We start from the raw sequence: 144179 nt of genomic DNA, 5'->3' as shown, positions 1-144179 counted from the left end.
TGGGTCCCTGAGCTTGGGGCCCTTCTGTAACATGACCTACTGCATGGGCAGAGGTCACCTGATCCTACTCTCATCCCCCCATGGGAACTGGGAACTGATATAAAAGTGCTGATGCTCAGGTTGTTGCTAGTGCTGTAATAAACCTCATCTTTGACCGGGGAGTCGCAGGCTTTCATCACGACACTATGGCAGGCTAACTGTTTGGTTTACAGGGAGGGCAAACGTCAGACCCTTTAGGGTTCTTGACAGTTTTGGCAGTGATGGTGGGATGGTGACAAAGACGTGGCTTTCTGAAACAGAAAGCATGAGGGCCTCCCAGGCCAGTTAATGGGATTTGAGGAAAGTCCAAGGGAATCAGTATTGAACTGCAAATGGTATGGCCAACTGGGAAATAAATGTTCGTTTGCTTGTCTTTTTTTTTTTTTTAACTTTATTGCCTGCTAAATTGAAGGAATTTGGTAGGTACTTGCAGGCTGAATTATCAGGAAGGAGTTTCAGAGACAGTTGCCTGACCAGAGAGTGCCCTGCTTATTGCTAACTCTTCTCTGGGTGAAGGAACTTCCTCATCAATCCAGGGGTCAAATTCTAATCTACCCCACTGTAATAGCCAATAGATGGGGATAAAAGACCACCTTATCTGCCTCCTGAGAAATCTGTATGCAGGACAAGAAGCAACAGTTAGAACTGGACATGGAACAACGGACTGGTTCAAAACTGGGAAAAGAGTACTCAAGGCTGTATATTATCACCCTACTTATTTAACTTATATGCAGAGTACATCATGAGAAATGTCGGGCTGGATGAAACAGGAATCAGGATTGCTGGGATAAATATCAACAACCTCAGATATGCAGATGATACCACTCTAAGGGCAGAAAGTGAAGAGGAACTAAAGAGCCTCTTGATGAGGGTGAAAAAGGAGAGTGAAAAAGCTGACTTAAAACTCAGTATTCAAAACAGTAAGATCACGGCATCAGGTCCCATCACTTCATGACAAAGAGATGGGGAAAAAGTAGAAACAGTGGCATATTTTATTTTCTTGGGCTCCAAAATCACTGCGGATGGTGACTGTAGCTATGAAATTAAAATATGCTTGCTCCTTGGAAGAAAAGCTATGACAAACCTAGACAATGTATTCAAAAGCAGAGACATTACTTTGCCGACAAAGGTATGAATAGTCAAAGCTATGGTTTTTCCAGTAGTAAAAAGGTAAAGATGTGAGAGTCGGACCATAAAGAAGGCTGAACACCGAAGAATTGCTGCTTTTGAATTATGGTGCTAGAGAAGACTCTTGAGAGTCCGTTTCTCAGCAAGGAGATCAAACAAGTCAATCCTAAAGGAAATCAACCCTGAATATTCATTGGAAGGACTGATGCTGATGCTGAAGCTCCAATATTTTGGCCACCTGATGTGAAGAGCCAACTCAATGGAAAAAGACTCTGATGCTAGGAAAGATTGAGGGCAAGAGGAGAAGCGGGTGGAAGAGGTTGAGATGTTTAGATAGCATCACCGATTCAATGGATATGAGTTTGAGCAAATTGGGAGATAGTTAAGGACAGGGAAGCCTGGCGTGCTGCAATTCATGGGGTCACACAGTCGGACATGACTTAGTGAACTGAATAAACAACACTAAAATTCATCTCGGTTGGCAGAAGTTTCCAATTGCATTTAGACAAGTTACAAGGACCCACATCTACACTGAGCATGAAAGGAAGAGAAACTACTATCATTATGGGCAAAAGCCAGACAAATACAGAGCTTCGGCTGATTTGCATAGGAGTTAAGGATGCAGAGTGTGCAATGCTTATTAAGGAAGAATGACAACAACTAGGCTTTCTCACAATTCAGATCCGCCTGCAACCTCTAATGCTAACTTTTGATCCATTTGGAGATGGCAGTAAAAGTTCTCAAACTTTTTCTGCAGTGGATTCTGGCTTCTATAAGGGAGCACTGGCCTTCATGGGGAGATGTTTTTCTGACACAGAAAAACTCCATGGGAAACCACAGATGTGGCATTGACAACGAGCCAGTACTCTGGAGTGGGTATCTAATGTTGATGAATGAGGAAATGATGTCATCCTACCTCTTCAGGTATCTTCCCTGGTGGCTCAGAGGTTAAAGCGTCTGCCTCCAATGCGGGAGACCCAGGTTCGATGCCTGGGTTGGGAATATCCCCTGGAGAAGGAAATGGCAATCCACTCACAGTATTCTTGCCTGGAGAATCCCATGGATGGAGAAGCCTAGTAGGTTACAGTCCACGGGGCCGCAAAGAGTCGGACACGACTGAGCGACTTCACCTTACCTTACCTCTTCAGACCTCAGCCACACTGGGGACAAACAGTTAGAGATGGAGGTCAATATTTTCCCATCCCTAAGGAAGGTCGAAGACCATACACATCTATCTCAGTAAGCTGGGAATCTCGGAGTGAATCAGACTTTTACGGCTCTGTTAAACACAGGCGTCCAAGACACTGTTATACCTGGACACGTGCGAGGAAAATGCACGCAGATTCAGCTAATGGGGTTTGGGCAGCGTTCACAGAGGGGAAGGAGAAGCTAGTCTGACTGTGTGGGCGGGGCACTTTGAGTCAATTCAATGCACAGATGCTGCTGCTTTTACATCTTAATGTCAATGAGAACTGATGCTTTTACTTCCCTCTCCTATAAGCGCCAGAGAGGGGTCTCCACAATTGAGAAGAGCTGCATGCAGAGAATGCTAATAGGACACGAACATTTTTAATGGCGCTGAGGGGACTCTGGTGTCCCTGGAGAAGCACTAAACACACATGGAGGCCTTGCCATGCAAATGAGACTGACCTTGATCAAGTGCCAGCGGTGCGGTGTCATTAGACTGTAACATGCCATTAATCTGTAAAATGGATTTGGGTGCAGTCACAGCGTCTAGCAAAGCTGATGCTGTGGGGCAACAGCTGATTTTGGTTGCCAGGACACTTTCCAGCATCTAGTGAGTGCCTCTACCCTCCGATGTCCAAAGCTTTTAATACATAAGTCAGTAGTACCCACCCTTTTTGGCACCAGGGATAAGTTTCACTGAAGACAATTTTTCCACTGACAGCAAGTGGCGGGGTGTGGGGGTGGGGGAGGGTTGGCAAGGGGCAGGCCAGGTGGATGGTTTCAGGATGATTCAAGTGTATCACATTTATTGTTCACTTTATTTCTATTCTTATCACATCAGCTCCACCTCAGATCATTAGATCTTGGAGAGTGGGGACTCCTGTTATACATGATGCCTTGTCAACGGGCAAGTCAGAAGGCTTCGTTCAGCTACTCTTACGGCAGTATTCAGTTCAGTTCAGTTCAGTTCAGTGACTCAGTTGTGTCCAACTCTTTGCGACCCCGTGAATCACAGCACGCCAGGCCTCCCTGTCCATCACCAACTCCTGGAGTTTACCCAAACTCATGTCTATCGAGTCGGTGATGCCATCTAGCCATCTCATCCTCTGTTGTCCCCTTCTCCTCCTGCCCTCAATCCCTCCCAGCATCAGGGTCATTTCCAATGAGTCAACTCTTTGCATGAGGTGGCCAAAGTATTGGAGTTTCAGCTTCAGCATCAGTCCTTCCAATGAACACCCAGGACTGATCTCCTTTAGGATGGACTGGTTGCATCTCCTTGCAGTCCAAGGGACTCTCAAGAGTCTTCTCCAGCATCACAGTTCAAAAGCAAATTCTTCGGCGCTCAGCTTTCTTCACAGTCCATACATGACCACCGGAAAAACCATAGCCTTGACTAGACGGACCTTTGCTGGCAAAGTAATGTCTCTGTTTTTTAATATGATATCTAGGTTGGTTATAACTTTTCTTCCAAGGAGTAACTGTCTTTTAATTTCATGGCTGCAATCACCATCTGCAGTGATTTTGGAGCCCCCCAAAATAAAGTCTAACACTGTTTCCACTGTTTCCCCATCTATTTCCCATGAAGTGATGGGACCAGATGCCATGATCTTCGTTTTCTGAATGTTGAGCTTTAAGTCAACCTTTTCACTCTCCTTTTTCACTTTCATCAAGAGGCTTTTTAGTTTCTCTTCACTTTCTGCCATAAGGGTGGTGTCACCAGCATATCTGAGGTTATTGATATTTCTCCTGGCAGTCTTGATTCCAGCTTGTTCTTCTTCCAGCCCAGCAGTTCTCATGATGTACTCTGCATAGAAGTTAAATAAGCAGGGTGACAATATACAGCCTTGATGTAGTCCTTTTCCTATTTGGAACCAGTCTGTTGTTCCATGTCCAGTTTTAACTGTTGCTTCCTGACCTGCATATAGATCGTATCCCTATTGACAGAAGTGGCAATTTTATTGATAAAGTGGCAATTTATTGATAAAGTGGAAATTTATTGATAAATCCAGACAAAAACTCAGGAGTCTGATGACCAATTAAAGTTTCTTGAAATAATGAGGGTAGATTCACAATACTCTGTATCTCTGGCAGAAAAAAAAACACAAAAGAAAACAAAAAACCTGCTGTCTCTTTGCCCTTCTATCACCAAAAAGAAGGCCCATGTAGGACAGTTTGAGTATTGGAGGCAGTATCAGCCTCACCTGGGGATTCTATCTGGTTCTTTACATGCGCTAACTTGCAAATTAGCATCCTTTGGATGAGGCCCAAACCAAGAGACTGCATTGGAAGCTGTATGGTAAGTTATTGAAATAACACACTCTCTAATCTGGGGGCCCAAATCTCTAATGATCCCTCTGAGTTACAAAATTCTGTGGCTAATGGTTTTGTTGACTGCAGCCTCTAGCAAAAGGAGGCTGTCTCCACCCAGGGATGCTCCAGTGGGGTTGTAGATTCACTACGTCCCTGATGCAACTACCAAAGATCTTTTTTTTAAAAGTAGCTATCAGCTTGCTACTGTGCTCTTATCAACACTGAATGCCTGACCCATGGAAACCTTGTGACTCTGATGTGATATTCCTATTTTGGGTGAGTCAACTCAGATTCAATGACTAACAGAGGGGGACAGTCCCAATAAGTTTCACTTGTCAAATGAAAATAGCACCTTCAAGAACACAACCAGCTTGGCTTCCACAGCACCTAGATTTTACACATAGAAGTGGTACCTGTTCCTTTGGGGGAAACTTTATGCCCTATTACTAGCTTGGTGCAAAAGTAACTTTAGTTTTGCACTGCTGAACTTTGCCATTTGATATGGAATACATTCTTAAATAAATGTGGTTATGTTACATATCATTTTAATACACATCTCTCCTGTTTTTTTTTTGCTAATGACATTGTGCTGTGCTTAGTTGCTCAGTCGTGTCCAACTCTTTAGAACCCTGTGGACTGAGGCCCTCCAGGCTCCTCTGTCCATGGGGATTCTCCAGGCAAGAATACTGGAGTGAGTTGCCATGCCCTCCTCCAGAGGATCTTTCCAACCCAGGGATCGAACTCAAGTGTCCCCCACTGCAGGTAGATTCTTTACTGTTTTACTTGATGCTTATTTTATATTTATTTTAGACTATGGAAATGATGTTAGACAAAAAGCAAATTCAAGTGATTTTCTTATTTGAGTTCAAAATGGGTTGTAAAACAGTGGAGACAACTTTCAACATCAGCAATGCATCTGGCCCAGAAACTGCTAACAAATGTACAGTGCAGTGGTGGTTCAAGAACTTTTGCCAAGGAGATAAGGGCCTTGAAGATGAGGAGAGCAGTGGCTGGCCATCAGAAGTTGACAACCAAGAGCATCACTGAAACTGATCCTCTTGAAACTACACGAGAAATTGCCCAAGGACTCAATGTCAAGCATTTTACAGTCACCAGGCATTTGAAGCAAATTGGAAAGGTGAAAAAGTTCGATGATATGTGGGTGCCTCATGAGCTGATAGAAAGTTTTTAAAAATGTCATTTTGAAGTGTTGTCTTTTATGCAACAATGATGAAACATTTCTCCACTGGATTGTGACATGTGACAAAAAGTGGATTTTATATGACAACCGGCAACAACCAGCTCAGTGGTTGGACTAAGAAGAAGCTCCAAAGCACTTCCCAAAGCCAAACTTGCCCCCCAAAAAGGTTATGGTCACCGTTTAGTGGTCTGCTGCTGGTCTGATCCACTACAGCTTCCTGAATCCTGATGAAGCCATTACATCTGAGAAGTATGCTCAGCAAACTGATAACTGCAATGCCTATAGCCAGCATTGGTCAACAGAAAGGCCCAATTCTTCTCCATGACAGTGCCAGTTGCATACTGCACAACCACCATGTAAAAAGTTGAATAAATTGGGATATGAAGTTTTGCCTCATCTACCATATTCGTCTGACACCAACTGACTACCACTTCTTCAAGTATCTTGACAACTTTTTGCAGTGAAAAGGCTTCCACAACCAGCAGAATACAGAAAATGCTTTCCAAGAGTTCATCGAATCCTGAAGCACAGATGTTTATGTTACAGGAATAAGCAAACATTTCTTGGTGGCAAAAATGTTTTGATTGTAGTGGTTCCAACTTTGATTAATAAAGATGTGTTTGAGCCTACTGTGGCCCTTGAAACTAATCCAGTTGAAGTTTTTGGCTCTCTGGACCATCTACAGTCTGACAATGGTGTGCTTTTTATCACAAGCCAGTCAACAATGGGCTGACAGTCAAGGTATCTGATGGACCTTCCATGCTTCCTGCCATCCATAGGCATCTCATACTGCTGAACTCTGAAATGGGCTCCTAGATAATTGATTCAACAATATTTCCAACTCTACCTCCTTCACCTCCTCCTGGTCCACACACCTTAGGAAGATAATTAGATCACTAAATGCAACTCTTCCCATAAGGGGATCCCTTTCTCTCAGTTGCTTCCAGGGTAATGATTAGGATGAAAGGGGTAGGAAGTTATTAGCACAATATATAGTCCTATCTGGGCTTCCCATGTGGTGCAGTGGTAAAGAATTCACCTGCCAATGCAGGAAATGCAAGAGAATGGTTCGATCCCTGGGTCAGGAAGATCCCTTGGAGTTGGGCATGGCAACCCACTCCAGTATTCCTGCCTGGAAAATCACGGACAGAGGAGCCTGGAGGGCTACAGCCCACGGGATCACAGAGTTGGATACAACTGAGTGTGCACACACACACACAGAGTCCTAATTAAAAATTTTAGGACTCTTCCCTGACCATTCCCAGGTAAGATGCTTTTGCTTTTCTCCTAATGGCAACCCCAGGCCAAAACAGTTGGTTCGCCCACTATTGCTATGAATAATAAACTGTCCTTTGTCTCTGATTTTTCTTCTTTTCTTATTTCTTCTACCAGAACACCTGAAAGTATGGCAGGCTAACTTGTCAGCTCGCAGAGCACAGTATCAGACTCTTCAGAGTTCTTGACACTATGCCAGCGGTGAACAGCAATCACAGCGCAGAGCTCTACAGAAATGAGGTCGACTTCCTAACTTTCTTCCTCGTGTTGTCAGACTGAGAGTGATAACTCTGTTACATGCTCTTGTGGACTCAGCAAGATTGTACAAAGGAAAAAATTTTTTGACAAAAAAAAAATGAAAATGAGTAGGATCCAGGCACTACTTGTTCATTTCCTATTACCAGGCAGGGGAAGAAACCATGTATTTTCTTTGCCAGTTGCCATCAGGTTTATTGGGCCCAGGGTGTGATTACCCATGGGAGACTGTGCCGCTTAAGGACCTTTCCTCAGTGGCCACACGATGTGTACAAGAAAGAGCCTAATTACAGTAAAGATTGTATGCAGCGCAACTCAGGGTGGCCTAATTAAATCTCATATCATGGCTGACAGCTGTGAATTTGTTTAAAGAATTTGTTGTGAAAGCTCCTCTGATGTCTACTATTGTTACTCAGACTTCATGCAGTGAGATTGCAGTTCAGGAGGTCCCTGATACTGGAGGGTTAATGCTAGCTCTCATTGTGTATGTGGATGTGTGTGTGCACGTGGATTGCCTTTCAGAACCTTTTAATACATCAAAGCAAGGCAGAGGGAGAGAGCTGTTTTCTCATTTACTGAGAAAGGTTTCTGCAGTTACCTTAAAACACAACTTCAAAAGGCCTTTGTTTATATTACTCGATGTGTAACAATTCTGACACACAGTGCTTCACGCATTTTCACACACGTGTGACAGCTGCTAACTCATGGAAATCCTGAGGCTTTCCTCAAGGCTTAGGGGCCTGGGTTGAAGATAACTCAAAGACAGACCTGAGACTGGTCATGGACAACTGTATGGTGATAGATTATTGCTGTTGGGGAATCTGTTGGTGCTTCACTAAACATTCATTGCTGCTGCTGCTGCTGCTGCTAAGTTGCTTCAGTCTGACTCTTAGCGACCCCATGGACTGCAGCCTACCAGGCTCCTCCGTCCATGGGATTTTCCAGGCAAGAGTTCTGGAGTGGGGTGCCATTGCCTTCTCTGAAACATTCATTAGGTACCTGCTATCCATTCATTAGGTACCTGCTATGTGCAGGTATTGAATGAGACACAAAGAATACACAGATGTCAAAATGTTTGCCTAAATGTTTGATGTAAAGCTGTCAGTCCATGGGAGGCAACCATGAATAGGTCTGTAAATCAATAATTATTCCACATATAAGATATATAAGATGTTAAATGGGGGCTTGCCTGGTGGCTCAGTGGTAAAGAATCCACCTGCCAATGCAGGAGACACAGGTTCAGTCCCTAATCCAGGAAGATCTCACATGCCAAGGAGTGCTGGGAGCCAGCATGGGGAATCCTGCCCGTGGGGCAAAGGTCATGAGGAAGGGGGCCTGACAAAACGCAAAGGTGGGATCAGGCCTCAGGGGTCCCCCTGGATTTTCTTGAGCATCTACCCCCAAAACCAGAGTCTGCCTGCTTTACTGTGTTATGCTTTCCACCTACTCTTCTGACATTAACAGGGGGCTATCCCCCCACCACCTTTTTCTGGAAAAAGTTAACTTAGAGCTTTTAGATAATAAGTCTCCTGGGCATAATAAGAGTGTTTCAATCCAAAAACCCCTCTGATGGCTTTCTAGCCTGCCTGCCAGACTCTTACAGCTGCACGTGTGATTGTTTGCGGCCTCCCAACCATGAGAGGCACAGGAAGCTTAAAACATCCTAGAAATGTAGGGGCTTTCAAGGAGTCAAAATCATTAGAATAGGACTGATTAAGGGTTTCATTTGTTGAGCCAATACTTGCTGCCAAATTTTCATATCTTTTATTTGTTGATATAGTTGGCATGTAGAAGAAACAAGTAGTAGCCCTGGCATTAGCAACATTAGATCTCTGAGTTAAGTACTTTCTTTGTTATAACCCACTGCACCTTTGTTCTACAGGAATGTAGCTTTATTTAGTACTTTGAGGGTGATGCAGATTAAGAAAAAACACTTCAAGGGAAAAAGAGTTTTCTGGTTGATAGACATTTATCTAGGAAAAGAACCATAAAAATGTTAACAGGCACCCTAGCCAGAAGATGATGTAAAACCACCTGAGACCTTTTGTATATGGGAAGGTATGCAAAAAGAAAGCCTAGTCTCAATAAGGGTCAGGACTGCTGCCCCTGCATAACCCTGCATATTCCATTATTTCTTTATGTACAACTTGGGGTATATAAGTTGCTTTTAAAAATAAAGTTGTGGGTCTGGCACTGATGCTTGGCTCCCCCATGTCATTCTTTTCTCCCTTTTCTGGCTGAATTCCCATCTGGAGCATGGAGGCTCACCATGTATACTTATTTGCACTGGCTTCTAAGACCCACGTGAGAGGGAGCCCAAGGCGGGGCACCCTCCGCTATTTAAGCAGGCGCGGGTGGCCTACGTAGACGGTGCAAACTCCTTGTCTTGGAGTTTTATTGTTCTTCGCGTAAACCAAGTTATTCAGCCTCTTTTCTCCACTAATTTTCCTACTACACTATTCTTTCCTAACCTCTCTTTATATTTCTAAATAAATAAATCTCTCCTTGCTGACGCTGTCTCCTCTTCGAATTCCCTGGATCCACCGGGGCTGGACCCCGACAAAGGAGCAACTAAGCCCCTTCGCCACTGCATTGAGATTGTGCTCTGGAACCTGGGAGCTGGGACTGCTGAAGCCCACATGCCCTAGAGCTCATGTTCCACAGCAAGAATAGCCACTGCAATAAGAAGCCCATGCACTGCAACTATACAGCAGCTCCCACTCACCACAACCAGAGAAAAGCCTGCGCGGCAACGAAGACCCAGCACAACCCAAAATAAATACATATAAATAGAATTTTAAAAAATTTAAAGATGTCACATGGGAATACAGAGGAGAAAATGATCAATTGTGCTGGGGACTAAAATAGAAAATTGAGAGCAGAAAGTGGTTTTGGGGTCTACTACCATGTTTGGGACTGGGGCATACAACCTTGCATTCTGTGCACTGTGAGGCTCAGACACTCCAGAGGTGCAGCCAGAAGGTAAGCTTTGGAGCCAAATTTTAGCTCAGTGATTAACAACCAGTGATCAGTTATACGATAGAGTAAGGAATTTATTAACCTCTGTCAAACCAGGTTTCTTTATCATTAAAATAGGAATGGCGCTTAACACTCTGACATAAATTGTAGCAATATTTTCTTTGAGCCTATCTCCCAAGGCAAAACAAATAAAAGCAAAAATAAGCAAGTGGGACCGAATCAAATTTAAAAGCTTTTGCACAACAAAGGAAATTCATTAAAAAAATGAAAAAATCTGGGGGATGGGAGAAAATATTTGCAAATTATGCTACCAACAAGAACTTAATATTCCAAATATACAGACAGTGCATACAGTACAGTATTGAAAATACAAACCACCTGATTAAAAAATGGGTAGAAGACCTAAACAGACATTTTTCCAAAGAAGACAGACAGATGCCCAACACACACATGAAGAGATGCTTGACATCACAAATTATTACAGCAATGCAAATCAAAGCTACATTGAGATAGCTCTTCACACTGGTCAGAATGGCCATCACTGAAGAGCCTACAAATAATAACTGCTGGAGAGGGTGTGAAGAAAAGGGAGTCCTCCTACACTGTTGGGGGAATGTAAACCGGTGCAGCCACTATGGAGAACAGTATAGAGATTCCTTAAAATACTAAAAACAGAGCTATAATACGATCCAGCAATCCTAGTCCTGGGTATGTATCAAGAAAAAACAAAGACTCTAATTAGAAAAGATAAATGCACACCAGTTTTTACAGCAGCACCACTGACAACAGCCAAGACACAGAAACAATCCAAGTGCCCATCGACAGATCATTGGATTAAGAAGACGTAGCCCAGGGACAGAGGAGCCTGGTGGGCTGCAGTCCATTGGGTGCTAAGAGTCAGACACGACTGAGCAACTTCATTTTCACTTTCACACATTGGAGAAGGAAATGGCAACCCACTCCAGTGTTCTTGCCTGGAGAATCCCAGGGATGGCGGAGCCTGGTGGGCTGCCATCTATGGGGTCACATAGAGTCAGACATGACTGAAGTGACTTAGCAGCAGCAGCAGCATATATATATATTAAGATATATATAAAATATATACATACACAATGGAATACTACTCAGCCATAAAAAGAATGAAATATTGCCATTTGCAGCAACATGGATGAACACAGAGAATATTATACTTAGTGAAGCAACTCAGAGAAAGATAAATATCACTTATATTTTGAATCTAAAAAATAATACAAATAAAGGTATATGTAAAACAGAAACAGACTCAGAGACATAGAAAAAGAGAGGAAAGGAAAAGAAAAAGAAAAGGAAAGAGAGGGAGGGAGAAGGAAGGAAGGGACAAATTAAAGAGTATGGGATATGATATTGCTTATATGTTGAATCTAAAAAAAAGTACAAATGAACTTATTTACAAAATAGAAACAGTTATATACATAGAAAACAAACAAAGGTCATCAGCGGGTGAGCAGGGGGTAAACTAGGAGAGTGAAATTGCCATATACATACTGTGCTGTGCTTAGTCACTCAGTTGTGCCCGACTCTTTGCGACAGAGTCCAGGGGGATTCTCCAGGCAAGAACACTGGAGTGGGTTGCCATTGCCTTCTCCAATGCATGAAAGTGAAAAGTGAAAGTGAAGTTGCTCAGTTGTGTCCGACTCTTCGTGACCCCATGGACTGCAGCCTTCCAGGCTCCTCCGTCCATGGGATTTTCCAGGCAAGAGTACTGGATTGGGATACCATTGCCTTCTCCGATATACACACTACTATATATAAAATAGATAACCAATAAGGACCTATTGTATAGCATAGGAAACTCTACTCAATACTCTGTAATGATCTATATGGGAAAAGAATCTGAAAAAGAGTGGATATATATGTGTGTGTGTGTGTGTGTGTGTCTGCGTGTGTGTGTGTGTATACATAAATTACACACATATATTTATATATATATGTAACTGATTCACTTTGCTGTACACCTGAAACTAACACAATATTGTAAATCAATGATATTCCAATAAACACTAAAATCACTTTTTAAAGTATGAGATTAACAGATACAAACAACTACACATCAAATAAAATAAAACAAATAAGCAACAAAGATTTACTGAAGAGCACAGGGAACTATAATCATTATCTTAGAATAATTTTTAATGGAATATAATGTGAAAAATATAACCGAATCTCTTTGCTGTACACCTGAAACTATACAGTATTATAAATTAACTACACTTCAATAATTTACAAAAAAAGAATGATGGTATCACCACACTGAATTATGAGAATCAGAGGAAATAACCAACCTAGAGTGTCCACATGGTAGATGCTCCATAAGTGTTAGCGTCCTTTCCCTCCTGCCTTTCACTCCAATCCTATACTGAGAAATGTAGAAAAGCCAAATTACCAGCTTACTGGGAATGATCATTCTTTCGGGGATTCATGGCAGATTTCAGAGTGTGTTGGAATTTGAAAGCCAAATAATTTAGTACGTATAGGAAAGGGAGACATTAACAACATTTTTTGCTGGCTGCTTAGCATATATTCTCTTTTTTAATTCTCCAAAAAACCCTCTAAGAGAGCTTGTGTTTCTTCCATGTTGAAGAGTATTTCCTTACCTAATGTAATATTAGTATTACTTAATTCACTTTGTAAAGCTTCATAATCTTGATATAGGCTTTAAATTAAGGTACCCTGTAACCAGATGACAACAGTTGGCTGCAGCCACTCAGTACAGATGCAGGAATAAGGGCTTGTGTGGAAACGTGATCCACTGATATAGAACTTGGTGTGTTTTCCATTTATGTGTCATCTATACATACTTCTTCACTTGGAATAATTAATTCAAAATGTAAGTTTCTTTAAAATAACTGGTAAAGAAAACAAGCCTATTTTATTTTTCAGGTTCTTTTTTTCTAAATCAGTTTATCACAAACAATTTTATATAGAGCTCAGGACTGGAATGTTCCTTTATGGCTCACCCTAAATCTTAGCTGGGTGTCAGAACTCTCCCAAGGCTTGGGTATAGCCCTAGGGCTTTGGAGTAGATGGAGTAGATTAATGTCTATACATAGTTTTTCTGCTTCGGTTATGCTTTCTTCCTATCCCAAATAAGAGGGCACTGATCAGCCCAATGGCATATGCCATTCCCTGATTTCTCTACTGTAAATACTTCTTTTGGCTTCCCCAAAGCTCCCCATTTGCTGAAGGTATGGGATATAAACACTTCTAACCAAAACGCCCTAGAATATAGAAGAGGTCTAAGAAGAAAAAAGTTTCTTTTGCTCATGTGATACGGACTGAAGGCGAGCGCTGAGGCCAGACAGAGGGCTGTCCCATGACATCATTCAGGGACGTCTGTCCTTGCAGCTGGTGCTGTACCATGCACTAGGGGGATGTTCTCACGCCCTGGGGTCACGCCCTGCTGAGCCACATCTGTTTCAGCCCAAGGGAAGAGTGAAGAGTTTACCAAGGGCTGTGTCCTTGAGATAATCTAGGCTAAGCATACATTACTTCATTTCCTGATGGTCTAAATGGTCAAGGTCCCTCCCAGTAACAAGGAAAACTGGGATGTGTAGTTGACAACCGAATAGACATGTGTCTACCCAGAACTCAGGGAGTTCATACAAAAGTAGAGGAGAAAGGATAGCCACCCTCTGAGAAAAGTTCAAAGAGAAGAGTAGCTATACGGGGAGAGCACTTTTGTTGTTGTTGTTCCAACCAGGAGGTTGTTGTTGTTCAACTGTTAAATCATGTCTGACTCTTTGTGACCCCATGGACTGCAGCACACCAGGATTCCTTATCCTTCACCATCCCCCAGAGTTTGCTTAAACTCATGTCCATTGAGCTGTGATGCCTCCCAACCATCTCATCCTCTGTCGGCCCCTTCTCCTCCTGCTTTCAATCTTTCCCAGCATCAGGGTCTTTTCCACTGAGTCAGCTCTTTGCATCAGGTGGCCAAAGTACTGCACCATGAGGCCTTCCAATGAATATTCAGAGCTGATCTCCTTTAGGGTGGACTGGTTTAAACCCCCTGCAATCCAAGGGACTCCCAAGAGTCTTCTCCAACAATTCTTCGGCGCTCAGCCTTCATGGTCCAACTCTCACATCCGTACATGACTACTGGAAAAACCATAGCTTTGACCACACATACCTTTGTTGGCAAAGTAATGTCTCTGCTTTTGAATATGCTGTCTACGTTTGCATCGCTATTCTTTTAAGGAGCAAGAGTCTTTTAATTTCATGGTCATTGTCCACAGTGAATTTGGAACCCAGGAATATCTGTCTGTCATTCTCCCATTTTAAGTTTTTAGTATCTCTCCTCCACTGTTATCCTTAGGCAGTAACTTCTAGCTGTGTCCTCAACAGCACCTGGCTACCACTTCTGCTTCCCCCAAATTAACTGTTAACCCAGAAGCCAGCAGGATCTTTCTCAAATGTGAATGAGACAACATCACTGCTCTAGTTAGAACTTACCATAAACCTCTCGTTGCAACAGAAAATAACATCTGCATGCTGTACTGTGGCCTGGAAGGCTGCCCCACTGGCTTCAGTTTACACCTCTTCCTTCTTGGTACTCTGCCAACTTCTGTTGTTTTCCCCGAACAAACCAAGCTTGCCCTCATCTTGGGTCTTTCCCTTCTGCTGTTCCTTCTGCTCAAGGTCATATCTTCACAAAGCCTCTCCTTCTAATATTTAACTTCAACCCAAATGTGACCTTTTCAGTCACATTTGGGTTGAAGGCCATCAGTTGAGGCCTTCCACAAACCCTCAGCTAAAGCAGCCCCACCCTCCTAGTCACTCTTTGTGATATTACCCCCAAATGTTCTTCATAACATATGTCTTGGACACCATGATTTATTATCCGTTTACATGGTTATAGCATATAAGCTCCTGGAGACAGAACGCTCTCTTGTTCACTACTGGATCCAGAGCTCCTACTGGGCAGCTATGAACACATTGCAGGCATTCTGTGAATATCTGTGAGCTGGCGGGCTTGGGTTTTGTAAAACAGCAAAAGTATCTAACAGCCATTAGCACAGGACCTTGAACATGACAGGTATTCATTACTTATTGAATGAATAGGTACAAACTCCAGTGCATCAGAGAGACAAGGAAGGCCATTTGAAAAGGCTATACATAAACATTTTGTGTTTAATTAGCAATTTTCTGAATATTAAAGAAATCAATGATCTTTGTAAAAAATACAGATGAGTATAAAGAGAAGTCATACATACTACTGAAAGAAAACCATCATCAACATCTTGGTAAACACACATATAGACTATTTTTCCCTATGTATGTGCACACACACACAATTTTTAAAAATTGGTATCATACATAACATGCAATTTAAATAGAAAACTTCTCGCCAAGAAAACATGCTTATTTTAAAGTATGAAGATGAATATTGAGATACATTAGACTGTGGTGTACTTTACTTACTGATTTCAGATGGTGATTATAGAAAATAGAGAATAAGAGTTGCATGGGCGCATATTTCACCAGTCAAACTCATTCCCGTGTTAGGGGTTCTCTGCAGAGAAGGGAAAAAAGACTTCTTAGAAAAGCTTGTCAAGCCTGAGATGCTGTCTAACTTTTCTTCAGAAAAGCATTGATTGCTTGTCTTTGAAGGTTCCTCTGTCCATGGGATTCTCCAGGCAAGAATAATGGAGTGGGTTGCCAGTTAATTCTCCAGGGGATCTTCCCAACACAGGGATCGAACCTGGGTCTCCCACACTGCAGGCAGATTCTTTACTGTCTGAGTCACCAGGAAAGCCCTTCCTAGCAAACGATGATGACAGTGGGAATTCCTGGCAGTGAGAGCTCAGCGCTTCCACTGCCAGGGGCCCAGGTTCAAACCCTGGCTGGAGATCTGAGATCTGGCAAGTCTTGGCAGAGCCAAAAACAAAACAGTAAGTTTTTTTAAAAAAGATCTGTATCACTGGAAGAAAACTATCAAGACCTAATATTTTTATCTTTATCATCAACTTATATTTAATACAAACTCCCACGGTAGTACTGCTATCAAAATGGCAGGAGTGGTGTTTTCCCTGGAGATGAGGGGAAGCAACTAGATTTGGAAATCTGGTGTACAAACGTATATGAATATATGAATGACATTTATAATTCATATCCAGCCATCCTCCCATGAACACATGTAGTTGGCATAGACTGGAGCAGCCCTCATTTTCAACAAAAGAGTCTGAAATGAAGTATTTGGGTGCAGTCTAAAAAGTGACAGAATGACCTCTGTATCTTTCCAAGGCAAACCATTCAACATCACAGTAATTCAAGTAATCCACAGTAATCCAAGTCTATGCCTCCAACCACTTCTTTGGAGAAGCTGAGGTTGAATGGTTCTATGAAGACCTACAAGACCTCCTAGAACTAACACCAAAAAACAAGATGTCCTATTCATCATAGAGAACTGGAATGCAAAAGCAGGAAGTCAAGAGATACCTGGAGTAACGGCAAGTTGGACCTTGGAGTACAAAATGAAGCAGGGTAAACGTTAACAATTCCATGGACCGAGGAGCCTGGCAGGCTACAGTCCATGGGGTTGAAAAGATTTGGACACAGCTGAGCAACTTCACTTTCACTTTCAAAGGCAAACAAAGTTTTGCCACAAGAACTCACTGGTCATAGCAAACACCCTCATCCAACAACACAAGAGACAACTTTATACATGGACATCACCAGATGGTCAACACTGAAACCAGATTGATTATATTCTTTGCAGTTGAAGATGAAGCAACTCTATACAGTCAGCAAAAACAAGACCTAGAGCTGACTGTGGCTCAGATCATTAGCTCCTTATTGCAAAATTCAGGCTCAAACTGAAGAAAGTGGAGAAAACCACTAGACCAATGACCTAACTCAAATCCCTTATGATTATATAGTGGAGATGACAAATAGATTCAAGGGACTAGATCTGGTAGACAGAGTGACTGAAGAACTATGGACAGAGGTTTGCAACATTGTACAAGAGGTGGTGACTAAAACCATCCCCAAGAAAAAGAAATGAAAGAAGGCAAAGTGGTTGTCTGAGGATGCCTTACAAATAGCTGAGAAAAGAAGAGAAGTGAAAGGCAAAGGAGAAAGGGAAAGATATACCCAGCTGAATGGAGACTTCCAGAGGACAGCAAGGACACATAAGAAAGCCCTCTTAAGTGAACAGTGCAAAGAAGTGAAAGAAAACAACAGAATGGGAAAGACTAGAGATCTCTTTAAGAAAACTGGAGATAGCAAAAAACATTTCATGCAAAGATGGGCACAATAAAGGACAAAAATGGCAAGGACCTAAAAGAAGCAGAAGAGATTAAGAAGAGGTGGCAAATTCCAGAAGAAATGTACAAAAAAGCTCTTAATGACCCAGATAACCATGATAGTGTGGTCACTCACTAAGAGCAAGACATCCTGGAGGGTGACGTCAAGTGGGCCTTAGGAAGCATTGCTACAAACAAAGCTAGCAGAGGTGATGGAACTCCAGCTGAGCCATTTCAAATCCTAAAAGATGATGCTGTGAAAGTGCTGCAAATTTGGAATACTCAGCAGTGGCCACAGGACTGGAAAGGGTCAGTTTTCATTCCAATCCCAAAGAAAGGCAATGCCAAAGAATGGTCAAACTACTGTCAATTGCTCATTTCACATGCTAGCTCAAGATTATGTGCAAAATCCTTCAAGCCAGGCTTCAGGAGTACATAAACGGAGAACTTCCAGATGTACTAGCTGGATTTAAGGCAGAGAAACCAGAGATCAAATTGCCAACATAACATATAGTGGATCATAGAAAAAGAAAGGAAATTTAAAAAAAATCTGCTTCACTGACTACACTAAAGCCTTAGACTGTATGGATCACAACAAACTGTGGAATATTCTTGAAGAGATGGTAATACCAGGCCACCTTACCTGCCTCCTGAAAAATGTGTATGTAGGAGAAAAAGCAACAGTTAGAACTGGACATGGAAAAACAGACTGGTTCAAAATTGGGAAAGGAGTACATCAAGGCTCTATACTGTCACCCTGCTTATTTGAATTATATGCTGAGTTCAGTTCAGTTCAGTCGCTCAGTCGTGTCCGACTCTTTGTGACCCCATGGATCGCAGCACGCCAGGCCTCCCTGTCCATCATCAACTCCCACAGTTCACACAGACTCACATCCATCGAGTCCGTGATGCCATCCAGCCATCTCATTCTCTGTCATCCCCTTCTCCTCCTGCCCCCAATCTCTCCCAGCATCAGAGTCTTTTCCAATGAGTCAACTCTTCTTATGAGGTGTCCAAAGTACTGGAGCTTCAGCTTCAGCATCATTCCTTCCAAAGAAATCCCAGGGTTGATCTCCTTCAGAATGGACTGGTTGGATCTCCTTGCAGTCCAAGGGACTCTCAAGAGTCTTCTGCAACACCACAGTTCAAACGCATCAATTCTTTGGCGCTCAGCCTTCTTCACAGTCCAACTCTCACATCCATGCATGACCACAGGAAAAACCATAGTCTTGACTAGACGGACCTTAGTCAGCAAAGTAATGTCTTTGCTTTTGAATATACTATCTAGGTTGGTCATCATACAAAATGGCTGGATGACTCACAAGCTGGAATCAAGATTGCTAGGAGAAATATCAACAATCTCAGATATGCAGATGACACCCCCTAATGGCAGAAAGTGAAGAGGAACTAAAGAGCTCCCTGATGAAGGTGAATGAGGAGAGTGAAAAATCTGGTTTAAAACTTAATATTTGAAAAGTGAAGATCGTGGCTTCCAGTCTCATCACTTCATGGCATCGGGTCCCATCACTTCACAGAAAATAGATGCAGGAAAAGCAGAAACAGTCTCAGATTTCATTTTCTTAGGCTTCAAAATCACTGTGGACAGTGACTCAGCTATGAAATTAAAAGATGCTTACTCCTTGGAAGAAAAGCTATGACAAACCTAGACAGCATATTCAAAAGCAAAGACATCAATCAGCTGACAAAGGTCTGTCTAGTCAAAGCTACGGTTTTTCCAGTAGTCATGTACGGATGTGTGAGTTGGACCATAAAGGCTGAGTGCTAAAGAACTTATGCTTTTTAACTGTGGTGCTGGAAAAGACTCTTGAGAGTCCCTTGGACAGCAAGAAGATCAAACCAGTCCATCCTAAAGGAAATCAGCTCTGAATATTCATTGGAAGGTCTCATGCTGAAAGTGAAGCTCCAATACTTTGGTCACCTGATGCAAAGAGCCAACTCACTGGAAAAGATTCTGATGCTAGGAAAGATTGAAAGCAGGAGGAGAAGGGGCTGACAGAGGATGAGATGGTTGGATGGCATCACGGCTCAATGGACATGAGTTTGAACAAACTAAGGGAGATAATGAAGGACAGGGAAGCCTGACGTTGCAGTTCATGAGGTCCCAAGAGTCAGACACAACTTAGCGACTGAACAACAACAATCAAGTCGCAAAACATAAAAATGTTGTGGGTGTTTACAACTTCTTCTAAAAAGGCATTATTTGCATTAAAAATATGTCTTCGAATTTCCAAAATATGGGAAATTTGGGTTAAAAGATAATGGGGGAAAAAGGAAAGCACTGGAAGCAACTGGAAAAGTATGCATATAAATACCATAGTCTTTTTTGTTTTCAGCCTTCTAAATATGTGGAAGAACACGCACATTGTGTTTCCAGTTCTGACTTTGCCCAGATGCCTACGTGACTTTGGCCAAGTCAGTTTCCCTCCCTGGGTCTTCGAGTCGTCGTCACCAAAATAAAACAAGAGAATAAAAAAAAAAAAAAGAGCCAGCACTTGTTACACCAGGGAGCCCAGCTAAGCAGCAGAGAATGTCCCATCCAGCTCTAGCATTCTATGATTATTGCTGCTAAGTCGCTTCAGTTGTGTCCGACTCTGTGCAACCCCATAGACGGCAGCCCACCAGGCTCCCCCGTCCCTGGGATTCTCCAGGCAAGAACACTGGAGTGGGTTGCCATTTCCTTCTCCAATGCATGAAAGTGAGAAGTACTGTTGAAAAATACATTGACTGTGTTATTTTGTACAGATTAATTATATAAGGTGTGGCTTTTTTTCCCTCTCGCCTTTTTGTTTGTTAAAAGGATGTTGGTAGGTAGTTTTGCTAAATGGTGCTTTATCTGCTTAAAATTTCTGGTGTGAAACGACTGACATTTCTAGTATTTATCAGTTAAATTTTGAAAGGCTCTGATGCTGGTTGACGTTTTAGTTGAGTCAAGACCCTCCTCTAGTGGGTTTACCATGGGTGGTCGTTGTTCCTAAAAGGAGGCTGTGACTTGGCTCAGGAAGACCGTGGTAGAGAGCACAGTCATTTCAGAGCTGCAGCCAGTGAGACAGGAGACTGGATGGGGAAACAGAAGTGCGCTATATGGTTTTCAAGAGAGAAAAGGAACTTGCCATAAGAGATTGTTGGTATGTGAAGATAAAATTATGCTGAAGCCCTCCAAATCCTGTGAATGCCAAAGACTCCACTGCTATCCAAAACAACTCTCTGGAAAGGAAAGATGACCTGAACTCTCCTGCTATCTTGGACAAGGGCCCAGAGGGTAAGAAGAAAAAACCAACAGCTGAGTAAAAGGGATGACAGAGAGAATGCCCCAATGGCAGTCACTGTTAAAATACTCGCTTAGGACTTCTGGGACAGAAGGAGCAAACTCATGAAGGTGCCCCATATGGAAGTGGAGAACTCCAGCCTACAAGGTCCAGCCACAATTCTAAAACCTTAGAATAAAGTCAACAGGTTTACCATGGTTTGAACCTTAGAATAACGCAGTCCCTTGGCTTGTTTACCACAACACTTCCTTTAGAGCTTCTCCTTGAGGAACTGGGGTGGAGCAAAGAATAAAAAATATCCTTTCTGAGTTTGCCTCACATCTAGCTTGAAAGTAGAACTGCTGACTGGTAAGGCTACCAGTTTACGTGGTTGTCAGTGAGCTTTCAGAGTCCAAGCATGGGTAGAGTCTGCTTGTTTGCATGGCAGTGCTGCACATGTATTCACACACACACATGAACACATACACCCTGCCTCATTTGCCCTCTAGTTTAGTGTTTCTCAGTCTCAGAACCATCGATGTTTTGGTCTAGATGATTCTTTGCTGTGGGCCTGTCCTGTACATTGTAGGATGGTTAGCAGCAGCCCTGTGCCCCCTCCTCCCCTCCTTGCCTCCTTCCTTCCCCCACCAGATGTAGCAATAAGAACCAACAACGTCTCCAAGCAGTGCCAAGAGTCTCCTGGAGAACAAAATCTCCCTTGGTGAACATCACTGCTTGAAGCTGAGATGAGGACATTTAGCGAAGGGGAAGAGAAGACTGCGACCTTTCCCGCGGAAGAGAGAGTAAGGAAAGATGCAGACATTTATTCTTTAAGCCATTCTGTTTATGGATGTTATTCACAGATGCCTATAAGTGTTTTTAGGAAACTGGTCTTATTCTAAGCAAGCCAGTATTACAAATACCATTTTAAACTGTAACTTAGAACTGCTTTTCCAGAGAATGTCTTATTGGATTCAAATCTCTCTCTTGAGGAATGCTCCTGATTCAGTCATCGTTTTTATCCCTTGTGGTGCTGTAGCCTTCCCCGTGGAAGAGCGTCAAGTGATGTTTTGCTTTTGTCCCCAAAACTTTCCAAACTACTCTGAAACACTGTTGAAAACACATTTTAGCAGAATGACTTTTTTTTTTTTTAACTGTGATCCTCAAAGAATCCACTTTGCCTACTAGCTAGGAGAGCAATTCTCTTTATCCTGAATGTCACTGATAGAGTCATCTAGATCCATTTTACTATGTGGCTATGTCCACCAGCACAGCTGTAACTTGCAGGCAACAATGATCTTACTGAATAACCTATGACCAAACTTCATAACTTCAGAGTGACTAAGAAGTAATATATCTTAACCTGAAGCTTAAGAATACACACTTACTTAGTGTTTACATCTTATCTTGACTTGTATTTTGCTCCTAAAGAATAGGAAACCATCATAAATGGTGAGGGTGTGTGTGTGTGTGTGTGTGTGTGTGTGTGTGTTTATAGCAGTACTCCAAGCCCTCTCCTTCTACAATCTATTTAAACCATCATTTACTAAACACTGATTAAGGGCCTGGATTTGTGCCAATTTTAAGCAGATTTGTATTTTGGAAAAAAAATCAGGTGTATATCTTTTTAAATTGTGTTGTAATTAACACTTTTCTCCATTATTTTGATATTAGTGAAGATTACCACAAAATTACTGTTTTTTTCCAGCTATAAATTTTAGGACAGAAATCAAGAAAAAGGAGAGGGACTCTACAAAAGGTAGGCTGTATTTTTATAAAGCCAAACATCCAGGTTTATCAGATTACAATATGTGGGGAGAATCTTGTTTCCTATTGTTTTACTATTTGTAGATCAGTAGGCAAAAAAAATAAAAAATGCTCTTGGGCTAAATTTTTATTTGCAGCTGGATGGATGGCAGGCCCAAGAACATTGCAGGTAAAATTCTTGAAACGTGTAATTTCAGAGAGTTTCTGGGAAAAAATACATACTTTCTGGCCTATAAGTGAGTCATCATAGTTTTCTGAATTTGCTACTGATTTACAAGAAATATGTTAAATATAAGTAAATAGGGATAATATGAATATTGCTAACGCATTTAAGAGTCTTAACTTTAATTCTTACTTGCTTTTAGATTCTATCTTCTGTGTTGGGTGCTGGGCCTGTAATCTGGTGTCGATCTATTTGGCTGCATGGGAGTTATGTAAAATTATCCAACTGATATAGGCCAGGTGTTCACAACTCTTTATGCATCGGGGACTACACTGAAAGCTTTCCAGGAGTAGGTGGCTCTGACCTACAGCAAGCATGACAAAGACAGCACGTGGGCCTACTTTGAGTGTTCCTGAAGGAAATGGCAACCCACTCCAGTATTCTTGCCTGGAGAATCCCATAGACAGAGGAGCCTGGTGGGCTACAGACCATGGGGTTGCAAAGAGTTGGACACGACTGAGCGACTCCACACTCACACTAGGCAAGTTTTCTCCACAAACTCATCAACTTCCTCCAGGCTCCCTGCCCACCCACCCCTGCCACGTCCCCTCTCCCCAGTCATCTGAAAGCACTGTCTCTGGCCCCCGCCTGCACTGAGAGGCAGAGCTTGCAGCAGCTCGATGGCCTCCACACTCTCCCACTGCCGAGCGCCGTCCTAGGTGCTGCCCCGCGTGCCACCTCCCCCATCTCTAGCTGGTCTGAGCGGTACAAGGACCCTGGAAGCTCGGAATATGCCTTTTTGAAGCTTTCCAGCCTCAGCTCTATATGTCACAGAAAATTGTAACTTTGCCACCTGTAACAGTTATTTTTAAAACCTCTCTTGCTCTTCCTCTCCTTCTTTTCATGCTGTTTCTAAGTCTTGTTTCTTGGTTATTGTTTTCTAAGGAGGGAGAAGAAACAGATTGAAAACCAATCAGAGGATATTAGAGAAGGAAAGAGGATCCATTAGAGGAGAGTACAAGAAGAGGAAGATCAGTATTAGTTCTGGAACAAAGCTGCTGCTGCCAGACAGAAATTATTGTTTGGGGCGGGAATGCGTGGCTGCAGTCACAGAACCACTGAGCGGCCGGAGTCTCAGCAACGTGTTCCCAGCCCTGGGGCCAGCATCCCCATCCTCCCATCACTCACGGCTCCAGTGCCTTCGTACAAAGGCTGCTCAGAAGTCAGTTGAGGAAGTACAGACAATTGTTATGGGTTGAAACATGCTGAACTCCTAATCCCTAATATCTCAGAATATGACCTTATTTTTCTATTAATAAGTGCAGACGTAATTAGTTAAGATGAGCTCACCCCGGAGTAGGGTGGGCCTGTGGTCCGAAATGACTGGTGTTCTTATAAAAGGGGAAATTTAGATATGAACAGTCACAGACAAGAAGAATACCAGTAGAAGGTTGGAGTCATGCTTTCATAAGCCAAGGAACTGTCAGAAACTAGAAGAGAGGGTTGGAACAATCCTTCCCGTTGCCTTCAGAGGGATTAAGGCCCTGCTGACACCTTGATTTCAGACTTCCAGTTTTCAGAACCATGAGAGAGTACATATTTGTTTAAACCGCCTGCTGCTGCCGCTGCTGCTGCGAAGTCGCTTCAGTCCACCTGCTGCTGCAAAGTCGCTTCAGTCGTGTCCGACTCTTTGTGACCCCATGGACTACAGCCTACCAGGCTCCTCCGTCCATGGGATTTTCTAGGCAAGAGTACTGGAGTGGGTCGCCATTGCCTCCTCCGATAATTGGTTAAAAGACAGGACAAGCCAACTAATACTACAACGTAGCAATGATGGAGCCATCCTGCTCTTGACTAGGGATCCCCCTGCACGAGTACTGCTCTGATGTGGCTAAGACATGTGCACCATCCAATCCAAACACCTAGAATGAAACCCATGTGTGTTGATAATAGACATACACATGTAGGGACATAAATAAAAACACACTGCAACAATTTCTAGGAAACTCCATAAAAATAATAATTGCTGAAGCTACCTGTTCCAGTTATCATGTGCATGTGTGCTCAGCCATATCCGACTCTTTGCGACCCCATGGACTGTAGCCAACCAGGTTCCTCTGTCCATGGGATTCTCCAGGTGAGAATACTGGAGAGGGTTGCCATTCCCTTCTGCAGGGGAGCTTCCCCACCGAGGGGTCACACCCGCATTTTCTGCATCTCCCGCATTGCAGGTGGATTCTTTCCTGCTGAGCCACCAGGGAAGCCTCTATGGCTATCATAACCAAATGATGAAAATCTGTGGTATTCTTGGTCTTTTTACATGTCAGAGGAGCCGTATTCCCACGCACCTGGACAATTTCATGAGCTGAGCACTCCAGGTCTCCTTCTATAACTCAGCACTGTAGGCAGATTCTTTACAGTCTGAACCACCAGGAAAGCCCATAAGTCAGCTCAACCAACATTTATTAACAAGACGATGTATCAAGAATTCTTAGCAAGGGCCGTTGAGTAAAGCATCAGACACAATCTCAGTCCTTAAGTAGTTTATTGTATAGTAACTAATAAGGCAGAATTCTAGAAGAATCTTTCATCTATCAACCTATAAGACACTCTGTCCAATTATACCCAAGAATGTTCAAGATTCTTACTTATAGGTGATGGAAACACAACTCAAGCTGGCTTAAACAAACAAACCCCTGTGTTTTTGGAGGGTGAAAATATGACTTAGTGTAACAGTCAGGGTTCTCCGGAGAAACAGAACCAACAGGAGAGAGAGAAATAGGAAGAGAAAAGGCAGGGGAAGGGTAGAGGAAAGGAAGGAGAGAGAGACAGACAGAAGAGAGCTCTTTAAGGATTTTGCTCATGTGATTGTGGGGTAATTTGTAGGGCAGGCTGGCAGGCTGGAAAATGAGGCAAGAGTCTTGAATCCGAATTCTGCAGGGCAGTAGTCTGGAAACTCAAGCAATGTCTCTGTGTTGTAGTCTTGAGAAGAATTCCTTCTTGGGAAACCTCTCTTTGTTCTTAAGGCTTTCAACTGATTGGATGAGGCCCACTCAAATTATGGAAGGGAATCTGATTTAACCGAAGTCTGTTGATTTAAATGTTCTGCGGTTGTTGTTCAGTTGCTGAGTCTTGGGCAACTCTTTGAGGCCCCGTGGACTGCAGCATACCAGGCTCCTCTGTCCTTCACTCTCTCCTGGAGTCTGCTCACATTCATGTCCAGTGAGTCAGTGGCGCTATCTAACCATCTCACCCTCTGCTGTCTCTTCTCTTTTGACTGTCAATCTTTCCCAGCATCAGGGTCTTAGCCAACGAGTTGGCTCTTTGCCTCAGGTGGCCGAAGTGCCAGAGTTTTAGCTTCTGCGTCAATCCTTCCAATGAATATTCAGGGTTGATTTCCTTTAGGACTGACTGGGTTGATCACATTTTTAAAATACCTTCACATAGACATCTAGACTGGTGTTTGACTTAACAACCCGGCAAAGCCTAGAGAAGCTGACAGAAAGTTAAGCACCACAAGCTTGAGTTATCAGGAAAATCCACCCCTCCCATCTTCCTTGGTGAAGACTTTGGCTGGCTTATCTTCCAGTTCATGCCCTGGGGAACCAATCACTGCGGCTGAGGGAATGTAATGCCTTGGTTGGGAATGGGGAGACAGGCTGCTGTGTTTAAGAAGGGGTGTTGAGAAGGCATCAGGAGCCGTTCAACTAGAAGTATCTCACCAACCAAGGGCACGGGGAGTGTGGTTTTGAAGCAAAAGAAACATTTTGTGCAAATCCAGTCCTTGGGTACTTAAAGGTATGAAAGACAAGGGAGAAAAGAGAGACCCTTTGGGAAAAATGGAGGGTTCTTGCAGGACTGCCCTATATGCTTCTGCCACTGGAGGTGGGTAGTTACATCAGCGGTCACACCAGAGACCATATGCAATTAACAGACTTACATTACACTAGCTAGATCTACACAACCTTTGAATCTCATGAAATTTTCCTTTGAGGAAAATTTAGTTTTTCTCATTGATTTGAAGTCAGTAATTTCTGTTCCTCTGAGCACAGAATTGCTTTTAATTATAAATGCATGACATTTAAAATTATTTAAATACAAATATTTTTACACCAAGGGGTGTGGAATGCAGGGTGTGGGATGTGGGGATGGAAGCAACGAATTTTTTCCTGTGCAGAAACTCTGCTGGAAAAATATTTTCCCTTAGTCATCGTTCCGAAGAATCATTCCTCTCAGGGATGCTTGTTATTTAAAATTAAATGGAATTGGCATTTAGAAATTCTTTGAATAATTTAGCTGGACTTGTTTCAGTGATTACATAATGGTTGCAAATGGGTCAAGGTCCCAGTTATGTTGGGGAATTAATAAATGTTATCTGTTTGCTGCTGCTGCTGCTAAGTCGCTTCAGTTGTGTCCGACTCTGTGCGACCCCATAGACGGCAGCCCACCAGGCTCCGCCGTCCCTGGGATTCTCCAGGCAAGAACACTGGAGTGGGTTGCCATTTCCTTCTCCAATGCATGAAAGTGAAAAGTGAAAGTGAAGTTGCTCAGTCGTGTCTGACTCTTCACGACCCCATGGACTGCAGCCCACCAGGCCCCTCCATCCATGGGATTTTCCAGGCAAGAGTACTGGAGTGCATGCCATTGCCTTCTCCGTGTTATCTATTTATGCGGTCATTATTCATCTGCCTCCCCTCACCCTCATCTGCTCTCACCATCACGGCTGCTACCCCACTCCTCTCCACACTGGAAGCTCCTTGAGGACAAAAACTTTTCATTTCTCTCACTCCCAGAGTGGTCTCTGAAGAGCTTACTGCCTAGGTGCATGCTGAGCTTCACTCAACAATGATATCTGCGGAGCCTGGGCTCTTAGGAAGGCAGAGAGTTCTGTGAATCCTCAGGGGACAAAGCTCCTGGTTTTTTTTTGTTTTTTTTTTTTACGAACAAACGTCAACAACACTGTAACAACAGCTTTACAAATTTCCAGATGCACAGCCGCCACTGTTAGCAGCCAGGGACACATCTTACGTGCAGCTAATGTCTGTCAAATATTGGAAACCAGTTGCAGGCGAAATCTGAAGCATATTTCCTATATACTCCCTCTTCGCATTAAAAAAAAATGTGCTTCCTCAACAACTATCCCAGCTAGCCTTCCCTTTTCTGTGTCCAGTTCTCCCCATCGTCTTCATGCCTTCCTCTTATTGGAACAGGAAAGACCCTCCCTTTTATCCTTTTTACTTGTACATTAGTGGACTGATCAGAACTTGGAATTAATGAATCTCATTTGAATTTATTTCTCTCCTGTAAAATGGAAGAATGTGTTACCCTCTGAAAGGAAATTCAGGTATGAATAAGCATGTGGAGAGGGTCGTCTGGTCCATCCACAGGGGCCTCCTTCCTCCTCTCCCTCCCCTCTGCTTTCCTTCTTGGGGAGTGGGTGGGAGAGGGGCACAGGCAGGGTAACTCTGAAGTGCAATGATTTTAACTCCTTGAGGGTGCCAGAGGGAATCAAATGGAAAAGGTGGCTATGCTTTTTTTTGCCTCTAACACCTACTTCTGGGACCTGAGCAGGGCTATGGATCATAAGGACCCATTTCTCTACAGAGGGTAAGTCCACCTTGCTTTACCCTAGCTACTTTAACGAAGTCCCTTCCTTGGATTTTTTTTCTTTCTTTTGAACACAGACCAGGCCCCTCTCCTGAATTTAACCTAACTTCTTCCAGCCATGAACTTTAACAAAAACTCTCACGTGCCATCCCAGAATAGCATTGTTAGGAGTTCACAAACTTCCTTGCTAATCTGAATACAATGCTGCAAAATGGGCTAATATTGTTTCCATTTTACATGTGAGATTTCCAGAGGCAAGGTAACCTCCCAAGGTCTCAGCACTAAGAGATGTCTGGGAGCCTAAGTCTTTCGGCTCCAAAGCCCATATGGACTCCCAGATGTGTTCTAATGTCACATTAGACATTAGAACTAGCAGTTTGGCATTCATTTTTCGAAAGCTGACAATATTTCAATTCTGCTGCCTCCCTAACCTGACATCTTGGATCACAACCCCGTGCCTCCTATATTATTTCTGTCCCCACTTCAGTATCTCTGGGGTACGTCACATTCTACCTGAGCAAAACTGCTCCTGAGGTTCCAGTCTTCAACTCAATCAAGTCAGTTGCTTAGAGACCTAGGATCCTCGATTTTTCCCTTTATCTCTCTTTTCCAAAAATTGGTTACCAAGTCCTACAGATGCTTTCTGTCACATGCACACACACACACAAACACTGCAGATCTACTCCAGGATTTTCATTTTGTCAGAGTTCTAAGTGTCCTCTCGTTCACAGCTCCATCAAAGCACATTTTTTCTGAAACACACATTTAATCCCATCACTCGCTCGCTTTTAAATTCACAGGATAAAGTCAGATCCCTTAGCTAGGCATAGGCGACCCTGTGCTCCTCCCATCCCACTGGTCCCTACCATATCACTGACTCCTTAACCCACTCCCACCTACTCTGTCTTTCGAATTCTTGCCTTCGCATCTGCTGAACTTTCATGCTCTTTTTCCATGCGGTCTTTTTCCATTAACACACCGAACCCAAGTTCAAATGTCAGTTGTGCTGTAAAACCCGCCCTGACTTCTCTGGAAAACTTGGTTGCCCTGCACTTCTACGGCTGCAGATACATACCTTGAAAATAAGAACACACACCTCTGTCCTTGGAGTGATTGCTAACAGTGTACCTCTTTGCCCTGGCAGAGTGAGAGGCCTGTGTGAGCAAAGATCTAGCAATATCTGTGCTTGGAGTGCAGACCTCTTGCACCGTTTCTGTTTCTGGTGTGGGACAGAGCCTCAATAAACATTGCTGGGCTGAGCTCAGTTGAAGTGTATCTGAGGAATGAGGGTCCCACCTTCCAGCCTGGTGTGTGTCATTTAAATATCTCCTCACAGTGAAGCTGAGGCCTGAGCAAAAGAGGTAAGATTTCAACATTTGTCATTTCTGTCTGTGACCTCAATTTTTTTTTTTTAGTTCCCTTTTCCTACCAGTAACAGTCTCTCTTCTTGTTTTTAGATTCCCAGTGACCTCCTACATTTCTGCTCTGATTTCGCCAAATCAGGAAAGACCTAGAATCATCACTTGTATTCTAGCTGAAACCCCCAGCTCTGCCGTACACTCATTGGGATCCTGGGCAAATTCTTTTTTTTTTTTTTTCTTTTGTGAGCTCACATTCCTTGAAAATGTTCTTCCTAAGTGTGAGGCTTCGGTTTTAAGAGGCATTCTTTCAGAGATTTGCACTTCTCCTGTCGAGGACCTGGGAGACTATGAACTTGCTGCCACTTTTAAACTCAAAATTTGCCTCTTTTTTTGATGGCTACAATGGTTACCTGGTAGGATTGAGCTTAGGCATTTTTCAAAAAATAATTTATTTTGCGTGCGCTGGGTCTTCATAGTTTTTTAAAAAGCTGCACGGGCTTTTCTCTAGGGGCAAGGATTAGGGGTCCTCTAGCTTTGGCGCATGGGTTGGTTTCTCATCGCAGTGGCTTCTCTCGTCAGAGCACAGGCTCTAGGGCGCGTGGGCTTCAGGGGTTGCAGCAGGCGGGCTCAGCAGTTTTGGCTCCTGGACTCTAGAGCACAGGCTCAGTAGCTGTGGCGCATGGGCCCAGTTGCCCTGGGGCACGTGGGATCTTCCCGGACCAAGGATCGAACCAGTGTTCCCCACACTGGCAGGCAGATTCTTAACCACCAGACCACCAGGGAAGCCCCTGGGCAAATTTTTGACCTGTCTGAAATTGGTTTCTCATTTATAACATGGAGATGATAGTAGCTGCCTCCTAGGGTTGTCATGGAGATGCAGTAAGAAATTCAAAGTAAAGCTTTAGCACAATCCCAGAAACATAATAATGGCTCAATTAATGTGAAAAGAAAACTGCCTTATTTACACTAACCTGGTAGTTCTTCCCAATGCATTTACTTCAAAGAGGTTCAAAAGGGAGGGGATATAGATATGTTGAGGTTTGACAGAAAACAACAAAATCCTGTAAAGCAATTATCCTTCAATTTAAAAATAAATTAATTTAAAAAATAATGAAGACCAGATTCTTCAAAGGGAGGAAGGTTGATATTTCAAAAAGTAATAAAGTAGCCCAAATGGGTATCAAAGTTGATCATTAAATGTTCTGTAGTGGCAAAGAAAAAAAATGCTATTCAATTGTGGGATGAATTACCTATTAAAGAAATCTATTTGTTCAGCTGACGTGTACTGATAATGTCCTTGGTGTCTTGCTTCGCACTTGGGAACAAAGAGGACAGACTGGCTTCCGGACCTGAGGAGGGGGGTCTTCCACCTCTGTGATGAGGGCAGTGGTATGGGGGTCTCCACAGGCAGTCTTTCCAGGGTTTAGAGGAGGGCATCTGGCACGGCCTCGTGAGGGTGCTGAGGGCCAGCTTCTAAAAGGAGGGGCCCCTGAGGCTGATACCGGTCCGATGGGGGCAGTCTTGCCAGAGGAAACTGGAGCAAAGGGACAGAAGTCAGACAGGCTCTGACAGAAGAGGATAAATGACAAGTCGTTGGGTTCAGCTGTACCTTGGGTACGTGCAAGAGCAGGTGAGTTGGAAAGAGTCTAGAAAGATATGCAAGTGGCCAAATCCTCAGGAGCAAAAGCAAGTGGGTGGGGAAGGTGTGGGCTGCAGTTCTCTTGCTCAGTAAACCTCAGCTGAGCTTTGCATATTATAAAAATACCCAAACCTAGGTCCCTAGACAATTACGTATAAATCAGTATGGAGGTATTGGAGCATCATTTTTTTAAAGCTTCCAAAGTGATTTTCGTTTGCAGCCAAAACTGAGAACTGCTCTCAAATCTAGCCCCTGAAACCACACCAACCCAAATTGGGCTGGAAATGTAACTTAAGAGAACTGGAGTGAAACTGAAAGCATATCTGATCCTACCCCTCCCTGTATTTTCTCAACTAACTTATTTATTAACTTCTTATTAAGAAGAAGTTATTGACTTGTTTCTTAACTTTTCATTGTGGTAAAATGCATATATCATGCAATTGACCATCCTTACCATTTTCAAGTGTACAGTTCAGTGGCATTAAGCGCACTCCCACTATTATGCAACCATCTTCACCACCATCCATCTCCAGAAATTTTCATTATCTCCAAATGAAACTCCACATCCATTAAACACCAATTCCTTGCTACAGTGAGGCTGAGCTGGACCTTCAGAGAGGTTCACTGCTTGTTAGGGGTGAAGGAGTGGCCTTTGATTTTGATTAGTCACTGGACACAAGAAACTGCAGGAAGCGGCTATCACTGAGGGCAGAGATAGCTCCCTTCAGCCCAGGCAATTCTAAACAAGGCAGACAGTTGAAGGCTGCTGGCTACAAGCACTTCCGGCATTTGGAGAAACAAGGCCTTTATTCCTGCAAGGAGATGTGGGTGATATGTTGCACCATTCACCACATCCCAAAGAGGTCTCCTCCGGCTTGCTTTGGCCTCCTGGTGCTGGGGTGCCATGGGCACTTTACTATAACTGAGAAAGGAAGCAGCCTATACTTTCCAGGCCCATCCCATCCCTTCCCTTCTTCACCTTCCACTTTGCCAAGCCTGGTCCTTCTTTTCCTCACTCACAACCTGGTAACATTCCTGTTGCCCTTCTGCTGAAGACTGCAGTTTATGTCTTGGACCAGAGTTCCTGCCATTTCAAGGCTCTCACTGCCTAAGACACAATGAGCAGGAATGGCAGTAGAAAGCGGTTGCCCAAATCCTGGAGAATGGGTGGATGGGTGAAGCTATAGCAGAGGGATGTTGGGATAAAATACTTAGGCACAGAGAACCCCAGGCCAGGAGCGTGGATTCAGGTACTGAGGGGCAGATACCAAACCAAATAAGCAGGTACACGATGAGAAAGTTAGGACCGAAAAGGATGATAGTTAAATTGTATTTGGCATTAGGGACATAAGCATTGACCTTAGTTTTTGCATGCTGAAGAAATGGCAAAATGAGAAGACAAAAATACAAAGTTAGTATTTATGTCTCATTATTATGATGTGCAATAATTCAGTATATAATGTGTTGACACTTGAATGTGTTAAAATTAAAGTCTATCTCAAGTAGCATTTGATTAGAACAGCAAATGCTTATATACAAATGAAGGGCTTCATAAACTGTAAGATAACATGAAGAGACCTATAACTTGGAGATCAGCTCCCATCCTCAAACATCAGAGGGTATGCCCTGCTGTGCGTCCTCTCTTGGGCCGAAGGAAACTGCACCTGTGGGTCCTTCCTGTGGCCCCCTCGGCTCTCACAGATGCACAACCCATGTACTGAGTCCCTAATTCTAAACTCCGGGACTTGTTTCTCATAAAAAGCTTCTCTTTTTAAATCGTTTTAAATCTAATCTTACCTGTGCATCGTAACTGTATTTTGTGACTTTTCTCCTAAAAATCGTTTTGAGACAATTTGAAAAATTGGATTTATGAACATTTCAATTCTGAGTCCTTAGGTAATCCACTCCACTTCAGCTTTAACTGAAATCCACTACCTTAGGATCTTCCCAAGGTCTTTACAGCATCTGAAGTTAGACTCCATCTGGAAGCTCGGTAGTTCTTTTTTATTATTTTGCTGAGAAGGCATGATTTATGTGAAAATTGCTTAATGTAATCCAAATGGAGGAACAAAAGGTATTCTTCCTTTCCCTTTCAAGTCCTGTGGTACTAAAACACAATTTCTCCCCATCCCCACCCCACCCATCCCATCCCCACTCTCATCCAAAACTAAATTACCCCTATCAGAGAGATTAGGAAAATACACTAGTGATTGAAAAACATTTCACCTGCACAGTATTTCCATTTGGGCCCTATTTAATTTCTGAGTGTCATTTCCATTTCTGGTTCTGACACTATCTGTACTCTCTATATCCTCAGAGTAAAGGAGCATAATACTTCTCTGGGGAAATTTACTCAAAATAAACCTCCAAATGCAAATTCTCTGAAAAAATAACAGGATTATGCACTCAAAGAAAAAAAAGTTTTGATATTTCCTTTAGGCTAGCGTCTGTTTTCTCTTAGGGTAGTCATATGGGAACTGAATGACTTCTTTGGTTGGATTACAGTCTTTATCCTCATCACCATGATTATCGCTATTAAGTTTTTAGCGTACATTTTTATGATTCAATCTTGGAAATGGTTCTTAGAGTTTTCATGATCATTTCCTTAATTGTTTCCTTTTTTTCGGGCTTTTACGAGGACATTACCTTTGTCCATTCTTTTAACTGCCTGCAAATCAGGACTTAAATTTTATTATCAAGTAGCTGAGTGGAAAATCCCTCTCCCTGGACTAAGTGAGGCCACATAAGAAGCCTCTGAGGATGTGCTATCTCATCGTAGAGCTAAGTCGCAGCCCAGGATCTGAGCTGGTTCTCCTCTTTGCCCACAAATTAGTATAACAGCTCATAAAGACTTTAGCAAAAACCGCCCAGCCTTTCCACTGTTTCGCCTCACTGTTTCCTTAGTGTGGCCCAAACTACAAATCAAACCTTATCTTCCCTTGTCTATCAGTTCTTTACCCTTGGCCAGCTGTTCTGGGTGGTTCCTTAGTTCTTACCATCAATCTCTAATAGTTCTTAGGACACTCTGAGCTAGCATAGACCACGACAAACACATTTCTCATAGGGATCAATGGCATTTCCCAAGAAACATGAAACTCCCTCACAGAGAACCGAAAAGCTAAAACACTGCTATTGAGTTTTCATGTATCCCAATCCATTTTTCTTCCATCATTCCTTCTTCCTTTCCTTCCATCAAGCAGAAGTTATTACATAGAGATAAATGAGGTCATCCTCAGAAGAAACAATTCCCAATTCAGTTCAGTTCAGTTCAGTCACTCAGTCATGTCTGACTATTTGCAACCCCATGAATCGCAGCATGCCAGGCCTCCCTGTCCATCATCAACTCCCACAGTTCACTCAGACTCACGTCCATCGAGTCAGTGATGCCATCCAGCCATCTCATCCTCTGTCGTCCCCTTCTCCTCCTGCCCCCAATCCCTCCCAGCATCAGAGTCTTTTCCAATGAGACAACTCTTCGCATGAGGTGGCCAAAATACTGGAGTTTCAGCTTTAGCATCATTCCTTCCAAAGAAATCCCAGGGCGGATCTCCTTCAGAATGGACTGGTTGGATCTCCTTGCAGGCCAAGGGACTCTCAAGAGTCTTCTCCAACACCACAATTCAAAAGCATCAATTCTTCGGCACTCAGCCTTCTTCATAGTCCAACTCTCACATCCATACACGACTACTGGAAAAACCATAGCCTTGACTAGACGGACCTTAGTCGGCAAAGTAATGTCTCGGCTTTTCAATATGCAATCTAGGTTGGTCATAACTTTTCTTCCAAGGAGTAAGCGTCTTTTAATTTCATGGCTGCAGTCACCATCTGCAGTGATTTGGGAGGCCCAAAAATAAAGTCTGACACTGTTTCCACTGCTTCCCCATCTATTTCCCATGAAGTGATAGGACCGGATGCCATGATCTTCGTTTTCTGAATGTTGAGCTTTAAGCCAACTTTTTCACTCTCCACTTTCACTTTCCTCAAGAAGCTTTTTAGTTCCTCTTCACTTTCTGCCATAAGGGTGATGTCATCTGCATATCTGAAGTTATTGATTTTTCTCCTGGCAATCTTGATTCCAGCTTGTTTCTTCCAGTCCAGCGTTTCTCATGATGTACTCTGCATAGAAGTTAAATAAGCAGGGTGACCATATACAGCCTTGACGTACTCCTTTTCCTATTTGGAACCAGTCTGTTGTTCCATGTCCAGTTCTAACTGTTGCTTCCTGACCTGCATACAGATTTCTCAAGAGGCAGGTCAGGTGGTCTGGTATTCCCAGCTCTCTCAGAGTTTTCCATGGTTTATTGTGATCCAATAGTCAAAGGCTTTGGCATAGTCAATAAAGCAGAAATAGATGTTTTTCTGGAACTCTCTTGCTTCTTCCATGATCCAGTGGATGTTGGCAATTTGATTTCTGGTTCCTCTGCCTTTTCGAAAACCAGCTTGAATATCTGGAAGTTCACAGTTCACATATTGCTGAAGCCTGGCTTAGAGAATTTTGAGCATTACTTTACTAGCATGTGAGATGAGTGCAATTGTGCAGTAGTTTGAGCATTCTTTGGCATTGCCTTTCTTTGGGATTGGAATGAAAACTGACCTTTTCCAGTCCTGTGGCCACTGCTGAGTCTTCCAAATTTGCTGGCATATTGAGCGCAGCACCTTCACAGCATCATCTTTCAGGATTTGAAATAGCTCAACTGGAATTCCATCACCTCCACTAGCTTTGTTCGTAGTGATGCTTTCTAAGGCCCACTTGACTTCATATTCCAGGATGTCTGGCTCTAGGTGAGTAACTCCCAATTGCCTAACTTCTAACTTACTCTGTGATTGGGTTACAGTTTCACCTAAAAGCAAAGGAAGATTCTTTGTTCTTTTAAAGTTCTTTTTATCCAGACAATTCTTGCCTAAAACGATGGGAGTTGGCAGAATGGAAATAAGCAAAACACAACATTGCCAATCAACTACATTCCAACATGATAAAAATAAATTAAATACATGATAATGCTTTAAAAAAAGAATGAAGATAAGCAAGAAATAATCTCTCTTCTATCAGAGGCAGCTCTCATCAGAGGCAGCAAAGCTGGCTCCCAATTCAAAAAGCAGAACTGGTCTTGTTATTAAGACTTAGAGTGCAATACTTTTGTTACTTGGCTCTAAAAGCACATGATGAGGACCATAAAATTTTTTTTTATGTTATGGTTTGTTTTTCAGATTGTAACTGTCATACAGAAATAATGCAAGGGTAAGCAAGGTCAAACCTAGGGAGGGTGCTGCAGGGTCAGTTCCAAAAACGGGGGACATGTGGTGTTTTTATTCTGCCATTTCAGGGAGAGGTTCACAGGGTAGCCAAGGGCAGTACTTACTGTCTCTAGACATTATAAAGAGCTAGAGGCACAGGGCTAAAAGTTGAGAGTGAGAGATTAACACTGATAACTAAGGAAAATGGCCATCTAATAGTCAACAGGAAGAAAGAAAATAGAGACTAGAACCAAAGCCATTCAGTTAATTCTGCCACACTGGGTCTTCCCGGGCTGTGACTGGAGTCATCGGGGCCAGTGCTGTGTTGGCTCTTTGGCTTCAGCTTCTTAAAGGTGCCACTTGGCACCTGGCAGTTCTTATTCAGTAAATCAGTGCTGCTGTATCATCATCGCCTTACACTGTCATAACCATCATCAAATCAACAATTCTTTTTCCAGGATGCAAAGCAAATGCTAATTTGCCAGATCCCATGAGACCTAAACTTTCAGTTGGATTTGATAATATCTTGCTTCCTTAGAAGTTTGCTGAGATGGTTTTCTGGAGTTGATACTTCACTGACTTTCCTGCAGTCTATTTTATATATCATCCACAGAATGTCTGCTATTGAAATCTGGGTACAAATACACTGTGTCCTACAAGCATAAGGAGGGTATGGAGAGAAGTGATGATATTTACTTGCCACAATCAGTTGTTTGCTCTCATGCAGTGGGAGGTAAAGAAGATGCTGAGGGCAGCAGTCCCCAATCTTTTTGCCACAAAGGACTGGTTTTGTGGAAGACCATTTTCCACAGACTGCAGGGTGGGTGTAGATGGGGGAAATGGTTTCAGTTTTGCCCACCACTCAACTCCTGCGGTGTGGCCCAGTTCCTAACAGACAATGAAACACTACCAGTTCATGGTTCGGGGGTTGTGGACCCCTGGGTTAGGGGATAGGAAAACTGAAATATAGAAAAGTTCCTTCTGCAACATGCAGCCTTTTCCAGGGGGAAAAAAGAAAGATAACTTGGCTTTAGTGGGCACTGTTTCCATATCTTATTACACCATTAAAAAGGACGTAGAGTCCCAAAAGAACTTTTAGATCTCATTAGTTTTAACTATTCAGTCCTGCCCATCAATGGCATTAAAAGAGAGCTACACAGGGAACTTCCTGAACCTGATATGGGTCAACTACAAAAAATCCACAACTAATACCATACATGATGGTGAAAGACCAGATATGTTCACCCTAAGATTAGGAAATAGACAAGGATATCCATTCTTACCACTTCTGTTCAATACTGTACTGGAGACAGGAAAATTAGGCAAGAGAAAGAAACAGAAGGCATCTAAGTTGAAAAGAAAAAAAGACATGCTCTTGTATATAGAAAATCCTAAGGAAGTTACTAAAAAAAAAAATACTAGAACTAACAAACAATATAAGGTTATGGGATACAAGATCAATATACAAATGTCAATATATTTCTAATCACTGGCAATGAACAATGTGAATCTAAGAAAATTTCATTTACAGTAAAAAAAAGAATAAAATAGGAATAAATTTAACAAAATAAGTAAGAGATTTGTACACTGAAAACTTTTAAAACATCCCTGGAAGAAATTAAAGATCTAAATAAATGGAATTGACACCCTAGGTTCAAGGATTTCAAGACTTAATATTGTTAAAGTGGTGGTACTCCTTAAATTGATCTACAGACTTGATATAACACATATCGAAATTTCAGCTGGACTTTTTGCAGACATTTTCTCACACTCCTCCCATTTCAAAACTTATTACAAAGTTAGAGCAATCAAGACAGTGTGATGGTGGCTTAAGGATAGACATTTAGATCGACAGAACAAATCTGAGAATCCAAAAACAAACCCTCATATGTATGGTCGACTGATTTCCTACAAAGGAGCTAACCAAGACAATTCAAAGGAACAACTGGATATCTACATACAAAAGAAGAATGAAGTCGGATTCTGACCTTGCATTATATAAAGTCATTACCTCAGAATGAATCAAAGACCTAAATATAAAACTACAGAATTCTTAGGAGAAAACACAGGAATAAATCTTTGTGACCATAGATTGGGCAATAGTTTCTTAAATATGACACTCCAAAGCACAAAGAACAACAAGAGAAGATAAATTTAAAAATGTTGCGCTTCACTTCAACAAAGTAAAAAGAGAACACATTGGATGGAATGAAATATTTGTAAATCACTTATCTGTTAAGGGACTTGTACCAGAATACATAAAAAATTCTTAAAATTTAACAATAAAAAATAAATAACCCAATTAAAAATAGGCAAAGGACTTTCTTCAGAGAAGATATACAAGTGACCAACAAATGCATGAAAAGATGCTCAACAACATCTGTCATTAAGGAAACACAAATCAAAATCATAATGAGAGGGGATGACCATGGCGGCGCGTCGGGGCCAGGGGTTCTCAGGGCTCGCCATCGCAGCTGGGAATGCTCGTTTCGTGGGCTCCTGGGTCCCCGTCGATCGGCAGCCAGCGAGCAGAGCGGAGGGCTGTGGACCACAGAACTTGGGCTCTGGAGCATGCAAACTTCAAGAGTTGTTCAAAGGCTTCGTTGTCCGTGGGCGTGTGGAATCTTCTACACAGGGATTGAACCCGTGTTCCCTGCATCGGCATTCTGAATTGGGATCCTTCTTGGGGGCACACACATCACTCAGCCGAGATGGATTCCAGCGAAGTGGATCCTGGGAGTAGGTCATCCAGAGGACCCAAGACATGGTGGTTACTAATAGACTTCCCACAGTACTTCTTCATTCCACGTGGACTCCTTCAAGGGCAGTGAGCATCGCAGCTTCCCTTGAACTTCGTCTGGGGGTGTCAATGTACAGATTCCAGTACTATGGCTGGAGTGAATAATAGTATCGTTATTCTTGAGAGCAACTCTACTACGTCTTAACAGTCATGTCACTCAAGGTTTTTTAATAGCTATTATGTTAGTCGTGTTTGTAGTTTGTGAAGTCACATAAGTTGCATTCATTCAAGCAATAGTATCAAACAGCTATGACATCACTTATAGATGTGACTCGATATCGAATGTGAATCCATTTTAATGTGATAAGTTACTATTGTAGATATTCTATTCATGCCAGTAACAAAGCTGTGCAGAAATCATACAATGTTTATTAAGAAAATAACCCTAATCATTTAGTACAGAGCTCACCGTCTAGGTGTTCATCCAGTGTTTTGTTTGCTGATCATGCAGGATCATTTTAAAAGGAAAAGTATGTGTGTATGAGTTAGAGCTCTGATCCCAAGAGTCCATGTAGAAGCTTCCCCTGAGAAATGTATCGTTTTTGCACCAATGCTACTGAAATGTGTGAATGTGGTATACCACGCGTCCCAATAAGTGTAAACAGCTTCACATGCTACTTATTTGAAACGACCAGTACTCATGACATTCTCATTCGTCTGAGGACTAAATATAGCCAACTTAGGCTGTGTTTGCCAAATAGACTTTGAAGTATTCTTCACACAGTCCTTCATCGACGCCAGTTTTCAGATCGAAGAAACCCTTGCTCCATGAAGTTTGTGAACACATATACTCATGTTTCGTTTGAGATTTTAAAGTCATTCTTCAGTTTTGTTGGAGGAATGGTTCTGTATATGCCCAGTGGGGCTTCCCCGGTGGTTCTAGTGGTAAAGAACATGCGGAACATACCCATGCAGGAGACATAGGAGATATGGATTCGATCCCTGGGGCAGGAAGATCTCCTGATGGAGAGGATGGCAACCCACTCCAGTATCCTTGCCTAGAGAATCTCATGGAGAGAGGAGCCTGGTGGGGCCTAGTCCATGTGATCCGAAAGAGTTGGACACAATGTAAGTGACTTAGCACAGCACATGATTCATTGTCAGAGCTAATATAATGGAGATGACATAAAAAGAAGTGCCAGCGGGCAAAAGTCAATATCCATCACTTTGGAATGTATTGTGATATTTTACATCCATATTTGTATGACTTCATAGTTGGAGAATCAATGCATATGAAGGCCTGATATGTATGTTGAGGGAAGATATATTTTTATGTGGTTTGACATATGGGTCCCATTTCATTCATAGACATGTGCATACTCATCACTTATCATCATTTTTTCTTGAAAAGACCACTGTTTTTAAAGGTTGTCATCTAACCATGAAAGATGGTTGAATTCTTGGGCTCCTTAGAGGAAGAATTCAACCCGGGGCCAGTGATGAGGCTTGATCACTCAGAGCTTTTGTGTCACAATGTTTTATTAAAGTATAAAAGAGAGAAAGCTTCTGACATAGACATCAGAAGGGGGCAGAAAGAGTGCCCCCCTACTCATCTTTAGCTGGATGTTATCTAGCTACTAGCAGTCTACTCATTAGAGAAAGGAATGGCAGCAGACCCCTCACCCACAAGATATATGGAGATGACCGTGGCACCAGGTGAGTCATCCTGGGCCATAAAACGATTGATATGAGCAAACAGATAGCTTCAATCACATAGATCAGGAGAACCATGTATGAGTAACGCATATTGGTTTGTCAAATCAGTTCTGAGCCTTTAGGCAGAACCTACTTGCAGATAGAGTCTAGGGTAAATACATAGTACATTCACATAGCTTAAGGCAAACCTTTCCATAAGAAAAATGCCTTGGTCAGCTCAAAGTATGAGAAAAGTGAAGTTCAGGTGGAACCAGGTGTCATTATAGCAACACAGAATTGTAAGAGAAAACCTCTTTTTAAATTTGTATCGAGAAGGGGAAGAAAGAGAACAGCTTGTTTCCTCCTGCCTCGGAAGTGACAGATAACAACTGTCTGACACTCGCACCCCATTTGCTCCCTTTGGAGACCCCTGGCCTTCCTGGCTGTTACCCTCAGTTTCATTCATTGAAAGTTATCTGCCTTGTGAAACATTGAGCGTAGAAGTATGTGTTAATTTAGGGGTATTTCATCCAATTTCATTTAAATGCATATGTGAATTAGAAAGTTTGACATGCCGTTGCTTTGTATACCGATTGGGAAATGTGAGTCTCCAAGTTAGATTTAGTTTTCCATGTTCGTTTTTCTTTTTAGGGGTACAAAGAAAAATAATATGACTGTTAAGATCAGCTTTCGTATTTTTTGCCAAATATGAATTGAGATCACATCAATCGGAGATGAGTCTGTGCATGAAAGCCCTAATAAGTAATGTTAATTGACTTCACTACTATGGGATGTTTTCCTATCTATTGAGGATTTACTTCATGTATTTCAATTTTAACTTTCTGTCTTACAGCCTTGTTTGTAGATCAAAGCTATTCAATATTGAAAATGACATTTGAAATTGACGTCTGGTTTTCAATGGCTTGTGAGGTTATTCATGAGTGGTTTATAAAACCGAATGGATTGTACATAGCCATACTTTGTTGTCATTCTATGAATTTGAAGAATGTCTGAAGAATGTCTGCAGTTATGCCTTAAAGATTCATACAACTGATGTCCAGTATTTATCTCAATAGAGTTGCCTTCAATTTGTAAAAAAAAAAAAAAAATCATAATGAGAAATCACTTCAGACTTACTAAGATGGCTATAATCAAAAATTTGGACAATCACAAGTGTCAGCAAGGATGCGGAAAAATTAGAACCCTTATTTTCTATGAGTGGAAATGTAAAATGATGCAGTCTTCTGAAAGAGTCTCAGTTCCTCAAAAAATTAAACACAAGACTTACTATATAATCTGGGAATTCTAGTTGAAAATACACATTCACACAAAAACCTGTATACTAATATTCATAGTAGCTAAAAAGTGGAAATAACCTAAATGTCCTGATGAATGGATAAGCAAAATGTAGCATATCCATAAACCGAATATTATTTGGCTGTAAAAATAATGAGTATGAATGAACCTTGAAAGCATTATTCTGAGTGAAAGAAGCCAGACACTGAAGGCCACTTCTTATATGATTCCACTTATATAAAACGTCCAGAGTAGGCAAATCCATAGGGATAGGAATCTGATTAGTAGTTTAATGGAGAAGGGACACTGGGAAGTGACTATTAATGGGTATGGGGTCTCTTTGGGCTGATAAAAATGTTCTGGAATTTTGGCTGACAATTGTACAACTCTGTGAATATACTAAAAACCCTGAACTGTATGCTCTGAAAGGGAAAATTTTTTGTTATGTGTATTGCATCTCAATAAACCTACTATAAAAAAGAAAGAAAAATGAAAGAGAGAGAAAGGATGAAAGGAGGTAATGAAGGGAGGGAGGGAGGGAAGAAGAAAAATAAAGAGAGCTATATCGATAGTAATCTGTGATGGTTAGGTCACCATCATCCTTGACAGCTTGAATGTTGTCAGGTATTCAGATTTATTAGATTGTATTCAGTTGTGCTTTTTCTTTCTCTCATTCTTTCTTTTTTAATATTGAGGTTTCAGTCCAAGTCATCCAGCCAAATAGAGTCTCAAATATGTGTTTCCAATATATCAGAGTCCCTGGCCAAATGATGTGGATTCAGCTAGGAAATCGTGACCCAATTCATTTTAGGTACAGATTAACAGGCACAGGGGCCTCGAGAGAATAGGTTCCCTTTAGTGCCAGGTTAATTATAATGGTGACTGCATCCATGAAATTAAAAGACGCTTGCTCCTTGGAAGAAAAGTTACGACCAACCTAGACAGCATATTGAAAAACGGAGACGTTACTTTGCCAACAAAGGTTTGTCTAGTCAAGGCTATGGTTTTTCCAGTGGTCATGTATGGATGTGAGAGTTGGACCATGAAGAAAGCTGAGCACCGAAGAATTGATGCTTTTGAACTGTGGTGTTGGAGAAGACTCTTGAGGGTCCCTTGGACTGCAAGCAGATCCAACCAGTCCATTCTAAAGGACATCAGTCCTGAATATTCCTTGGAAGGACTGGTGTTAAAGCTGAAACTCCAATCCTTTGACCACCTGACGTGAAGAATTGACTCATCTGAAAAGACCCTGATGCTGGGAAAGGTTGAAGGTGGAAGAAGACGGGGATGACAGAGGATGAGATGGTTGGATGGCATTACCAACTCAATGGACGTGAGTTTGAGTAAACTTTGGGAGTTGTTGATGGACAGGGAGGCCTGGCGTGCTGTAGTCCATGAGGTCACAAAGAGTCAGACACAACTGAGCGACTGAACTGAACTAAATAATAATAATCAGTTAAAAGTTAGGATGAATAACAAATGGAATGAAACACACAGACATTCAAACATATCTTGAGGAATACCCCTTTATATCACCATATTAAGAGTTCAGTTCAGTTCAATCACTCAGTCGTGTCTGACTGTTTGTGACCCCATAGACCACAGCACGCCAGGCCTCCCTGTCCATCACCAACTCCCGGAGTTCACCCAAACTCATGTCCATTGAGTCAGTGATGCCATCCAACCATCTCATCCTCTGTCGTCCCCTTCTCCTCCTGCCTTCAGTCTTTCAAAGCATCAGGGTCTTTTCAAATGAGTCAGCTCTTCGCATCAGGTGGCCAAAGTATTGGAGTTTTCAGCTTCAGCATCAGTCCTTCCAATGATCACTCAGGACTGATCTCCTTTAGGATGGACTGGTTGGATCTCCTTGGAGTCCAAGGGACTCTCAAGAGTCTTAGGAATATAAAAAAGGAGGTGTCCCTGCATAGTGATTTTGGGTGGTTATGAAGCACCCTTTCGAATTGCTGAGACTGCTTAATAGCATTGACTTTGGCAACTGTCACAACATCCTTTTGGGTGGCAAGCATTGTGCTAATAGTGCTGTACAACTGCAGGCCAGACAACCAAGGGACACAAGGTTATCCCAAGTCTAGAGGACAGGTATGCATGAAGTTCAGATGGTCCATCTAACAATGCTTCATCCACACCTGACCCAAGCGGCATCTTCTAGGACTGATCATCTCTCTAACCAATGATGGTTCTGAGTTCCTGTTACTCTGGATTTTCTGAGTGTATCTGCCATTTCCTAAACAGATGGTCAGTATCACACTGTATCACTGTTTTTGATGGTAATAGAAATCACATAGCTGACACTTCCTGAAGAAACTGGATTAGATATTGAAAATTGGACCCTGCGCTTTTTAATAATTTGATTTCCTGTTTCATTTCCAGAAAGTCACAGGAATATTGAAAGTCTATCAAGGGTATTTTGAAATAGATTAATATCTACATTTGTTACCTGATATATAATCTGAACATTTTAGAAGGACCTATGGGACAAGACAGGCTTCTTTTTGATAGCAAAAATAGAGAGGCCAAAAGTACAGCGTGGCTTATACATTTTGGGGCTCAGTTTCCTGTGTAAAATAAAAGTTAGGACGAACTCACCTCTTAGGTCCCATGCAGCTCTTTGATTTGGTGATTGTGATGGTGATTTTCTCTGGTCAGCTCAAAACTCAGGCAGGAATACCTGCGCAGGTATAGCATTTGGCTTATTTACCAGTATATTCCCCACGCTTAGCACAGTGCCTGGCACACAGCATGTGCTTAAAAATATCCTTTAAGCAAACACACATCTACAGTATTTTCTTTTATAAAATTTTCTTTGACTGCAAAGCACTACAATTGAAGTTGAGTTTAACATAACAACCTCTCCCAGGAATATATCTGTTGTATTGCTAAAGTGTGTGTGCTTTTTTTTTTTCCAGATTTCTTTCATTCCTAGTTATTCTGACTGACCATTCACAAAAGGGTATTAAGCTTTGAAGATTTCCACACCCCTCTGGTGAGGGAATGTCTATAAGTGTTCATATGTTTCTCACTAAATTTTAAAAGGTTATCCGTATCTGCAGTATTTCTTGGCATTTTAACGAATAATAACATACTCATATTACATCAACACTTACTTCATTGTTTTTCCTTTAAAAATTCTTTTTAAAAAATGTCAACATCTTCCCTGGCTTTATTTTGTTCATTAGTTACCAGTGCTGACTCTTTTTTATGGCCAGTCTTCCTCCAGAAAACTTAGAGGAAGGAGATGATCTATTTGTCTTTGATTTTTCCTTCCAAAGATGCTCCACCAAAGACCAGAAACTCCTTATAGAATGCATATGCTTCAGGGGCATCTGGCTCTGTCTTTAACTTGACAAAAATAAAATAATAAAGTTACGTTTTTCCTTCACACATTTAAAAGCCAGAAATAGATTCAGACGTACATTTTTCAATCCATGTGCCAACCCAGCAAGCCGAGCGAAGCAGACTGCAGCGAGCAGGGCCACCTCCAGCCACCCTCGCCCACACTCTGCCCCCCTCCCAGGGCCCAGCCTCCCGCAGCGCAGCCCCGTGGCAGCTGCACACTCGCCTCTGGGGCTGTTCCTGGGAGTCCTTAAAACCAGAGCATCATGGCATGACTGTGGACCAGCTCCTCTGACACCACTGCATTTCTGAAGATTTTTTCCTCTTCAGGCTCTTCACACTTAGCCACCAAGAATGGACAGGGCAATGCCCCAACAGCTGACTGCTGTGATACCCCGTGTGCAGGCAGTCTCCTCTGGGAACAGAGGAGAACAGAGGTCTAGGTTCCCAGAGAGACAGGCCCGATGTGTGCCCGGGGACATCTATTACTGTGTTTTCACCCTTCAAGGAAGGAAACCTCCCAGGCTTCTGAGAATTTAGAGCCCAGCAGTGGAACATGGTTTTAACTAACAACATACACGATTCACAGTTTTCCCTTCGAAAATATAAAATCAGTTCTATTAAGTCTGTTATCACACGAGTTATTGAATAATAACTCTGGCCTGAGCTGGGCAGATCAGTCTTCCTCACTTGAGTTTGAAATCAAGACAAAATGTTCATCTCAGTCTGTCCTGGTTTCTCCAAAAGAAAGATGCACCAAGGAACTCTGGATCAACAGTGCTTGGGAATATGCACCCTGAGTCAAAAAAATACCTGCAAAAAAAGAGGAAAGAGAAATCTCTAGAGAGAAAAGCAGAGAAGAGAAAGGCAGCATGCTCCCCAGCTTCCTCCTGCCTCCCTGGTTGTTGGCTCTAGTCCCTCAGGAGGCAGGGCTGCCTCCACCCTTGGCACACTTCTCTTAAATGCAGTGTTAAATCCGTTGTTTTGTTTAGTCACAAAGTCATGTCTGACTCTTGGTGACCCCATGGCCTGGAGACTGCGAGGTGCCACAATGTTAATAGTCGTTCCTAAAATATTGACTCCACAAGCTTTCTGACAACAAAGCACAATTATAGTCCTTTTTATCAAATTCAATTATTCAAAGGCTCCACAATTTTACAATATAGACATAACCCTATAATATATCTAAATAGAAAAAGGTATGTTTTTGGTTAAGAATGATACAGAGCATCACTTGCAGCTGTGCTAACCTACCAAATCGCACCTCCTCAAAAAAACCACTTAATTCGCCAAATATTTATTGGGCAGCTGCTATCGACTCCATACCAGGTCAATGGTTGGAGGCTTGAAAACCATTCAGACACAGGGCCTACCTCCTAGGAGCTCTGGATCTAGCGTAAGTTAAATAAGGCAAGTGTACCACATTTCCCTGAGGCACACTGGAGAAAGGATTCATTCTTGTTTAACACTGTTTTCAGTGAACACCTCAGTGTTAAGAAATGATAATCCTAGTTTGCAGATTTTATTTGATTCATATTTCAAGAAGCCAAGCATGAGCATCAGCTACAAAAATCTCAAGAATGTTTAGGGTTTGACCAAAATTCTTTCCAAGATGTTGGATGAGTGTTGTAGAGTTCTGGATGAGGAATAAACAGCATCTTCCAAGATATTTAATATCCAACCAGATGAAATAGATTACACACAATTTAACTTCCCTCCTCTGATTGTACAGAATGACCAACTTTGATATGAAGTTGAACTTTTTAACCAGGCTATGTTGACAGTAAAGCAAAGTCCTATTCGTCAAAATTCATCTAGACACTGTCAAAGTCCAGTTATAATATGTTATTTTCAAAGATTAAAGTATAGAAATCTTTATATTAATATTTTTACCACTTTTATGTACTTTTATATTGATTATGCATTGAGGATCAATGTTACACTTTTAAGTGTTTGGAATAGAACTTATAAAAGCAACATCTAACTATAAGTTAACACATACATAATACATAATATTTGCATAATCTACAGATGAATATTTTCTGACCTAATCCACAAAGCCATTTTATTGCTAGAGTCATATCTTTATTTTTATAATAATTTTTTTAGACCTTTACTTGCTCTCTCAGCACAAGGTTTAACATAGACTCTCCTCAAATTGTCTGAGACCTCAGGACTTAGTCCAAAGGAAGACAAGGGTGAACTGTGTTTCCAAGTCTAAGTCTAGAGGGAAAACTCTGAAGTTTTTCTCTCGTACATAGTCCATTCTGCAATAATGCCTTTGCTGGTTTTGGCCCCTGCCCAGCCACAGTGAGGCCTGGACCTAGGGATCTGTAGTTACAGTTCTGTTCAAGTCCTTCACATACTCCTCAATAGGTAACCATCTTCCCCTAATGGACAGAACTGGGCCAGGCTGGCTGGGTCCCAAATGAACAGTCTTTGGCACAGTGAAGGAAACCACCACAAAACAAAAAGGCAGCCTGCTGAACGGGACAAGATAATTTCAAACACTATATCCAGTAAGGGGTTAACATCTTAAATAATTCATATAACTCAACATTAAAAAGCAAACACCAGACTGGGCAAAGGATCTGAGCTGACGTTTTTCCAAAGAAGACATACAGATGGCCAACAGTCACCTGAAAAGATGCTCAATATCACTGACGATCAGGGAAATGCAAATCAAAACCAAAATGAGATAGCACCTCACCCCTGTCAGAATGGCTATCATTAAAAAGAACACAAATAACAAGTGCTGATGAGGATGTGGAGAAAAGGGAAACCCCGTGTGCTGTTGGTGGGCTTGTAAGTTGGTGCAGCCACTATGGAACACAGTAAGGAGTTTCCTCAAAAAAAATAAATAAATAAAACGACCATACAATCCAGAAACTCCAATCCTGGGTATTTACCCAAAGAAAACCACCTAGAACAAAAAAAAAAAAAACACCTAAAAAACCAAAGAAAACAAAAATACTAATTTTATAAGAAATACACACACTAATGTTCATAGCAGCATTATTTAAAACAGTCAAGATATGAAAGCAACCTAAGTATCCATGGACAACGGAATGGATAAAGATATGGTATGTATACAATGCAATACTACTTAGCCACAAAAAATGAAATCATCTGTGACAACATGGATGAATCTAGATGGTACTACGCTAAGTGACATAAGCCGGACAGAGAAAAGCAAATACTGTATGATCTCATTGTTATGTGTAAACTAAAAAACAAACTGAAAGTGGACTCACAGATACAGAGAACAAACTAGATGGCTGCCAGAAGGGAGGGGAGGTGTGTAACATAGGTGAAGGGGATTAAGCGGAAAAGCCTCTAGCTATAAAATGAATAAGTCACAGAGATGTAATATACAGCATAAGGAATACGGTCAATAATACTGCAATAACTTTATATGGAAACAGATGGTTACTAGACTTAACAAGGGGATCATTTTGTAATGTAGGCAAATGTCCAATCACTATGTAGTATGCCTGTTACAGTACACTATGTAATATTATATGTTAATTGTATTTCAGTTAACAAAACTATTCGATTCTGCTTTAGAAAATAAGAGAGATGAATGCACAGGGAGAAAAGTAAAATGAAGAATTAAGGCAAATAGCTTATGAGACAGGCAAATTTTATAAAATATGTAAGATAAGTCAGTAACTTGAGATGTTAGATACACATAAAGTAAGCATAGCATTTAAATAATGAACTATAATGAACGTACCTGGAAACAGATGGAAAGAGCAAGAAATACTTAATAGTCACAATACGCTAAATATGTATGAAGCCATGAATCATCAAACACCCATGACACACTTAAGATACAGGGGACACCTGAGGCGTTCATTGTTTACGAGATTTTAATTCAGCCGACCATTGGCTCCTCACATCCTCTGCACAATGGATGCAAGATTAGATCCATAACTGCTCATCAGGCTAATTACAGTGCAGCTGTCAGCCAGATGCGCTTGCTCCCAAACCTGTAGAGCAAGTGTGTGTTTTGACTCCAGGCACCTTCTATGAATTGGGTCACTTTGTTCAGATCTCAACTCTGTTCCATACTCTTATCAAGGAAGACATGGACAGGACTGAGTATTCAGGTAGTGTCATCTTATGAGATGCCTACACCATACCTAAAATGGGCTAACCTACCCCATCTCTTTCACCTTGCTCCTTCCTGTGTGTTTTCACTTGATTTAATAAGCCATGTGATTCAAGCATCTCATTTTGGTCTGTAAGCCCTTCTGTTCTGTGAGCTCTTGGACAGCTTGCCTGCTGTTATACTTACCGGCTTCCGTTGTAGCAAGGTAATTTCCCACACAACAATAATATTTACAAGTTTTAGGCCTGGATGATAAATGGCATCATCTTGTACCCATTTATCTGCCACTTGCTCATTTACCCTACATCGTATTTGTGACATACGCCCATGGAAGAGTTGTAGACCTATCTATTTTCACAGCCATATCCACTGTACGAATATATCATAACATGCTCATAAATTCTCTTATTGATATAACGTAGGTTGTTTCCAGTTTTTAAGCACAACACACAGTGATGCTGTGATTATTCCTGGGCACATGGAAGAGAGTCACTCTGAGAATACACCTGGGAGTGCAAACTCTGGGTCAAAGAATTTGCACACCTGTAACTTGATTAAGTATTGCCAAACTTCTCTCCAAGATGACTGTATCAATTTATACCCTCACCAGAAGAATATGAGTCCCTATGCTCTTCATCCTAGCCAACACTTGGTGTTGTCAGATTTATACACTTTGCTGATCTAACGAATCAACAGATGAACTCTGGTTACAAGTAATGATTCTGGCAATTTAAAAGCCTTGTGGCATTTCCTCATGAGAAAAAAAAAAATATGGACACATTTTGTGTCATATTTTTGGACTTTCCTATCCTTTGTTTAAGGCCAAGTAAAGTTTCCTCTTTGTTTTTCTAACTCTGTGAATACCAAAGGAAAAACAACTCTGCAACAGCATTTGTCTTTTTTTTCCCCATAGGGATTAGGGTTTGGAAGAATACCATGTTGGCTGTTTTGTATCACAAAAATAACCCTCTGATTATAAAGGCGCACAAGAAGAAGAATTTAGCAGCACCCATGCAAATCAGTCATTGCTAAGTACATGACATAATGATGGTGGGTCAGTAGCTGGACAACTATTACTCATAGGCTGAGAATGCACTCATTTAAAAAATTCTAGAAAGTTGCTCCTTGCCCCAGAATATATACCCAAGAGGCTTGTTCCATACCTTAAATTTGACTATTAGAAATTAATTGTACTGGGGTCAAATTTTTTTCATATTTAAGGAACTCCCCCCAAAAAATCTCCAAAAATAAATTAGTTCTTATATATTATCATCACCTTATTTGTCACATTTTTTTTCAAAGCCACAAAGGGAATGGGATATAGGACCTACAAGTACTACTGGGTACAAGATAGAAGCCATCCTCAACTTACTCCTCGCCCTAATCCAGCCATTTGGACAGGCGAATCTGTGTTCTTCATTTCCTGCTTAAACCTTTTGGATGACTTCACAAAGAGCCCCAGCAGTGTTCTCAAAGTGTGGTCGAGGGGCCCCTTTTGACTTCAGATGCTCTAAACTAACTGATTAAAAAATGCAGATTCCTGAGTCCCAGGCCTTACCCTCAAGAGTGTGAAGCCCTAGAATCTGTGTCTTCAACAAATTACCCAGTTTGATTAAAAAGAAAACTCTTTTACAATTGAGATGGATAGCTCACATTAAGTACTGAAATCATAAATATTTAATGATTTAATAAATAATTACAACGTGAACAGCCACATAACCACAGCCTAAAACAAGAAAGACAGCCTCACCCGAACTTCAGAAGTACAGTGCTCCCTTTCCAATCACCTCCCTCTTCCCTAACTGGATCTACTCTTCCAAAGGTTAGCACTATTAGTTTGATTCTTGTTCTCAGTGAAGATGAGGACGACGGCAACAGGATCAAGCGCACACTGCTTAGAGTATCATGCGAAGACGCTGCATAATTTGTTCTTAGCAGCCTCATCTTCTGCCTCTGTCCTCTTCACATTTCATTCTGATGTCATTTGGAATCAGTTACGTTTCATTGTACAGTTATTGCCCTAATTCATTGCTCTTGTTTCCTGCTGTTTCTCTGCCTCAGTACTTGCCGGGGAGTGCCTGTGCTTCCTGAGTCTTTCTATTACATTCATCCTTCAAGACCTGCTCAACTGTCACTTTTGTGTAAGCCTCTCCTGACTCGCCCCTATGCCTCATGCAAGGCAGAACCTCACTCCTTCCACTGCATGACTGAGAACATCTCACAATGTAGAACGACTATTCTTTCACATGTCTATTCCCCTTCTTAGACCAGGAATTGGGGCAGAGGTTTATTTACATATTATAAAAATTCTCTTTGGTATATAGTACAGGCTTCAGTAGACGATCAATTGCTGCTCAAACAATCTCCAAGTATGCACATCTTTGGAAAAGTAGCACACTGCACAATTAATGCCTCCAGGTATATCTGGATTAGATTATATTCTTCCTTTGCTATTCTTGTTCAACTGCTCAGTTGTGTCCGACTCTTTGTAACCCCCTGAACTGCAGCACGCCAGGCTTCCCTGTCTTTCACCATCTCCTGGAGTTTGCTCAAACTCATGTTCATTGAGCCGATGACGCCATCCAAATATCTCACTCCCTGTCACCCTCTTCTCCTCCCACCCTCAGTCTTTCCCAGAATCAGGGTCTTTTTCAATGAGTTGGCTCTTCATGTCAGGTGGCCAAAGTATTGGAGCTTCAGCTTCAGCATCAGTCCTTCCGATGAATATTCAGGGTTGATTTCCTTGAGGGCTAATTGGTTTGATCTCCTTGCTGTCCAGGGGATGCTCAAACCCACATCTTCTGCATCTCCTGCACTGCAGGCAGATTCTATAGCCACTGAGCCATCCACTTGTCAGGAAACATCAGGCCTCAGGAGAACCCCGGGAGCCTGAGATGGGGGTCGGGGGTGGTGGGCTGCAAGCAAGCGAAGAAGCGGAATGAAATGCAAAGTGGGGCAAGTGGGGGAGCCAGAATGATGTCTAGACCTCAGGGTGGGGTAGGCCATGCAGAGAAAGGAGCGGTCATGCTGCTCCAGGCGGCAGTGGGGAACCTGCCTCAGCGGGGTCTTCCTTTCTTCCTCGGACAAGACACCTAGCTGTCAGGCTGCCGTGCCGCGTGGAAAGCCCAGAATGCTCTGACTTCTTTACAACATCTTGTCCTGCCTCTAATCACCCTCCCACTGTCCATCTGCTTCTGCGTGTCCATTCTTGTGTGAAAAATGCCACCTTATAAGTAACCTGCCTATTTCTTGACCATACAGGGAAGGTGGAGCATTCAGTCCTTCAAAAGTCCTGCCCATCCACAGTATGTGTGAGGAGGAGTGGAGGGCGACCACGAAGGACAGAGGGGCCTTGTGCAGCTGCCCTGGCATGCAGAGGGTCTGGATCTTAAACATCTGGGCAGCCTGCCACGGGGACCTTCTCAGCAATGTAAACAGTCCTTACGCAAATGAACCTCGACTGTTAGGCAAACTGAGAGGCTGGAAGGACAGGCGTGAGAAGAATGACTCAAAGTGCATACAATCCAGAAAAGATACTGTAAGACAAAATTCGGATCTGTTATATCAGAAAGTAGTCTGAAAGGGAGCCAACACTGCCAGTTTGATCCCTGGGACAAGGGTAGGAGCGGCTTTGAGCATGGAGAAGGTCAAGGTCAGTGTGGAGGCAGCACTCTTGGGCGATGGTTGCTTGTGAAATGAAGGAAGAGTGGAGTCCTGAGAAAGGCAGACTTAGGGAGACTGGGCTCCTCTTTCCTCCCCTAAAGGACCACACAGTCTGCAGAAGGGTCTCAGCAGTACTGCACCAGTACTGTGGCTGGAGGGCCCAGTTCACTGCAACAACATGGGCAGCAAGACACGGGGACACCAGAGGCTGCCCAGAAGCCAGTTTTGTCCATCTGGCTGTGGGAGCCCGCTGGAAGAATTACAAAAGTCCTGGAACTGCATACATTCCTGGAGTAGGGGCACCTTCAAGAAGATACAAATTTTATACCTGCCTTAATGATTAATCAGAAAAAGAAAAGAGGTATGACTGTAACATCAGATTAAAGCTGCTCCTAATGTTATAAATATATAAATGGCATATATATATATATATATATATATATATATATATGTGGCTTCCCTCATAGCTCAGTTAGTAAAGAATCTGCCTGCAATTCAGGAGACTGGGTTCGATTTGATTCCTGAGTCGGGAAGATCCCCTGGAGAAGAAAATGGCAACCCACTCCAGTATTCTCGCCTGGAGAATCCCACAGAAGAGAAGCCTGGCAGGCTACAGTCCATGGGGTCACAAGAGTTGGGCACAACTTAGCGACTAAACCACCATACCCATACACACACACACACACACACACACAACTAACATCATACGAAGCGCTCCATACATACATGTTCACTGAATAAGTTCCTGATTTTTGTGCTCTTTTCAAATAGAGACACATAGAATTTTGTTTTCATTTTTATTTCATTGTAAACTGCTTTCGAAGTCAGATCTTTTTAGACAAATAACATTGCAATGTTCCCTCTGATTCTTAAAGCTAACGCATGTTTATTGTTGAAGGTTTTGATTAAAAGAAGGATAAAAAATGGTCTATAATACCGTCATCTAGAGATAACTGCTGCTAAGATTTGGTAAATTTCCTTTCATATTTAGCTAGAGTGATGATAGTTCGTTCAGTTTGGTCCTATTTTGACTACTACTATTGTATCATGATCGTTTCCCAAGGTTATTAAATATTAATTAAATGTATTCCATCACATTTATGTACTATAATCAATTCATCATCTCAAGTGTCCTGGTTTTTCAATTTTGTGAATAAAGTTGTGATAAATATCTTCTTCTTAAATGCTTATAAACTTGGATAATACCCTAGAAATGAATCTGTAGGGTCTACTTGTATGAATACTTTGACACTCTTGGCTCAATTTGCCAAGTTCCTCTTCTAATGTTGGTTTAACTTTTGACCAGCAATTTACATAAGAACTCCTAAACTTACCAATACCAGAAGTATTTGGAAAATTTTATTTAAGAAATATATTTATGGTCAGAAAAAACTCACACTCTGTCGCTAGTAGAGACTGTTGTTACAAGATGAAAAAAACAAAAGCCGCGCTAGTTTCTATTATTAAGAAGTAAAGGTCTTTAACATTCTTGACTCCCATATACTACTGCCAATCCTGGGCAGGCAGATGAGTCATGATGTATAAATCCCAGTAAGATAACAATAGAATTCAAACTGTAACTTGGCAATTGTATGTGAACATGATTTACTTTTATGTCAATAGTTCCAAGTCTCTTATTGTACAATACATGCGTTGTCCTTTCCAAGCGTCTGCTCCTAGAAGGCAGTGTTGAGTAATTTGTTGTGACAATTAGCCCAGCTTATTAATATTAACACGCTCGATTTCCTCATATCTGAACCACAGTGTAGTGAAAGCACTTGGCGCAGAGGGTGCTTTCGGAACCCATTCTGCTTTTCTTTCCTTTTCCCGATATGCACTTCTACCTGATACACACTTGTGTCTGATACGTTCACCACCTCTTCTAATCCAACTTAAAGGGAAGGAACCTTGCAGAGAATGAACCCTGCAAGTCAAGAGAGCAGGACACCGGCTCTTTCTCTGCCCCTTCTTCCTGCAGATCTATGCCCAATACTCCATCCATCACTGCCATCTGTCCCAGGTCGAGAGCACACCTTAGCGGTGAGTGCAGAGGAATTTATGTTGGGATGATTCCTTTTCCGTCTCTTCTTTTTCGCCTTCAGGCGAGTTATGGATTTGGGTACTTTTTCCTTGGTTTTTCACTTCTTCCAAGAGTTATGTCCCCTTTAGTTAACTTCTCACAAGTGCACTTACTTTTTGTCTCATCTCCTCCCACTTTCTTTCAACGCTTGCCCATTTACTTCAAGAAAGTTCTCTTTCTTTACATGCTCTTTTCCTATTCCTTTACTCCACGTCTTGGTTCACGAGCCATACACCTTTGTTAAGGGAACAAACAAAATCTTCCATCCACTCTCACGGCGGATGCTTTAAAAGGGGGACTTGAACCGGCAGGTCATTTACCTGCACAGTGTAGACCTGACTAGACGAGCGCAGAGACAAGGTGGGAGAGAGGGCACAGACTTGCTGTCGATCTCAGCACACTGGGTGGAGAAGAGTAAAAGCCAAACACGGGATTGTGAGGAGCAAGAGCAAGAATGAAGTGTGCAAATGGATGGTCTAAATCAATTTCAGAGGCTGAGCAGAGGATTTTTTTACCTACTCTCCACTTTGTCTTGTGTAGTTAGCTGAGAGTTATTAACGGCCAGTGCCTGAGTCCATTCATGCTGCTACAACACAAAGCACCATAGACATGATGGCTTAGAAAACATTCATTTCTCACGGTCTGGAATCTGGGAAATACAGGATCAAGACACTGGCAGAAGACTCTGTGTGTGGTGACTGGGCCACTTCCTGGTTCGTATATGGTTGTCTTCTCACTATGCCCTCACATAATGGAAGGGTCAAGAGAGCACTCAGCAGTCTTGTTTATAAGAACACTAATCCCATTTACGAGGGCCTCACCCTTGTGACCTAATCATCTCCCCATGGCTCACCTTCTAATAGCATCACTCTGGAGGATGGCATTTCCATACATGAATATGGTAAGGACACAAACATTCAGTCTGCAACAGCCAGGAATGAGTGGACAGTAGGTAGTGTGACGAGGCCTGAAACAGCATCATGGAACAGTTAACCATACAGGGCCTACACAATGAAGGCCAGAAAAAGGGGAAAGAAGTGTTAGTCACTCAGTTATGGCCGTCTCTTTCCGACCCCATGGACTGTAGTCTGCCAGGCTCCTCTGTCCATGGAACTCTCCAGGCAAGAATATTGGAGTCGGGAGCCATTTCCTTCTCCGGGGGATCCTCCCAACCCAGGGACTGAACCCAAGTCTCCCACATTGCAGCCAGATTCTTTACCAGCTAGGCCACCGGGAAGCCCGAAAATGGGGAAAAGGTGGGAAGAAAAGAGAGGATGCTACCAGAGAGGAAGGAGGAGGAAGAAAAACAGGGCACTAATCCCTATAAAATGTCCATAAATTCTCAGTAGATATCTTTTCAAAAGTTTCCATTTACATTATCTTCTGTCTTAAAGACAAACTTTTAGCCTTTATTAACATTTAATGCTTTTTCCCTCTCATATTCCAAAATTCTTTATTTGTAAAATGTGAGGACTATTGTCCCTGAATACAAGTTTTTTCTTCTTTAATTTTTATATTGGAGCAGAGTTAATAAAACCAGAATTACTCAATTACATATTTGGTTGTATCTACTGCCTAATATATTAGTATTTTTCTGCTCTTTATATCAGCAGTGTATAGCATAAATGTCCTTATCTGTAGAAGTCAATTGGATTAGATGACTTCTAAGATCCTACTTGGCTCCCCACTAAGTCTGTAATTGGATGTTTTCATTTGCATTCTATAAGGATTTAGAGCCCATCCTGGGAATCTACAATTTTCTTTTATTTTCCAACAAGAATTGCAATATGAGTTCAAAATAACCAACTTATTAGAAACTAAACTACTTGTATGTTGAATTTCTGAAAATTATTTGAAAATATTTTGAATGTACAAAGGTGGTTGAACTAGGTGAACTTCACAGTCCTTTACATCTTAAAATTCTATATTACATTCTATAGAATGTAAATTCGATTTACATCTTAAAATTCTGTAATGAAGATTTATTTTTAAGAACAGCAAGTGTCTTTAAACTCATGACTCTTGAAATAATCAGTTATGTATTAGCATACCTTTAAAAAGGAGATCCAACCAGTCCATTCTAAAGGAGATCAGCCCTGGGTGTTCTTTGGAAGGAATGATGCTAAAGCTGAAACTCCAGTACTTTGGCCACCTCATGCAAAGAGTTGACTCACTGGAAAAGACCCTGATGTTGGGAGGGATTGGGGGCACGAAGAGAAGGGGACGATAGAGGATGAGATGTCTGGATGGCATCACCAACTCGATGGACGTGAGTCTGAGTGAACTCCGGGAGTTGGTGATGGACAGGGAGGCCTGGCGTGCTGAGATTCATGGGGTCGCAATGAGTCGGACACAACTGAGAGACTGAACTGAACTGAAAAAACTTGTTTATAATCTTCATGTATCTTAAAACATTCAAACCTCTACACACTAAAAACACCAATTTAATCAACATACACATCCAAAACTTTAAATTTCACATTGCAAAGTAAGGGAAATTTAAATTATATTTCTGATAATATGAATATTACACACAACTCAAGTTAACTGTAGGGCCACCACCACATAGAGTAGAAGATTAGTTAGGTATGAAATGGTTCTGGGCTTCCCTGGGGGCTGAGAGGTAAAGAATCTGCCTGCAGTGCAGGAGTTGAGGGTTTGACCTCTGGGTCAGGAAGATCCCCTGGAGAAGAAAATGGCAACCCATTCCAGTATTCCCGCCTGGGAAATCCCATGGACAGAGGAGCCTGGTGGGCTACAGTCCATGTGGTTGCAAAAGAGTCGGACATGACTGAGCAACTAAACAACAGTGTAATTGTTCTCAGGCAACCGCAGAAGAAAAAGAGGATAAAATTATACAGTATCTCAGACCTTATTGGTCATAAGCCATGTTATTCCTTCTTTCCTCTAAGAACATCTAAAATCATTTGTTCTGTTGTTTTGAATCACTGAAGCATTTTAAAGGAATCTTTCTAAAAGTAACTGAGTAATGCTCTTCCAGGGAAGTTTTCATTCTAATGTCAGAACCACTACCAACTTTCTACATCATTTTTTATTCAAAACTTTAGTTTCACAATGCAGAAATTTTTTTGTCCAAAAATTCCTTATTTTTGCAAATGCAATCATCATCCTAATAATCACTTTTTAAGATCCTATTAAACATACATTTACTGAATTCAACAGATGTGTAAAACATACTTACAGAATAGAATGGAATATAGAATAATACGAAACCAGAATTATTACCTTACGGGATGGAATGCTTTTCCTTAACAAACTACCAGGGCCTGGGCATGGGAGGAGACTGTGTTTTGTGAGGGAGATGTCAAGGTGGCACTAGCAAAGAAAATGGTAAGGAGGTGAATTTATTTAGATCAATGCTTCTTTATCTGAGTTGTCTCAGATACAGGTGAATGTCTCAACTCTGTTTTTGAACAGCCATATTAACTACAGTGTTGTCATACAGACATACAGAATTGGATGCTAAAAGCTTAAAATATTTTCTTTTCTTCATTTTCCTTCCTCCCACCATTTCCCTCAGCATCATGGGTGTTTAAAGCAATGCAAAGTGGGCCAAAAATGCCATTCTTAATGTGGGAAGAACATACTATCTAAATGTGCTCAGAAAACAAACAAGGAGAGACTTCCATGTTTAACTGTAGAAATAACCAGTTACAAGTTAGAAGAAAATGCATCTGCCCTGACACATTTCCTTTTCAGCATTGTATTCTATGTTGGCCAGAGTTACAAGTTTGGGAAGAGGATTTCATGTCATTTCTTCCAACTCTGGAAACAATTCTACTGGGAGGCTCAACAGTTCAGGTAAGACTACTCATTTCATGACTGATGAATCACTGATTGTACACCTTTACGTAAGTAAATTATTTTTCCCTAGCTGTTCAGAACCAGTAATGTGTGCAAAACACCAAGATTCCAGAGGGGAACTGGAAGAAAACAATCATGCAGATTTCATTTGTTCATTTGAAAACTGAACAAATTTAACCTATATCTTTACCTGTATCTTTCCAAGAAGTTGTTTTTATTACAACCCATGTTAACTTTCTCTTTAGAACAGGGTCCAAAACTGCAAATCTGAGACAATGAGACTAAGACACACTTCCAGTAGTGATTCTTCAATTGAAGAAAAATTCAAGGAAGCATGCTTATTCATATGATACAGTAACACAACTATTCCTGACAGAACCTTCCACTAATACAGGAGATTTAATTATATATATCCCATTGTGACATTACTCCTTCCTATAACAAGCTTTTGCAAAAAGAAAAAGGTTCAGTACTTTAATAAGGTCTTTTTCTTTCAGTGTTATCAGCCCATCCATTGCTGCAACATAAAGATGTGGTATGAAGAATTTCCCATCTCAAAGAATGCCTTGTATAGCCGTCAGCAAAGTAGGCACACTCTGGGAGGCCAGCCAGGATGTGGGAATGGCCTCCTATAAAACCGAGTTTGTATATGAACATGAAAACGTAATTTTACCTGTATTTGCAGTCGTTTTATATTTACTAAACGCTCTCTAGCCTTCAATAACACAATCTTAAAATTCGAGGAATTCTTCCCTTGTCCCATTTTTGCAAAGAAAGGAAAAATAGATTCTAAAACAAATTTCCGAATTTTTTGGCAATAGTTTAAGTACATTTTTGGAGGTGTTTTAATACTTTTCTTTGGTTAGAAAAAGTTCACGCAAACCAAATTAAAAAATTCTACAGCGTGCCCTGGGAGCTCAATTTTAACACATCCCAGGGCTGTTCTAGCGCCTCAGATTTTTACACCATGGAAATAGAAAATATTAACCAGTGAAATAAATAACAGGTAGGTTTTCAGGAGAGTTGACAAGGTTGGAATGAAGCTACCCAGCAAGCCAGACAGTTGTCAAAGCCGCACTTCGGATTCGTGGGTTCCCATTCCTTCCCACTTTCCTATGCCAGGTCGGTGGTGGGGAGGGGGCAAGATGGGCGAAGCAGAGATTCACAAGGACTGCCAGTTTCTCTTCCAGCCCCGCGCACCTGCCAACCCTCCCCCGTCGCCCCCGGCTTCGCGGCCGCAGCCAACTTCCCGCAGGACCCGGGGGCCGGCCGACCCGGGGGTGGGGGGGAGGCGGCACCTGGCCCCGGGCCTCGGGCCGGCGGGGGCGGGGCGAGCCAGGCACCCAGATCAGTGGGCAAGCGTGCTATTTTTTCTAAAGTCAGCCTCCCGGGGGATGTTGGATTTGGCGGGGCGTGCTCTTTGAAATACTATATTGGGAACCTCACACATTAAACAATTTTTTTTTAAATTGCAAACCTTCCCAGTGCACCCGGCAGCTGGCAAGCTTCCCCTCTCTCCTGCCCGCCGCCCCCGCCTTCTTCCTTCCCGCCCCTTCCCCCCGCCGGGCTCGCGGGAGCCGCCCCCTCCCAGGCGCCCTTTTGGTTCCTCCCAGCTGCCGCGTGAATGGGCCGCCCTCCGGGTTCCGCGGGGCGGGGGCGGCGGGAAGAGGCCGAGCCCGGGCCCCGGCGGCCGCCGCCCCCGCCCCCGCCCCGCGGCGGCCCACGCCGGTATCTGCGTCACTCGGCCGCGCGTGGGCGGGAGCCGGAGCGGCGCATGTAGCAAGAGCGGAATCTCCCAGCGTGACAGCGCGCGGGGGGTGGAGGCGGCGGAGGCGGGCGGGGGAGGGGGTGCCGCGCGCGAGGGGAGGGGCGGGGAGGGGAGTAGGGGGGAGGGCGCGGCGGGGGAGGTGCCGCCGCCTCAGCCGCCCGCGCGCCGGAGTCGGGAGGAGCCGCCGCCGCTGCCACCGCGGCCGAGCGAGTGCCGTCGGGGCTGGCGGGCGGGAAGGAGCCGCGGGCCCGAGCTGGAGCGGGGGAGTAGGGAGAGCGCGCCCACCACCTTCCCTTCCCCCCCTCGATGGGAGCGGGGGCGTCCCGGCCGCCGCAGCCGACCGAGGAGACCGAGCCGGGGGCCGCCACTTCGGAGTTGGGGCTGAGGCGTCCTCTGGGGAGAGCGCGCCAAGACCGCTGCAGCAGCTGGCCGAGTACGTACCGACTCGCTGTCCGCCAAGTGCCAGGTGCCTCAGTGCTCGGGCGAACTTGGGGCGGCGGGGTCTCCGGGCTGCGCCGGCACTTGGGGGGCGGGCGTCCAGGGCCGCGGGCCCGGCGCGGCCGCCGCCGGAAGGAGAGGGCGGCCTCGGGCTCCTGTGGACGATTCCCGGAGAGAATCGGTGCGCAGGGGCAGCAAGAAGAGGGCGAGCCGGGCCGCGGGGCCGACCTGTGCGTTCCGCTCCCAGGAAGCCGGGGATGCGGCGTCCACTTTTCCGACCCGGCTTTGGCCGTCGCGCGCGGCGCGGAGCGCTCGTGGGTTGTGCGCGGTGGGAGCGCGCGCCGGCCCCGGAGTTTTGCAGCCTCTTTCCGCAGAGGCAGAGTCTTTTTGTTGGTTTGTTTACTTTAGAGTCTTAATTTTCGTCCTGAGTATCCTCTCTTTCGGAATGTAGTCGTTTTCTTTTTAAAGGCGGAAGGAGAGTTTTGCTTGAAAGTGGCTTACAGAAACTTGGCATCGAGGTGAGATGGAAGCGAGAGACTCATTTGTGCTCGCTAAGGCCGAGTATGGAATTTGCCAACACATGTGGGACATACAAGCCTTGGATGCAGAAGTCTGTGACCTTATTTATGGAGAAACGGTGCGAGTGCAGTCAAATGCTTTCGGACTGCAACTTCGCGGTTCACAAGGCTCAAGATGTGAAAGGACACTTCGAGTGAGCCTAAATTTTGTAAGATCTTGGGCGAAAGGATAATTGAATTGGAATATGCATTTATAGGTTCTGCAGACCAAGTTTTGCAGCAGGTGATGAGGAGAAATCCTTGACTTGCATATACTTAATTCCTCACTCAGAGAGATTCGGGAGGCAGAGAAAATTTGGGGGTAGCTGTCAATTTAAAATTTCCTTCAGAAAGAGTTGGTTTGGAGTAACCTGTCACTACTAATTGGTTTGCCAGTGACATGTCTGCAAACTTAAGGAGTGCAAAGATCAGAGCTGAGAGGGAAATACTCAGATCTTGTTTAAAAATATTTTGGCAGTTTTAATAGATAATATTAGATTGCATAGGAACAGTGAAACAGAATTTTAAAAAGATTAGTCACGTAGGAAATGCTAGGCTGTTTTGTTGGAGAAGTGTGCACATAATGAAATACCTTCTTTGATTTTCACTTTTTTGAAAAATTTCCCTGTAAACCATACCAGATTGTGACATGTCGGAATTTATGTGTGGGTTTTAAGAAGGGATAGTGGGAGAAAAGATGCATAGGATTTGCTTTCTCTGTTTTGGATGGGAGCTGATGTTTTCCAGAAGACCTTAAAAAGCTGCTTCTAGTCCAGCCTAAGGGCCAGTAAAAGTGTCTCTTAGATTCAGGGGTATCCTTTTCCTCCATTTTCCAGTACTTGAAACATTTAATACTATCTTTTCGTTAAGTTTTAAGAATTATGTTCTCCTTGTAGGTATTATTGTGCATGTTAGGATTCTCTTTGGAGAAGGAAATGGCAACCCACTCCAGTATTCTTGCCTCGAGAATCCCACGGACAGAGGAGCCTGGTGGCTACAGTCCATGGGGTCACAAAGGGTTGGGCACGACTGAGTGAGCAGCAGGATTCTCTTGAGAGTTTATATATATCTGCAAGGTCAGCCTACTTTATTTCTGTTTGGGTATTAAAGTTATTGGGAAATCAGGTCATGAAAGAAAATACCAAAGAACCAGTGGAAGGTTTCTCGTTTTAATTTTATTATTTTTAGCAGCTTGCACAGAAGTTAATATGTCAGCCTGGTATTAGGAAAATTTTGTTTTCCTTGCCTCTGGTGATTTCCTATTATGTGTGAGTAAATCAGTGATAATAATAAAAACATTGAGGCGTTGTAGATTTTGATTTCATTCTTCCTGCTAATTATGGATGTAGCGAACGTGACGGAAATCCTTAGGAATACTGTAGCTGATACAAGGAAATTTAGTGAGCTTATATAGCTAATAAGTAATTTGCTATATCCAGTGAATATATCTTTCCTTGTTTGAGAATGAACAAAATTAAATAATCTCGGTTAAATTAATGAAAATTTTTCCTTTTTTGTTGACTAGTAACATCCATTTCCCTGTAGAAAATTAATATATTTCCATTCTCCTTGTTATTTGGAGAATCAGTTAAAGCATTAGGTATTTTCTTTTAATCACATTTGAAGAGCATATTGGCTTATTATGAAGGATTTTGGGGATTTGTACCATGGCTGTTTTGAAAGAAAAAAATTATAGTGTATGACAAAGTGGCAGAGACCTTTGAAGAATTTATTGCATGAACTTTAAATATTTAAAGTAAAAAATGGTTGCATGGCAACAGAAGTATGTCAGGTTTTTGTGTCTGTTAACCTAGACTCTGTCCTAATACTTGGGCTTCGTCTGGTCCATTATAAGTCTAATTGTTTTTGTTGATGCTATGCATGTACATTATTGGGAATAAAAGCTTTGTAAAATTTACCCTTAAATGTGAAGCCGTATTCTGGATACCACAGAAGTATGATACATTTTATGTTACTTCCACGGAAATGACCATCTTATAATACTTTTTGAACAGGTTAAGATCTTCCTTCGTATAATCGTCTTTGTATGCATATTTTGTAAAATTTATTAAAAACAATAAGGAATAAATGATGCCCACTTAAGCTTAATATAAGGTTCCTAGCCCCTTTGCTTTGGATTTAGTTTTAACTGTTTCGTTCATTCCTTTTAGTAGAATGAAGAATAGTACAGTTATTATATTAAATGCAAATTTGCCTTTTGATCTGACATTTTCAATAACTAGTACAATAGTAGAATATACTCTCTTAAACTTAACAATGAAACAAGTGGGAAGTTGATGTTAGAGAAGTTGATGTTGGGGAAAAAATAGTAATCCTTGTCAGAATTCTCACACCTAAAATATACCATTAAGCTTTCAAATAGTTTGTCATTTATCAATACATTGTATTTAGAGAGTTGCATCTGAAGTTGTAGTGTATGTTAATTTAATAATTTTTAAAGAGGAATTTCTGAAATAAATAAAATTTTGTATGTACTGTGTGCACACCGCATGCTCAGATGGCACTTAATGTTTGGTGACTAACTTGACTGTTAGTTGATTGAAGAATTTCCAGTCATATTATATGAAGTACTAGTGTTTACCTGTTGTTCTCACAGTTAAGGCATACTTATTATTTAATTGCAAGAAATAAATGATTTTCCTAATACTGATAAATTTAAGCTTACACCTTGAAAAATTAAAATTTTAAGAGATTTATACGAAATATTTTCCAGCTTCATTCAGAGTTCAGAAAAAAAAAATCAGGCGAGAACATTTTAAGTTTGCTAAATTATTGTTAATGTATTAGAAGATATATGTTTAATTCATAGATATTACAGTAATAAGATCCAAAAATATCTTTTTTTTGGCTCTTTAAAAAATTTATTTTTAACTGGAGGATAATTGCTTTACAGTATTATGTTGGTTTCTCAAAAATATCTTGCCTTAAGATATATTCCTGAATGCTTAATAATAAATATGCCTAGTTAAATCCTTTGATACTTGAAACGCGTAGATAGGAGTTAGTACCTGGACCACCCTGCAATCTTAAATAACCCATGATGTAACTAAGCCACACTTAGTTATTTTAGGTTGAGTTCTGGGATTAGGAAAATAGAATTTGAATAATTCACTCCTAGGCTTAAGGGTCGTCCAGATTCTGGCTTGTCTTTTCAATCTCAACCTGTAAAGTACCCATTGCACCCTCTCCCCAGACTCCTATACCGTCAGGCTGTGTGTGGTTAGTCACTCAGTCATGTCCAACTTTTTGCGACCCTGCGGACTATAGCCCGCCAGGCTCCTCCATCCATGGAATTCTTCAGGCAAGAATACTGGAGTGGGTAGCCATTCGCTTCTCCAAGGGGTCTTCCAGAAATCAAACCTTGTCTCCTGCATCGCAGGCAGATTCTTTAGCATCCGAGCAACCAGAGAAACCGTACCTTAAGGCTACATTCTCCCAAAGCTGCCTATACCTGAGAGGTTTTAAATATAGCCGTACGCTTCAGATTTCCTATTTCCTTCCTTGCCATTTCCTGTCTCTACCTTTCATTCCCTTAGTGTGTACCCGATCTCATCTCGGTGTTAGAGGAAAACAATCTCGTGGAACTAATTCACCTTAACCTGTAAATGACTCGTGAGCTAACTCTTCCCAAATATTTTCACATTTTTTTTTTCGAAGTCTGGAAGAGATTGGTGACAACTTAGATAATTTCACAGTAAAACTTTCAGGCTGTGTTGGAAGGCAGGAATTGATAGTCCTCTGCATAAGTCAGATTTTACTAGAATTTTGCCCTTGGTTTCTACCCACTACTGGAAGAGTCTCTTCTTTGGAATGCGGTAGACTTCACAGAAGTGTGTATATACATTTGTATATTTCCTGCATCATGAAGAGGGTGTTTGTGAATCCATTTGAATCTAATGATCATTAATAAGATTGATATTTGTTATCTGGAGGTGACATTTTAATTCATAGAAATCAAGAGGGAAAAGACCTAGGATCTCTCATAATTGAAACTGATTTCTTAAAATGCTGCTGTTGGGGCTAGGCTAATAATGATGTATTCTGGTAAAGGGAGCTCATCTGGCCATCTTATGGGAATCCACCATGTAATTAAAGGGGAAGTACTGAGGATGAGGGAATGAGAAAGATGGGAGGTAAAGTAGCAGGATGGGCTCTTACTAGATTGGACACCAGTTAACACAGAGGAAATCCCTTTTGGAATACAAAGTGAAAGTCCCTCAGTCGTGTCCGACTCTTTGCGACCCCATGGACTGTACAGTCCATGAATTGTCCAGGCCAGAATACTGGAGTGGGTAGCCTTTCCCATCTCCAGGGTATATTCCCAACCCAGGGTCGAATCCAGGTCTCCCGCATTATAGGCGGATTCTTTACCAGCTGAGCCACAAGGGAGGCCCAGGAATACTGGAGTGGGTAGCCTATCCATCCTCCAGCGGATCTTCCAGACACAGGAATCAAACCGGGGTCTCCTGCATTGCAGGCAGATTCTTTACCAGATGAGCTACTGGGGAAGCCCTGATACATAAAAGGAGGCTGTAATCAAGAGTCTGACTCAAATATTTGGTTTCATTCAACAGAAGTTTTTAACAGAGATGTTATTCCTCTTTGAATACTTAGATTAGAGAGGGATAACAGCTGAATGAGACTCTAGTCCCTACATCTTGCATGCTGAGTTACTTCATTTGTGTCAGACTTTGCAACCCTATGAACTAGCCCTCCAGGCTCCTCTGTCCAAGGCAAGAATACTGGAGCGGTTGTCATGCCCTCCTGCAGGGGATCTTCCTGACCCAAGGACCAAACCCACCTCTCCTGCGTTGATTGGCAGGCGGGTTCTTACTGCTAAACCATGAGCTTCTCCTGCCATCAGGGAGCTTAAAGCCTGAGGGAATCTGTTCTACAGAGCCATGTAAGTGTGCTTCTCTGTTCCATGGCTCCCTATGTTTAATATTTAGCATAGTGTTTGAGTGTGAGCTTACTTCTCTGTCTCCTGGTTCTTAACTGTCTGTGAAGAACCGCTGGAGCCAAGTCCAGTGTTTGGCACAAGCATCAGGGAAGGTTAAGGGCTACAGAGGCAAATGGATAGGTCTAGGATACCTGTATGAGTTGTTTGGATTTTTTCCTCCATCCAGTGGGGAAATTTGCATAAGTGAGTAAAGAGCCACATCTGTACTTTAGGATGATGAAGTCGACATTTCATTATGGCATATTTTGAAGGTGAGGAGGCTGTTTTCAAAGTTGGGGTGAGAAAGCAAGGGGAAAATCAGAATTAGGTGCTTTTGAGGCAGAGAAAAAGGTTGGTGATGGGGCCTAAGGACATGTCGATTTGAAGAAGGAAGAGGAAAACAAAAGCATGAGGGGGTAAAGACGATACACACACACTGGAATATTATTCGGCCATAAAAAAGAAATTCTACCGTTTGCAACAACATGGATAGAACTGGATGGTGTTGAGGCAGAGAATGACAAATACTATATAATATCACTTACATGTGGAGTTTTACAAATCTAGTGAATATAACAGAAAAGAAAGAGACTCACAAATATAGAACAAACTAGTGATTACCACCTGGAAAAGGGAAAAACGGACGGGCAAGATAGGAGTAAGGGATCAAGAGGTGCAGACTACTGTGTATAGAATAAAGAAGCTGCAAGGATGTATTGTGCAGCACAGGAGATAGAGCCGATATTTTATAATGACTATAAAAGAAATGCCGTGCTGCGCTTAGTTGTGTCCAGCTCTTTGCCACTCCATGGACTGTAGCCTGCCAAGCTCCTGTGTCCATGGGATTCTCCAGGCAAGAATACTGGAGTGGGTTGCCATGCCCTCCTCCAGGGATCTTCCTAACCCTGGAAGGGATCAAACCCATGTCTCCCGCATTGCCAGACTGTCTGAGCCACCAGGGAAGCCCATGAATACTGGAGCGGGTAGCCTATCCTTTCTCCAGGGGGTCTTCCTGCATTGCGGGCAGATTCTTTATCAGCTGAGCCACAAGGGAAGCCCAGAAAAGAAATATGACCTTTAAAAATTGTGAATCGTTATATTGTACACCTGAATCTTTTGTATAATATTATATATTAACTATCACAATAAAATTTTTTAAAAATCAAATCCTTTTATTAATCCAGAAAACTGAAAGAGTAGTGAGAGTTGGGAAGAGAGGATTTGGGAATCTGGACGAAGGGAGGAAAATGATAGCGCATACTTGCTTTTGAGCTTACCAGATTTGAGAAGTTTGACAGCCTCCATGTGAAATGCTGAATTATCAGAAAAACAGTTTGGGTTCTTACAGTTTTCAGGTTTGAAGACCACTTTCTAAATTAAAAAAAAAAAAAGCAAGCACTCATTAATTTTGCTTTTAGTGTTTCATCAATAGAGAATACTTACAATGACAACTTGAATTTGATCACACTATTAAAAGAGAGTGAGATTTTATTAAATCACAAAGTTTTTTTTGTTTTGTTTTTAACTTTGCAAAGTAGATGTATATGTGTAAGTCAGTGTTTGGTGTGCGTTTGGATTTGAGAGCAACTGGCAGTGACTCCATGAACCACTGGTCCAAGCTACAGATGCAGGTTTGGAGGTCAGTCTGCTATAGGTAACAATGAAGCCTAGGAGTGGACGGAGATCATCAGGAGAGAATATGGAAAGAGAGTAGAAATGGGATCTAATATAAAAATTTGGAGAATTCCTGCAGTTAGAGTAAGGGAAGGCAGCATAACATAGTAAAAAGTCAGGTGAAGAGCGTTTCAAAGAGTGATGTCAAACTGCAGAGAGGTTCAAGAGAAAAGCTGGTGATCACTCAGTAGTTACTTGGGAGCTTTGATGGAGGAGCTGGGACAGAAGGCAGGCTGAAGCTTCTTGGACTAGATTGAGGCAGGTTTGAAGGAATGGTTTTCCTTTTTTCCTTGTGACCATTAAAGACCTCTGTCTTACCCTAAATCTCCACATCCCAGCTTGGAGAAAGAGAAATTTTGTTTCCCATATTTATACTAAGTTCTGTGTTACAGTTCAAGGACAAAGCAGGAGTTGACCAGTAAAGTTTTTGGAGCCAAACCAGCTCCTTACTTCACTTAGCATAGTTTAAATCTTGGCAGATGACTGATCCTATCCCAGAAGGAGCCAAAGTGAGCTTGTTGTTAAAAGGTTCTGGAACAAATTATTACCATTTAAAATAGATCACTGAATAGCAAACAACAACAAATGGCCTTAAATGAATCCACTGTTTTATTCCTCTTCCTTTGGGACTAACTGGACTGAAGTACATTTAAGCTGGTGCAAGTGGAGGTTTGCTGTATATAGGCAGCAGGCCTTTGGTTTAGCTTTTGAATGCAGTAAAAATGGATAACTGATTTCTCTTAATTGTGGAATTCATAAAAAGGTCAGACTCAGCATGGTTGTTCCAGCATCTCTTGCAAAGGCCAGGTAACTGGAGTTTTCAGCTGAGTAGACTTGCTGTGCTGTTAGCTGCCTATGTTATGTTGCATTGTATTAGAATCCTTCTGTATTCACTTCCGATTGGAGAGATGCAGCTTTCATTTGATTTATTTGACCTTCATGTTGAAGCATGAATAGATACAGAATTTGTAAAAACAGAAAATCTTGTCTTATAAAAATTTTCTTTTAAATCAAATTAAGTTAATGTATGAAGTGGTGGGTGTTTAAATGATCACAACAGGCTTTATGAGAAACTGAAACGTGCTCTTAAAGCAAAAAGCTTAGGGAGAAAACTCCTTTCCCAGCAGTAAGTGTGGGCCTTTAGCAAGTCTCCTGGGACTCTAAATAGTTCGCTTATTTATCTTTCATCTGGTGTCTTGACTTTGGAAATGTACACTTGGTCTTGTCAGTCCTTGTGGAGATGTTATAATGGTAACTACTTTCTTACTGGAACATAAGAGCTTTCTCCTAGGAAACTGGGGGGGGGGGGCGTTCCTTTTTTTTCTGGGTAAAGATGAGAAAGGATGAAAATTAATATTTTCTAAAACCATTGCCTATCTCAGAAGAATAAAGCCTAAGTTTGTGTTTTGAGTTCTCTTTTTCTTAAATTTCTCTTAAAATTTGTCCACGATATATTCTTTTTATTGCTCTTAAGATTCAAGAACGCTGTTCTAGATTTTCTCAGGTAATTTTTAGTTCACTCCATAATTTGGGGGAGTATAGATGGTGAGGTCATTGATGACACCAAGAATCTTGCAAGGTTACAGCCCTCTTATAAAAAAGCTTTCACAAGCTTTTTTCACATGTGTATGTGCATACATACATATTTATGTGTGTGTGTGACTTAAAGTGAAAGTGAAGTCGCTCAGTCGTGTCCGACTCTTTGCGACCCCATGGACTGTAGCCTATCAGGCTCCTCCGTCCGTGGGATTTTCCAGGCAAGAGTGCTGGAGTGGATTGCCATTTCCTTTTCCAGGGGGTCTTCCTGACCCAGGAATCAAACCCAGGTCTCCTGCATTGCAGGCAGACGCTTTACCATCTGAGCCACCAGGGAAGCCAGCTCAACATGGCTTAAAGCTCAACATTCAGAAAACTACGATCATGGTATCTGGTCCCATCACTTCATGAGAAATAGATGGGGAAACAGTGGAAACAGTGCCAGACTTTATTTTTTGGGGCTCCAAAATCACTGCAGATGGTGATTGCAGCCATGAAATTAAAAGACGCTTACTCCTTGGAAGGAAAGTTATGACCAACCTAGATAGCATATTCAAAAGCAGAGACATTACTTTGCCAACAAAGGTCAGTCTAGTCAAGGCTATGGTTTTTCCAGTAGTCATGTACGGATGTGAGAGTTGGACTGTGAAGAAGGCTGAGCGCCGAAGAATTGATACTTTTGAACTGTGGTGTTGGAGAAGACTCTTGAGAGTCCCTTGGACTGCAAGGAGATCCAGCCAGTCCATTCTGAAGGAGATCAGCCCTGGGATTTCTTTGGAAGGAATGATGCTAAAGCTGAAACTCCAGTACTTTGGCCACCTCATGTGAAGAGTTGACTCATTGGAAAAGACTGATGCTGGGAGGGATTGGGGGCAGGAGGAGAAGGGGAGGACAGAGGATGAGATGGCTGGATGGCATCATTGACTCGATGGACATGGGTTTGGGTGAACTCTGGGAGTTGGTGATGGACAGGGAGGCCTGGCGTGCTGTACTTCATGAGGTTGCAAGGAGTCAGACACGACCGAGCGACTGAACTGATAAATATTTTTGTGCGTGTATACTCTGGAGTTGAAAGCTTGTGGAATTACTGCATTAAGTGTATGAAGGGAAAATGGGTTTCCTTCCCTCTATCTCATGACTTACCTGGTGGCTCAGACGGTAAAGCGTCTGTCTACAGTGCGGGAGACCCGGGTTCGATCCCTGGATTGGGAAGATCCCCTGGAGAAGGAAATGGCAACCCACTCCAGGACTATTGCCTGGAAAATCCCATGGACAGAGGAGCCTGTCCATGTAGGCTACAGCCCATGCGGTCGCAAAGAGTCGGACACGACTGAGCGAGACCCCTCCCTCTATCTCATACGCTTTCTAGAAACCCTTCTATTTGGTATAATGTTGTTCAATATAGACTTGAACTTGTGTCTGTAACTCCCCAGAGCTTGTTTTTATGGGTTAGTGTCCAGCTGGATGATGAATTCTCTCCCTCAGAAGTCTCCCTTTTATGTGGGAGGACAAAACAAATCCTCTTATGAATGATTCAGAAGGTGCAGAAATGTTTTTATCCAGAGAACTAACATGACATGAACCCAAAGGTGGTCTCAGAAGCTGTAAGAGTCTGTGGTGCCCAAGGGGTACACTAACTGGGGATCTTCCAGTGTAGTTTGCCAGGTTTGCCAAATCACAAGAGTCTTCTGAGATGCAACCCTAGGGAATTATATTTTTCAGAAGCTCCCCCAAGTGATTTCCTGGCTGTCAGCAGACGTTTAGTGGGACCAAATTGAATTTTTTTTTTTTAAATATATACCTTGGGAAGTCATCAGGTCATGACTTAACAAAGAGCCATAAAATTTGCGGAGGTCAGAAGTTGATGAGAGCAGATTGTGGATGACACAGGGGTTCCAGGAGTTGGGGTTTCCCAGGAGTCAGTCCTTAAGGTGATAGGGAAGTGCATTCTCCTTGGATGGGATGACTGAGACTGGAGTTTTGTGTAGCAGCCTGGCCCATGATGTAAAGCAGAAGCCCCAGATTTGTTGATCTGGCCTTCAGGGCTGTTCCCAGTGTTCCGCAGCTTGCGGAATCTCCCAGTTAACAATTGTTCCTGACTTTCCTGAGTTGAGAGTGTACTTGCATCTTCTTCCAATGTATGTATTCTTTTGGCTTTCTATAATTTTTGCTATAGAGGGCTGGAGGAGCCTTTTAATCGTAAAGGTGCATTGATTACAGGTTTGTTTCTCTTAAAGGGAAGTACTTGGCCAGCTCCTCTATGTATGTGGGAGGTCTCCAGGCAACTGTGAATGACTTTTAAGTAAAACTGCTAAGAGGTCAAGAAGTGCTTTGCTGGGTCTTGTTCTGTCTCTTGAAAGGGAGACTTCTCTGCCTTCCTTGGGCTCTAGAAGTATAACTTCCTTGGCTCTGTCTTGGGCTCTTCCACACCCACTGGCTTCATCCTCTCTCTTGAACCCTGAGACAAACTTGGGTTCCATGCTGTTATTTTGCAAACAGGACCGCTCTGCTTCAGCATTATGCCTTGTACCACATTCTCAAGTGCCGTGTGTTTGAAAGAGAATTCCAACATCCCTAATTTTCTGTATCCCTGATGCCTGTTGCAGTTCTAGACTCTCGCATAGGTAATCCCATAGTCACCTATTAGTCTCTTTCTAGAACCACCGGAAGTGTTTCTAAAAAATGGTAACCGTTTCCTCTCTTTCATCACTTACACCTAAGTGATCACCAAGTCTTGCCATTTATTTGTCTGAATTTTTCCTGCCTCTTTTTTCTCCATTCCTAAATATACCACCTAGTATCTTATTTATTCTAGTTCATACTGAAATCACTCATCTGCCTGCCAGACTAATCTTACTACTTTTTCTTTATAAGATAGGAACTAACTATACCTATCTCACAGGGCTGTTGTGAGGAGGAGACATAATGTTAAGTGCCTGTTTATCATACTGTCTGACAAGTATTCAGTGCATGTGTGGTAGCAGAGTGTACTTACCTCCTTCAGAAGTTTGTTACCCTTCGCTTCTCCTCTGTGTGCACTCCATGGAAGCAGCAAAGTGAATGCTCAAAAATACAGCATACAGAGCCCTGTGAGCCATGTTTGGCTTAAGTCCCTAGACCTATTTAGCTACCTGTGAGATCTCAGGCAGATTACTGATCTTTGAGCCTTTATATTTTTTTCCTTTAAAATGGAAACTATTACTGACTGTTAATCATTATGATTGTTAGGAGAGTAAGGTAACTTACAGATAGAGAGAGGCTTCCCAGATGGTATCAGTGGTAAAGAATTCAGCTGCCAATGCAGGAGACACAAGAGACTCCGGTTCGATTCCTGGGTCAGAAAGATCCCCTGGAGTAGGAAATGGCAAACCACTCCAGTATTCTTGCCTGGAAAATCCCATGGACAGAGGAGCCTGGCAGCTACAGTCCGTGGGTCGCCAAGAGTCAGACACGCCTGAGTGCATGCACACAAACGCGCGCGCACGTGCACACACACACACACACACACACACACACACGGCATAGAACGCTTCCTTAACAGTCAGTTGCTGTGCAGATGCTCCTTGTTTTTTGTTCTTCCCATACTGCAATCTTAAACCCTGTAGTGTCTGACCAAGAGGCTTAAGAAGTTTTTTAGCAAGTGTGGTGAGCGTTTCCTCTCTTCTTTTTGCAGGTTAAGCCCATCCACAGTGATGGCCGCAGCCTTACCCAGGACCCTGGGGGAGTTGCAGCTGTATAGAATATTACAAAAAGCCAACCTGCTTTCTTATTTTGATGCCTTTATCCAGCAAGGTGGTGATGATGTCCAGCAACTCTGTGAAGCTGGAGAAGAGGAGTTCTTGGAGATCATGGCGCTCGTGGGCATGGCTAGCAAGCCCCTGCATGTCAGAAGGCTGCAGAAGGCGTTGAGAGACTGGGTTACGAACCCTGGCCTTTTCAATCAGCCACTGACGTCTCTGCCTGTCAGTAGCATACCCATCTATAAGTTACCAGAGGGCTCACCAACATGGCTGGGAATATCCTGCAGCAGCTATGAAAGGAACAGCGGTTCCCGAGAACCTCATTTGAAAATCCCCAAGTGTGCTGCCACCACGTGTGTGCAGAGCTTGGGGCCCGGGAAGTCAGACGTGGCAGGGAGCTTAGCGCTGCAGGCTATCGGCGACTCCCGGCTCTGGCAGGGCCACCACAGCACCGAGAGCGAGCACAGCCTCTCCCCAGCGGACCTGGGCTCTCCGGCTTCCCCTAAAGAGAGCAGCGAGGTGCTGGATGCTGCCGCTGCACTCTCTGTAGCCGAGTGTGTGGAACGGATGGCCCCCACGCTGCCAAAAAGTGACTCGAATGAAGTGAAAGAGCTGCTGAAAACCAACAAGAAGTTGGCCAAGATGATTGGCCACATCTTTGAGATGAGTGATGACGATCCACACAAAGAAGAGGAAATCCGAAAATACAGTGCAATATACGGCAGATTTGACTCGAAGAGGAAGGATGGGAAGCACCTCACACTCCACGAGGTAAAGAGCCCACATGTTTCTTTCTGTGTATGTGGTGTGCATGTCTCTTAAAGAAATTAGCTTGGCAATAGTTTACAGCAGAGATAATACACTCCCTGGATTAAAGACGTTTAGGCTCAGCAAAATATAACTCTTTGGTGAAAATGGACCATGTTGCTTGTGTTAAGGTATTTCTGTGTTGAATTCAAACATGTTTAACTTTAAAATTGTAGTGTAGAGTGACTCTTAGAATAATATCAGTTTAAGTAGTGAAAGCATAATAATATCAGCATATTATCAGTTTCAGTCGCTCGCTCGTGTCCGACTCTCTGTGACCCCGTGGACTGTAGCCCACCAGGCTCCTCCATCCGTGGGATTCTCCAGGCAAGAATACTGGAGTGGGTTGCCATTTCCTTCTCCAGGGTATCTTCCCGACCCAGGGACTGAACCCAGGTCTCCTGCATTGCAGGCAGACGCTTTACCCTCTGAGCCACCGGGGAAGCCCCAGGGAAAGCATAAAGTCTGCATTTAGAAGGCAGTTTATCTTTTAATTAAGAATTAAAAATGAAATTTAAAATCTAACTTAAAAATCATTGTTGTAGACTTTTTAGGAAAAAAAGTTGTAAAAAATAACCAGAACTTAAAGTGATTTTTAGCTAGCATAGAAAACAAAATGCTATGAGATGAATGTTAGAAGAATTATTGTAGCCTTGAACGTTGTTTTGGTGTGACGTTTGATATTAAAAATCCTCATTTTATTTTTGTAGCAGTCTATCTAGAAATATTTTGCTTAAGTAGAAGAATACATGTATGTATATTTCTTTTACATTTTCTCCCTTTTTCTTGTCTGTCTGGCCAGCACATCATCTAAGACTCAAGCACGAGCTTGTCTTTTATAGCGTGTTTTCCCCTAAGGAGAATGACCTTTCCTTTCCATTTTCATCCCTGTACATACTTCTATCACAGTAGCTTCAACACTATATTGTACTTTTTAATATATTGGTCTGTCCCTCATAGTATACTTCGGGATTCTTCAAGGCAGAAATTATATCTCATTAATTTTTATATCTTCAGAATCTAATGTACTCAATAAATGCTTGAAAAATAAGTGCATTTCAAAATTACCTTTTTTACAGTATTGTAAAGTAAAATAAAGTCAAAATAAAAATTAAAAAAACAAAAAAATAAAATAAATTCGTGTATAGCAAAAAAAAATTACCTTTTTTAAACAAAAGCTGTTTGATAGCTAAAATTTATAGCCATTTATCCATTAGACGAAAGAGATAAATTCTCCTTGGAAAAAAATGTTCAGTTGAATGCAGTATTTCATGTTAGAAACATAAGATCATTCCCCACAGACTTGTACTTAAACACAGAAAATAGTATATACTCACTGAAAAAGTATTCAGTTACTACAGAAAGATGTGAAGTAATTGAATCTGTAAACATCCAGGTACTTTTCTTTGCATATACAAATGTGGGGTCATATTTTGGACACTCTTATCCAAATTCTTTTTTAAAAAACTTAATAATATACTCAAAGTACAGTATACCATTAGGTATATTTTCAGGCAGTTACGTATAGAGCTGCTGTATTCGTTTGTGGGTTAATTACATTTCACAGTGTGAATGTGCTGTTATCTTAACCATTCACTTTTTGATGTCACTTAATGTGTTTTCATTTTTAAAAAATTTTACATGTGGTGAGACATGAATATGCTACACATACACCTTTACAGATTTGTACATGTTTTGCAATGGAATAGATTCCAACATGTAAAATTATGGGCCCAAAGAATATGTAGGTTTAATATTTTAGTAGATAGTGCTTAATTGCCTTCTAAAAAAGCTAGAACAGTTTGTATTTTCTTCATCATTATATGCAAGTGTCCATTTTTCCACACTCTTGCTAATACTGCTTTTGTCATTTTTAATTTTCGTCAGTCTAAGAAAAATTTTCATTGCTCAAAGTAACTTCCATTGTTGAGGAAGAGCATCTTTTCTTATGGTAAATAGACATCCAATTTTATAGTCATATCCTTTGTTTTAATGTTGGAGTTGTCTTACCTTTAAAATATTGGTAAAAACTTTTTATATTGTAAGTATATTAACTTTTTGTCTTAGAGTGTAAATATTTTTCCATATTATCATTTGTCCTTTGACCTTTTAGACTGGTTGCCATGTGGAAATTTAATTCTGTATAGTAATAGTCATTGATCTTGTCCTGTGTCATTTCATTTATCTAATTCTCTGTTCCTTCACTGGTATAAAGTTACTTCAGTTACTGTATATTTTATATATGGAAAGGCAAGTGCCCCTTCAATAGTATTCTTTTGTAGCTTCTTTTTTTTAGGTAATCTTACACATTTCTCCTTCTCAAATGAAATTTTTAGTGTATTTGTCAAATTTCCCCAAAATTTCTGTTGGTGTTTGATGAGAAATGCCCTAAAGGTATAGATTAATTGGGAGGAAAATGATATATTTACAATAGTGAAAACTCCCATAGAGTAACATAGTATGTGCATTTACTTAGCTCTTCTATATTCATTCTAATGTAATTTTTTAGTTCTTTATTCAGAGTTTTGAACATTTCTTGTTGGGTCAAATACTGTGTATTATATATGTGTTTATTAAATGTTTGTATTATAAACATTTACATTTATTTTGCTTGTATAGATACATGAATATGTAAGCTATGAAGGGGATATAGTTGTAAATGAAATTGTTTCCTTTTTAAATTACTATCACTGGCCGATTTTTATATATTAATCTTCTTTTCAGCAGTTTCACCATCTCATATTTTTAAATTACTGTAGATGTGAATGTCTGCTGATGCTTAATATGAGAGAATTGGTTAGCAGAATTAGTCTCAGGGACTCTGATTTGTTCTCCTTTGGGCATGTCCTTGTGTAATTGTTGTGTATTGTTGGCATACAATAATGAAGTCGCAAGAACTTGTGGACAGATCTAGAAAACACAAGCAGCGTTATAATTCAGCTACACTTTGACACTCTCATTGCCTGTGACCCCATGTAGAGGAATCTACTGAAGGCTACTATAACAGGGAACAAAGGGTGAGACATGTTGGCAATCTCGGGTTCATGCTTTAATCTAGCTTTCATACAGTTTTTAAATATGGCAGATGAAACACAGTCAAGGACTTGTATTTTTATTAAAGCAAAAGTATGTTAAAGAGATGACTTTAATAAACCCTATCAATCTCACTCAAAAAATTCCTAACCTGCTTTTAAAAAATCCAAAATGAATTATTTCACACTTCACTTTTCCTAAGGGGCACTTTGCTTCTTTGAATAAATAGGCACAGGTGGTATTTAAGTAATGAGACCATTGTGGGTTTCCCAAAAGAAGGAAACAATCAAAATGAATGCTAGTAGGCGGAGATGTGGGGGTGTAGCTTTGGAAAATGTGGCCTGTGTTTTTGAAACGAAACTTAGACCACTTATTATTTGTAAGTCAAGTGTGTGAATCTGATCCTATAATATATTTTAGGATAGAAGTTTGTGCATCAGAGCACTTTCTTCAAACTAGGAACCATCCAAGAGTTTGGTAGAAATTATGAAATTCTGAGGGAATTAAAGAAGCTACCATCAAGTGTACCGTTTAGGTATTGTGATAATTTCACTTTTTTTTTTTTTGACTGTTTAAAAAGAGAGAGAGACTTGAGTTTTTCTAAATTCCTAAGACTAAAGAAGGATATTAGTTTGTCCTCAGTTTCTAAATAAGGAAAAATATGACTTATTCCTAATCCACTTTTGGTAGCATTTCTGACCCTGTGTATAGTGTTACAGATTCTGTGGACGCTATTCTTTTAGTCTCTGAAGACACACAAGTAGGTCACAAGTAGATGAACATCAGGAAGTTATCTGTACCAGAAAAATGATTTTCAACTCACAAGTACATAAAATTCTCGTTTTTATAAAAACAAGGAGCTAGGCCCATGGAATACGTAGGGGTGCCAGGTTTAGGTCAGCTACCACCGTAATGTTGAGAAGCAAGGCTGAAAGTGTCAGAGAAGCCCAGCAGTTTTAGTTTTGAGAGAGGGGGATCGTCAAATCAGGGAACCTGGTAGACCTGAACATACTGCTGCTGCTGCTGCTGCTGCTAAGCTGCTTCAGTCGTGTCCGACTCTGTGCGACCCCATAGACGGCAGCCCACCAGGCTCCGCCGTCCCTGGGATTCTCCAGGCAAGAACACTGGAGTGGGTTGCCATTTCCTTCTCCAGCGCAGGAAAGTGAAAAGAAAAAGTGAAGTCTTGCAGTTGTGTCTGACTCTTAGCAACCCCATGGACTGCAGCCCACCAGGCTCCTCCGTCCATGGGATTTTCCAGGCAGGAGTACTGGAGTGGGTGCCATTGCCTTCTCCGCCTGAACATACTACTAGTAGTTATAATGCTTTGTTCCAAACTCTCAGCTTGAGTGGAGCTGGATATTTCCTTTTGATCATTTTAAAAAGTAGATTATAGGGCTATTAGGTTACTGTTACTTCTTGAGTCACTTTAGATAAGTCACATTTTTTTTCTGAGAATTTGTCCATTTCAACTAAGTGTTCAAACTTACTGGGATAGTTTATAGTTTTTAAAACCTAATATTGTTTGTACCTTTGTCTCTTTCCCCCTGATCAGTCTTGCCAGAGATTCGTCAGTTATATTAATCTTTTCAGGGATCTGCAGACCGAAGCCTGTGGGCAAAATTTGCCCACTTCCTAATTTTGAAAATAAACTTTCTTTGGAATACAGACATGCCTTTCTGTTTATGCATTATCTGTGGCTGCTTTTGAGCTACAGTGTAGGGTTGGATTGTTGTAACACAGACTGGTCTGTAAAGCCTAAAATATTACTGTCTGACCTTTTACAGAAAAGCTTTCCCACTTCTTTATTAGGAAGCACTTTTGGCTTAATTGATCTTTCTGGTTACGTTGTGTTTGTTCACATCTGCTTTCGTTTAGTTTATTGTTCTAACTTATATTTTATCCTGAGTTCATTAATATTCAGCTGTTCTTTTATAACGTAACCAATTAAAGCCATGAATTCTCACTATGTGTTGAATTAGCATTATTCCCAAAGGTTTCAATTCTGATTATTTCTTTTTTATGTATGCTTTCTGTTCACAAATTGTTAAGAAGGTTTTTTTTTTTTCCATTTCCTAATATGAGAGGTTTTTCCTTAGTTCTTTTTCCTAATGATTTCTAACTGAATTACATTGTGATTAGAGAACATGATTTGCATGATATGGCACCCCACTCCAGTACTCTTGCCTGGAATATGCCATGGACAGAGGAGCCTGGTGGGCTGCAGTCCATGGGAGTCGCAAAAAGTTGGACATGACTGAGCGACTTCACTTTCACTTTTCACTTTCATGCATTGGAGAAGGAAATGGCAACCCACTCCAGTGTTCTTGCCTGGAGAATCCCAGGGACAGGGGAGCCTGGTGGGCTGCTGTCTCTGGGGTCGCACAGAGTCGGACACGACTGAAGCGACTTGGCAGCAGCAGCAGCAGCCCTTTAAAATATGTAGAGATGTTAGTTATGGCCCAGTATGTGGTCAGTGTTTTAAATGTGCTTCTGCAGTTGTTGTTAGAGTGTTCTGTGTGTGTTTAACAAGCTTTTTAGGTCTCTTATTCAAACCTTCTGTAGACTGAATTTTTTATTATTTTGTTGGCTTGCTGTATTAGTAACTGAGTCGTGTGTTAAAATCACCTACTTTGATTGTGAATTTGTCTGTTTCCTTTTGAATTATGTAGTGGCCTTATTGATTTTTTTAATAATGCATTTTTTTTTTAAATTTTTTTTGTGTTGATGTTAATACATGTGCTTTCTGTTACTAATTGCTTGTTACTTCTTTTTTCCATCCTTTTGGTTTTTCTGAATCTATGTTTTCGATATATCTCTTGTAAATACTGATAGTTGGGTTTTTTAAAAATCCTGTCTTACATTCTTTGTCTTTTAATGCAAACATTTGGTCCATTTAAATTTATTACAGTGACTGATGTTTTGAATTCATTTCCTTTATTTTGTATTTCTTCCCTTCCCCTTTTTCATAGCTCACATTTACCATCTGGAACTAGTGTCCTTTAACTTGAAGTGCATTATCTAGAATTTTCTTAATGAAGGCCTACTGTAGGCACACTGTCTCCTTCCCCACCCCACTGGGAAATAGCTTCATTCTGCCCTCATTGTTGTTACTGTTGCTCTGCCGCTAAGTTGTGTTCAGCTCTTTGCGACCCTGTGCACTGCAGCATGCCAGGCTTCCCTTTCTATTACTATCTCCTGGAATTCGCTCAAACTCATATCCACCGAGTCAGTGATTCCTTCCAGCCACTTGATCCCCTGTTGCCCCTTCTCCTCCTTCCCTCATTCTTTCCCAGCATCAGAATCTTTTCCAGTGAGTCAGCTCTTTGCATCAGGTGGCCAGACTATTGGAGCTTCAGCTTTAGTATCAGTCCTTCCAATGAATATTCAGGGTTGATTTCCATTAGGATTGACTGGTTTGATCTCCTTGCTGTCCAAGAGACTCTCAAGAGTCTTGTCCAGCACCACAGTTTGAACACATCAGTTGTTCAGTGCTCAGCCTTCTTTATGGTCCAACTCTCATATCTGTACATGACCACTGGAAAAGCTATAGCTTTGACTACACAGACCTTTGTCAGCAAAGTGATTTCTTTGCTTTTTAATGCACCGTCTAGGTTTGTCATAGCTTTCCTTCCAGGGAGAAAGCGGGTTGTTTTTTTTTTAATTGTAAAGCAATTTATTTTCTTGGGTTGACAACAGATAAATCTCACTGAAATGTGGCAGTAAGTTTGGGTAGAAGAGGAGGATATTGGCCATATTAGTACTGAGATATTGATGGGTATACATCTGAGGCAGCATATTTTCAAGAGTATTTTCTTATTACAAATCATCCGCCCCATTTCCAGACTGTGCATCTTGATTTTTTAAATATATATATTTTTTATTAAAGTATAGTTGACTTACAATGATTCAGGTACAGTGCAAGGTGATTTGGTTATACAAATACAGATATATTATTTTTGAAATTTTTTCCATGGTGAGTTATTACAAGATACTGACTGTAGTTCCTATGCTATACAGTAGACCTTTGTTGCATATCTATTTTTTAATTAGAAATCTAGCATTCTATTCATACTGAGTCAAACAAGTGGAACCAAAATGTTGTAATTTTTTAGTTAGGAAAAAAATGTGTAAGTTTTCTAAAATATATTTGTTGTACATATTTATATATATGTATACAAAAGCTTTTCTCAGTTCAGTTCAGTTCAATCTCTCAGTCACATCCAACTCTTTGCTACCTCATTCATTGCAGCACGCCAGGCTTCCCTGTCCATCACCACCTTCTGGAGCTTACTCAAATTCATGTCCATAGAGTCAGTGATGCCATCCAACTATCTCATCCCTGTGTCATCCCCTTCTTCTCCTGCCTTCAGTCTTTCCCAGCATCAGGGTCTTTTCCAATGAGTCAGTTCTTCGCAGCAGGTGGCCAAAATATTGGGAGTTTCAGCTTCAGCATCAGTCCTTCCAATGAATATTCCGGACTGATTTCCTTTAGGGTGGACTGGTTGGATCTCCTTGCAGGACTCTCAAGAGTTCTCCAACACCGCAGTTCAAAAGCATCAATTCTTCTGTGCTCAGCTTTCTTTATAGTTCAACTCTCACATCCGTACATGACCACTGGAAAAACCATAGCTTTGACTAAACAGACCTTTGTTGGCAAAGTAATATCTCTGCTTTTTAATATGCTGTCTAGGATGGTCATAGCTTTCCTTCCAAGGAGGAAGCGTCTTTTAATTTCATGGCTGGAGTCACCATCTGCAGTGATTTTGGAGCCCAAGAAATAGTCTGTCACTGTTTCCCCTGTTTCCCCATCTATTTGCCAGGAAGTGATGGGACTGGATGCCATGATCTTAGTTTTCTGAATGTTGAGTTTTATATCAGCTTTTTCACACTCCTCTTTCATCAAGAGGCTCTTCAGTTCTTCACTTTCTGCCATAAGAGTGTTGTCACCTGCATATCTGAGGTTATTGATACTTCTCCCGGCAATCTTGATTCCAGCTTGTGCTTCCTCTCACCAGGCATTTCTCATGATGTACTCTGCACATAAGTTAAATAAGCAGGGTGACAATATACAGCCTTGACATACTCCTTTGCCAATTTTGAATCAGTCTGTTGTTCCATGTCCAATTCTAACTGTTGCTTCTTGACCTGCATACAGATTTCTCAGGAGACAGATAAAGTGGTCTGGTATTCTCATCTCTTTAAGAATATTCCACAGTTTGTTGTGATCCACACAGTCAAAGGCTTTAAGCATAGTCAGTGAAGCAGAAAATGTTTTTCTGTAATTCCCTTGCTTTTTCTGTGATCCAGCAGATGCTGCCAGTTTGATCTGTGGTTCTGCTGGCTTTTCTAAATCCAGCTTGTACATCTGGAAGTTTTCGTTTCACATACTGCTAAAGCCTGGCTTGAAGGATTCTGAGCATTACCTTACTAGCGTGTGAGATGAGCACAGTTGTACAGGAGATTGACTTCTTTGGCATTGCCTTTCTTTGGGATTGGAATGAAAACTAACCAGTCCTGTGGCCACTGCTGAGTTTTCCAAACTTGCTGGTATATTGAATGAAGCTCTTTAACAGCATCATCTTTTAGGATTTGGAATTGCATCACCTCCACCACTAGCTTTGCCTTCATTCTTAATTGCTACTTACTTTGGGTATCAAATTCTATTTTGTCATTTACTTTCTGTTCGTAATCAAATGTATCATTTCCCTGGCCTTTTGGCTTTCATTGTGTTTAGAAGCCAGTGGTTAGGTGACTGTCGTCTGCTTTAGAAGTCTTTTTTTTCCTATGCCCCAATTCCTCTTCCTCCTTAATTCTTCTCTCCTTCTGACTTCTCAATTTTTCTTGGTCATTTTTACTGTATTACTCTTTTAGTCATATTTTCAACTCCTTTTATCTCTTTAAATGAAGTCCTTGAGGGTCTGTTTCTGCTGGTTTTTACTTTTGACTCCTTTCTTTGACTGTTTAATGATTTCTATCTATGAGCTCATATTTCTTGAAACTGGGAATGTTTTGAGAGCTAGGAAGAAAATGGACTCTCCTAGACGTTTTTTGTTTTTGCTTCTACCAGGCATCTGTACTTCACACACTACAACTCTGGAGCCCCATGAAAGTAAATTCTCAGGCTGTTAGTGTGAATTAGGGCTGAAAATCCATGTGAAGAGCTGATTTGGGTTTATGAAATTCTCTCTCCAATTAGTAATAAGGTTCAAGACAGGTAATTCTCCTGGCATTTCCCGGTGGGCAAGAGGGGACCGTGAACAGGTATATTTCTGCTTCTGTCTTACATTTCGCTGTGGTACTTTGGTATTATTTTCATCTTTATGGAGGAAAGGTCTTTGACTCTTCAGCCTCTCCTTTGATGGATTCTGGCGTTTTTCTCTCACTCTCCACATACTCACCAGCCTAACAAGGCTGTGAAGATTGAAGCTAAGTTCATCGGGTTTAGCATCTGTCCTCAACTGAGTCTTTTGAGATACTGTCTTCATTCATTTTGACTTCAGGAGTTCTTACTGTCTTGCTGGCTTATTAATGTAAAGATATTTTTTCTTTCTCTTTTAGTCAACATTTTTCCTGTGAGAAGTGTGAGAAGGGCCAGGCACCATACATAGCCCTCCCTGTGCTTGAAGTGGAAGTCTTGATTGTCCTCTGAGCCACCCTGTTACATAGCCTTTATGTTGTAGTTCTATGCTAACACTTCATGTGAAGCTTAATTGAAAGTCACACTCATTTGATTGTTAAAGATTATCATTTTAAGTACTCCCAGCAAAGACAGTTTTAAAATCTAGTTATAAATAATAGAAAGCTAACTTTAAGAAATCTTTTCACAAAGATATGAATGGAATTTTGGTATTTTTAGCTATGAAAGGAGGAAGTGGAGGAAGTAAGTAAACCAATGAGGGAGACTATCTTATTTTATACTTTTAACAAAATTAGAAACTCATAACTTTTAAAAAGCTAGCTTGGTGCTGCGGTGACTAACTACTGGTTTCGGAGAGTTTTTCTTTTTAAAATACATCATAACTGTTACTGATTTAATTATTAGTGACTTAGGATTATGAAATCTAGAAGATACTTACAGAAAATACATTTTTGAGGGGAAAGCCTGATGAATTGGCTTCATATTATGGTTATTTCTCTAGCCTCGGTTTTTCTGCCAGAAGGCTCTCTGAGGGCCTGGGAAGTTCAGTATGGTTTTTTGGTCTGTTAGAGCCTGAATTCAGTTATAGAGATTGCGTTCTGTTTGCTTTTCTTGGTTTCTGGTAGGATGATGGAAGGAATTCTAGAGCACTGTTTTAAATTTATGTTGAAAAGTTATTATCTATGGTTGTGCATGAGCTGGCACCTCTGAGATGTTGTCAATTAAAATATCTTACCGACAATCAGAATTTCTCCATACTTACTTAGGTTTATGAGCACAAAAAAGAACCAGCTACATAACAAGCAACTCTAAAAGGATATTTAAAAGTCATTGTAGCTACCACTAAGCTGCAATTGAAGTTAATTTTTTTAGGAAATTATTCTTTGAAGTATATTTTACTTTTTGCTCCTGTAACATTGTGCTTATCAAAAACACTTCGGGAAGAAATTGATCTACTAATGATTCTTTAGGAGGGGAGGGAGAAGGCTGAAAATAATTTCTTCCTATTACGCTTTTATATTTAGCATGGGTTTAAAATAAGAAACCTGGCCTTAATTGCTAGTAGCCATATTAGAAGCATTCAGTTCAGTTCAGTCACTCAGTCATGTCTGACTCCTTGTGACCCCATGGATTGCAGCACACCAGGCTTCCCTGTCCATCATCAACTCCAGGAGCTTACTCAAACTCATGTCCATTGAGTAGGTGATACCATCCAACCATCTCATCCTCTGTCATCCCCTTCTCCTCCTGCCTTCAGTCTTTCCCAGCATCAGGGTCTTTTCAAATGTGTCAGTTCTTCACATCCGGTGGCCAAAGTATTGGAATTTCAGCTTCAGCATCAGTCCTTCCAATGAATATTCTGGGCTGATTTCCTTAAGGATGAACTGGTTGGATCTCCTTGCAGTCCAAGGGACTCTCAGGAGTCTTCTCCAACACCACAGTTCAAAAGCATCAATTCCTCGGTGCTCAGCTTTCTTTATGGCCCAACTCTCACATCCATACATGACTACTGGAAAAACCGTAGCTTTAACTATACAAACCTTTGTTGGCAAAGTAATATCTCTGCTTTTTAATGTGCTGTCTAGGTTGGTTATAACTTTCCTTCCAAGGAGTAAGCCGCTTTTAATTTCATGGCTGCAGTCACCAACTGCAGTGATTTGTGTGTCTAGGTAGTAAAAATTAAAATGTGAAGAATACTTAAATACATTCATTAGTCAGTCAGTATTTATTAAGCTCACAACCCATGCCAGAGACTTACAAGCCAAGTCTCTGCCTTAACATATAAAAAAAAAAACAGCGTATGTTAAGTGAAGGAAAGGAGGTTACACACCTATATTCACATGTATGTACACAGAGGAATACTGGAATAATATGCATAAAAATATTAATAGTCATTCTGGATGGAATGCATGTTACATTTGTTTTCTTTTGCTTCTCTGTATTTTCAAAACTTATAAAAAAAAAAAACTATTGTGACTAAAGTGGGATGTCTGGGTAGGGAGAAAGAGTCCCTGATTCCTTATCAGAGGAAAATGAGAATTGATACTCAAACAACTTTGTGGCAAGTGTGTCTTCTCACTTCTTGTTAGAGTCCTTGGAGGTAGTGATATTATCCTGTTTTGCCTCAGAGAAAACTGAGGCTCTGAGACGTTTTCACATGTCCAAAATTACACAGCTGGTAAGTGATGGAGCAGACGACCCCTACGCCTCTCTGCCTTCAAATCCCGTCAATTTGCCGTCAATCATGCCTGGAATGGGTTTCTTGCTTTTTTTTAAAAAAGTCTGATATACCCCTTGGCAGTTTCTTACATCTATTTAAATTGACAAAATTATATGAAAAACATTTTCTAGTCTATTAAGCAAATTATAGACTTGGAGTTTAGGATAACATTTGATATTTAAATTTTTAGAACTGGTGTTTGGTCAATGAGCAACTCTATATTGGCAATATTTAACACTTAAATAAAAGAGTGGAATTACATGAAATTAAAACACATTTGCTCCTTGGAAGAAAAGCTGTGACAAACCTATACAGTGTATTAAAAAACAGAGACATCACTTTGCCAACAATGGTCCGTATAGTTAAAGCTATGGTTTTTCCAGTAGTTATGTACGGATGTAAGAGTTGGACCGTAAAGAAGAATTGATGCTTTCGAACTGTGGTGCTAGAGAAGACTCTTCAGAGTCCCTTAGACAGCAAAGAGATCAAACCAGTCAATCCTAAAGGAAATCAACCCTGAATATTCACTGAAAGGACTGATGCTGAAGCTCTTAACACTTTGGCCACCTTATGCAGAGAGTCGACTCATTGGAAAAGACCCATATACTGGGAAAGATTGAGGACAAGCGGAGAAGGGGGTGACAGCAGATGAGATGCTTGGATGGCATCACTGACCTCAGTGGACATGAGTTTGAACCAACTCAAGGAGATAGTGAAGGACAAGGGAGCGTGGTGTGCTGCACATCATGGGGTTGCAGAGTCAGACACAGCTTAGTAACTGAACAACAGCAATGTGAATCTTAGAGACCTTGTTTTTCCTTTTTAGCCCTCATGTGTGATAATACTTTATTATCTTTTACTAAGTGATTTTATACATATTTAATGAATATCATTTAACTTTTATTCCTTCCTATGAATTTTCATGTCAGTTCACATTTAAAAATATCTATCAGACGATGTATATTCAATTTTGTAAATTAATTTAATGGGAGGCTAATTACTTTACAATATTGTGGAGGTTTTTGCCGTACATTGACATGAATCAGCCACAGGTGTACATATGTCCCGCCGTCCCAAACCCCCCTCCCACCTCCCTGCCCATCCCTTCCCTCTGGGTCATCCCAGTGCACCGGCCTTGAGTGCCCTGTTTCATGCATCAAACCCGGACTGGCGATCTGTTTCACATATGGTAATATATATGTTTCAGTGCTATTCTCTCAAATCATCCCACCCTCGCCTTCTCCCTCAGAGTCCAAAAGTCTTTTCTTTGTATCGGTGTTTCTTTTGCTGTCTCCCATATAGGGTCATTGTTACCATTTTTCTAAATTCCATATATGTACATTAATATACTGTATTGGTGTCTTTATTTCTGACTTACTTCACTCTGTATAATAGGCTCCAGTTTCATCCACCTCATTTGAACTGATTCGAATGCATTCTTTTTAATGGCTGAGTAATACTCCATTGTGTATATGTACCACAGCTTTCTTATCCATTCGTCTGCTGATGGACATCTAGGTTGTTTCCATGTCCTGGCTGTTATAAACAGTGCTGTGATGAACATTGGGGTACACGTGTCTCTTTGAATTCTGGTTTCCTGGGTGTGTATGCCCAGCAGTGGGATTGCTGGGTCGTATGGCGGTTCTATTTCCAGTTTTTTAGGAATCTCCCTGTTCTCCATATTGGCTGTACTAGTTTGCATTTCCGCGGACAGTATAAGAGGGTTCCCTTTTCTCTGCACCCTCTCTAGCATTTATTGTTTGTAGACTGATAGCAGCCATTCTGACTGGTGTGAGATGGTACCTCATTGTGGTTTTGATTTGCATTTCTCTGATAATGAGTGATGTTGAGCATCTTTTCATGTGTTTGTTAGCCATCTGTATATCTTCTTTGGAGAAATGTCTGTTTAGTTCTTTGGCCTATTTTTTGATTGGGTTGTTTATTTTTCTGGTGTTCAGCTGCATGAACTGCTTATATATTTTTGAGATAGATTCTGTTTTAGTTAAGGAAATATTATCATCATATAATCAGATCCCTTGGTTTCTCATAAACAAAAAAAGATGAAGAACATTTTTAAACGTTTTATTTTGCTTATTTTCCATAAATTCTTATACGTAAAAATAAAGCATATAAATAAATAAAGCCAAGATGACTGTTGATTAGTTTGAGTTCTGAGAGGTGTAGGTGACTTGATTTTCTTCTGAAATTAGGCAGTAAGACTAATTAGGAGTAAAGGCTATTCTGATTTTCATAAATTATGATTTAACTACATAATGATGTGACATTTTTATATACTTAAGTGAAATATTTTCTATATTGACGAAATAAAACTGCTTATAACTTTTGAAACTTTTGAAATGCAGCTCACCGTTAATGAAGCAGCTGCTCAGCTCTGTGTAAAGGATAATGCCCTGCTGACGAGAAGAGATGAACTTTTTGCCCTGGCCAGGCAGATTTCTCGAGAAGTCACCTATAAATATACTTACAGAACCACCAAGTAAGTGTTTGACAGTATTTTTGCAGTTTGATAAAGTAGAGCTTGAAACACAATCCATTGATAGAGTATATTTAAGAAAAGTAGAAGTGTAATTAAATAATTCTATCAACAGTGAAGTGAATTTTCAAAACATTGTTGCTGAAGTGGTTTTTGTTAATTTGTATAATCCTCGTTTATTGTCTTTTGAAAGATAGTTCCCTAGCACTGTAGCCTTGGTCTGGTCGTGGTTCTCAGCATTCTTCTCTCACATAGATCCTTTGGTTTTGAGTGTGATGAAAGGGTTTAGTTAAGCAGCATTTATAGACTTATTTGTATACTCTACAAACTACATGAACTTTTTGAACTCTTTTTGAAAGGAATGTGTTTTCTTTCGCAAAGTGTTTGCCAGTCTGAGGGGCTTCCTTGGTGGCTCAGACGGTAAAGAGTCTGCCTGCAATGCGGGGGACCTGGGTTGGATCGCTGAGTTGGGAAGATCCCCTGGAGAAGGAAGTGGCCAACCCACTCCAGTATTCTTGCCTGGAAAATCCCATGGACAGAGGAGCCTGGCAGGCTACAGTTCCATGTGGTCACAAAGAGTTGGACACAACTGAGCAACTTCACTTTGCCATCTGATGAGATTAGCTAAAGAGATAAAGACTTCATTACCCAGGATGCAAAGGAAAATTGGAAAATACTAGGTTACTAGTAAGTGAAGTATGGAATATGTGTTTGAAATAAAAAACCTCATGTTGAAAAGCAGTGGTGATTTTAAAATTTAATGTAAACATACACATAATATATTCTTCATCTTATTCTCACTTAAAACCTAAGCATTGTCTATAGATAGAGGAACATTTTGATTTTGTTCACTTGGCTTCATATGGACCCTGATTTCCAGTGCGCTATCAGCTGTGCTTGCCACTGCTTCTGTGAGGAGATGAATTGGCATGACTGAGCGTATGTTGAAAAGACCATATCTTGAGCGCCCTTCCCGGCTCTAATAAATCACATCCTCTGGGGATGGAACCTTAGAGTCCAAACTTTCACAAGTAGCTGCTATGATTCTTGTGCGTGTTCAAACTTGAAAGCCACCCAGACAGGCACTTGCTTTCATCACCATTATTTTCCCTAACTCATAGTGGCTTTGTCGTCTGTTCTGTCAAGAGCCCACATACTTAGAAATCAGCAACAAGTAAAATTATGCAGAATAAACGATCAGGGTAAGAATACACAGCAACACTGGAGAATTATTTACAAGATTTTTTTCTTTTGAGTTGAATGTTCAAGAGCTGATTTTTGTGACGTTTTCTTCACTGTATTATACAAAAAATTTTTTTCTGAAATTTACATAAATAATTTTCTTTAATCAAAGCAGTACATGTACGTGATATATGAAGTCTTATAGTACATAAGGCTTATTACAAAACAGTTACCCTGCTCCCCCTTCCTTCTGAATAGTAAGACCCAGAAGCCACTGGTTTCAACAATTTTTATTTTTTATAGTATTTATTTACATTGGTGTATTTTAAGTTAAATCATTTTAAAATACATAAGACTTTCACATTGTAAGTTGAAACTAAGTAAAAAGCTAATGCCAAAAGTTGCGCTCTCATTTCTTTTTACTCTGTTCCTCTTCTCACTGTTAGTAGTTTTTATTAGTCTTTTTCATCCATCTAGTGTTTGTCTGTGTGCATGTATTTCTCACTTACACCTTTTCTTTTTATTTTGGAAAAAACAAGAAGTAGCATGTGTCTACATTATGTTGTATTTCATTCTCAGTTTACCATGTGTTAGAGGCCTTGCTGTATTAGTACAGATACATCTTTGTCACTGTTTTTTGTTTGTCTGTTTTTTAACAGCTGCAGGAAACTGCAGTATGTGGCTCTACCGTGATTCGTTTGACTAGTCCCTTGATGGACACATGAGTTGTCTCTAGTCCTTTGTCATTATAAGTAATACCACAGTAACCTCATACATATTTTGTTGATGCTGAGATGTGTTTTTCCACATTTTAACATCTTTTGTGTTGAGGTATAACTTAGTGTGACTTGCCATAGTTGAATTGGCAGTTATATTTGATGTCTGTGTATGTGCTTCTGTGGGATAGCTTCCCAGCAGAGGGATACCTAAAGATCAACGGAAGATGCATGTATAGTTTTGATAGGTAGACAGAATGCGCTTTACTCTCACGTGGCCTTAAGCATTCATCGTAAGCGCTCATCGTTGTCATTTTATTCTAAGTTGTACTGGTCCATGAAGGATCGCATAGAGCACGGGCCTCGATTTTTTCCCTCTTTCATTTTGTGGTCCTCATTAATACTGGGTGTTTTCTGTGTTAGGCATTCTTAGGTAGTGGCCTTTGAAAGTGTATCATGTACTTGTGTTTGTCTGTTTCCCCATTGTTAACTTAGAAATGATGAAAAGTCCCTTTTTCATTACTTAATGTTCATTATGAATGTCTTATTTCTGGTGGCAGGGTTCCAGAGTTATTTGTTTTGGTGGAAGTTTATAGATTTAGATGCCTTTAGAAAAAAATTTATCACCTTCTCAAATTTTTCTCTCTCCCTCATTCCCCTCAGGTCAAAATGTGGAGAGAGAGATGAATTATCCCCGAAGAGAATTAAAGTAGAGGTATGATTATGTGTTATCTTTTCTTATGCTAATAGTGTTTGCTTACTAGGTCAACTGAAAAAGAAAGAATGGTCCCTCCAGCTAATGAGAAAATGTGAACTGTGTAATCTGAAAAATGATACAGAATTTGGTCACTTTGAAGTATCCTTAGTAATTTGAACTAGGATACTCAGAAAATTCCTAGAAGGCAACAACAGTGATGAGCTTGGTGCCCAGTCAGTTTATCAAAGGTAGATTTGTAAATAGGTGTTTCTTACACATTTAAAAGTCTTTACTGGTGAAACAGTTCCTTTTATAATTTTATTTACATCATTAGTCATCTTATCAAGTAGACTCAAAGAAGCTAAAGTTTCATTTCTTTATATTAAGTATCTGAGAGAAGTGATACTTTAGTAGCTATAAGTGATGAAAACTTCACTGTAATTAAAAGCCTCTTTTAGGGTATCACTGCTGAGGCTGTCTTTCTGATTTTAGACCTGTGAATAGTAAGGTGAGTTGAGTAAGAAAAATACGTTTTTCTTACAGCTCTCAGAACTAGTTTCAGAATGACTACTCCTTAATTTGGATTGATACTTTTCTAAAGGCCCATCTGAAGCAGAGCATGCAGCTCCTTTTTCTCTTGGACAAGGGAGAGAGATCATTACTCTTGGTCATTCATTATTTAATTTCTTGTTAAGGAAAACAAAAAATTTCCATAATCAGATTGTTCTTGCTAACCATCTGATTGCCTGCAATAATCTTTCATTTATACCAAAGCCAGAGTTAATCTTTTAAAAACATGCATCCCTTTTCTTGCTTAAGTCTTTCTAGTGGCTGTCTGCTGTGCCTAGAATAAAATCTGCACTTTTTCCTGAGGCACCGAAGACCCTGCATGAGCTGACTCTGACCCGGCTCTCTAACCTCATCTGCTTCCACACTTCCCCATCCTTACTGTGCCCCAGCTCCACTGACCGACCTCCTGTTCCTGGAAGACGCCAGACTCATTCATGCCTCAGCGCTGGCTGGCTGTCGCCTCTCCCTGGGTCTCTCTCAATCTTCACGTGGCTTCAGCTTGTAGCCGAGAGCTTCCTCGGAGTTCCCTGCTTCCCTCTCTAAAGAGGCACTGTTGCCCCATCATCACATCTGGGCTCTTTGTCCTGGCGTGGCTTGTTTTCACAGCACTTACCCATTTCTGAAACTGTTTCGTTTGTGTTTCTAATTTGTTACTGGTCTGCCCCATTAGGTGTAAATAGAGCTCTTAATCTGCCTGTCCACTACTTTTACTTAGTTTAGAATAGTGCCTTGTACTTAGTAGGACTTAAAATCTGTTCGATGAAATCATGAATGGCCATGAGTAAATATCTTTGCGTTCTAGAAGCTTTAGCCATACACAGTGGTTCTCACAGAAGAAAAATGTTGTCCAAATTGAGCACCTTTTAAAAAATTAGGCTTATGTTTGTAATCTACTTCAGTGTTAACTCTGAAGTAACGTTTAAGATGGGTTAAACCTCACATATAGTACTCAAAAAACTCACTGAAATGACCCTAAGGCCATTGAAAGAGCTAACTGGTGAAATATTTTCCCCTGTGGCATCTCAAAATAATGAATAAGAGAGGATCCCTGTGGATTTATCTCTTAGTGACTCTGCCTCTAGGAGGGAAACTGGATAAACAAAGAAACTACTAAAGGTCACGTGCCATTGGAGGATTTAGAGGCAGGAAGGTACAAAACCCACCCTGTGGCCGGGAAAGGTAATTAGTCAGCTGCTGGGTTATTAGAGAATATGTCTGCCTCTCTTTCTCACCATTGACCCTCCACGCCATGGGACTCAGGCTGTTCTCGCATTTTCAAGCCGCGGTTTCCTTTTGTCTGGCTTCAGAGGTCACTGGTGAACACTGACATCTGAGATCATGAATCTCACGGACTGTTGGAGCTATAGTGTTTTCTTGTTAGGCTGTACTGATAAGTCTTTCTGACCCTCTCGATAGCCCTGATCTGAAATGTAAGCTCATGATTTCTATATCCAGTTACAGGGTTTTGGATTTCTTTTTAGGAGTTCACGGTGTTAGGTTGAAGTTAGATGCAACCCTTCCAGTCCTTTATATTCACTAGAGATATTTGAGTTATGCGTGCGTTTTAAGTCTCTTCAGTTGTGTCTGACTCTTTGCAGCCCTGTGGACTGTAGCCCACCAGGCTCCTCTGTCTATGGATTCTCCAGGCAGAAATACTGGAATGGGTTGCCGTGCCCTTCTCCAGGGGATCTCCCGACCCAGGGATTGAACACGCACTGTCAGGCAGGTTCTTTACCACTAGCGCCGTCTGGGAAGCCCCGATTGAATTACAGTTCTATATGATTAGTTAATTACTTTACTAGACTTCCCAAAGCCATTTGCACAGTCGTGGATTTAGAATTAAGATATAATCATTGTTTCCTTTTTCTGTGAATAACTGTTCTAACCCTTCCTAAACAGGCAAGTGACTAATAAACCCCAAGTGTTCTTATAGACAATAAACTCTTGACTTTAGAAATGAATAGGAACTTTGGCTTTTAATTTAGGACAGCTGTTTACTTTTGTTGGTTTATTTTTTTTGTCTTGTTTCTGCTTAGTTTTTTTAACTTGTGTATTGCAGAGCATTGATTTATGCAAAATGTGTGTTATGCCCGTGTATACCTACACGTGTATATAGTGTAATGTGTGATGCTTTGTAAAATACACAGTACTGACATAAATGGTGTTATATTCCTGTCCCTGCCAGGCATTTGAAATTCTCTTGTGTACTCTAAGTCAGATTTGAGGTCCTGGAGCTGTCCATTTGGTTTCGGAAGCTGATACTGAGGTAGTTAGTATTGGCAGTATAGGGTCACTCCTCCCCTAAGAAGGCTTCACCAAGCGTTAGTGCTTTCTTTATGCCTACCTTCTCTGTGGCTGCTGGAGGTGGGGTGGGGGGGTAGAATTTCTGGCATGAGAAGAGATGAGGGGAGGCTTAATGAGGAGATACCGTCTGAACTGGATTTTAAAAGAAGGATAGGATTTCGGAAGATAGGGATGTGGGGTGGAAGGTGGAGGGGCATTGCAAAGAAAGACTAGCGTGGGCAAAGACACAGAGGTAAGAAAACACTCTGTGTTTAGAGAACAGTCAGACCAGCTTTTCCAGAATATGTGGCTGACACAAAGAACATCATAAGTAAATGAGAAAGATTTTACAATTCTTTGAGTATACTGTTTGTCTTATTTCATTAGAGTATTGTTTTGTGATTCTTAGCTCGTTAATTCTCCATTAAGAAAAAGTTCTATAAAAATAAGCTTTGCTTATTGTAGTGTAAGATTCCTAATTACTAGGCTCAAGTTAATGATTCTCTTCTTTTTCTAAAATTTTTGTCAGCAACCAATGAGCATATATGCCAAGTTGGTAAGTTTTTTCAGTCTTAAAAAGATCATTTTTAAGATCTGTAACATCGGAGAACAAAAAGAAATGTAATATCTGATAGATGAAATAGAAGTAACTCAAAATAGACATGTAAAGGAAAGAGAGAAACATTTTCTTTTGCGCCATTTTCAATGCACGAGAATACACTAAAAAAACTCGTGCTTTATTCAGGCTCAGTAGTTGCTGGCATATCTTCCTGATCTGTTGGTGAAGGGTTGAATAGAACAAAATGTTAAAATCCTTGTCTGATTTTTCTCTTATTATATAGAGTATATTTTATATATATATTATATTTTATATAAAAATATATATTCATATACATCTATATGGTTGTTCCCCCTAATAGTTAACTATTTATTGATTGTCAGTGTTGAGTGCCAGTGTACATATTGTGAAGTACTTAGGATAACCTCTTGTTCTTGAATAGTGTTCCTTCCTATAGGGATGTAAGACATTAAAAAACGTGGACGTTTGGAACTTTATAATTCCTAGAATATATGAGATAGTCATGGAGAAAAAAGCCTGCTGACTTCCGGAGGCCTTGTTAGGGTAGCCTGTCACTTATTATACAGCCTCTGGGGAAAACCTCTTTGGTCCTATATGTTAGTGAGGTTTGGGAACATTTCTCTTGTTGAGGCTAGATCACCGTCCTCTGTGAATCCACTTTCAGCTAAAATGCTAATGGATTATTACATTTATTCTTTTTCATCCGAGACCTCAAAGCTAGCTCTGGGTCATTTGTGGAAATAACAGATTTTATTGAATCTGTTACATGCCTGTCCCTGCTAGGCATTTGAAATTGATTATCACAAACCTTGTCTACTTTGTAAGAAGGCTTTATGAGTTCCACTTACAGCCGAGGAGAAACCCAGAAAGGCTCAGAAACTTACCTGCCTTTTCACATTGCTATCTAGTAGCCAGAGCCTGGCCTTTGTATCTAAGTCTGACTTGTAAACTTCAAAGCAGTACCACTCTCCTGGGTGCTCATGATCATTCACAAAGCACCCAAGGTGAGAAAAATGCTTTCCTCCTGCCAGCACGGTAAGAATGGCAAAATGTGCACACGACCGGCAGTCTCAGCAGAGGAGGAAAGAATGACAGTTATTCGCTAATTCAAGGAAGGTATGCATTTTGAGTAGAAAATTTAACAATGTAAGTTACAAAGTGTTTTTAAGATAGCACCATTTGACATACTCGTGTTTTAGAATGAAGAAAAAACAGTGCATTGGGAAGATTAGCAGAATAAATCAAGAAAAATTAGTTTGAGTTTTTTATACTGTGTGACAGAACGTATTTAAGAAGGCTTGATTGCAAGTTAAAGGAGATGAAAAATCAAGAGCCAGAGTCCCTGTCTTGCCTTCCTCTCAGTTACAACATCAGTTATGAGTGGATTCAGTTGATATCTTTTTTTTTTAATCAGGAGCATATCCTATGAGCAAACCCTGTCATTTCCTCCCGTGTAATAAGTACTGTCGTAGAAGAGAGAGAGGATGTGTGAAAGCGCCAGTCTCAGCCCGGTGATGGCAGCTGACTGGATGGACTGCTGCTGTCCAGTCTTGCCTGCCAGCTTTCTTCGCGCCCTGAAATTGCTGGAGACTAGGCAAAGAGACGAGAGGTGACAGGCTTCTCGATCCTCTGTGGGCTGGAAAGGCAAGGCAATCAGAGATAACTGGATGAAAGAAATGAACTGTGTTAATAGAGACCAGAAAGTCAGAGAATTGGGGCTTGAAAAAGAAGGACTTAGAGGAAACATCTGCTTGCAGTCCCAGTGGGGTGGGGGTGGGAGAGTGAGGAAGGAGGGGGGAGGAGGGTCAGAGTATCCACCTCCGCTGTTACTAAGCTCATTGAAAGGAAAGCTGATCTAATTTGATGTAGACTGTTCCCCTCTGGATCAGAAAAACAGAAGCATTACAATGTGCTATTCATACAGAAAGTGTGAGTAGAAAAAGGGAAAATGCATGTGTGAAACCAAGAACATCTGTTGGAGCAAGTCTTTTTAAAGATAGCTAAGCAGCGGTTTTAAAGCGAGTTGCTAGAATCTGGTGGGAAAGGATGAGGAGGAATGGGGGTGCAGAGCAATGAGATGAGAGTAGTCAAGTCAGAAGCAGCACCCCACCCTGTATCTTTTAATTTCTCAGTGCTCAGGCTCGGCATCTCTCCAGTAAGGGAACACGGTGATTAATGACGGCAGCCAAACATGGCAGGAAGACAGATTGCTCATAGCATGGCACAGCTGGTTCCTGGGGAAGAGCTTCAGAACACACTAAGAACAGCCCTGTACCAAACACGATTCGAAGAGGCCGTTTTCTTGGGCACGTTCTCACTCTTATTTCTCAGTTGTATGTTTTGGGGCACCTTGAACTTACTTTCGATGTCATGAAGTGAAAGCCACTCAGCCCAGTGGTTTTCTGATCCATGATGAACTGTTGAAAGACTGGGACAAAATTGGAATGAGTAAGGAACCCAGCTGAGAGAGACCACTGACCTGTGTTATTTACTGCTTAGCGCATGCTTTTCTTTCTCTTTATTAATGACGGAGCAGTGTCCATTTTGTAAAAACTTTTCCCATGTCGAGTTTGAGGTTCTCCCAGCTTTTCAGAATCCTCAGGGTTAATAATCCGGACAGTGGTGCAGCCATATGTTTTTATCAGTTCAGTTCAGTGGCTCAGTCGTGTCCGACTCTTTGCGACCCCATGAATCGCAGCACGCCAGGCCTCCCTGTCCATCACCAACTCCTGGAGTTCACTCAAACTCACGTCGATCGAGTCTGTGATGCCATCCAGCCGTCTCATCCTCGGTCGTCCCCTTCTCCTCCTGCCCCCATCCCTCCCAGCATCAGGGTCTTTCCCAATGAGTCAACTCTTCGCATGAGGTAGCCAAAGTACTGGCTTTGTCTCCATCCCTTCATTCTTTCTGGAGTTACTTCTCCACTGATCTCCAGTAGCATATTGGGCACCTAATGACCTGGGGAGTTCCTCTTTCAGTATCCTATCATTTTGCCTTTTCATACTGTTCATGGGATTCTCAAGGCAAGAATACTGAAGTGGTTTGACATTCCCTTCTCCAGTGGACCACCTCTCCACCATGACCTGCCCGCCCTGGGTTGCCCTGAGGGCATGGCTTAGTTTCATTGAGTTAGATGAGGCTGTGGTCCTAGTGTGATTGGATTGACTAGTTTTCTGTGAATGTGGTTTCATTGTGTCTGTCCTCTGATGCCCTCTTGCAACACCTACCATCTTAATTGGGTTTTCTCATACCCTGGGTGTGGGGTATCTCTTCACGGCTGCTCCAGCAAAGCGCAGCCGCTGCTCCTTACCTTGGACGAGGGTTATCTCCTCACCGCCGCCAATGTGCATTTTCCAAACCTTTACCATTTGCATTATTTTATTTAATCCCCACAAATTTCCGTTGAGCAGTTAAGCTACTTTTAATCTTCATTTAAAAACTGGGAAAACTGGAAGCAGTGAGGTGAACTTTGCATTCGTCTGCTGATGGACATTTAGATCGCTTCTTGTGTCTTGGCCATTGTAAATAATGTTGCTGTGAACATTGGGATGCATGTATCTTTTCAAATGAGTGTTGTTTCTTTTGGATATATACACAGGAGTGGAATTGCTGGGTCATGTGGTAGTTCCATACTACAAAGCTACAGTAATCAAAACAGTATGGTATTAGCACACAAAAAGAGACAAATAGATTAATGGAATAGGATAGGGAGCCCAGAAATAAACCCACACACCTATGGCCAATTCTGCAAGAAGGAGGCAAGACTATAAGGTGGAGAAAAGACAGTCTTTTTAATAAGTCATGCTGGGAAAACTGGATACCAACATGTAAAAGAATGAAATTAGAATATTCTCTAACATTATATACAACAGTAAGCTCAAAATGGATTAAAGACCTCAATGTAAGACCAGCTGCTATAAAACTCCAAGAGGAAAACATAGGCAGGACATTCTTTGACATAAATCATAGTAATACATTATTTTTTTGTATCTGTCTTCTAAAATAAAGTAAATAAATGCCTCTGGTAACTGTTGTTAGTTTCACAAAGGTGGCAACTCAAGGATTTTATGGTTCTGACATAGGCGTTGAAGCCAGTGTCTGTAGCTATTAAATGAGGGAACTCTAGGGTTGTTTGTGGGATAAAATGAGACAATACAAGTAAAACAGAGGACATAGTTAGGAAACTGGTTGATTGTAGGCACCTGAAAAATGATAGCTGCTCTTACGGATGTTATTTTCTGCTGGCTTACCTCATTGAACTTGCGAATTTAAAGGAGGATTTGTCAAAGATAAAGCTGGGTTTTAGGTCTAAATAAATTCTCAGGTGAAAAGTGGAATGACTAAGAAAAGTGTACTTTTCATTTAAATTATATACACTTGTATAAAATTCATTCTAGTTCAGTTAGTGATTGTATTCTATGCATTCCTTTAAGCCCAGGGTCCTTGGTCTTGTACAGGCCTAGAAAGGTGGCTGTTCTTAATTTAAAAAGACTGATTGTATATCAACCCACCATGGAGCTACATAAGCCTGTTTCAAGATGTTAAATTTATTTTCTCTTGACTTGAAATTACTTTATTTCATGTCTCTGAATTTTTTTTAATGGGCACTTATTAATAATTATTAGGAAATGAATTTTAGTAGATGTAATATTTGAAAGCATGAGATTTACAGTAGAGAAATAATTTTTTGAAAAGACCCTGATGGGGAAAGTATGAATCAGTGTTTCATACTTGAAATAGTATAAATAATCTTATTATTACATCTGTTTCTGCTCTGTTATTATATAACAATTTTAGTTTTTCATTATTCACCCTTTGCTACAAACATACAGCTTTATCAAACAAGGAGAAAAATGTTTTGGATGTTAATGACAATATCTTTGAGGATCTCTTGAGTAATTTTTAGTAGAGTTAGTAAAACCATGTTATCATGATGTTTGTAGTTATAAATTTTCTATGGAGCACTAAACAGGCAAAGAAATTTGATAAAATTAGTAAATGGATTTGCATATATATAATATGTATATATGTATGGTTTAAAATGGAAATAAGTTGAAGTGTTATCCAAGAGTAAAGTGCCCCAAGTACACTCTACTTAATGTAAGGATAGATATAAATAAGTATATATAAGAATACCAACTGATACATTTATTCAGTAGTTATTGTATGCTAAAGCAATATCTCATTTGCTTTCTCTCACAACAGCCCTGGTAGATAGGTTCTCTTACCCTGATTCTCCATATGAAGACACTGAAGTTCAGAAGGGCTAAGTTACTCATCCAGTGGCGTGTAGCTAGTAAGTGGTGGTGGAGGCAGAACACAGGTAGAGGTCTTTCTGATTCCTCCCCTCATTGTGCGTCATGTGAAATGGTAAAAGAAACGTTAAGTCAGCTTGGAAGAATTCCGCAGAAATCTGGGTTGGAAGTTTACTTTGGATCTTTACCACATTACGTATAACAAAATAAATTCCAGATAGGTTAGAGAGTTAACATTTTAAAAACGAAAGAAACAATAGAATAAAGCTTTAGAAAACTAGAGGGTAGAGTTGAATACCTCTCAAATCTCCAAAAGAGAATGTCTTTTGAATTGTATAGTAATAGAAGAAATCACAAAGTAAAATCTAAGTGTATATTCAGTATAGCTACAATATGTAAAGTTAAATTGTTTTGACTTATCAAAACAAAAATATAAATTGGCAAAAATTAAGACACCACCACCCAGTACTGGCGAGGAAAGCCGTCATACTTTGCTTACGGTACAGTGAAGCAGTAAAGGCCCTTGAGGAACATCTGTGATGGACATAAAAGTGTTCATCCTTTTGTACCAGTTCTCCTTGTGGTGATCTGTCGTATTAGATAATCTGAACTATAGAAAATGTTATTTCCATGAAAGTATTTTTGCAGTATTTTTCATAAAACCAAAAATAAGGCAAATAATCTAAATGTCCAATATGAAGATGATGAATAAACAAACCACCAGATGAAATGTTATATAATTATTATTAGCAGTGATCATAAAATCTGTGTTTCAGTGTAAACTGCTGTGAATGTATAAACTTTTTTATCTTTTAACATCTATGTTTTATTGAGGTTGCAGCTGTGGCAATAGGTAATTAATTGCACCATGAAAGACTGAAATGAAGTATTGTATGTTAAAATCTTAATCTTGATTATTCAGGTATCAGGATTTAAAAGATGGATTTCTTTGCTTCATCTTCTGAGTTTTTGATAATATGGTTATTTTGAAGTAAAAAGTACATATTCTTTGACTCACAGGATGGGTTTCCAGATTTCCAGGACTCTGTGCAGACACTCTTCCAGCAGGCTAAAGCTAAGAGTGAGGAGCTCACTGCTCTTAGCTCACAGGTAACGTCAGCCATGAGTTAACACTTCATAACAGCTTCGGTGGGTGAAAAACTCAATGGCCCCTTCAGCTAGCTTCAGTTTTAAATTCAGTTTCATCCAAAGACTAAATTTATTCCTGGTTGTTTTTACAATGTCATCTGATCCACAGTTGTGTCAGCAAGATAGCAGTATCAGCTAGGTTTGGTCTGTTTTGTGAGCAGAACCCAGTATCTGCTACTTGTTTATTCTTTTTAGTTTTGTAGGAAGTAAGACAGATTCTCTACTTAAGAAAACTCAGAAGAAGCAACTTGATACCAGGAAAACACCCATGTTGACTCTGTGTGTATTTCAGCTATGAAATAAAACAATTCTAGTTCTCAGTAAAATAGCAATAGTAAATTGTTGCTACTGTTGAATCATTTCAATTCATGTATCATGAAAAACTAATAGGTACTTTCAGGTGCTTTTGCTACTAAGTAATTTTATTGTGTACACAGAAATTAACATTTTTAAAAGTCATTTCTGCCTTTTAGTAGGTACTGTAAGTTTTATTCTTATTGATCTTCTCACTTCTAATGACGAATCTGCTTGTGATCAGATTTAGTGGTGCCAAGTTTTGTGTTTTCATGTGAAGAGCATGAAAAATAAATTTTCCTCCTCCAGAAATCTTACTGAAATTTTATTAATTAGTAATAAATGAATTAGAAGTTATGATTCCTTTTAATCTGGTTTATTTGATTCAGAAAAATAGTCTAAGCTTTTATTCTATTTTATGAGTAATTTTATGTGTTAGCATATTTCACCTATTGATTTTTGCTATTGTGAATCAGGATTATTGTAACTAATTTTATATAGCATATTCCTTGTATGAGCCTCCTATGCATGAATCTTCTGTGTAGCATGGCAGTGATTCATATCTGTGCCTTTGGACTATTACCTCCTTGGCAAAATACAGTGCTCTGAATATCTCACACAGGTAATTTAGAACAGTGCATAGAGAAGGGACTTAGAAAACACAGGCAGAGATAAATTTATATGTCAGCCAACTAATTGTGTATTTTAAAACATGTCATTTGATGAGTGGTTGGAAAATACTGCAGTTTTATTCCATGATGAAGGTGAAGATCCTCCTTGGCACTGAGGTTTTTCTGCATAATTTGCATTGTTTAATTTTAGTGGGAGGTGTGTTTGTCTTGTTCTCCTAGACAGCCGTTTTACACCTTTTCTCCCCCAAACATACTGTCATCATAACGGAGTTTGTGTAGTGCCAGATCCTAAAATTAAAATGCCAAGATTTCACCCTGTGTTAGAGGCAGTTTATAGCAGATGGTGCTATTGCTCTGAGGTTCTTTTTAAAAGAAAAATCTTTAAAAGGACTTGGTACCTTGGAAAACAAAGCTAAGGTTATTCTGCTTTTGAGCTAGAATGGAATTCTCTTTGTAGGATTGAGCAGAAAGCTTTTTTCTTTTTGTACAAAATCCAACATTCTGTGTTTTAACATGATGATATAGACATCAGTGCATATTTATGGAACGTGTATACCACATGAAGTGTGAACTAATTTTAATGAATACTAAATATATTTGCTGGAGTCTGAAATTGGCATCTTTAAACCATTAAAAAATCTGGGATGTTTTAGTTATTTTATTTTCGCTTTACTTACTAGCAGCCTGAAAAGGTGATGGCAAAGCAGATGGAGTTCCTCTGCACCCAAGCTGGCTATGACAGACTGCAGCATGCTGAAAGAAGACTGTCTGCAGGACTGTACAGGCAGAGCTCAGACGAGCACAGCCCCAACGGCTTGGCGCCAGACAGTGCTGAGGGACAAGGTACACCCTGAGGGGCCCACACCTCTAGTGCCAGCTGCTCGGCGCACTTTCCAAAATGCTGTTATAGCTCTCTATCAAAATTTTTTAACTGTCCCCTTTTCTAAAGAAGAAAGAATTCTGCCTGCAAATTTAATTTGTAGTTTTTTTTAACCTTGTTGTTTAGTTGCTAAGTTGTGTCTGACTCTTTAAGACCCACATGGACTACAGTGCGCCAGGCTTCCCTGTCCTTCACTATCTCCTGGAGCTTGCTCAAACTCATGTCCATCGAGTCTGTGATGCCATCCAACCATCTAATCCTCTGTTGTCCCCTTCTCCCCCTGCCCTCAGTCTTTCCCAACATCAGGGTCTTCTCCAGTGAGTTGGCTCTTTGCATCAGGTGGTCAAAGTGTTGGGGCATCAGCTTCAGCATTCGTCCTTCCAGTGAATATTCAGGGTTGATTTCCTTTAGGATGGCCTGTTGTGATCTGCTTGCAGTCCAAGGGACTCTCAGTAGGCTTCCCTAGCACGACAGCCCTAAACAAGAGCTGCCCTGTGTAACTGACATGTATTTCGTAGAGGGTGGATGGGAATGGGAGATGTGAATAGCATAGATCATTTTTCCTGAAGAAGTGAATTCCATGGGAGATGTTGATCGTTTTTTAAAAGACTAGAACTGTATTTTTTTTAAGACTGCCTAAGCAGATTTGTCTGAAATTTATAACATTTGGTTCCTCAGAGAATGTGGTAACTGTGTCTAAAATACTATGACAAATAGAGATTTGGAGAGAGTATAAGAAGGGAGAGACTTGCAGAAATGTTATCTTCTTTCAGGCTTCACTTTGTTCTATAGACTCGGAAGATATTTTGTGTGGCATTTACTTTGGAAATTGTTCTCTTAAACTCTTTAGATGTAAAAGGCTTTGCTTCTTGAGTATTTTTACCATTTTTAAAATTACTTCATTTGTATCCACACATGAAGAAAATTCCAAGTGACTGTCATTCACTTATTCAGCAAATATTTGTTTACATCTCCTGTGTGCCACACTTCTAGACACTGAAAATGTAGCAGTAAGTCAGATAGACCCTGCTTCCTTGCCGCTTATGCTTGAATGGAGAAAGATGGATAGCATCGAAGTATCAGAGTAGATCCTCTAGTTTCAAATAGTGATAGTGTTGAAAGAAAAGCAACTTCGTAGGACCCTTTTTATGTATTACTGTTATACTTTTTTAGAGAGTGGTTACTATAGTCAAAAAAATAAAATTTCTAAATAGCAATACCATCCTAACCAGCCTTCTTCAACTATAGAGTAAAACATTACATGTTAGCAGATCAGAGTAGTGGTGAAGAACATTCTCCCTTTAAAATATTACAGAAACTTTAGTGGAGGTCTTTTTTAACTTCTCCAGTCATCCTTGACAGTTAAGATTAGAGTGAAGAAATGTTAGTCACTCAGTTGTGTCCAGCTCTTCTCAACTCCACGGACTGTACTCCACCTGGCTTCTCTGTCCATAGAATTCTCCAGGCAGGAATACTGGAGTGGGTAGCCATTCCCTTGAGGGATCTTCCTGACGCAAGGATTGAACCCAGGTCTTCTGCCCTGCAGGCTGATTCCTTACCATCTGAGCCACCAGGGAATCCCGAGAGTTAAGAATCAAAGACATTAATGAAAGATTTGTTACTCTCATTTGTGACACCAGAATATTCCAGTGCAGGGCAGCAGTTTCCTAAGTGTGATGGATTTAGGTTTATGATAGGGAATATGATTTGGTGTATGAGACGTTTTTTTACCATATCTGTGCTAATTACATCTTTTCCTGGCTTTGCCATAGGTTTTGCTGTTGTTCTAGTAATTGGCAATTGGCTTGAAGCCATCTCTCTGTCTGTGTGTGAAAGTGTTAGTTGCAAAGAGTGTCCAATTCTTTGTAATCCCATGGACTGTGGCCCACCAGGCTCCTCTGTCCATGGGCTTCTCCAGGCAAGAATACTGGAGTGGGTTGCCATTCCCTTCTCCAGGGGATCTTCCCAACCCAGAGACTGAACCCAGGTCTCCTGCATTGAAGGCAGATTCTTTACCATCTGAGCCACAGAAGAGATTTCTGTGTCTATAGTATTTGTTATTATGTGGTTAATGACCTACCTTGGTAAAATGGTTGCACTAATAAGAAAGTGCCTGGAAATCTCAGTCTTTTGTTTCATTTGTGATTAGCTTGTTGAAATGTCCTGACAGAACAATAAATTGTGAAACCAGCATGAATTGCCATTTTCTTCCTAAATCATTATCTTAACTATTTCTCCAGCTAGCATTTAACTTCTTCAGTGCCTGTTGACTTTCCGTACTTATTTGTTAAGGAGTGTTCAGGCAATTCGTGGAAACTTATTTTTAAGAAAGCTGTGATGCATTTTTAATTATTCATATTGCTTTTTTTCTTTTCATTAGGAGAAAGACCTTTGAATCTCCGAATGCCTAATTTACAGAACAGACAACCCCATCATTTTGTGGTGGATGGGGAGCTGAGTAGACATTACTCCAGTGAGGCAAAGTCCCACTCATCAGGTGAAAATGAGTCTCACTCATCAGGATGTGATTAGAGGGAGTAATACTTAAATAAAACGTATTTTGATTTTAATCTCCTAACTTCTGTTTATCCCTCCTTAAAAAGGGGTCATTGCTAACACTGTTACTAGTCAGTTTTCTCACCGTGGAAATAACAGATTGCCATGTTAATAGCCAGTTTTGTATTGTTTTTTGAAAACATGATATTCCCAAAAATAGAGAAGGAAAAGCACTTGAAGGTTGAGATTACTTTGATTACCTATGACATGAATGGCGGCTTTATGCAGGGTTGTAAACCAGGTAATAAATGACTGGCTTTAGATATTATATTCCCTGTTCCAGCCTTTCATAATATGAAATTGATTGATTATATGTTTGCTATCATGCTAAGAAAACCCCTTATGTTTTTCTAAAATCTAAACTTTTCATGCAGCTGCATTTGGGGGTGATATTTGTATTTCAGAAGTAAACTGAACTCCATAAAAGGGCAAGCTGTCCCTCGTATAGCCTGGTGTTTTCGTGTTTTTATCCAAGCAAAGTGAGTGAGAGTTAAAGGCATTAGAGACCAGCACCGTTTGAAAGAATCCAGTATTGTTCAGGCTTTGAGTTAAAGTAACTTTAGGAGCCACTTGAAGTCAGTTGTCTCATCTGTAAAACATAATTTCTGCCTCATTGAGTAGTTAGGAGGATTAAACAGGATAACCTGTATGAATTGCCTGGCTGATAAGAATTCAGTAAATGGTAGCTACCATTACTCTTTGTATGCTAAATTTCTGTACAGAGAGGGAAATTCACAAAGTTAACTTCCTAATCTCAGATAAGCTATTAATGTTGTTGCTTTTCTAGAATCCTTTTTAAAGTGTATATGTGTATGTGTGTATCCCCCAGTATTAATACCTCACATAAATAAATACTACATTTTATTGTCATTCTGTAGTGTGTATTTGAGGTTCAAATAATTATTCATGTAACTCTTAAGGAATGAGTCCTTATGAAAAATAGAATCTTCATTCTTTTATCCCTGTTTCTCCCACATTAAGGTTTTGTGGCTAGAGAAACTTAAAAGTAGTCCCATGTTTAAACATGAAAAATGACTTTCTGCCTCTGTCTTCATCGGTAGTAAATATTTTGGCCAGTAACTTTGTTGTATGTGAGCAACCAGTTTTATTTTAGATATTTTATTTATCACTTTGGACCAAGCATTGAATAAAAATCAGTAGGTCCTATATGCTGTGTGCTTTACGTGCATTTTGTAATTTAGGTCTCATACTACCGTGTATAGATCCAATCCACATTTTATAGATGTAGACACTAAGGCTTAGAGAGACGTGTAACTTGCCTAGAGATGTATACAGCTAGTAATTGGTAAAAATGGAGTATAAATCCAGAATCCAAAATCTTAGCCACAATATTATAAGCATAAAAATTTTGTATGGAATTGGCAGTTACAAATAGTTGATACTGCTTGCTTTGGGGTTTGATTTTGGGGTTTCCTTTTTGTTTTTTTGTGACCTTTGATTTAAAGTATTAATATATTTTGTTTCCATTTTTAAACAGAGAGCCTTGGGATTTTAAAAGACTATCCTCACTCAGCTTTTACTTTGGAAAAGAAGGTCATCAAAACAGAGCCTGAAGATTCAAGATAGCCGTGGTTCTTCCACTGTTCTCTGGAAATGGCATCAGAGTTAAGGATAATGCTCCATCATAGAAATAAGCCTTAATAACCAATGTTGCCTCATTCAGCACAAACAGATTTCATAGCCAAAGCATAAGGACTGATACAGTAGTCTGTGGAAACCAGGAAGACAAAACTGCAGCCACAAAGGAGTAAACTGAGAGAATGTTGCAAGCTGTAACAGAAATACTGATCCACATTCCTGTGGAAGTCATTTTATGTGGAAAGGCTTACAAATTAATACTGTAAGCATTCATTATTTAAGAATGTACAATGTATTTGTGTAATTTATAGAAGTAAAATGTAGATGTTGAGACCTGTTTGGACCAATAGATGTGGATAAAGTTTATTTTACTTGAAATTTCTTTGTCTGCTTTAAGTGTTTTATGTAAATATTATTGTACGTCAGAGTTTAGAATCTTTGCAGTCATAGAAAAGAAAGTTTAAGTGATGTAGTTGTTGGCAAGGTTGTAATGACTTTGGAAAAATGGAAAGCAGATACTCAATTTAAGCCAAGGAAAATGTTGTAGTTTTAATATCTGATAAAACTGATTTTGTTTAAATAGGAAATGTCTCATTTCTTAGCAGTCAGATGTCATTTTTACTGGCTTAATTAGGCAGTAGTTAATAAATACTGGAGTAGAGTTAAAAAGATGAGCAATAGAGTAGAAAAATCTCTCCTACCTGGTCGATCCAGGTTGCATACTATGATAGCTACTTAAAATATAACAAAAATAGGAAGCTGCTCCTTGGACAGAGAACCTGAAACAGATGGGACTGATGCATAAAAGCCGTGACTTAAACATTGTTATTTCAGAATGTGTTATATAGATTAAGACTTAGTAAGTTAACCCTAAATGTGATAAGAATGATGACTGTTAACAAAGGCTATATACATAGTAGAGTAAGCACTGTTTTATTTCCAGAAATTCCTGTTCGTAGAAAATCCTTTTCTACGTGCCAGAGTCAGAGAAGCTAGATGGTTCTCCCTGGGGACATATTCCCATCCAAACTGTTCACAGTTGTGGGCGACCGGTGCATCCACACTTGCAAGGCATATTTCTGTGGAGGTTTAGTTGACACCTATATTCATTATTTATTTTACAGTTTCATTTTTGTATACTTTCGGATTTATGAATGCAGTGTTTTCTTAAAACTCGTTTTAACTTGAAAATCTGTTTTGATTCTCCCTATTTAGTTAGTGGGGTATATACATATATATGAGAGTGTGCTTAAATGTTAATAACGTACTTGCATACTTATCAAAATTTCCCATTGGAATCCATAGTGGAAAACAAATACTATTTCTACCAATGTACATTTTTCTGTTGGTTTAAGAGGAGAAGATGTTTGACAGCTTTACCTCCTTCCTCCAGATTTAAACCCAGAGATTGCCCAGGAGAGTGTATTGACTTGGAGTATGTATGTGTTTTTGTTTTCAGTTCTGCTCTGAGTCATAACTGAATAAAAATATTAAGTTACAGTCTGTTATGTTAAAATTCATCAGCCAGATGTTAGATGAAACGTCTGCACTGTAGTCTCTGATCACTGTCACATATATAATTCCTTTTTTGTGTTGATTTGTAGAATAGCTTTACAGTAGAAACACCAGTAAACAACTTTTATACGATTAAAAGGCTTTTTTCCCTTCTTCAATGTTTTAATTGTACCATAGTGTTTTGCCCACTGAAGAAGCTTTTTATGGACCTTGCAACTTTGTTGCTAGCTTGAGGTTGATAATTGTGGTTGTATTGTTCCCTGTCTGTAGAAGTAGTATGAATATGATTTACATAGATTGTTCAGTTTTTAATATTAGCCATAGAACTGGTTAGTATCTCAGTAGTTTCATGAAACGTTTCCTGTATTCTAATCTATTTTGAGAAATTTTGTGGGTTTTTTTTAATTGTGTCTTACAGTTCAAGTTTGTAGATTTTAATAAGCAACAATTTTTAAAGATGTGGTGATCTTCCAACTAATATTTATCTGTCTTTCACAACCACACAAACTGCATCTTTAAATCCATGAATAAGTTTCCTTAAGTATCATACTTTTCTGGTTTTGTTCATGCTTAGCGATAAGGGGGAAGCACAAGAAAAATTTCAGTAGAATACAGTTTTTATTTTGTAAACACTAATGTATTAAACTTGCTATACATTGAAGCAAATAATATATATTTTTATTTGAATTGTATATATGAATTGGGTGTTATAACTAGTCGATTTTTTCATTGTGTTAGAGGTATTTTCACTGAACAAGGTCAATTGGTTACCTCAGTATTACAGCCAATATAGTCCAAGGGACCATTTCTCTCCAAGTCTTGTGTTGTATTTTACTATGTGAAGTCCTCGTTTCCGTGACTCTAAAAGCTGTAGGTGAGGTGGGATGAGTGCACTTGCTTCCTGTGGCAATAAAGACTTTCTGTGCCTCACACATCTATGTTTGTAGTTTTCTGCATAGCATTCCTCACAGCAGTACTAGCCTGCCTGTCTCCCCGCTCGTCTGGTCTGGGCTTGCAAAGAGTCGGGCACGACTGAGCGACTGAACTGAACTGAGTGCCAGGGCCAGGGGCTTCTGCCTTAAGCCTGTTATTGTCGGCCGCCTTCCTCTCTGTAAGGTTATCGGCAGGCAGCCACTCGGTTTACACCGGCTGTCAGAGACTTTGGTCTATATTGTTCTCACAAGAAGGTTACAAAGACATTTTGAAAACTAGCCACCGCGTCTAACCAACTGAATCATTAGGACTTAAGACTTTGCAAACATACTAATATTTGCAAAGTGTTAATGTGACTCGGCCTCAGTATTAAGGGCTGTATATGAAATTGAACTAACCTGTGGTAGAGAATTAGCAAAAGCCTTGCTGTGAAATTGTAATGGGTGAGTTTGGTAGATTAATAGCTTCAACACAGAGCCAATGGCTCGGGTGAGGGTGGAGGCCACAGAAAAAAAAAATTCAAGATGTGAACTTTGCCCTTTGGGAACCCAATACCTAGTTGAATGGGAAGTATTTGTCACTCAGATAAAATCCAGATTCCACTGTGTTACAGAGGGATAAATAAGGAACTGACATTTAAGTGAATTCTGTGTTCAGTAGGCGTTATGGGAGTACATGCTTTACAGGTGAAAGAAAGCGCATTGAGTGAGTGAGGCTGGCGATGAGCCAGGACTGGAAAGATACGGGGTGTGCCTATAAAGCTGTAGTGGGCGTGCATTTCACTTGGAGGTCACTTCTTTAAAAGCTTCAAAATAATGCTTGCCATGGATAATCATTCTTTTGACAGTCCCATTGAACTTGTGAAAAGGCAGGGGCTTAATGTGTTAAGACTAAATATTATTGTCAGCTGCCTGCATTTCTATGAAGTTTTTGGCAGACACTTCTGACAGTTGACTCTTCTGTCAGAAAGAGACTTTGGTTTATATTGTTCTCACTTAATGAGGTTACAAAGACATTTTGAAAACTACCCACCGTATCTAACCAACTAAATCAATAAAAAGGGGGAACATCAGGATCTAAGACTTTGCAAACTTATTAATATTTGCAAAGTGTTAATGTAACTAGGCCTCAGTATTAAGGCTTATGCTTTTTCCTGTCCTTAATTAGTAAAACCGCCTGGGGAAAAGCTCTAGGATTTGGTGATTATGAGCACCTAGTGAACCTTTACAGTTTAAGAGCTGAAGCCTAAATAAGCATGTAAAGAATTTCCTAACGTGGTCTGCTCACTTGGCTACTCAAATGTTTAAGTATTACTGACACAATACCCATTGTGCTTGTGACTTCACCTAATACTGCACTGACTCTTCAAAAGAAAATCAACCGAGGTAGTAACCTAGTGAAACTCTCAGGAGGTCTATCTCTTATAGGAAGTGAATTCATCAGTAAATAGCTGAAGTTAGAGTTGAGCAAACATTTTTGTGTTTGTAACAGCTTGAAGCATAAGACCAAATATGGTAGCTGCTGTTTAACTAAAAACCACCTTATGGTCCAGCTGTGTGCATGGGTGGTGTTTCAGGGAATCAGACTTATTTATTTGTTACTATCTGTGGGTGTTCTCATAAATGAGATAATCTTAAGTGGGCCTCCAGACTTAATAAAAGGATGATCCAGTGTCCAGAAATTCGTTTTTTATTGTAAATATGTTTAATTTCAGAAAACCTTACTGTTGATTATTTTCTTAGTGGCTCTACAAGATGATTCTTATTTTACACTGACGCGATCAAAAGCTAAATGTAGTGTTTTTATTTGACTATGCACCAGTTACAGCTTTAAAATCTCTTCTCTGGCCTCTGTTTCTACTGACCTATGAAAGAATTTTTAAAAAGAAAAAACCACCTCTATGGTGTTTTAAATTTTTTGTGCAGAAAAAGCTAATCAGAAATTTATTTTGTAAATTCATTATCAACTTATTAAAGTTAGAATCTAAAAACTTACTGTGTTTTAAGTTTTTAAGTTTACCTTATAAATTTTTTTCTATCTGTAAGTTTAGCAATTTTTAGGGAACTATGAATAATCCGTTGGTTCCATTTACAAAATTGGTTTAAAAATCCCTTATATTTTCTTTCATACTCCTCCTGTCTTCTGAGGGCCACAATTTTGAATCATTAAAACAATATCCTGTTGAATTCTAGGTCTCCTGGTTGTGTCTGTTTGATCACAGTTTCCAAGGTTATTTTTCTGACAGCTAAACAATCTGCTTCCAAGTATTACTCCCAATAAGGTTAAAGGTGTAGTTTTTACCAATTCATCTTAATTAGGGGAAATTTTTATGACATTTTTGTAGCAACTGTACAAAACTCTCCAGGAGCATCACAAATGAATTACAAAAGATACTGATCTTAGTTTCACCGCAACATTCAGATCAAATGTTTAGTTATCCTTTTTCTCTTTTATTCTTACTGCCTGATTCCAGACACTTAAGTGAGAAGTTACCTCGAATTTTTTACTCTACTATATAATTGCTGTCTATTTAAGTTTTCCAGTGTAGGTTCTCAAAAGAATTGATTTCTTCACAATATCAGAAATAGAGTTAATTGAATGCTGCCATCAAACATAATATTGCAAAATGCAGATTAAGTACGTGTAACACTGGTTCAAGATGATACCACCATGCAAGTGTTAACAATCAACCCAAGAATTTTTCTCATCAGCCTATTAAGAGTGACAGGTTTTTGTCAATTTCCTGGTAGTCCAAACAATTTGGTAATCTACCAAGGCTAGTTTTACTGTGGGTGAGCACCAGTGACGGTATAAGTTAGATTGTGCTTCGTATTTACACATTCTGAAACTTTATGAGTCATCTTTGCATTAAAAGTTTGCACCTCATAAATTTATGCTTAAAAGTGCCATGTTCAACACCCACACACAATCCTAAGCAAGTAAGGCCATTCTCTTGCAACTGTCAGAGACACCCTCTGCTGACAGGTCATTTAGGCTCAAGTATGTAGGAAGATATTTAAGTAGTGCGCACGTAGGTGGAATCTTACCGGTAACTGGCTCAGCTGAGGATTTTATAGTTTTCTGAGACTCCATACCATCCTCAACTGTGAACTGTTAAACCAGACATCTGTGGTCTAGCCCCATACCCTGTTATTTAGTAGCCTTCCCAGAAGACAAAGTGATGTTTTTTTGGTGGCATGTTCTTATACTGTAAGCCCTCCGACATCTCATCATTTTAGTTACAATTCTAAAGAAGAGGTACAGCACACTTTCTACCCTTAAGTCTCTGACAGCATAATGTGAGGATGTTTTCCATCAGCAGTTAAAATGGACAGGGTCATCTTCCTTTCTGAATTCAGCCAGCCATTCTATCAGAACATGCTCGTACAATGATTGATGGAACTTCTGCATGCATCAGCTAATTCTCAAGTTGGAGCACATCTTTCTGATTGTTGTCAGTGAGAAGACAGCTTGACTGGTGAGATAGACCTATCACTGATAAAACCAGATACTTGATTCCAATTCCTAAGAGTTTTTAAAAACCATTCACTTGTGTTATATATAGATATAGATATCTATTTTATTCTCCTTTCCTGGACTGAGTGGAAAAATTCTGGAAGTAACACCTTTATTGAAAGCTTGCACACTATCATTACAGTTGTGACCTAATTAATCCCTTTCCACAAACCAGCACAGTTGCACTGATTTCCTCTTTTTATGAAAGGAAAACTACGTTGAGAGGTTTGGAAGCTCATTGATACCTTGAGAAGGAATTAATTTGCAGGTGACAATTGTTTCTGCTTTGGTTTCTGTCCTTAAGGAAAGAAAAGCTCTGTGCATTTAAAACCCCAAAGTTGCCTCCAGCTCCTTTATGTGGACCGATGTGAGGGCTCCGGTGAGACAAAGAAGGCTGAGGAAAGAAGCAGCAAGGAACTGACACCCTCAAATATAAAGATTGTTACTTTGTTTCTTTTTTTGTTTGTTTTTAAAGTTTTATTATGGAAAATTCTGAAACAAGTTAAAGCAGACAGCACCCAGGTTTACTGTTGTTGTTTAGGCGCTCAGTCATGTCTGACACTTTGCGACCCCATAGACTAGCCCACCAGGCTCCTCTGTCCATGGGATTCTCCAGGCAAGGATATTGGACTGGGTTGCCATTTCCTTCTCCGTACTTTGTTTCTTTCTCTTTTTTTTAATTTTTATTTTTACTTTATTTTACTTTACAATACTGTATTGGTTTTGCCATACATTGACATGAATCCATCACGGGTGTACATGCGTTCCCAAACATGAACCCCCCTCCCACCTCCCTCCCCATAACATCTCTCTGGGTCATTACCGTGCACCAGCCCCAAGCATGCTGTATCCTGCATCAGACATAGACTAGCGATTCGATTCTTACATGATGGTATACATGTTACAATGCCATTCTCCCAAATCATCCCACCCTCTCCCTCTCCCTCTGAGTCCAAAAGTCCATTACATACTTTGTTTCTTAAATGGACAGTCTTCAGAGAAATCATGTGTTTTGTTAAGTATTTTCTTAAAACTCCAGGGTTTTCTAAATAAGGCAAAAATTATCATGAACATGTTTTAGTCATGGCGTCTGAGAATAAGGTGACTATAAGAACAAATTAAGGTGTGGCTCCTGAACTTCAAACATTTATAATACTAAACAGATGACATTATTCAGAACAAACTCAAAGAATAAGAGAATTACAAACAGCTCACATCCAGACCCATCCTCTGCCTTCACTCCAGGGCTTCTGTACCAGGAATGGGTATGGGTGCCAGCCATCTTGGAGGCTGCTGGCGGGGGCGGGGTGGGGAGGCAGGCCATGAGCTCTGCCAGACACACTGAGTTTGACAGGCCCTCAGTTTTGTCTTCAGTTCAGTCGCTCAGTCGTGTCCGACTCTGCGACCCCATGAATCCCAGCACGCCAGGCCTTCCTGTCCATCACTAACTCCCGGAGTTCACTCAGACTCACGTCCATCGAGTCCGTGATGCCATCCAGCCATCTCATCCTCTGTCCTCCCCTTCTCCTCCTGCCCCCAATCCCTCCCAGCATCAGAGTCTTTTCCAATGAGTCAACTCTTCGCATGAGGTGGCCAAAGTACTGGAGTTTCAGCTTTAGCATCATTCCTTCCAAAGAAATCCCAGGGCGGATCTCCTTCAGAATGGACTGGTTGGATCTCCTTGCAGGCCAAGGGACTCTCAACAGTCTTCTCCAACACCACAGTTCAAAAGCATCAATTCTTCAGTGCTCAGCCTTCTTCACAGTCCAACTCACATCCAAACATGACTACTGGAAAAACCATAGCCTTGACTAGACGGACCTTAGTCGGCAAAGTAATGTCTTGGCTTTTGAATATGCTTTCTAGGTTGGTCATAAATTTTCCTCCAAGGGGTAAGTGTCTTTTAATTTCATGGCTGCAGTCACCATCTGCAGTGATTTTGGAGCCCCAAAAAATAAAGTCTGACACTGTTTCCACTGTTTCCCCGTCTATTTCCCATGAAGTGATGGGACCGGATGCCATGATCTTCGTTTTCTGAATGTTGAGCTTTAAGCCAACTTTTTCACTCTCCTCTTTCACTTTCATCAAGAGGCTTTTTAGTTCCTCTTCACTTTCTGCCATAAGGGTGGTGTTATCTGCATATCAGAGGTTATTGATATTTCTCCCGGCAATCTTGATTCCAGCTTGTGTTTCTTCCAGTCCAGTGTTTCTCATGATGTACTCTGCATTTAAGTTAAATAAGCAGGGTGACCATATACAGCCTTGACGTACTCCTTTTCCTATTTGGAACCAGTCTGTTGTTCCATGTCCAGTTCTAACTTTTGTTTCCTGACCTGCATACAGATTTCTCAAGAGGCAGGTTAGGTGGTCTGGTATTCCATCTCTTTCAGAATTTTCCACAGTTTATTGTGATCCACACAATCAAAGGCTTTGGCATAGTCAATAAAGCAGAAATAGATGTTTTTCTGGAACTCTCTTGCTTTTTCCATGATCCAGGGAATGTTGGCAATTTGATCCCTGGTTCCTCTGCCTTTTCTAAAACCAGCTTGAACATCAGGAAGTTCACAGTTCACGTATTGCTGAAGCCTGGCTTGGGGAATTTTGAGCATTACTTTACTAGCCTGTGAGATTGAGTGCAGGTGTGCAGTAGTTTGAGCATTCTTTGGCATTGCCTTTCTTTGGGATTGGAATGAAAACTGACCTTTTCCAGTCCTGTGGCCACTGCTGAGTTTTCCAAATTTGCTGGCATATTGAGTGCAGCACTTTCACAGCATCATCTTTCAGGATTTGAAATAGCTCAACTGGAATTCCATCACCTCCACTAGCTTTGTTCGTAGTGATGCTTTCTAAGGCCCACTTGACTTCACATTCCAGGATGTCTGGCTCTAGATGAGTGATCACACCATTATCCGGGTCGTGAAGATCCTTTTTGTACAATTCTGTGTATTCTTGCCACCTCTTCTTGATATCTTCTGCTTCGTTAGGTCCATACCATTTCTGTCCTTTATCGAGCCCATCTTTGCATGAAATGTTCCCTTGGTATCTCTAATTTTCTTAAAGAGATCTCTAGTCTTTCCCATTCTGTTGTTTTCTTCTATTTCTTTGCATTGATTGCTGAAGAAGGCTCTCTTATCTCTTCTTGCTATTCTTTGGAACTCTGCATTAAGATGCTTATATCTTTCCTTTTCTCCTTGGCTTTTCACTTCTCTTCTTTTCACAGCTATTTGTAAGGCTTCCCCAGACAGCCATTTTGCTTTTTTGCATTTCTTTTCCATGGGGATGATCTTGATTCCTGTCTCCTGTACAGTATCACGAACCTCATTCCATAGTTCATCAGGCACTCTATCTATCAGATCTAGGCCCTTAAATCTATTTCTCATTTCCACTGTATAATCATAAGGGATTTGATTTAGGTCATCCCTGAATGGTCTAGTGGTTTTCCATACTTTCTTCAATTTCAGTCTGAATTTGGTAATAAGAAGTTCATGATCTGAGCCACAGTCAGCTCCTGTTCTTATTTTTGTTGACTGAATAGAGCTTCTCCATCTTTGGCTGCAGAGAATATAATCAATCTGATTTCATTGTTGATCATCTGGTGATGTCTATGTGTAGAGGCTTCTCTTGTGTTGTTGGAAGAGGGTGTTTGCTATGACCAGTGCGTTCTCTTGGCAGAACTCTATTAGTCTTTGCCCTGCTTCATTCTGTATTCCAAGGCCAAATTTGCCTGTTACTCCAGGTGTTTCTTGACTTCCTACTTTTGCATTCCAGTCCCCTATAATGAAAAGGACATCTTTTTTGGGTGTTAGTACTAAAAGGTCTTGCAGGTCTTCATAGAACCGTTCAGCTTCAGCTTCTTCAGCGTTGCTGGTTGGGGCCTAGACTTGGATTACTGTGATATTGAATGGTTTGCCTTGGAGACGAACAGAGATCATTCGGTCGTTTTTCTTAGTGGAGCTATTTTGAGTGGAAACAAAGTCTCGGGATCAGGAAAGTCTGAAGCTCCGATCAAGACAGGGTTCATGTATCTGGGCGTTAAACCGGTGTCTCATAAATGGTGGTTGAAGCTATCAGAGGGAGAGAGCACGGAAATAGGAGAGACTTAGAGTCCTGGGAAATACACGGAGCAGGTGGGAAGAAACACGGAGAAGAGCTGCCAGATGTGGAAGAAAGGGCAGTTAGAGAAGCAGAGAGAGAATTAATTCATCCAGGAAGCTACAGAGGAGGTCAGCAGTCATGTCAAAGTAGGTGAGAGTCAAGTAGGACGAGAACAGGCTGTTGGATTTGATTGTTAAATAGGACTTTGTTAACCTTTTAAGAGAGTGGTACCCAACAGGGTAATTGGGGGGGAGGGGGAGAACTGATGCAACTGTTCAGTGCGATTCACCAAAGTAAAACAACACACTGATAAAAGTAATCGAGTATGAAAATTAGTAGTGACCTTGATTTATGGGATCTTTCGTTCAAACATAAGGTCTGAACAGACACCACATTTCTGCCTCATCACAGGCTAGACGGCTTTACTTGGGGCTGTTTGAAATCGCACTCACTGTGCAAGCCAGAAATCAGTGTACTCTAGATCACTTACGCTCAGCCCAACCCCTGTCACAGCCTGCATCTCAAAAGGCTGAAGTAGAGGGACTTCCCCGGTGGTTCAGTGATTAAGAATCGGCCCTGCACTTCGGGGGACGTGGATCTGATCTCTGGTCTGGGAACTATGATACCACGTGCTGTGGAGCAACTGAGCTCTGCACCTCAACTAGAGAGAGTCCCTGCACCACAGTGAGGAAGCAGTGAAGATCCCACATGCCACAGCTGAGACCCAATGCAGCTAAATGCTTCTTTTTTTTTTTTTAATTAAAAGAAGAAAGGTTGAGGTAGAGTCCCACAACACCTGATCGGGAACACCAAACTTCACAGCAGAAGAGTGTGTTTGGTGTTCCCTGGGCCCGTCTCCCTAGTCCGAGGCTCTCCTGCAACACCCTGCCTCTCCGCTAGGCGAGATTTTTAGTACTTCCCCAAACAAAACAGAGAACTCTGTGCTGTTAGTGGCCAGAGAAAATTCAGGAAACGTGAATTTGAGTTCTGACTCATCTAGCATTTATTTGCCACCAAGTCACTCATATCTCCACATCTATAGCTGCATTCCATCATCCAGAGAAGTACAGTTTGGTACTTCGACGCCGAGCGCTACAGATAAGGACTGAGGGTCAGAGAGTCTCTGTTATATATGGTTTTACCTTCAGGCAGCGAAACATTCAAACAAGTCGTTAAAGCCCTTTGACCTTTAGTTTCTCACTTGTAAGAAGCGGATCATGAGATGCTCTCCAGACCCCAGGGCTGCGGTGGAATTATTGCATATAGAGGACACAGGAGAGCGCTAAAATAGTCACAGACTTATATACAGTACAGACATTGCCTTCTGTGATTCCATGAGTGTCCTCAGGAATCCAGGAGACTATCCTGATGATGTTTTTAAGTTATTGCTAATATTTACTGAGGAAAAAATTATTAGGGTCTGCAAACTTTCTTTCCATTACAGAATATACTTCTTTGCTTATTTGTTGCAAGCCGATTAAAAAGGCCTTTATTCTAACTCCTGGGAGGGTCTGTCACGAAGCAAGGGAACACTGAGTAAGGTTAGGGATGCTGGACTCCAGTCCTGGACTTGGCTAATGTCTTACTGTGTGACTTGTCAGATCATTTGGGGAACACCTTTGCTGTACCCTGATTTCCTCTTCTGTGAAAAGAGAGTTGGGCTTCCGTGGGTTGTTAATTCTTTGTGCCACATATCCTTCTGATAATATGATTAAGTGTATTGCTCCTCTTCTCATAATGCACCCAGGCCTTAACCTTCGCATAAATTTCAGTGGACTCAAAGCTTAGACAAACCTAGACAGCATATTTAAAAGCAGAGATGTTACTTTGCCAACAAAGATCCATCTAGTCAAAGCTATGGTTTTTCCAGTGGTCACGTATGGATGTGAGAGCTGGACCATGAAAGAAAGCTGAGCACTGAAGAATTGATGCTTTTGAACTGTGGTGTTGGAGAAGACTCTTGAGTGTCCCTCGGACTGCAAGGAGATCCAACCAGTCTATCCTAAAGGAGATCAGTCCTGGGTGTTCTTTGGAAGGACTGATGCTGAAGCTGAAGCTCCAATACTTTGCCAACCTGATGCGAAGAGTTGACTCATTGGAAAAGACCCTGATGCTGGGAGGGATTGGGGGCAGGAGGAGAAGGGGACGACAGAGGATGAGATGTCTGGATAGCATCACCGACTCGATGGACGTGAGTTTGAGCAAACTCTGGGAGTTGGTGATGGACAGGGAGGCCTGGAGTGCTGCAGTCTATGGGGTGGCAAAGAGTCGGACACGACTGAGCGACTGAACAACAACACGGTCTAACCTAATACAGAATGGACTCCAGGTTAGGAATCCCTAACCTCGTTGGTCTCTTCTAGATTTAATTGTCTAGGAAAGCTCTGACCAAGATGTCAATGTCTATTTTGGGCAAAGATAGCATTCCATTTTCAGTTAGCTTTTTTATTCATTAGAGTTCAGCCTGGATCCTACAGATGGTAGGAGATTTCTGGCACAACCACTCCATAAGTAGTTGAAATTTGTGAAGAAAAGGATCTGAAGTCCTCAATATTATTTAAAATGGGAACTCCTGAATCTGTCATCCCATATCTTAAGCAAAGATCATTTTTGGCTCACACATCTAGGCCAGCAACTAAAATACAATGGCACTTTATATAACAAGTTCTTAAATCTGTTCATATTAAAAAGAAATTGAAGAAATTGAAGAACTTCTCTTTGCTTGAAAAGATACATGCAAAGGCAATAAACAAACTTGGATTATGTTCTTTTTTATATATTACCTGTTCTGAGAATCAGGTGAATGGGCGACAGACCACCTTCTCTATCAGTTATGTAACGACTACAGTAAGCTCTTGGTTGACTGCAGAACAGCCCATTCAAATCAGTGTAAGCACATAGGGAAGCTTTTTGAAGATTACAAGTATATCCCAAGGAATCCTGGACAGGATCAGTGCCGGCTCAGGAGGGACCGTGGCCAGGAAGCTGAGGGTTCAGAAGTGAATTTGTTTGTTTCCAGCCTCTCAGAGACGCTAAATGTTTCCTAGTTTCCCCTTCCCTCTGCACATCTACTTTATCTGTCCCACTATCAGTGTCTGCTTCAGAATACTCATGGCCAGCTAACCGCACCAAAGACTTTCCACCCAGACCCCTATCAAGATTGATGGAGTCTTGAATGCTCAAATTCCCCCCAGGGAGATTTGGTTGCTCCAGCTTAAGGGAGGCAGAGAAGGCAATGGCACCCCACTCCAGTACTCTTGCCTAGAAAATCCCTTGGATGGAGGAGCCTGGTGGGCTGCAGTCCATGGGGTCGCTAAGACTCGGACACGACTGATCAACTTCACTTTCGCTTTTCACTTTCATGCATTGGAGAAGGAAATGGCAACCCACTCCAGTGTTCTTGCCTGGAGAATCCCAGGGACGGGGGAGCCTGGTGGGCTGCCGTCTGTGGGGTCGCACAGAGTCGGACATGACTGAAGTGACTTAGCAGCTTAAGGGAGGAGAGTCATGAGAGCAAAATTTCCCTTAGGCGTCCCTAAAAAGAAGGTGTTAGGAAGAGTGAAAATGGTAGGTAAAGGAATTGGCTTTTATACCTAGCATATTTGGTATTCCTGTTTAGTTGCTAAGTTGTGTCCAACTCTTTCGAAACCCCATGGACTGTAGCCCACCAGGTTCCTCTGTCCATGGAGTTTCCCAGACAAGAATCCTGGAGCGGGTTGCCACTTCCTCCTACAGGGGATCTTCCTGATCCGGGAGTGGAATCCCTGTCTCCTGCACTGCAGGCCATTCTTTACCCCTGAGCCATCGGGAAAGCTTACCTAGCCTATGGCAGACCTCAGATCAAGGCGAAGGGGTCAACACCAGGAGCATTTGATAGCAACTGCGGATGGACCACTGTCACTTGCTCCCAAGGTCCAGTCTCCCTCACGTTCAGAGGGAGCCTTTATCTGGAGAAGACACCCATAGCCCACAGCTACCCGTTAACATCGAGGAGCTAGTCTGGTATGTCTGTATCTGTTTTCAGATGGCTACCAACACTTGAGGTTTTATGTTACAACCACATTCTGAAATCTTCATCAAGAAAATGTTAGAGTTGCAGAAATAATACAGACTCTCCTAACAAAAACTGTAGGACCATTTAACTACCTATTAATGTTTTTAAAAATTTTAAGGCAGAAAAATGTAGATTAACTTGGAAACTATAAAACTGTATTTGTTATCACTGTTCTGGTTGCTAAATATGTAAGCTCATATGAGCTAGCTTAAGGAAAATTAGAAGTTTATTTTAGAAATACAGTGATGTTTAAGAATATGAGGGTGAAAGGGTAGTTCTAACTGGGCAGGAACTGGGAAACTGATGAATATCAGGAGCCCACATACTCCTCTCCTCAGCTGTCCTCTCTGCTTCTCTTTGTAAGTACGCTTTCTTACCATCCCTGCCAATGGGCTTTTTCCTGTTGCCTCATTCACAAAGTGGAATATGACCTCCAAGAATAGTGAGTTTACCCACTTCGGAGGTGATTGAAATATGAATTTGTGTTTCTGTTTTGTACTTCTGCTCCTCCAGAGCCATCCACACTGCCTCAAAGAGAATTAAGAAAGTTCCAGACAGTATGCAAAGACAGTCCATGCTTGCTTGCTTTCCTCCCTCCCACCCCACAAAATAAGCTTGTTTTGGTCAGAAACAGTAGCTCTGGAAGCTGAAACTCTTTTTGGTAAGACTTCACATTTTAGAGTAGTTTAAGATTCTTCGGAAAATGGAGAGGAAGATGCAGAAGTTTCCTGTACATTCTGTCTTTCTCCCCCTTTCCCCAAGGAGTTTTTCTTCAGGCAGGTTTGGATGAGGAGGCTTTGCAACCAAATGAGGGCATTGACTGACAAGAGAACAGGCTCGTGGCTGCCAAGGGGGAGAGGGAATAGGAGGAAGGTGGATTGGGAGTTTGGTATTAGCAAGCTCTTAATATATAGAATGGGCTTCCCTGGTGGCTCAGAGGTTAAAGCATCTGCCCGCAATGCAGGAGACCTGGGTTCAATCCCTGGGTCAGGAAGATCCCCTGGAGAAGGAAATGGCAACCCACTCCAGTACTCTTGCCTGAAGAATCCCATGGACCTGAAGAATCCCATGGATGGAGGAGCCTGGTGGGCTACAGTCCACAGGGTCGCAAAGAGTCAGACACGACTGAGCAACTTCGCTTTCACTTTCACCTTCATATATAGAATAGTGGAGAGGGAAATGGCAACCCACTCCAGTATTGCCTGGAGAATCCCATGGACAGAGGAGCCTGGTGGGTTATAGTCCATAGGATCGCAGAGAGTCAGACACGACTGAGCGACTAACACATATATAGAATGGATAAACAGCAGGGTCCTAATGTACAGGGAATTCACTATCCTGTATTCAACATACTGAAATAATGGGAAAGAAAATACGGAAGAGTGTATTGAGCCTCTTGACGGTGAAGCACGGTTCATTCTGGTGCCGCAGGAGCCTAGAGGGCAGTAGGAACTTGGCCTTGGCGTCGTGGGCAGCGTAGAGATCTGGATCGAGCGGGCCTGGCACAGCAGCACGGGGTGAGCGCATCCGTGGTGGTCAGCCGCAGACTCCCAGTGTGGCGGTGGGGCCACCGTAAGAGTCAGCACAGCCAGGCGCCAAAGTGCCTCACCTGCAGGGTAATTTCTCGAATACCTGCCCACGGTAGACGATTGCCCTTGAGTATTTCACAGAAGTCTTGCAAAGAAGCCAGAGTCTTCATGAAGACATGCACAGAAGCCAAAGTTTTAATTTGAATGCAGTCGGTTTTGTTGGAAAAAAAAAAGGGGATTGTGAGAAATGAAAGAAAAGACCTTGAAGGAAGCAGGGTGTAGAACTTATATCCTAAAAATAATACAGTAGAAAGAAGCAGGAATAAGACCCTGAGTATAACTGTCTCTTACCCCCAGAAGAAGGGAGGCAGGTCAGTGAAGCCTGGGATGAGGGACCAGGACCTTCCAGGATCCACATAGATGAAGGCAGAGCTGGCCTAGAGAAGCTCTGAGTACCTTAGTCAGCAGGGCTGGGAACCACGTGGGAGATCCCAGCCAGGCCCGCAGATCGTGGGTAACCACTGGAGTGAGCCCACGCTTGTTCTTGTTTCAGGGACCACAAAGGTCTGGCCTCTGCTGCTTTGCCGCCTGTAGAGGTCCTTCTGCTGACAGCAGCTAGTACATCACATCCCCTTGGCGCAGAAGGGGCCTCCTGGATTCAAGAATTTAAGGATATCTATCTGATCTGCCCATGTGGACCAGCCATTTCAGTGGAGCAGGACATGTCTAAGTCTTTCCCCACAGAGGGTGGGCGTGACCCCAGAGGTGGGGAGGAACGAGATTGGACAGTGCTGGCCATGGAGAGCGCGACCGCTGCCTAGGATCACACACACTGCTGCCTTCTATCGCCAAGTTCAGTTCCAGATTCCCAGGGAAGGAGTTCTGACTGGCATAGCCTGGGTCAGTTGTCCACTCCAGTCCAACCCAGTGTGGAAAGGAGGGTAGAGATTCGTCCAGTTTAGGTCGGGGGGGGAGGGGGGTGGAGATTATAGCGGGATGTCATGAACTAGGCAAGTACTCAAAAGTGTTTTCATATGAAACGCTTTACACAGTTATAACTCATAGTATGAGACCATTAGACAATATGTCAGCACTCAGACTTATAAAATATAATCTGTTGTGAACTATTATGTAAGCTTGGACACAATATTTCTTTTACCCTCCCAGTTTTTTCACATAAACTCTAAAGATAATGTGTGTGTGTCTGCGTGCGTATGTGTGTGTGTGTGCACGCATGCTCAGTCACTTAGTCATGTCCAACTCTTTGGGACCCGTTGGACTGTAAGCCCGACAGGCTCCTCTGAACTTGGAATTTTCCAGGCAAGAATACCAGAGTAAGTTGCCATTTCCTACTCCAGGGTATCCTCCTGACCCAGGGATCAAACCCTAGTCTCCTGTGTCTCCTGCACTGCTGGCAGATTCTTTACCACACTGCCACCTGGGAAGCCCAAAGTGTGTTTGTTTTTGTATGTATAGACGGTATTGATTATTTTAGCACAGAAGTTGATTTTTCAGTTTTAGTTCTCCCAATGACTGGCCTGTCTACCAACATTTACAAATGTGTTAAGATGAAGAGAATCATGGAATATTAAATGGTGAATTTTAAGAAACCTTACAGACGTAAACATTAACACATCTGTAAATGTTGGTAGACAGGTGATCAGAGAGCTGGGACTGAAAAATCAACACTTGCGCTAAAATAATCAATACTGTCCATACATACAAGCACACCACACACCTCCTCCCCGCCTGCACAGCAGTGCCCCACCCACCCCCCCGCACTGCCCGCCCTCACCCCCAAATATATTCCTGTGCCGGAGGTTGCTTGCTTCCCTTCCTCAGAGTCCCTGCTCTGAAACTAAGAGGACACTTTGTAGGACTGATGGGCTGAGGTGCAGCGGCGGGAGGCTGCAGAGGGCGGAACGGAGTCTCTTCCGCACCCCTCGGGTCCTCTGTGTGGTGAGCGGCTGGAGGCTAGAGCTGAATGTGTTAGTCAAGAAGACTCTGAGGCTTCGGGTCCAGGCCAGCTGCTTCGGGAGCCCAGACGACCACAGTGGTGGGGAGCTTGGCTGTGGCGGCTCTGGCCGCTGTGGGAGCAGAGCCTGCACCCTGCACAAGGCCTCGGGAGCTCTCCCAGGCTGGCCACAGGAAGAACGCTCTCAGCAGCCCTGTGAGGAGAGGTGAAAGTAGGAGAAAGCAAGCCCGGGACCCATGTCAGACAGTACCGGTGCGATCTGGGGACGCGTTTGGGGCTCACTGCCTGAGAGCCAGTGTCTACACTGACTCAGACAGGGGCTGTCGGTCGCTAAGATCCGTAAAACCTTGTCTCCAGGTGTTAGAATTGTGCTTCCCTAAAAGTGTCACACGTTGAAGTCTTAACCACTCCCCCAACCCTGGTACTTCAGAGTGTAACCATATCTGGAGATGGGGTCTTGAAAGTGTGAGTGTTAGTCCCTCAGTCGGGGTCCCTTTGTGATCCCACGGACTGTAACCTGCCAGGTCTCCTCCGTCCATGGGATTCTCCAGGCCAGAATACTGGAGTGGGTGGCCGTTTCCTTTTCCAGTGATCTTCCCGACTCAGGGATCGAACCCAGGTCGCCTGCATTGCAGGCAGATTCTTTACCATCTGAGCCACCAGGAAAGCAGGGTCTTGAAAGAGGTAGTTGAATTAACATGAGGTCTTATAGGTGGGACTTCCTACGACTGCTGTCCTTCTAAGAAAAGGAAGTTTAGACCCAGACACAGTGCAGAGAGGAAACTGTGAAGATGCGGGAGCGGATGCCCATCTACAAGGCAAGGAGAGAGGTCTGCACCAGCCCCCCTCACAAGCCTCAGAGGAAACAAACGCTGCAGGTACTCTCCTGGGGGATGAACAGCCTCTAGAACTGTGAGTGAGTACATTTCTGTTTTAAGTCACTGAGTCTGCGGTACTTTGTTACCAGAAAACTAACATACCAGAATGTTGGTTTCCAAAGGAAATTTCTCAGTCTCTGAATTCTATGGATTTTCTAATATCACAGATTGAAAGACTCATGGAATGATAACTCTGGCTTTTTAGAGATGGGGAGAAGAGATTAGTATTATCCATGTAAAGCTAAGCACGTTGCTATAGAATAGAAAGAAAGCTACAGCTTCATTGACTGATGGCTTTGTAGGTAGCAAAATGGCCACATTTTAAAGTGATTTTGTAACAGAGTTCTCTGAAACAATCCAGTTGACTGTTTAATGATTGACTCCTATGTAATTTCCCACAACAGAAACTATTGGAAACTCAGAGCTGGTTTAAAAGGTAACTAGCTTGTTGGCCATCTTGGGACTCCAGTCAATAGGGATTCACGTGGACACACTGGACCTAATTGGGAATATCATGGTGGTTAATTAAGTAGCTCCTTGAATAATAGGTTAAATATAACTTGTCTTGCTCCTTTGGTGTTCTTGGGTAGAAATACCAAACAGCAATCTCTGGTGAGACTCTTGCAACACATAAATGCATGTTGCACCATGCAATTATAAATTGGATATGAACCATGAGATCAGCTGACGATCTCCTGAAGTCTCAGTCAGCTAAAACTGTGATGCCTAACACTGCAAGGCACGGTGCTGTTATGAGAACAAGTGGTTTGCTTTATTGTCTAAATTTTGAAACCTTCATAGGACTCCCAAGAAATGTGCTATTTCAAACTACTGCAGAAGAAAACTGAAGGGAGAGAGACCCAAAACAAACAAACAGCTACAGAAATGTGGACTGTTTTGGCCAAAACGTTTCAGGCTTGGTTTTGGCTACAGGAGTAAATCCCTAAATGAATGTTTCTTTCTCTTGTTTATGTAAACATTTTTTTGTACAGAATACATTTCATTTTCTGAGTATGATGTGGAAAAATCAAATAAAACAGTGTTGGATGTCTCCTGTGTCAGATAACGACTGAAGATTCTATAACTGAAAGCTGATTGAAACTGGAACACTGTGCTTTTATAAATAAAGCAGATTCCAGTGGGTTCAGCAAAATAAAATTTGAATGATGTTATTTAGCAGGAATGATTTTAAAACTATGAAATGTGAAAATGTTACATTCAGGTCATATAATCAATTCTTTTTAACATAAAAAAACCCCACAGCTTTTTGCTAATAAATAATAGTTTGTTTCCATTCCTACTAAACACCTATAGAACAATATTTAAAGAATATTAGCTTGAGTTTATGATATCTTCAGAGAAGGCAATAGCAATCCACTCCAGTACTCTTGCCTGGAAAATCCCATGGACGGAGGAGCCTGGTACACTGCAGTGCATGGGGTTGCAGAGAGTCAGACACGACTGAAGCAGCTTAGCAGCAGCATGATATCTTCATTGGACTCTGCTTATATTACCTTCCTATCTAGCTGGAAGAATTTTGTAATCAGGAAAGAGTTTCATTCTTTCTCTTTCTCTGCTCAAATTACCTGATACAATTATTTTTAGCTTATCAGCTTCCCTAAAATGAGTTATTTCCACCAAACTACACTCAGGGAGAACTTGAAGGGGAGATAATGGAAAGGCTAATTATTCTTACTCCTGATTGGTGCCAACACTTTCATCTTCACTTAGATTCAAAACTTGTCATCGCTGAAACATACCTTTCTCTGTTCTTCATATTTGGCCAAATACCAAGTCCTGTTGATTTTTCATTTGTATCTTCTCACACATACATTCATTTCTTTCTAGTCTGATTGCCATCCTATAGTTTAGTCCCTTATCATTTCATGCCATTTCAACCTCTACTTTTTTTCTGTCTTCCATCTCATTCTGTATATTGTTTCCAGAATAATTCCCCTCAACAGTACTTTCTTCATTCGTTGCCCTTCTAAAGAAAAGCAAGACACAGCACTACAAACAATTCCCATGGTTTTCTATTGCTAATAGCATAAAATCCAAATTCCCTAGGCAAGCGTTTGCAGGGGTGGAGGGGCCAGTGGGTACTATCAGGAGTTTCCTTGCTATCCAGGTATCAGTGCCCCTGGGTCACTAGAAAAAAAGCCAAGTCTGTTCTCTGGCTCAGAGGACCCTCCTACCTGGCACTTCACACCTGTCCTATGTCCCATCACCAGATTTCTCATTGCCCGGCTCGATCTGATTGATAGTGAATTTGGACACCTGCTTGGCTTTGGACTGAACTTTTTCCCAAAAGGTACCTCTCATATCTAGCTCCATACGGTGCAGCCAATGAGGCCCTCTGACAAATCCAACTCAGCTGGATAGGAAAACCCTGGCATTCACCAGCTGGGAAAGGGAGGTCAGATAGCCTTTAATGCTTTCTTAAGGATGGACTCCACATAGATTTTTTTGCCTTCTCTCTCTATGCAAATGATTTATTTCAGCAGAGTTCACCAAGAGTTCCCTAAATCTCCATTCATCCATTCTAAGCCCCCAACCAAGAGAAATCTTTCCTTATCAGAATCCCTATTACTCATCACCTGTTGGCTTTTAGGATGCCCTTAAACTCCGATACTTTGGCCACCTGATGCAAAGAGCCGACTCACTGGAAAAGACCCTGATGCTGGGAAAGATTGAAGGCAAGAGGAGAAGGGGGTGACAGAGGATGGGATGGTTGGATGGCATCACCAACTCGATGGACATGAGTTTGAGTAAACTCCAGGAGTTGGTGATGGACAGGGAGGCCTGGCGTGCTGCAGTCCGTGGGGTCGCAAAGAGTTGGACATGACTGAGCAAGTGAACTGAACTGCTGATATATCAATATAGTCACCTAAAAGTCCAGTGTGACCATCTCTGTGTCTCATGTTCTCTGTTTCTGGAGACAGTGGGTCTCCTTATCACTGCCGCTATTCAAGTATGACCACTCTCAGCAATCCACTTGGGGACAAAGTTCCTTCCAGCTCTGTCTTTGCCTGATCCCTTGGCCTGCCTGATCAAACAGATAGAGCCTCAATCCAAGCATGTGAAGTGTGTGGCTGTTGCTGTCCATGGTGCATCAGATCTCAGGGTAGGGGGGCAATGTGAAAGACGCACCGGCTGTGGCTGAATCCAAGGCATTCCTCTGTCCTATGCAAGCAAAGACTCTCCCCAGCATGGACTTCAAAGGAAAACTGTCTTCTGTCCATCCTTCTGTGTTTCCTTCCCTTCATCCTCCCCTCCACCATTAAAGGCCCCAGCCTCATCCTTTCTCTGGGGAAATTCTTTCCAATGAGGAAGAGAAGCTCTGTCCAGAGAAACCTTTTTGAATCTTGAAAATCTGACCCCATCAGGCTTTTTCTTTTGTGGTACTAATGTTGATTCAGTCAGCTTTGGAGGGAAGGGACAGGCCTACCCCTAAATGAGGGTGGAAGTAGCTGTTCTAATCCCAGGTCAGTCTCCTGACCATGAGAACTGCAATAAACTATAATAAATAAAAAGCTGACCTTTCCCACTGGTCAGCCAGAAAGTAATCACACCTCACCAATGCAAGCACTGTTTTTTGTCTGAGACAATATAGACTAAACTCACACTGAAGAAAGGATAATTATCTTGTTACTATGATTTTCTTATCCTTTTAAAATAAAAAAATGGAACCTGCTGTTTTTTTGTGCTGGGAAACAGTTGGCCTGAAGACATGAGCCAACATACCATCTGTCTAAGAGGGGTGTCTCAGCTTTGATCAGATTCTTTGGATTCCAAGTTTCCCCTTGATAGGATTGGGATAATGATGGGGATATTCTATTTATCCCCACCACTCGGTATTTATCCCACCACTCAGTATTGTGCTCACATAGCAATCCCACAACTTCTTCTTCACAACTTCTGTGTAGGGGATACATGTGGAATTTGTGGGACATGCACAGATAAATGGGACAATCTGAAGTCCAGGAGTGTAGAAATTGACAGGTGATACGTCAACAACTAGTCATGATATACAGCATGAAATAACTGCTTTGACAGGTTGGAGGGGTATTGATTTTAATTGAGGAGGGTTGATTTTGATCAGAAAATGTTTCCTGGGGGTGGTGTTATTTAATATCCTTCAATGTGAAGCAGGGTTTTGACAGGTGGACAAGGCATTAGAGTCAGAGGAAATTACATAAGCAAGGCCTAAAATGTTAGTGAATATGGTATTGCTGAGGGAGCAAACGGGTAAAGAAGCCAGCTAGGGACTCAGACTTAGCAACAAAAATGCACTTCCAGTTTTTGAGGAGATGATTATTCTCATTCAACTTTTATAACTCTGTGTCAGTGAGAAAGCTGGGTTGGAAAGGTACATATCAAATACTTGATAGGGAGGGCCAGCTTGACTTAGACATATCGTGTTTCCTTAAGGTCATCTGCAGTCAGAGGAAATTCACTCCTGCCATTTTTATGCCTTAGAGGGTCTTGTCTGTTGCTCGAGGCCTGTGTCTCCTCCGTCCATGGGATTTTCCAGGCAAGAGTGCTGGAGTGGGTTGCCATTTCCTTCTCCAGAGGATCTTCCTGACCCAGGGATCGAACCCGGGTCTCCCGCATTGTAGGCAGACGCTTTACCATCTGAACCACCAGGGAAGCCCGTAGCAATCCATAGAGTGAGTCAAAGCTCTTTCTTGTATCGTGTTACATGAGAAATACCCTTGGAAAGTGAACGTGAAAGTGAAGTCGTGTCCGACTCTTTGTGACCCATGGACTGTAGCCCACCAAGCTCCTCCATCCATGGGATTCTCCAGGCAAGAATACTGGAGTGGGTTGCCATTTCCTTCTCCAGGGGATCTTCCCGACCCAGGGATCGAACCCAGGTCTCCCACACTGCAGGCAGACGGCTTTAACCTCTGCACCACCAGGGAAGCCCTTAAATACAAGAATACAGTCTCTCAGAAAAACTCCTATAGAGACAAAGAACTTCAGATCCAAGTACTAACATCAAAGATTTCAAGGAAGGAAAGGACGCCAGGTTGAAAAAGAAGGGGGAGGAGGCGGGAGAGGGGGGCAAAAGGGGTGGCCTTACAGACCTAGGTCTCCTACCACCTACAGATACCCAGGCGTTACGGGACTTTTCCCTGGGCCTCCAGAGAAGGGAGAACTGGAACTCGGCCCTACCAGAAATCAGAACCAGAATTCAAGTTCTCTGCCAAGAGGAGATGATCAGTCTCCAATCCTCAGCTCAGGCTGAGGGCCCTTCGACCAGATTCCTGCGTCCAGGACCAGGGGACTAGAAAAACGGGGAAAGATAGGAAGGATTAAGGAGAGGAAAGAGAGGGAAGGGGAGAGAGGTCAATAAAGTCTCTTGTTCCTTACCGGGCGGGGCACTCTGGCCATTTGTCCGCGTCAGGAGGAGACCAGGGACAAAAGGGTCCCAGTTGCAGCCACTGGGTCTGGTCCATTGGCAGGAAAGCTGGCCCTTGAGTACCCCGAGTGGTCAGGATGTCAGTCTCAGGGAAGAAGAGTTCCCACCAGAGTCACCATTTGTTGCAGGAAAGGGGACCCCTTCCAGGGCCCAAAACTGGGCCCTTGTCTAACACTCGGAAATGAATTGTCCGTATGTACCCTTGGAAGTACATACATAGTAGAAACACAGGCAACTTGTTTGTAGATTAAAAAAAGAAAATCCATTAAAGCAAATGTATAATGTGCTAATGCTACTTTAATATGTAACTGTATTATTCATGATGGTTATTATGTATGTTTGAAGATCCATAAAATTGATTTTCTACCCACTGGGGAATAAATGGCTATTTAAAACCATAGGCCACAAACAAATCTCCTGAGGTGCATGAGAGCACATTCCCTACTGAAAATTGCCCGTAATTAGAGCAGATTCTTTCAGATACATAAATTAAAGCAATAAAATGAGTTCCCTATAAATAGCACTGCTTGTTCACACTGAAGGAATTGAGCTGTAAACTACAAATCCGTGCTCAAAATAACTCTGTTCTGTAGTTGCAAGCACTGATAAGAATAGGTTATGGAATCACCAGATGGGAAGAAATTCTAGTCTAGTGCAAACCTTTTCTTCTACACTAGATTATATCAAACCCGCCAGAGGTATAAGAACCTGTCCTGCTCTCTCATCCGTATCAGGGAGTATCCACAGAACAGACTGGAAAAGAATTGAGGAGGCTAGTGTTTTCCTCACTTGCTGTTGTTCAGCCGCTAAGTTGTGTCTGACTCTTTGCGACCCCATGAACTGCAGCACTCCAGGCTTCCCTGTCCTTCACCATCTCCTGAAGTTTGCTCAAACTCACGTCCACTGAGTCAGTGATGCCATCCAACCATCTCATCCTCTGTTGCCCCCTCTCTCCCCCTGCTCTCAATTTCCCCCAGCATCAGGGTTTTTTTCAATGAGTTGACTCTTTGCATCATGTGGCCAAAGTATTGGAGCTTCAGCATCAGTCCTTCCAGTGAATATTCAGGGTGATTTCTTTTAGAATTGACTGGATTGATCTCCTTGCTGTCCAAGGGACTCTCAAGAACCTTACTTATTGATCACCCCTATACAGCATCCATCCCATAGGAGGTAAGAATTGGACAAAACCTGGCAGATCTCACATGCTCAGGAGCAGATTGTCTCTTCCTATCCGTGGTCAGGATGATTGCGACCAGGTGGTGGTACCTGGGAACGCTGTCCTGAAGAGGCTTCTGACATGCTAAATCCAAAATTGGGATACCAGTCTTGGGGCCTGAAAGGAAGTTAGGATGAAGGCATGAAACCAAAATAGGACAAAGAGTCAAAAACAGGAATTCTGAAGGGCTTCAGTGAATGGGCTGGGCTGTTTTAAAAGATTGGAATGAGGTGGACAGGCAATACTTCCATTCATGGATATTAAGTACAGATACTTCTTCCTCAGAGCAAGTTTTGTTTAACACTAATTACTTAAGAGACAATGGACTGATTAGGGAACATGTTTTCTGTAACACAGATTTCCTTTGATTATAACAATTGCAATCAAGAACTGGCACCAAAATAAGAAAAATGAAAATTTTGTGGCTCACACAACTAGGAATACATGCCTGCTTTGTGTAGCTGGCTGCTCATTTAACTACTTTCTTTCTTTTGTTAACCTTTTACACCAATTTTGTCTTGTTTGTAACAACAATGAAAGTGATAAGAATTGTGTATAAGATTCTCTAGATCCTAACCCCATCTCACATGGAAATGAAGTTTATAACAACATTTTTGATAGCACAAGCTTTCCATAGGGATATAATTTTTGCACTATGGCAGAATAGACATTTTTGTTTATATTTCTTTGCTTTAAATTTAATACTATTCCTTTCAAATACAGAAAATGACAAGTATATGTAGTAAAACACATCCCCAAGGACTTATAACCCAGCTTAGATGAGACCCACCCATCTCTCCAGCTATCCAATCAACCACACTTTCCTCAAGAAGTCTTAGCCACCCAGACATCTTCTGGCTTCAGCTGTCCTCCTAGGTACCTTTAGAATAATAATAACAACCCAAGAGAAACCAATGTATGAAGTATAGTAAGTCATGAGTAAAGGGAATGCTGAGGGCCACTGAGAGCTTGGGCAGGAACTGCCAATATTGGGTAAGAATTGGGCAAGGAGAGTCAGAATGGGGATGAGCTTCCTTGTTTGTTTCATCCAGTGCTAGAGAGAAGGCAATCTTTACTACACCAAAGATTTAATCATACTAGAGCTATTTTTTCCTAGAAAAAATATGTTCACCAACTTCATGTGGAAATGTCATTTCCTTCAATGATGTGTTTTTTGCAACCTAAATTTTGTACATTCCTTTGAGACATGTGTCAGTATAGTTCTGATGACTTAAAAATATGATGAGGAAATACAGCAGACAAGCATAATACATGCTAAAAGGATTTTTCATGACCCAGAGGGATGGGGTGGGGAGGGAGTAGGGAGGGGATTTCAGGAAGAGGGGACACATATCCACCCGTGGCTGATTCGCGTAGATGTATGGCAAAACCTACCACAGTATTGTAAAGTAATTATCCTTAAATTAAAATAAATAAATTAATTTTTTAAAAAAGGATTTTTCATCAGTGAACTGAACAGTGCTAGAAAATTGGAAGAAATTTAGATTTTGATCTCAGAATCTCAACTGTAATGAATTATATTCAGGCATGTTTTTATATGAGATTTTAAATATATAATTTTCCCACTGTGCAATAGTTTTGCAAGATAAAGATTATTTTAGCCATGAAGACATAGAAGTCCAGAGTAGGTATAACCTTCCTGTGGTAAAATATAGCAGCTATTGGCCAAGCAAAGATTTAAACCAGATCAGAGCTAATGTAATGTCAAGAAAAAAATTGTGGGAGAAACAGTTGCTTCTTCAGCTTTCATACTCATGTTATTTCAAAAGAAAATCGTTTTATTTACTTATTTTTTTAAGCTCTTTGGAGGTGTCTTCAGGATCCTCAAATGAAACCCTGGTAAACTAATCTAATCATTGCTTGTAAATTGAAATTCAATATTCCTGTTGTTTGACTATCACACAGAGATTGCTACTGCCGCTGCTAAGTCACTTCAGTCGTGCCCGACTCTGTGCAACCCCATAGACAGCAGCCCACCAGGCTCCCCCGTCCCCGGGATTCTCCAGGCAAGAACACTGGAGTGGGTTGCCATTTCCTTCTCCAATGCGTGAAAGTGAAAAGTGAAAAGTGAAAGTGAAGTCGCTCGGTCGTGTCTGACTCTTTGCGACCCCATGGACTGTAGCCCACCAGGCTCCTCTGTCCATGGGACTTTCCAGGCAAGAGTACTGGAGTGGGTTGCCATATTTTGTATTAAACCCTACAAAGAGAGAACATATTAAAAAAATACACTTTTTGTTCTTTTTAAAAGATAACTAATTTTATCAATTTAAACTTCTTTTTCAAAACAGGAATCAAATTTTTTTCATTATTAAATAATAGATCCATATTATATGTTTTAAAAGTAGGACCTAAGGAAGAAAGAGATCAATTCTAACCCCAATTCTAACCCCATCAGCCTAAAAGGAAACTGCTTGCATGTTGGCATGACTTTTGAATTTCATAGTTTTTTCCTTACACGTATTTTTAAAGCTTAATATATCATTAATAGAGACTGGGGCTTCCCTGGTGGCTCAGAGGTTAAAGCGTTTTCCTGCAAGGCGGGAGACCCGGGTACAATCCCTGGGTTGGGAAGATCCCCTGGAGAAGGAAATGGCAACCCACTCCAGTATTCTTGCCTGGAGAATCCCATGGACAGAGGAGCCTGGTGGGTTACAGTTCTCGGGGTTGCAAAGAGTCGGACACGACTGAGCGACTTCACTTTCACTTTCAATAGAAACTATCCCTTTTTACCTCTTAACCTTAATATAGTGAGAATTGATAATTTAATCTTGATTCTTTTGTTGAAGAAAAAACTAGAAAAAGATGGAGAGAAATGGAAAGAAGAAAAAGGATGGATAAAAGCTTTCTTCAACCTTTAATTTGTTAAATTTTACTTTTGGGTCTTATCCCATTCTCAAGTATTATGTAACTGGGCATAAATATCTTAGTTAGCTTGGGCAGCTATAACAAAGTAGCACAGACTGAGGGGCTTAAAGAGCGGACATTTATTTCTCACAGTTCTGGAGGCTAGCAGCCCAAGATCATGCTGGCAGCAGATTCTGTGTCCAGTGAAAGCCCACTTCCTGGGTTGCAAACCTCCAACTGTCTCCCTGTGTGCTCACAAGGCCTTTCGCATGTGCACAGAGAGCAAGCTCTGTCCTTCTCTTCCTTTGTGGGCACTGAAAGAGTGAAGGCGGGAGGAGCAGGGGACGACAGAGGATGAGATGGCTGGATGGCATCACTGACTCAGTGGACACGAGTTTGAGTAAACTCCAGGAGTTGGTGATGGACAGGGAGGCCTGGCATGCTGCAGTCCATGGGGTCACAAAGAATTGGACCCAAGTGAGTAACTGAACTGAACCGAGCTGAACCCCATCATGGATGCCTCACCCTCATGGCCTCATCTAAACCTAATGACCTCTCAAAGACCCCATTTCCAAATTCCATTGCTTGGATGTTAGGGGTTCAACATATGAATTTGGTGGGGGACATAACATTTAGTCAAAAACAACAGGCAAACCATAGTTTAACACTGAGCAAAACCCCGCTATTACGCTATAAGCAACATTCCAAAACCTCAATCAAGTCCTATGAGGACCAGTGTTATTGAGGTTAGCAAATGGCCTGGGTGATGGGAGACTATCACTGCTTGCATCACGTCTAAACCTGGGTTGCCACAAGACATGTTACGTCTCCGTTCTGAGAGCACCCTTACAGAGAAGGTATAAAAATAGAGAGGCTCTGAACTTTAAGGATGATGCCCTTCATCTTCCCTCGCTGAATATTATTAGAGCCATTTTCACTGTGAGTTTAAGGCTGGTCAGCTTTGTTTTCAATGGCAGTTCCAACTGTTTAGTAGTGGCCAACTGCACTGAATGTATGGATGAGAGAGCTGGACTATAAAGAAAACTGAGTGGCGAAGAATTGATGCTTGAGAGTCCCTTGGACTGCAAGGAGATCCAACCAGTCCATCCTAAAGGAGATCAGTCCTGGGTGTTTATTGGAAGGACTGATGCTGAAGCTTAAACTCCAATATTTTGGCCACCTGATGTGAAGAGCTGACTCATTGGAAAAGACCCTGATGCTGAGAAAGATTGAAGGCAGGAGGAGAAGGGGATGACAGAGGATGAGATGGTTGGATGGCATCACTGACTGAATGCACATGGGTCTGGGTAAACTCCAGGAATTGGTGATGGACAGGGAGGCCTGGTGTGCTGTGGTTCATGGGGTCACAAAGAGTTGGGCATGACTGAGCGACGGAACTGACTGAACTGAACTGCATTGAGTGGCACTTCAATGAGGAGAATGTCAGAGCAAATGCTTAGGGAAATCCATCGCCTGATTGATTAGCACTGTCTAGAATGATTGTGGAAAGGAAGCCTGGAGGTGCGAATACTGCCAACTGGCCTTTTCTGGGCTTGAGGCATGTTAGTTTCATTACTAATGAGGATGCTGAGAGAGATTCTTCCAGAGAAGCAGAGGCAGTGGGGGAAAGCTGCCTGAAAGGACCACCAGAATGAATCTGAGAGAGTAAACAAAGCTGGTGGCCCAAGCCAGGAAGAACTTGATTATTCCATGGACTCAGAGTAAACCAATCACAAATGCCCTAAAAGTTAATGGAGAACAAGGATCTCTCTCCAACTGGAAAATAGTGGGCAGTTCAAGAGGGGGCTGAAACAGAGAATGCCTGAGATCCACTGTAGTGATTTACAAAAGCAGATAAGGGCAGGACGAGTCTAAGAAGTTGAACCTCACCAAAGCAGTGGTTCTCCCCTGGGTGCATCTTAGATTCTCCTGGGGAGCTTTATACAACCCCGTCTCTGCCTGAGGACAGAGACAAATTAAATCAGTTTACACTGGGAGTGAGCCCAGGTGTTTTATTTATTTATTTATTTATTTTTTACAGCCCAGGTGATTTAGTTTGAAATCTTCCCAGAAGATTGTGAGCCACTGGCCTAAAGGAAGAAGAACCAGGGCTTTAGAATCAGATCCACTGGGTCTAAGTTCAGGATCTACCCCTAGTAGCTGTGTGAGCTTGAAAAATGTACTTAAAGTCTAAATTACTATTTCCTCACTGATAAAATATAGTTAACAATGTAGAGTTTTGAGGCTCATGTGAGATCATATGTATATACAAAGGCCTTAATACAATGTCTAGAATGTTCATGGAAAGGCTTCCTGTTGCTCCAGAATTAACAACTGGAATTCAAAACTGAGAGCAAAGTATCAAGGACCAAAAAATGAATAATAAATGACTAGGGATCAGACATCCTTTTCAGGGCTTATCAAGAAGTAGTGAACTTTGCTTTCCCAGTGAAGACTGCCACCTGCTTCCAGTCCACGTAAGCAGACACGAATCAGGAGGAGAGACTTCCGGGAGGATGTGTCTGCATCCTTGCGGCAGGGGTGGGGGGTAGGGGGGTGTGATGGGATGCTTTTCCTGCTCCCTGCTCATTCATCAATCGGCTGTCTGCTCATACCACAGATGGGCTGGCTTACCTCTGCCCAGTTTAGTAAGTGGAATAGAGAACTGGAGGGAGAAAGTGGAGCAGCAAGAAGGGGTAAAGGGTAGTAGCTTCCATGCCCAGCACTTAGCATTTGGTGGTGAATATGGAATTTTATTGTGGACCGAAGGGATGCTGTGGAAGGCAGCCAGGTTTGAGGCTGTCCCACCAGTATACCACCGAAGAGAACTGGCTGCCAGGAAAGTGGACCCAGTAACAAGAAACACTGGGTGAATCACCAAGGGCAGGAGCAGATGGTGAAGATGGTGAAGTGGGAGGCCTTCTGTGAGGCCTCTGGAAAACTCATGTAAGCAGCAACAAGGGAGTCAGATCTGGATGTCTGCCACAGAGAGGGCGGCCAGCAGCAAGAAACACTTGTCTCTCCTGCCCCTCTTCCTTGTCTCCTCACAGAGAGGAGGAGGGCCCAGGAGCTGGTAAACACCTCTGTGTGCTAAGCTTCTCTGGTGGGGGTACTGTCTAGGGCTGGGGAAAAGGATACGGTCATTGTACTGAAGCAAGATTGAAGTTTTAAATCCCATTAGACTGGACTGGGCTTTTTCTTTCTGAAAGTGACGGGAACCCTAAGATCTGGTGGGGATGGCACAGCAAGGCGTCTATGAACGTTGCAGAGCTGAAGGCAGTGGCTGTAGAAAAATAAAATCATTTCATATTTGACTCCCCTGTGAACGAGGATTGCTTGATACGCCAGCTGCGGTAGCTACTATTTTCATTACCAACACAGTGGCAAGGGGCAAGACTGAATGGTGCAGCTTTGGGGAAATGCACTGGTGATGAGTCACCGTGTGAGTATGCGGGTGGGGTTTCCCCCGAAGGGACTGGAACTGCTCATAGCCAGCTGTCCTCAGAAGAGGTCAGCAGTGGGGCAGGAAACTAGAAGTCTGGGATCTGGAGTCAGCCTGAGGACGTCTCCCAGGAAGGGCACCTCCTGAGGCCCTGAGGTGCTCCCCGGAGCACGTGGGCCACCAGGAATGACACGCTTCCTCTGGGGGGTGATGGAGCCTATACCCCAGAATCGACTCTGTGTTCCCCATTTCCGTTCATTGTCCTTGAACTTCCTAAGATTTCATAAGCATCTCATTTATTTTGACTTCTGATGTCCTGGGAAGAATTATGGAGAAAAGTCCACAACTACACATGGAGCAAAGTGGTACGAAGGAGCGGGGAGACTCCTGTTCTGGGGCCGTGGCCCTAGTGGCCAGCCTTGGGCACCAGCTAAGGACTTTACCCAGGAAAGATCATCTCATATAGCCGGTTATATCAGAGACAGTGGCCAGAATGGGAGGACTAAAGGGACTGTTTGCGGAAACACATGACAGGGGAGACCCTCAGAGAGTCTCAAAATTCTTAGGCATAGCAGGGGACTGTAGGGGGGAGGGGCTAATTCATGTCAATAACACTAGTGTGAGTCAAGCCATATAGTTTGAGTTACACTGTAATCAGAGTTGCCCAGCAGTGGAACAAGCTCCTTGTCACTATAATGTCCTTTGCTTAAAGGATAAATGTTCTCCTTTTAGGGAGTCTTCTCAGGGTGCTCCCGTGATGTTTATTCATTCAGTATGCATTTATCCCCATTACTGCATACAAGCGTTGTGCTGAATGCTCTACAGACGGTCTCCATTGCGCTCACTCAGGTCCAAGTCTTCGAAGTCCCACGGACTGTAACACACCAGGCTCTTCTGCCCATGGAATTTCCCAGATGGAAATACTAGAGTGGGGGCCTCATTTTCTACTCCAGGGGATCTTCCCAACCCAGGGATCGAACCCACATCCCTTGTGTCTCTTGCATTGGCAGGTGGATTCTTTACCACTGGCGCCACCTGGGAAGCCCACAGTGGAAACTTCCACCTGGGAAGTTTATCGATGGGGAAACTGAGGTTTAGAAATTGCTTAAGATCTTAACAGCTAATAAGCAGTACAGATAGTGTGTGACATTAGGTTGTCTGACTCTAACCACTGCCTTGTACTCACCCCCAAAAGTGAGCATGCTGGTCTAGTGGGGGAAGTGGAGACAACTCCAGACTGATTCGTTGACGCAGATATGCACACATTGTTACGGGGCACATGACTTAGTGTGATGGAAGGAGAAGAATGGAATGGAAGGGACAGTCGGAAGAGGCTTCTTACAGGGTGTGCCTCCAAGACTGTTTCTCATGTGATGTGTAAGGATTACAGAGAAAAAGCACCGTGTGGGAGAGGAGGCTGACATTCTAGACAGAGCGGTCAACAAAGCGATACTCACAGAAAGGCAGTTCCACAAATACCTGTTGAGTAGCTGAATGACCACGTGAGCAAGTCACCTAGTCAAGACGCAGCGTTGCTTTGGGAGGACAGGAAGGCGGGAATAGCACGTCAGCATGGAACGCGGAGAGCAAGGCAGAGAGTGCTAGTAAGGTGGCAGAAAACACAGAAGGCCATGAGCCAAGTGGTAAAACACACGCACACACAGAGAAAGCAGCTGTGGGCCGGCGGAAATGTTTGAAGGCTGTTTTCGGGGCGATTTGGACTCCATTTCTGAGCTGGAGCACTTCCAGGTGATAGGACGATGCCTAAGGTCACCCTGATTACTCTGGCGGGAATGAACAGGAGGTGCAAGTCATTAGGGTTTGAAGAACACTCCAACATGTTTAAGCTAAAGAGATTCCTTACAACTCTAAGAATAGATCATTTATTAAGTACCAAACTTTTCTTGAAATGAATGAATTTAGTGTCATTATACAAAAGCTGGTTGCCTGGTTTTAAGTTGCTATTTTACTCAACTTTCACAAATACACGGCCAGAGTGTTACGATCAAAGCCTGTGATCTTTGTAATCGTGCTCAATTAACCATTTCAGTTTTGTGATGCATGGACAGAATGTTTATTTTGACTCTAATGGCCCCAAACCTGGTGCAATGAAAACATACAGGTCCTCTTCACTGGTTTGCAGGTCACTGATCGAGCTGGTATATATGTATCACCTTAAGAAACAAACGGTCTACCTAGCTTTGAGGATACAGGCCAGAAGTTTCTTAAAGCCTCACCAGCTGCTAAAGGCATATTTGGTATAGAAATCATGAGAGGCTTCCCCGAATCCCGCCCATCCTCTCCTTAGACACCTTCCTGCTTTGTGAGGCGCAGGAGACAGCTATCAGTATAAAAAGACACAGCTGAACCTGGTTACACAGAACACATCTGAATGCTTTCCTCTATGCTTTTACGTTTGAGCTGACCCTATGGTCACGTGATCAGCTATTCCATCTCGCTATTCTTTTGTTCAAAAATGCAACAAAGATTTCAACAATGTCTAAGAAACTCAGTTAACTTGCCAAATGTAATCAATACAGCTTGAGTTTTTTCTTCTCCTTAGTAAGAAGATAGCACAGAAATACAAATAGATCATTTGAGTCAAACTGAGAAAGCTAATTTTGATCATCAGCAAAAGCAGTGTGACAGAAATTGGAGACAGTCCTCCACGACTAAATCAGAGACTGTCTTTGTCAACACAGCTCCAGAGCTTCTGGGGAAAAGATTGTTCTGGAACCTACAGAATCCCCATCATTTTCTCTATCTGCTGCATGAAACTCAAAAAGATGATTCCTGTAGGACACAATTCATACCCAAGTGCAGTCTTGGAGAAAGAACTCTTTATTGTGCTGTACATCTCCCAGCCATTTTCCTTCCCCGGAGCTCACTGGGAAATGTCAGAGCCATCTCCACTCTAACATTTGAGAAAAAAACATTTCCAGCCTAAAAAGAAAGTTCGCAAGTTCCAGCATGCGGTGAATTTTTACGGTTGACTTACAAATGTCTGAAGACAGGGGAACACGAGAGGCTTATAATGGAAACGCTGACTGTGTTCTGATTTATTGATGCTGACAAGCATCTACTCCACTTAAATCTCACAGATGCAAACACAGATCTTGCTCTTCTGGGTCTCTTGTAGGGTTATGAAGAAGACAGCAGACACGCTGACTTCACTGGAAATTCCCTGGTAAAAAGACCCTTACCAACATTTTGAAAATTAGATCTCCAGACTCTGATACCAGCCACTGACTATCCAAGTAATGTATTCCCCACCAACGTAACTTGTGAGAACAGAAAGAAATGAATCTTCTCCCTTAACCGTATGATCACATGGGAGGAAGAAGACCCTGCCAGTAACTAGGTGCTTCTCAACTGTTTGCCCAGGGTTTAAGAGGAAGGGTCCACTCCTGACCAGGACACAGGTAAGGCCTCTCTACACGTGACTTGGTGTTCCCAAGTCTCTTCTGCTATTAGACAACATTTCTTGGAAACTTGGAATGAAACGCTTCCATTATTTTCTTTCAGGAAATGATTCATGGTCTTTCCGAAATGAACAGAATCTCTCTCATATAGCAGAATATTTGAATTCCCAAAGCAGGAATTGCTCTTTGCAGACCTCTCCAACCTCTTTGTTCATTAAGTTTATGTCTGTTAGTTTCTCATTTGCTAGTAATTCTGGCAATTTGGGTCCAAATAAAACAAAGTAGAATTTTTAATGTTAATTTTTTTTAAATAAAATAATTTCCCTGTTTCTTTACAAGCACATCCAGTACCCTGGTTCTGTCTTCTAGGAGCGAGATCTGATGCTAAGGCAGAGATGTGTGGGGTAGTGGAAAGAATGCTGGCGATCAGATTCATCAGATCTCAGGCCTGCATCTGTTACGTACTGGTGGTGGAAAGGTGGGCTCATCCCATAACCCCTAAGTCTCAATTTCCTCAGTGGTAAGAACTGTATCACTGCCTGCTAAAGTTCACACAAGATGAGAAGGCCCAGTATCTGTAAAAGAGACATGAAACAAGACATCAAGTAAAATGATGTCTGATTATCATTGTGAGCATAATTACTTGGAGATTGGGTTTTGTCAATTAAAAGATAGAATGCTGCTTCTGTCTGCCAGTGCCACAGATTCCTTTGTCCTGGGCAAAGCATTTCAATGTAGAATTCCTCTAAATGGCTAACGCTGGGAATGGGGGTGGTGGTGGTGATAGGATTTAGGCATATGCCAGTACCCAATGGGTAAAGCTGCTCAGACAGTTCTCTGGAGAAAAGTCGAGGCTCTTCTGAGGGCCCTCAGGTGCCAAGATGCTTTAGAAACCTTCTGTTCTACACACCCTTGTGGCTTGTCTTGTATATCTACCCACCATTATATTGCTTGGATTTAGACCCCTGGAACTCAAATTTCTTCTTTAGAATTCTGACATCTTCAAAGTGGTTGGATCTTATTAGCAAAAAAGGAATGGTCCCGGCAAAGCACTCAGTTCATTGTGCCCTCTGAGGTGGATGCTGGGGTGTGCTGCCCATGGGAGAGAACATTTCCTGATCCAGCTTTCTGGAGGGCTGCCTACAGAGGGCTTGACTGTTTTCCTTCCTCCCCCCTCCTTTTGTCCCTCCCTTCCTTCCTTCCTTCCCTGAGGAACTCCTTCTCTCAGCTGAAGGGAGCTCCCAATGGTCAACACTGGGATAGGGAAGTCTGGCCCCAAGGCTGGATTTCAGAAAGATTTGAAGGGCCATCCAGCTTCAGAGCTTTCTGTGGGATTGATTGAGGCCTTTCATGCGACTGCTTCACGGTTTACCTCTTCTCTCTTCCCAGTTCTGCTTCCCTTTCTTCTACACAGGTGCTTTTCTCCCTGTGCAGAAAAGAGCTGGCATAGTGGTCTGAGGGGCTATCCTCCAAGCACCAGTTTGAAAGTATGGCCCTTGGCTGGTATCCGGGAACTTGGGTTTATTCCATTCCCAGAACTGGCAGGAGCAGTTCACAGTGCCCAAACTGGTTGCGGAAGCAATGTGGTCTGTG

The 144179-nt window shown here is 41.6% G+C and overlaps 1 protein-coding gene across 3 annotated transcripts; it reads left to right on the top strand.

Annotated features, from left to right (window-relative positions):
• The first annotated feature begins 61599 nt into the window (after positions 1-61599).
• Positions 61600-110111, top strand: NAB1 (NGFI-A binding protein 1). 3 transcript variants are annotated; one of them, XM_068967814.1, is made up of 8 exons: positions 61600-61664; positions 74070-74907; positions 89198-89331; positions 91890-91941; positions 101632-101721; positions 103370-103529; positions 105947-106063; positions 107621-110111. In XM_068967814.1, the coding sequence occupies exons 2-8, from the start codon at positions 74089-74091 to the stop codon at positions 107707-107709; spliced, it is 1461 nt and encodes a 486-aa protein (XP_068823915.1). In that variant the 5' UTR covers positions 61600-61664; positions 74070-74088; the 3' UTR covers positions 107710-110111. The 3 variants fall into 3 exon arrangements, with proteins under 3 accessions (XP_068823915.1, XP_068823913.1, XP_068823914.1); XM_068967812.1 differs by having other exon boundaries at positions 103367-103529; XM_068967813.1 differs by having other exon boundaries at positions 61649-61697; positions 103367-103529.
• The last annotated feature ends 34068 nt before the right edge of the window (positions 110112-144179 follow it).

Source organism: Capricornis sumatraensis, chromosome 3 (assembly GCF_032405125.1).
Source record: "Capricornis sumatraensis isolate serow.1 chromosome 3, serow.2, whole genome shotgun sequence".
NCBI lineage: Eukaryota > Metazoa > Chordata > Mammalia > Artiodactyla > Bovidae > Capricornis > Capricornis sumatraensis.
This window is presented reverse-complemented; position numbering and strand designations above follow the sequence as displayed.

Bases quoted from the DNA above. Each gene is read 5' to 3' on its own strand.
- NAB1 (XM_068967812.1), top strand. From the start codon at position 74,089: ATGGCCGCAGCCTTACCCAGGACCCTGGGGGAGTTGCAGCTGTATAGA. The intron at 74,908-89,197 runs GTAAAGAGCCCA...TTTGAAATGCAG, and splicing joins AGCACCTCACACTCCACGAG to CTCACCGTTAATGAAGCAGC. The intron at 106,064-107,620 runs GTGAAAATGAGT...ATTTTTAAACAG, and splicing joins GGCAAAGTCCCACTCATCAG to AGAGCCTTGGGATTTTAAAA.